The sequence below is a fragment of the Melospiza georgiana genome, chromosome 5 (assembly GCF_028018845.1).
Source record: "Melospiza georgiana isolate bMelGeo1 chromosome 5, bMelGeo1.pri, whole genome shotgun sequence".
Taxonomy (NCBI): domain Eukaryota; kingdom Metazoa; phylum Chordata; class Aves; order Passeriformes; family Passerellidae; genus Melospiza; species Melospiza georgiana.
The window spans coordinates 7,981,785-8,103,680 of record NC_080434.1 but is presented as its reverse complement, the minus strand read 5'-3'; the positions used below and the strand labels follow the sequence as shown (position 1 = coordinate 8,103,680).

The following is a 121,896-nucleotide window of genomic DNA, read 5'->3' as shown; positions in this document are numbered from 1 at the left end:
GAAGAATTATTACTAAGAGAACAATAAAGTGGTTTAGATACATCAAGATCAATTAGGCATTAGTTTTAATATAGCCTAAAGTTAAAAGCTGTAAAACAACAGAGAATTTTCCCATTTGCATCATTTAAAGTTCACAGCCCAAGGAAAATACCATGTATAAAGAAACTAGAGAGCCTTCTGTGAATTGTGTGTCAATTATCTAATTACCTTTGATAACATCAGGTGCAAACCTTCAAGGAAAAAGCTTTAAAGAGCTCTTGCAGGTATGGGTGTATTAGGAGAGTAATAAGACTTGTTGCAGGGACAAGAGAAAGGAGGAGGAACTGCATCTTGAGAGACAAGAGTTACTGGAGCATGTTTATCAACTCCAAATGCAGCTTCTCAGCTTGGGAAGAGAGACAGGGAGACTGGTTTCTGCTTTGACTCTCACTTCCAGGCTGAGATGCTGTCATGTGTTCCTGCTAGTCAAGAAGGAGAGAATCCAAGCCTGGCTCCTACCTCCTGGCCTCACTCCTTCCTCTGCAGTGTCTGTGGATGAGGAAGAGTGAGAGCACTTTGAGATCCTGGTGCCTGGGCAGCTCCTTGCAGAGGCAGCAGGGCTCTCTGACTGAGGAGGTCAGGGACAAGATCTCAGCCCACAGACACAGCTCCACCTTAGGGCTTGCATAGGGCAGCTGCCCTTGAACTCCCATCAAGAAAAGCCTGGCACCACCAGCTTGGGCAGTAGCTCTGAACATTAGCTGCTCAGTGGTGGTGCTTACATCCCTGCTTCTCTGACTGGTCATTCCCTGCGCCAGTTGGAGGAGTGCTGCCTGTCTGCACGATGGGAATTGCTTTGAGGTCTGGCCAGCATGCTGCCCCAGCCAGTTGGGAAGATGTGTCTGCACTCCTGGTCAGCACTACTATCTGCCCTCTGATTTTTGAAGGGAAATTGTAGTGACTTCTTCAGCTGGAAGCCTTGGTGAGTAGATGCAGAAGACGGTGTCTGGTGGCATGTTTGTATTTGGATGATTGCTCTAATTAGCTCTTTTTTTTTCTTTTAATATGAGGGGGGAAAACACCGGGGCTTTTAAGTGTTTTTTTCTTCTGCTTAAGTGATTCTCAAGTGACATTCACCACTGTTTTAATTAAACATGCCTCCTGATTTAGAACTGATAAGCTTCTACTTCAAGGAAATGCCAGGGTAAATTTTATTTTGGCAGGGGGAGGCAAAACTGATAAGTAGAAGGATAGTGTCTCCTAACAGTCAGAGAAGTGAGAAGAGTTCAGAAAGTGCAGCAAGGGGGGTCTAACCCCAGTAGTAGCACCTGCAGACCAATCCCTCACAGCCCTTTGCCACAGAGGTTGGCTCTGTAGCAACTGCCTGAACTAGAGGAGAAGATGTGCACTTTGTCTGGATTACTTGGTTATTGTCATCTCCTTGGTGCTTCCCAGAACCCTGATGGAGAGCAGGAAACCAGTCATCATGGGCATCCCCCTGAAGTGCCTCCCGAGGCCACCCCACATGCTTCAGGTGACCCAGGAGGGCCCATGCAGGCACCACCAGCACAGGAGACTGCAGTCAGGGGCTGGAACTGCCAGCTCCTCATCAGTCCCACATAGCAACAGACCATGTCAAGGATTTATATAAAGCTTTTGCAAGGACATGCTCAGGGTTGGGGTTTTTTCAGCTCTTTCACTCGGGGTCTTGTTTGTACCTCCTCTTTAGTGACCAGCTGAGCCTTCTCCGTGTTCGTGACAAGAAACCCACATTTGTGGCTCTTTAAGGTTGGACCCTGATTCCTCAAGGACTGGGACACACAACTGACATAAGAGCACACCAACCAAAAATCAGGTCAGTGATTAAACTTCTTGATGTTGGCAAGTCAAGTGGCAGTATCAGAAGGGAGGTCATGATGTCATTTGCAGTTGTAGACCTGAGAGTAAGAAATGTCAATTTAACTCTCCCTGAGACTGCAGTTTTTGAGAGGGGAAGGTGGGGAGGCACAGCTTTTCTGTTAAGAAATGTATCTGTTGGTTTAGGAGCTGCCAGTAAATGAAAAACAGCAACAGTAGATATCATGTTCTGTGTGACAGGTACTTTTAGTATAGGGAGTATTGCTGAATTTCTGTTCCATGGGAAAAAATCTTTCTCTTGCATTAGATCTTCACCTGACCCATTACTGAGATAATCTTCATCCAGCTTACACCTAAAGACTGGAGCTGTGGTAATAATTCTCACAAGAGTCTTGTCAATGCATATGAGATGAAATTAAGGAAAGTCTAGTCATGAATAAGGTCTATGTTTTCAGTTCCCCTGAGAGCTTCCATCAAGCAAAACTATTTCCCTTCTAAAGAATATATTTGAAGAAGGGGAACTAAATATTTTTCTATTATTTGCCTGCTGGAATATTCTTTACTTGGTGTCTGAGCACAGCGGCGACTTGTACAAATATTGCAGCTCATCTTTTAAAAAAAGCATTATTATATCAGTAATAAAGAAAACAATTTGCATTTCAGATTAAGAGACAGCAGTATATCACAAAATATTTACTCTGCCCAGAAGAGCAGCAGTTTACAGACTATTTAACAGCAATTTGTGTATGCATTTAAAGATTACATCTTTTTTTAAATGAAGGTTTTTATTAGTGTGCTAAGTAGTTTTCTGTAAGTAAAAGGATCTTTGGCTTTTTATTCTGTGATAAGCAGTAGTGATTTAGATCTGAGTTTTTATAGCATGTGGCATGTGAGGCGTGTCTATCTTCTTGTGGCTGTTTTTTAGATTTCTTTTTAACTAGATCATAGTCTTATTTGCTTTTCTGGGGAGAACCAATATAAGCTCATAAGTGTTCTACTTTTAAGCAGTGTACAAAACCTAACCTCTTTGTTAGTTTAGTGATCTTACACTATTTGGTGCCATTCACCAAAGAAGAACATTTTCACTGAGAATGGATCTTGGTCCCTCTCCTTTCTCTGGTTTTCTTGAAAAGACTCAAAAAACCCAACACCAAAAATCCCAAACATATGAGACCAGAGGGGAAAAAAAGAATCAAAAAATACCTCCACAGAGCACCTATTTTTCCAAAGATTATGGAGAAGTGAGGGGAGATATGAGCAGGGAGCATAGAAAGGCTAGGAAGAATGCAGTCAGTGCATAGCCCTGGGGCAGATTCTTGGTCTTTCTGTGTCCTGTAAGCTGAGTGAACTGGAACAGGGGAATTTTGTACTGCTGTCATTAGAGTGCATCTGGTCACAAAAGTGGATTGCAGGCCTCTCTCTAAGCTTTACTGATCGTAATGGTGACAGCTGTGTGCAAGGATCAAATATGAGCTTGCTTGCATGGAGATGTTCCAATCTGCAAAGCCCCAGTGAAAGTTCTGTGGCTCTGCAGAGCAGGGTGGTTTGTGACTCAGACTGTGAACAGCAGCTGCTCATGTGGAGGGGGACAAGAAGTCTGCTAGTTCTTAATTAAATACCATTTACAAGGAGAATGCCTATTGGCACTTGGCTTCTCCCCAAAAAGATGGAGCTGCTGTAACTCCCCTTACAGGGTGCACCACCACTCACTGTTTTGAAGCACGTATTCTCAAGCCATAGTGAAGTTAAGTATAGAAGAGGTCCCTAAGTGGACCTTTTGCCTGACAAAATTCACCAAGAAGTAATTTGCTTCATAAATGCCATAGCTACCTATCTGTAGCAAAATAAGCCATATCAGAAAACCCAGGCAGCATCTGTAAATCCTCACCTAATTGCTCCATTACTTGTGGCAATGATGCCTCAGAAGAAATCCCCCAGCCTAGAGCTGGGGCTCTGGCTCCCACTGCCATGGCAACAGAAGTGCTGCCTGCTGGAAAAGCCAGCTGAGTCCAGAAAAGGTCACCAGAGTTCTTTAGAAACCCTGGGAAACCCTTTCTCCTCAAAGAAAGAGAAAGAGGCACAAGTCTGAAGCTGAAAAGACAAAATAGTTTGCCAATGGTGAGCATGCAAAACTTCCGGTTTATCTCATAAAGCATATTTTTAATGTTTTGATTGCCTTTAGGGCTATTTAAGCACTTTGCATGGTTTTAGGAGGGACCTGGAGGGTGACAGGGCTTGGGAAGCAAGGATGGGAAGATTGTGGTTTTGTTCAGTTGTCACAGCTAGAATTTATTTACAAGGCTGTAAGGACTGAGGCCTTAAGGAAAAAGCCCCAGAATTGCAAGAGCTGGCTCAAAAAGCAGAAATTGTCTTGGTTTCTGTTCTGCACTGTCCCAGTCCAGCACTTGGCAGAGTAGGTATAAAACACAGCACACTGCTTTTGGGAGTGCTTGTTACAGTACCAGATCTGAGGTTCTCAGACACAGCTTGGTCCCACCCTTTGTGACATCCTGGAGTTGTAGGAACCATTGGATCAATTTACCAGATCCCGGCAGGATCACCTTCTGAGTAAAAATCTTTTTAAAAAGTTGCAATTCTTTCAGCACCCTTTCATGCTTAAGGCTGTATATAATTGCAGGAGTTCACTCTTACCTGCTTAAAGCATTTGTGTAATGCTTCCTTAAACCTGTAAAAACTAGATCTGACAACAACTATGTTGGGAAGAAAAACATTTCTTTGTCCCCAGAAAAAGATGTATTAAAGCTGCTGGGGTTAATACAGGGAAGAAAGCGAATGCACAGCAGCAAAGGCAGCCTGGCTCACTGACCTGAAACATTGTGCTGGCCAAGGAACAAAAGCCTGACTCCAGTCACCTTTCCTTTGCCTCCCCTAAAGCAGCCATGCCAAGTCACATCACTGGGCAGCAAATGAAGCAAAAAAAAAAAAAAAAAAAAATCCACTACCATACCCCTCCCCAGACTCTCTGTGTTTAAAGGGGAGAAGTTACAGGTGCTGGATGGGAAATGTATTGAGGATTCAGACACGTCATCAGTACTGCAACCTTCTCTACTCCCAGTGCATGCTAAGCAAGCAGGTGATTCTGAATGCAGGAAAATTTTTTGCTTCAAAATGAAAACACTTTAAGATACCTACAAATGCTTGGTGTGACAATTGTATTACTAATATGTAAAGGGTTTGAAAAAGAAGTATAAAAGCATAGTTGGTACAAGGAATAGATAAAAATGAAGCCTTCTAAACACTTTAATGTGTGGAAATACTCAACAGTTCTTAACTTCTTTTTTAATTCTTTGCCTTTCTACCTGCCTTTCAGATTTTCATGTTAGTCTTGTAACCTTAACATTTTCCAGGGTCTGTAAAAGTCTGCAGCTAACAGTTTTGGTTATGTTTTTCTTCAGCAAACAGTTAATTTCAATGAATGGATATTGCTGTTTTAATTATGGAAAAGTCAATATACTTATGCAGCTTTGGGCAGCATGACAGACACAGCACAAACCTTAATACCTTGCTTATCAAATTACTTAGGCATATGTATAACTTTATGATAATAGGGTCATGGTAAAATGACTATAAACTAACTCCTGAGGAAAGTGAAAGGGAGATGAGGCCATGTGTGAAAAACTATACGTGTACTAGATAGCTTTTTTTTCCCCCTCTTCCCTCCCTTCCAGGAGGCTTGCATAGCATTCTTATTTTCCAGTTCTTTGTAATTATGTTTCCCATAGTTCATGATGAATGGCATCAGCTAACCAAAAAGCTGCTGATGGGGCAAAACCGTGGCATTCAAAATCTGGTGATATATTGAGGAAGCAGTAGCACAATATACATTTTTGGTGTGCAAGGGGCTTCAACACATGCTTTGACTAGCTCAGAAGAAAACAGCAGGATGAGATGTGGTTTCATTGTGTCAGGGGAGGTGAAGGAAGGAAAACAAGCAGTAATACATGGCTGTATCCTGGATTGCATCAGGATGTCGGATTTCAGGTTGACAAATGTCCCTCAGCACCCAGGCAGAGCACACACGGCCGCGGGTGTGGTGCAGGAGTGCCGGGCTGGCCGGAGGCAATGCAAACACTCGGGCACCAGCCGGTGCGATGGGTGAAGCCACCTCACCCTTTTGGCACGCTGATATTGCTGTGCTACAGCGTCACTGCCAAGGCAAACAAAGGGATCCGAGGTTAGACCCAGCAAACCCAGCCCACACCGCCAGCTCAGGCAGGCTGCAGGCAGTAGTTACGTGTGAGGTACTGCCAGGCAGTTTGATGGGAAATAATAATAGAGAGTATAACGGACTGTGGAATGTCAGCAATAGCTGTCTGCAAAACCAAGCATCTTAGATTAACATTTTGGGTGTTGCTAACCTGAGAAATGTGGCCCATGAGTCTACCATTTTTGATTGGAACTGAGATTTTCCATAAGATATCTACAAGTTGCTGCCACCTATCAGTGGAAATGCGGTCAGGCAAAGAACGAGAATGAGTTGCCTGTTAAAGAAACGTGTAGTGCAAATATTTTATGTACACAAATGCTAAGTGCAGAGTGGAGGCAAATTGGACAAAAACTGCAGCGTGTATCAGCTGCTGCTAGGAATGACACACCCTCAGGTTTTAAAGTTAAGGGTAGATGTTCACAAACTCCCCAAGCACAGTAACTAACTTGAAAGAGAAAAGGCTAACTGTGCTGTAAAGGATCCATGCTCCAAGCACAGTGTTTACAAGTCAGCAGCACAAAGAAACCGATTTTTTAAAAATCTTTAAACTCTAAAGAGTAAATCTTTATAGCAGTGCAAGGGAGTCATGCCCACAAATCTCATTATTCTAAAAGCTGCTTAGAAACTTTAGCCCTTAGAGTCAACATACCACAATGCATTCAGAAGTATGATTTCAGAGTTACAAATGCTTCTAACAATTAGCTAATTTAAAAATTAAAAAAAAAAAAAAGGAAAGAAGGAGAAGAAAAATTAGGATTTAAAAGGATTTACAAGGAAATAATTGGGGGAGGGTGTGTTATAAGTAAAGAAGGAGGTAATTGAAAGGGATTGAGAGGAATATTGAGAGGAATACAGTAGGAAGTGGATGTGGTTAAGGCATTCACAAGATTAGTTAAAGAAAAACATGGTAAACCTGGAAGTAAGAAGCCAAATCCTGGGACAAATGTATATAGTTTCTTTGATGTATTTCGAGCTGCATGATTTATACATACTCAGCATCTTGCCTGTGGACCTTAAGACTGATGGGGCAAAAATAGCGATGAAAGCTTATTAAAATACTACCCAAAAAAGCAGTATGCAGAATTTGATGCACAAAAGGTTCTTATACTCTCAGAGATTAAATACCTAGTCAATGGTCCTGAACAGCTGCAGGTATTTCAGCCTCAGGAGTCTTACAGAATTAAGAAATTTAACAGTAATAAAAGCTGTGACTTGCTATGCAAGCTGGTTTATTGAAAAAAAAAATTGTCACAGGATTCATTACTGCTTTAGAGATGGATTGTGAGCTTGAAACTCATTTTCAAATGTCTTCACAACAAAGCAGGATGATATGAATGCTAAAATTGGGGTGGATGAGGGCAATTTGAGGTGATGAGTAAAGCTCTGGCACGCAAATGATACGGATTCTAATTAGTGCAGATACACCTTTTGAAATTCCTGCGGGGGTTCCGTATCTATAGAAAACATATTGAAATCCTGGATAAGTAGGTTGCGTGTGCACGTGTGTGCCTGCCTGAGGTCTCAGTTTCTTCCAGGATTAAGAGACATGCAAACACATGCCCCATCCTGTAGGTGCTCTATTAACAGCCTGGACCGGCCTGTGCTAGGCAATTGAGAAAACACACGACAAGGATACACAATAGACAGTGTACCAAGCAAAAAGACAACAGAGAAGGAAAAAGCTGAACCGGGTCAGCATAACACCATGGAAACTTTGTACTCTGTGCTAAGCCTGCAGAGCTCCTAGGATCCTTTTGCATTTTTCATACTGAAATTTCAAAACCAGAATGCAAGGTAATCTCTGTCCTGATGTTAAGCAGAACCATTTCTAAGATGACTCCTACTTCATTTGCCTTGCTTCAGCGAGCCAGTGCCATGTTCAGAGCACTGTCAGCATTAAGGAAGAATAGATGAGCACTGAGAGTTTCATGCTCTTAAAAATAAACATTGTCAGCAGGATACATAAAATAATGTATTGAATTTGAAACACAACAATCACAGGAGAGTGAAGAAAACCAGATGGATCTGCTGAGGATGTCTGGACAGATCAATTTACATAATGATGTTCTTTATTTTAGAAGTTGGACAGGACAGCTTCAGATCTGAGGTTACCAACAATGGATACCAGGCCTTTATTATGTCAAAAGAAAAGAGAACCTGTATACTTCTTTTTTTTTTAGTTTGGCTCAAAGCTTATCAGGATGCTCATCCCCAGAACCCTTGAGCTTAGACTTGGTGGAAAGCTGGCTGTGTTCAGACGGCTACACAAAGATTTGTTAGCTTGATTTCTGCCACTTCTTTAGAGCTCAGGTTTTGGTGCACAATACAAGGATTGGTGTAATGAAGGCATGTGCTGTTATGCAGAGCTGAGGAACATCAAAGTCATAAACTTAGGCAGGGTGCAGGTATTCGTTGAGGACTTTGACTGTCAGAAGTTCTTGAACCATGACATCCATTTGCTGAGTGATTCTGCCTTTTGTTTGCATTTTATACCAGGTCTCAGGTTTCATCAGTGACAGACTGGTATCACCCAAAGTGCTGGAGACTTGTTTGGTCACTGTGAGAAGCTCCTCCTATACCTGTAAATAGCAGGGAGAAGGCTGTGACACCAGCTTTAGAAAGATCTGGCTTTATCTTAGGCTGTGTAACAGGTGTAAATGCTGATGCTATTGCTGGGCCTTTCCATGCACCATGGTGCACGGTGAAACACTTGTCTTCCTACTGGCAATTATTGTGGATAGTTGAATGGAGAGAATCATTTAACTGTACCCAGATAACTGACCAGGAAACTGAAATCCTGGTATCAGGAGCCTAATGAGGAATTCATAATATATAAAACTAAAACAATCTTTTTTTTTTTTTTTTTTTTTTTTTTTTTGAGGGAGAGAAAAGAATGGCAGACTAACAAAAGGACAGTAAAAGGAAAGGAACAACTAGGTGAAAGCTTTGAGTGGTCAGAGAGGATATTATTATGATATGAAGCAATTTCTAGCATTCAAGGCATGCAATGAACTGTTTTAATTTTTCAACAACAATGCAAATCGTGCAAGCACTCATAAAAACTTAAAACCTCTTTTTAAAATAATAGCATACATTTTGCATGTACTATATGTACTCATTCTCTCAGAAAGTGCAAGTTATTTATTATTCTTGTCTGAGCTAATAGTGCATCTCTGTCTGGATTGCAAAGTTTAATTAACTTCTGTAGGTGTTACAAGGAAAATTGTGCCTAGCTGAGTCTAAAATCCACATTCTTGAATGTAGGGCATTTTTAAACCAACATGACTGATAAGCTTTTTGAATAACAACTTCATGTTTTACTGCTTCATACAGGGCAATAGTGTTCCAAGTTTAGCCCCTGTAGAATCCACACAAATAGCACACCTTTCTCTCTTATCAAGATGCAATCATGAAGGCTATAGATAACTCCAACAACTGTAAGTTTTGCTCTGCTACTTAAGGCTGATGAGTTTGAAATGCTGGTCACAAAAAAGATGGTGAAAATTTAGTAGCCTAGTGGGCATTGTACATGATGGGGAATTATAAGATTAGAAAGCATTTTTGGGTCTTCATCTTGCTACCACCATTAAAGCACAGTTTGTACAGAGTCTGAACTGGATGATGAAGCACAAGAAGGGGTACATCTCCAAAGCAAAAGGACAAAGATGCTATAATCTCTCAATAATGGTAGCTGTCCCACACCCTTATTTTGGTATCTTACTTAATGCATAGCATCAGGAAGCTTATCACAGTTAAAAACACCAGTAGAAATCGAGTTCATCCTTCTGCTCTGAGTTGAGCTGCATGACTGAAATTCAGGCAGAGCAAAATATGCTTAAAGGACTCTTAGGTACAGCCACAGATTTGGGCCATGACAAAAGAAGATGTGAGTCCTTCTCCTCTGGTGAAGTCCAGTATCATAGGAGGGGACCTTGGTGGAAGAAAAATGTGAATTGTGAGAGCTTACACTAAGCTGGAATGGTTTTAATATCATATCACCAGCCAGTGTAAATTTTTCACCTGTCAAAATGACAATATTTTTTTATCTATCTGTGTTCAGGCTAAGACATTAAATGCAAGACAGCAGGATTTGGCAATTTCGCTGCATTGGCTATGGATTGCAATACACCTATTGTACTTTTGCTGCAGGTGCACTCACCCTATGTCTAGAAAATCTGCCTTCCTCCTTCTAATATGAGATAAAACATAAGATGACTTCTAAAACACGGGTGCTAAGTATGTCAGTGACCCACAGCTGCACATGTGGAGGGCAGGTAAATCTTAACTCGGGCAAAACTCGTGACTGATACAGATCTGACTGTTTTTCTGGTGATGTTCAAAAAAATTGAGAAGTTTTGCTATATGGATTTTTTTTAGTGTGTTAGTAATGAGCATTTATGAATAGCATTTCCTGCTTTAGTAATCAACTTAGATAGGAAAGGAAAATGAGTATGTGACAAATCTGCATCTTATTTACATTTTTAATATTACATAATCTTGAAGGTATCAGTAGAAGCATTTAAATGAAGGTCTTGACAACAATCCTGTACAAAATACAGTGAAAATCCTTTTGATGTTTAACTAAAGGAGATTGCCAGGACATAATTTGAGCAGTGGAGGGTGTAGTTTAAAAACATACCCCACCCACTGCAGAAATGCCTGGGCAGTTCTTTGCCTGTGTTTTAAAGTTCATATTAATACATCTCCAATAGCAGGTATTTCTTGTTCTGCAACTAATAAATTGTCTTGTCATGTAGTACTTTACCATCAGGTATAAGAAAAAATCCACTGGCTCTTTGCATAGATGAATGCATGTTTACTGAGCATTGATTCCAAAAGTCACGATACTTTTCACCCTCATTATACAAATGTGGCACTGCTTGAGACAGCCAGCACCTTGCATAATTGCATCTAAATTTTGCATTGCTAATTAACAGTCTGTTTTTAGTGTTGTGATTCTGTGCTTCACTACGGTGGTACACAGAACAAGGGTGCAGGGTGTCCTTAGTTCAGTAGGTTTCTCTGGGTTATTTTTCCAGTTGCATATCCACTGCTCCACAGTGTTGGCTTGTCCTGATTTAAGCACCTCCAAGAGCTGTTATGTGTCTTTGCAAACTGTTTATGTAATTCTAGTAGTGACCACGGCAGGCTGCAGGCTGCAGCTTAAAGTGCAAAAATACCATTTAGTTCCTTAACATTTGCTGACGTCCAGTAGGCTTTTAGGTGGAATTTTTATTGTGTTTTTTAGATCTTTCATCTTTTCTGATCTTAGTTTGATTAAGCACTTTGTATTCACATTTGGCTTGGAAAAAGGAAAAAGTATGTGATTCTTTTGAATAGCAGATTCAAACTTGGAGATGAGAAGGCTGGTAAATTTCATCCTTAAAACAACTGGGGGTGAAATCTTGGCTCTGTTTAAGTCTGGCAACATTCCAGTAATTTCAAGTGAAGCTATTTGCCTCTACTACTTCACATCCTAAGGGCTCTGTAAATTGTTGCATAAACACTATGTACTTATACAATAAAAAAAAACCACTCCCATTTGCCTTTAGAAAAGGGAAAATCTTCACCTGAGGTAAAATCTTTGCTGCCAGGTTTCTGAGGGAGAAGCTGACAGAGGTAATCCAGCAGTGATGGAATATTCTGGGATTAATTAGACGTGGCCTAGATACACAAGAGAGAGTACCAGAGCTGACCTAAATGTTGGGAGGAACAGTGCCTCTATCTCCTGCTGTCTTCTAATCAGCCCTGACACCAAAGACTTAGCAGGGCAAGTTTGGAGACACTCTTTGGATATAAACCTGAAAGAGAGGCAAATTGTTACACTCATTTTTACTCATATTATAAGTCTGCTTATTTAAATCTAAAATGTTTTGAAGACATGTTCACTTCTGTATCTTGGAGGTTAGTAAGTCATCCAGGTTTTTCAAGCAGTTAGCCAACAGTCTACAGAAGTCCTGCAGTGAATCACCATACCTTATTGAATATGAAGTTTTCCTATCATTTCTTCTTTGTCCCAAAGCACTATTTGGAGGGGAAAAGAAAAAAAAAAAACAATTAATTACACAGATGCTGTGTTCATTTTGGGATATATACAAATGTCAGAGTTGTTGATAGTAAATCAGGAACGAAATAAACTTCACTTCAGCCTAAGGTTTACAGGAGCAGCTTTCATTACTCAAAGGATCAGTGAATAGGAATAAATCAGTGATTCTTCAGTTTAATTTCAAATAATGTTAATTAGATTAGTCTTCTGCTCTATAAAGACGCTTTTCAAGTTGATATAAGTATTTTTTTCTTAAGGACAAAACTGTAAATCAACCTTTTTCCACTTACTCTGTAAACTCTAACATCTAAACCTAAGGGATGTCCCTGATTTGATCAAACTACTCAGAACAAAGATTCAGTTAAGCCAGAGTAAAAATAGAAGTAGTCTAGAGATCTCCTTCTTGCTAATTGCACACACCCGAGAATTTAGAAAAGTTTTTAATTTGACTACTCAGCCAACTAGTTTTTAAATCATTGCATTTTATCTTGAATTCACTCCAGCCAGCAGCCAAGCCCCACACAGCTGCTCACCCACTTCCCCACCAGCAAGATCAGGGAGAGAATCAGAAAGGTAAAAACCAGAGAATTCATGGACAAAATAATAAAAAAGATAAAAGCAGTTTAAGGGGGAAAGCAAAAGCCAAGCACACAAGAAAGCAAACCAAGGAATTAATTCACTGCTTCCATGGGCAGGCAGGTGCTCAGCCATCTCCAGGAGAGCAGGGCCCCATCACATCTAATGGTTACTTGGGAAAACAAACACCATCACTCCAAATGTACCTCCCTTTCTCCCTCTTCCCCACTTGATATTCTGAGCAAGATGCCATATGCTCTGGAGGGGTCACCTGCCCTGGCTGTGTCCCCTCCCCAGCATGGCACTATGGAAAGCAGAAAAGGCTTTGGCTCTGTGCAAGCCCTGCCCAGCAATAACAAAAACATCTCCCCATTATCAGCCCTGTGTTCAGCACAAACCCAAAACACAGCCCATGCCAGCCACTGGGAAGAGAATTAACTCCTCCCCAGCCAAACCCAGCACACTGGTATATATTAGAAAAAGGGTGATGAGTGGCAGTGAGCTGGAAAACTGCAGTATTTGAAGATGGATGAGATCCTGCCATTATCTCTCTTTCTTGTCGTGGGTGACTGAAAAGCAGTGGAGTTTGGCTTGCCAAGATGATGACTTTATTACAATTCTTTATTTTCATTTCAATGTCTTTTTGACATGTCTAATATTTTTTTCTCTAAAGTTGGTTGGGTTTGGGGTTTTTTGGAGAGTTGGGTTTGTTTGGGATTGTTTGGGGTTTTTTGCAGGGGGGCATTTCAGTTGGATTTCTTGGTTGGCTTTTTGGGGTTTTTTGTTGGTTTTTTGTTTGTTTTTGCTGAGCTCCAAGTTTGGGAAAAAGTTGGAAAACATACTAAAAAAAATTGAAAGAATTATCTACATTGATACCAGAGCTAAAGCTATAAAAGTTAGAAATCATTTAATTCATACCAAGTAGGGATATCTGTCTGGAGCTTTTAACCTGAGAAAAGGGAAAACTTCCCCAGAATTCTGCACTACATGGTGTACTGAAGCCCTTATGAAATCTATTTCATTATGATTCTATTTAGTAGAAGACTTGAATGCATGCAGTGTTATCCAACAGCTGCTATTGCCTGCAATTCCCACAAAACATGCTTTTTATAACAGAATCATTTCATTGAATTACTAATCAATACAACTTGGTGTCAGACCATACATAATAGAAATAATCTACTGTTTGAGAATTTCTCTCCAAATGGAAGCTTACTAAGAAAAGAGGCTGCTCAGCGTTGTGGTGTTTGTTTCCAACCACCAATAACATCAAACTCACAGTTTATAAAATCTGCAAAGAATTAAGAAACCTCAGAGCTTTCTTAACCTTCAAAAGAAGAATTCATTGCATTTCAAAAGCAATGCTTTTGTGATTCACTGCTACTAAGATCCTTAACTTGCAGTTGCCAATTTGTGATGTATACCACAAAGTTCATATGGCTAATGGCAGTAGTCTTGCTATCATTCTCTGTGGCAGACAGCACTCCCACTCCCCAGGACCCAAGTTTGAAAATCAGAGCCTGGCAGAACTCTGCAATGTTATTCAATGTATAAATCTATCTACTGGGTTGTCTTTTCCAGTAATTATTCATGGACCTTTTGTGCATTTAAGTAAAATGAGGCAGGCCACTATTTCTGGAACAGTGACTAAGCTAAGGAACAAAAAACATATCCTTGTTTTAGCATTTAGTAACTGTTGTACATCCACACTTTTCCATGTAACCAATTTTGAATCTCTTTTTTATTTGCCTGTGCAACTTCATAAGGCTTTATCTTGTGCAAATTTGACATGTTGGCTTTATTTAACTTCTCTAATGCTTTACAAATGCTTCATATCTTCAGCAGTTAGGTTTTGTTTAATTTTGAACCTCATGGCAGAATATATCCTGAAAAGAGTTGTGTCAAACTTATTGAAGGTTTATAGCTGATAAATGATACTGAATTAATAACACTCAAGTTGCCGGTTATTTATTAAACTCTCAACAATTTATCACTAAATAACAAAATTCCTAAGAAATTCAAAAATCTAATTAATCTACAGTTGTAAAATTTTCCATTTTTTCTCTCAAAGTCACTGTGGTTCTTGTTCAGACTGACAATTTCATCAAATTAACTCCACTAAAAGTCTTTTAGAAAAATAACTCAGCATCTGAAATTGTGGGTGTTTACAACATTCATTTTTTCAGCATAACAGAAATTGCAGCAACCTATTTCAATTTTCTCTGCCCTAGATTCAGGAAATGATGCAAGTTTAATTTCTGTTTGAAATGTTCAGAAATATGGCACCTTGGAAAAGGAGATTTTCCAGACCTGAGACTGGGCTGAGTATATGACTACTCATACTTTTGTCTGGCTCAAAATACAGGTAAGTTTCTCTGAAAAGTAATTTAAAATATATATATATTGCTTTTTAAATAGCAAAACTATGCTCAGAATCATTCCATTTCTTCTCCTACTTAAATGAAACACCCACGTAACAGACCATCCCATCCACTATTTTAATGAGATCTAAATCTGTCAAGAATTGTCAACACTCATCAGTGTGGATATTTTGAGGACTTGTAGGTGCAAAAGAAGTTAATTTTTTCTAGACAAAAGCGGTATTAATAACACAACATAGTTCATAAGCATTGACTGGTACTCATTATCAGAAAGGGCAGCTGGAAAAAAAATCATTTTACATTCCAATCTTCAGGACATTGGTAGAATCCAGACCAGTACAAAATAATGAGCTTGCTTACTGCTGCTGTGTGGGAAAAGAGAAGAGGAGCTAGAGGTGATGCTGCAGGAATTAAACAGACTAAGTAGGCATGACAGGAGTATGGGGGCTAAATGTAATGACAGGAACTTCATAACACATTCTTCATAAAAGTGACAGGAAAAGCAAAGGAGGCGAACAGCGCTCTGCCAAAAGCATCTATTCAAATGCTGAAACACTGAAGGATAATTTTTGGTAGGACATGCATGGCTAAACTGCTGGCTTAAAAAAAGGATAATTGAGAATTACAGGAAGAATGGTACTAAAGACTGGAGATCATGAACACAAAACAGTGAAGATTAAGCAATCATAATCTAAGTTGCAACAGCATATATTAAGTACTCCCTAGAGGTACTTGTTTGATTAAAGTATTTTTAAAACAGTCTCAGAAATTAGGAAGAATTTAAAATCCTGTACTTCAGTTCCTTTTTGTCAACTCTGAGGTGAAATATACACACGTTGTAAATATTTAGGGCATAACTTTACATTCATCATAATGTATGCCAAACTGTGCCCTTTGGATTATTCCTTGCAGTGACCACCTCATTAATCCAGAATCTCTCTTCAAATCCTTCAGTGCTGGGGGTGGTGTCAGAAGGGAGAATGAGCTTAAAATAAAGGAAGGGAGATCTGGCCAGGCAGCTCCAGCCACACATTGAGTTCCTGCCTTCAGAGATGAAAACTAGGGGGAAGGTGTGTGTTGGATTCCACCAGGACGCGCCAGGACTCCGATGTGCAGTACTAATAAATGTGCTGTAGGGCTTAGACACTGCACGAGCTTTCTGTAAGGGTCAAGGTTCCAAAGTAAGAGTGCAGGAGCAGCAAAGGCTTTGTTCAGAGATGACCATCTAAATGCAAGGTCAGGGTGGGAAAAGAGATTACATGGAGCTGGAAGGTTTCACTGGAGCAAAGGTGTTGCTTGTGTTGAGAGTATTCTGTTTAGGAAGGCAAGTTATTTTCTGCCAGCTGGCATTTTCCAACACTTTCTTTAATCAAAGCGTGACCAAGTTTGCTGTTACATGAAGGCTAGAGTACATCATGTAGGGAAATACCGCTCTTAATGAAGTGCTGGTAGTTATATCTGGAAACATTTAAGGAAAGTGTAACTGTTTGAGGTCTAGAATCCATTTGTCACGGTTTAACCCCAGCTGGCAGCTAAGCACCACACCACCTCTCACACACTCACCCCCACCAGGATGTGGGTGAGAACTGGAAGGGTAAAAGTAGGAAAACTTTTGGGTTGAAATAAAGATATTTAAATAAGTAAAGGAAAAGCTATGCACACAAGCAAAGCAAAAGAAGAAACTCATTTAGCCCTTCCCATAGGCAGGTGGGTGTTCAGACATGTCCAAGAAATCTGGTGACTTGGGAACTCAACATCACTCCAAATGTCCCCATCCCTTCCTTCTTCTTCCCCCACTTCATATACTGAGCATGGTGCCATATGGTCTGGAATATCCCTTTGATCAGTGGGGGACAGCTGTCCCCTCTCCCACTGCTTTGTGTACCCCCAGCCTCCTGTCTGGTGGGATGGGGTGAGAAGCACAAAAGGCCTTGATCCTGGGCAAGCCCTGCAACAGCAGCAACAACCAAAACATCCTGGTGTTATCCTTTCCAGCACAAAACCAAAATGTAGCCCCATACCAGCCCCTCTGAAGATAAACTCTACCCCAGCCAAAACTAGCACACCATTGCTAATTTCAAATATTTAATTTCAAACCTATTTACATTACAAAAAAAAAAAAAAAAAAGTTATGTTTTGTGCTCTCTGCACTAAGTAGAAAGATTGTCTATGTGTTGATAGAAGAAACCTCTCAAATGAGCAAAATGTGAGGTTTTATGTAGAATGAAGTCTTTACAGCAGCTTGTTGTATTATGGAACTTTGTAAAACGTGATTTTCACCTTGAGAGGTCAAAAGTCTGTAGGATTTTCCTTTCAGACATTATGTTCTGAACAAGCAGAGTAGTTTTTTGTGGCCAGGTATTCAGGACAGAGTTAAGGGGCAGATCCACATCCAGATGCTTCTCCTCTGCAAGCAACTGCATGAGGTTTTGACATTGGTTAGTGACCCTGCTCCAGGCACCATCCCCCAAATCCCCTGCAATAAGGCAACTGCATGGCTTAGGGGATTGGTAATCGGATACCTCACCTCCAGGTCATCCTAGGTCTCTGGTTCAAGAGCAGCAAGGCTTTGTAATGACTTAAATGCCATTGCACATTTATTTGGAGTCATACATGGAGAAGTGAACATATGATTTCTATATGACAAGCAGTAGGTGTCCACATACAGATACAAACATTGTGACAGTTGCCAGCCTGTTTGAAACATTTGAATGACTAAATATCAGTCTAACAGAGATCGATTAATTCTCTAATAACAGATTTGTGTTTTAATACTGCCTCTATAGTAATAGCATAATGGTTTATATATATGTATTTATATATTATGTACTTCTTTTATATATACTTATATTTTAATATATAAATTTATATTTACTTACATTTTGTAACTGAGTGAGACTAAAGCCTCTGTTTAACCCTCCATCTTTTTCTCTCCAGGTTGTAAAAGACTTTGCAAACTGGCTTTGAATAGTACTGGAGGCAATCCAAAGCCAAATTTAATTTGAGTTTTCTGTCTCAGCTGATACAAATTCTACAAGAGTGAAAATGTGTTCTATAGGTCTTCTTAGGCACTTTACTACATAGGAGGAGCTGTAAGTCCAGAATTTGAAACTTCAGCACATCCTTAACAAGGATGCAACTGAAATAAATCACTTCCAAGGTCAGTATTAATCTAATACTTCTGGAGTCAGACCGCATGGCCTGTGCGTGAGAAGAAAAAAGGTAGAAGATGCTCGCTGTTGAGGAATCAGGGCAGGCAGGTAGAGTGGTCAAACAAAAACATGACGCCTTCTCCAATCCGCTGTCATGGGTGGCTGCGGCAGAGAGAGGGGCTGGCTGGCACGAACACCCTGTCCATTGGCCCCTACTGCCTCCCAGTGGGCATCGGCTACTTCTCCTTCGGGATAAAACAAACGCTGGGGGGGTTAAAATTCCTGGTACAGAAGCCATTGTCCTCGGATAGCTAATGGGGGATTTCACGGACAGCGAGACTTCGGCTATCTAAAACCAGAACGACAAAGCTCTTATCATCCTCCAAGGGTGTAGCTCTCTGTGAAATCACGGATGTGTGGTTTCCCTTTGCCTATGGCTTCGTGCAAAACGTACACCTCCATCTGAAAAAAAAAAAAACCAAACCCAAATCTGGTTCCAGCAGGCAGCCTTACAAACAAATGTGAGTTGTCATCATATCAACTTGCATGCAGAGGGCTCTGTCCGCACCACTCTGAGCTCTGAGGAGCAGCAGCAGAGCAGTGTCACATCCCATGGCTCTACCCTCCATGCAGGGCTATAACTAACTTTATTTTTCTTCTCACTTTCCTTGAGTGTGCTGAGAGCAACAGCACAGGACATTAAAAAGGGATGCGAAACATGAAGAATGAAACAACATGAGGAAAGAGCACTGTTTGCTGCAGTAAGGCCTCCACTAAAGACTGCAGGAAGAGTTGGAGAGATGCCTCTATACTTCCCTGACAGCCTACCGACCTTCCTAATTTACAGCCCCAACTTGCCTTTTCCTTCTGGGCTCAGCAAGCCAGGGGATCTGTTCGGAGCTAGGCACCTCAACTCTGTGTGTTTCCCATCCAAAAAACCCTAACAGTCCCTCCCAGCCCTGTGCAGATGTTGCTGCCTACCTGAAAACAGTCACCTAAATCTTTGTGTTGCGATATTTGTGTGATTGCTGCAGCTGCACACAGGGAGGGGGCTTTGAGGAAAACAGCTCTGTGCTCCTGTGGAAGTCACAGGGCTGTGCAAACACGTATGAGGATTAGAGCTGCTGCTCATGCCTTAAACACTGCATTTGTCTACGTCTCATACATTGATCTTACAGAATGAGAAAAAAAAGAAAGACATCACGCAGTGCTATAGCACAAGTTATATGAATAAACAAACTGGGGCTAGGTGTGTCCAACTACAAAGGTCACTTAGGTGTGGGCAGTTTTTCCTCCAAAGTTATCCTGTTCAAGGTGTAATATCCTGTTTTGTTTCTGCAGTCCTTATCATTGAAAGTTCAAGATCCATGGATCTGATACCCTCCAGTGCATGTAAGAAATAGAATGGAAAAATATCGGAGCAAGTGGATAGTACTGAATACTCAGATAAAACCAAAAGTAGTATTGCACTGTTTTTGTATCACTCTGGTTTTGGGAGAGCTTACATTACCAGGTTTCTGTGTGTGTATGCATGCACGTGTGGCAGTCCTTCAAAGGAGGAAATAGGATGCCTAACTTTTAGCGCAGAAAATTAGTAACAAAATAACACGCAAGCTGTGGGGCTGATAGCATCTTTGTAATCTTGTACTTAATCTGCTATCCCCAAGAAAAATCTGTTGACTTTCCAGTTCTACTCTGCCCAGGCTGCACACAACAATTAATGGGCCTTACCCTACGCCTGTGTAACAACCCCTGAAGTTAAACGTTTGCACCTGAATTTTCACAAATCGGTGCCTAGACAGCGCTGCTCACGCAGCCGGCAAAGCCGAAGCCCCGCTCGAGGTGTGCCCCCGCTCCCCCGTTTCCCGGAGGGCTGCAGGCGCGGCTGGCGGCGCTCCGGCGGGAGCAGGTGCACGGGAGCGCACGGCGGGCGCGGAGCGGGGCGGGGGCAGGGGCAGGAGCGAGCGGCGGCCCGGGGCGAGGCGCTCCCGCCCCGGTGCGGGGCGGCCACGTGGAACCGCGCGGCTCCCGCGGCGGCCACTTCCTGCTCCGCATCACCCCGGCGCTGCGCCCGGCGGGGAGGCAGCGCGCAGCCCGCGGCTACCGGGGCGGCGCGGGGCTGGGAGAAAAAAAAAGGGGGGAGGAAGAAAAGAAAAAAAAAAAAAGTTTGTACGTGCGGCGACGGCGAGAGGACAGCCTCCGCAGGCGGGCGGCTGCCGGAGAGCAGCGGCGGCCGGGGGAGGCGGGGGAGCGGCGGCGGGGCCGCGCCGTGCGGTGCCGCGGGGGGCGGAAGGCGGCCGGTGCGCCGGGCCGGGCGCTGAGTGCTCGGCGGCGGGAGGCAGAGGGCGGGCGGGAGGATGCGGCTGAAGCTGGGCTTCCTGCTGCGCGCCGTGCTGCTGGCGGGCAGCTTCTTGGGGCTGCTGCTGCTCTGGTCCTCGCTGTCGCCCCGCGCCGAGGAGCCGGATCTCCCGGGACGGACGCGGGTGAGTGCGCGGCCGCGGCGGGCGCTGGGGCGGGCGCGCCGGAGCGGGTGGCGGGGCCGCCGCCCGGGATGTGACCGGCGGCGGCTGCGGGCGGGCGGGGGGCGGCTGCCCGGGCTGCGGCCTGCGGAGCCTTGCAGGCCCGAGAGGGGAGTGCGGAGCGGCGGGGCCGGCCCCATCCGGCCCCCGGAGCCGGCGTCCCTGTCCGGGCGGCGGCGCGCTCTGGGGCTGCCCGCGGCGGGGCCCGGGGGCGCCGTGTTCCGAGGGGCCCCGGGCGGCCGAGCCCGGCCGAGCTCCCATTCGCGCCGCCCCGCCCGGCTCGGAGCCGCCGCAGCCCCCCCGCCCCCGGCGCGGTGGTGCGGGCAGCGTCCCGCCGGGGCCCGTCCTCCCCGGGACCTCCCCGCCGCCGGTGCCCTGGGCCCCCGAAACGCGTGGGATCGGCTTCCCTTTGGGGGCTTTCCATCCCTCAATAACCGCGCCCGTGTCCCCTGGGTGAGAGTCCCGCTAAGGTCCCCCAGAGCTTCAACAAAGGCTGCAGGTGTTCCCTCGCCAACTCACCTGGCTGCCGCGGATCGGCTTCCCGGCGCTTTGCTAACCAAAGGGCACGTTTGGCCGAGCAGAAGCAGCCGATCAGGTAATTTAAGAGCAGCGCACCGAAAGCCAAAAGGCGCTGGATTTACCCGGCTGGTGGTGCAGGTCTCCCATGCCGAAATGGTGGGAGCACAGGTGATATGCGAGGCGGGCAGCGCTTCAGCTAACTTCCAGAAAGGCTTCAGGAGGTCAGACGAACAGATCTGCAGTATGAGTCTTGCCGTGGCCTTGTATTAGTCAGGTGAAAATAATCTGACCTTTTGACACCAGGGTCTTAGAAGGAGTCAAAGTAATTCTTCCGTTTTCACCAGATGTTTTAGAGCTCAGGAGCATAACTGGACTTAAGGAGATCTGCTTGAAGTAAGATTAGCCAAGATTAAAATAATCTTGGTAAAGTCATAAAATTTTCCAGTGATTATCTTAAAAAGGGATCTTTTATTATATGTTCACTAATGATCTTGGACCTCTCAGTGGGCTGCTTTGGATAATTGTGTAGTGCTAGTGAGTTGATGTAACTCTTGTTTTTGAAAACTAGAAATGACTTTGGACTCCTTCAGCAGATGCTCTGTCTTCTGAAGCTGTTACAGTTTGCTGTATCTTGGCAGTTACTGCTGAGATAATAGGCCACAGCGGTTTTTTTGAAGATAAGCAGTTTATTAAGTGGTGAAGTTTCTGTAATCTGTTCTTCTAGACACAATGTGGGATTTTCTGTGTGTGGAAAAATCTTCAGGAATTTATTTGTATACCTCTGAAGAAAATATCAGGCAGTAGACATTTTGCATCAAAAGTGGTCAAATTACTTTTCCTGCTCAAGAAAGGACTGTGAACAGACGTTCAAAGGGACAATCTCGGGGAAAGAAAGTTGTGCTTACATTGCTGTGTAGTGACCATCCTCAGATGCTTATTCTGGGGCGACCACTGAAGTATTGTAGCCCTGGTGTGCTTGTGCTGTGGCAACTTACCCGGTGCTGTAATGCATCATGCTGCCTTTCTCATGAGCCTAAAGGCTTTTGCTCTGAGAGTTTTGAGCTGAGCCCTTGTATTCACTTCCATTCACATGTGAGGTCTAATTAAGGAGTGTTTTTTTAGCTGGTTTGTGTACCAGTAAAGGAATTGCAAGACTTTTTACAGTCCTGCCCCTGATAAAGCCCCTTGATTACCTGGTCTTGACCTGAGGAGGAAATATTTGTGACAGCCATCTCAGGAAATAATTCAGTCTTTGTTGAGAACAAATACAATTATATTAAGTAAACACTGTCAAAAATGAAATCTAAACAGAATATCTGATTAATTAGCTAGATCAGCTGTTTACTTGCCTTTGTGATATATATGAAAGTAATACATGCTGCTTCATCATTTTCTGTGGAACATTATTGTTATTACTGAGTTCATGTTTTGGGTTGGAGTGCTTTCCACCTCAGAAGCTGCTCAGGTAAGGGTTATGAATTGAACAGTAATGACTGTTTGCTACTAGTAGTGCTCTGGCATATGAGTGGGAAGCTGTCAGAGCCCAGGATGATGTCCAGAGGTTAGGACCTGCATACCCTGCATTGTGTTAGGAGCAGCTGATATCTTGGAGTGTGCTCCCTGCAGCACCTGGGAGCAGTGTGTGCCTTGGTACAGCTTCAGCAGAAGGGAAGTAGGAGTTTAATCTTAGCTGCTTCTCAGAAGTGCAGTGGTGTGCTCTTTGTTCAGTTGCAGAAATGTGTGTTTGCTTTGTTGTCAGTTTCCCAAAAGTTTGTTAAGCTAAAGCTGACAGATAAATCTTCCTCCCGTACAACACCCTCCTCCCTTTTCTTGCGCTAAAAGCTCTAACCAACAAATATGAAATCCCTTGTCAGACAGTACCAGCTTAAAATAGAATTTACCTTTTTAAGCTAACTTCAGGCAGTATCCTTTTCCTCTCTGCAGTGTAACCCTGGGCACTTTTTAATAACAACAAATCATTAAAGATGCAAAGATGAAAAGATTTGCTGTGTTGTTCTTTTTTATGTTTATAACCTTCAATGTTTCCCTGCCCACAGCAGCAGACAATAGGCAATACAGAAAATCTTTCAGTGTTATAGATATGAACTTTTAAAAAAATATCCTTTCAAATATTGTGGCCGTTTTTTTTTTTTTACTGATTTAAAAGATTTCTGAGGTCTTTCAGAAAGTAAAAATGATAAATGTACAGAGAGTTTTCAAAACAAAAATGAAAGTGGAGAAGTAGGAAGGAAATGACAACCAAGTGGTACTAACAGTATTACACATAGCTGCAGACAGTGCCTTTCTTTCCAATAGAAGACTCTCACTGATGCTTATGCAGAAGCTGGGAGGACAGAACTGTTCTTTGGGTAATCTCACTTGGAACTTCCTCCAAGAATCCATTTGAGAAAAATGTTCTTGTGGGATTTGGAGTGAGAGATTAAGTATTCATTTGCATTTTCAGAAGTATCTAAAGACAAACTAACTCTGATCCTTAAGAACTTTCAGTTTCCAATCTAAATCAAATTGAAACAATGAAAATATATGAAGGTCTGTTCTCAGAGTCTTAAGTGCTTGTCTGCTTTTGTGTAAGGAAGGATACCTGCTATCTGATAGCAGGGATTGCAAGGCTGTGAGGAAAAATTGGGTAGAATCATTGATTTGATTACTATGTTGTGTCTTTTGGATGCTTTCTGATACCTTCTGGTCTTCTGGATCAAGGGGTCACAGTTCTGGAGCCAGCAGGAAATGATTGAGAATCATAGAATCACAGAATAGGCTGAGTTGGAGGGGACCCATCAGGATCATCAGTTCCAGCTCCTGGCCCTGTGCAGGACACCTCAGGAGTCACACCATGTTCCAATCACACCACTGAGGCCATTCATGGTAACAAGATTGCTGTAGGGATCCCAGCTACAGTATTTGTTGTTCTCCAGCGAGATGTGTTGCTAATGATCAGCCTCAGAGGTACAGCCTTGAAGCCGCTGTTGTCAAGGAGTAGGTAGTACAGCAGGCAGAACCAATGGGCTGAAACAGTAAAGAAAGATTTGTTACTGAAAAGTTGAAAGCTTATTTAAAGGAGTAAATGTACTGTAGGTCAACTTTATCTCTCCAGATCTGACCAATTACAAATGACCCTATTCATTTGTCTATATGAAGGACGGTAAGGAAGAGTGTCCAGTGTGTTCCTAGGGTCCAGAGGGAGGTTAGTAAGGTAGTCAAAGATTTGCTGGAAATGTGTGCCTGACCTTGCACAAGGCAGAAATGTAGTGATGAGACTGCTAAATAAATTCCATAGTCTGTCCTGTTCACAGGTGTAATGAGGAGAACTTCCTGAAAATTTGGCACTGGCTGCTTGGCCTTATATCTGGGAACCTGGTGCTTCAGATTTGAAGCATTACAGTAAATTCAGCATTTTCCATAACCACAACACCTGAGCCACCCATGAACTCGCCATATATTGAAGGCATTTAATTTTGTGTCTGTAGGTGACATGGTTTACTGGGATTTTGTTTAGGTCTTATTTGTTTATCAGTAATTGTCAGACTTTCTGGACCATGTTTAAAGGGTTTTTTCAAAGCGTGCATGAGTAGCTGGGCAACAACTGTCCCCTTCCTCCTACCACCCCTGAAAGTGTGCATGTCTTGGGTACCAGATGTGCTCAACAGGAGCTTGTGGGGTCAGTCTGCCGCCCTTAGACATCTGTACTCCCATTTCCCTGCCAGGGCTGCTAGCTGTCCTTGCTGCCAGATGCCATGGCAGCCGTGCCAGAGTGAGGGAAGAGTGCTTGCCCTTGGATAGGGACAGGAGGCTTTGCTGAGAGCCCTGGTCAGGTGGCAATTGCAGCACATCCCTCTAGTTCAGGAAACCAGATGATGATCTTGCAGCTGGGGCTATGGGCCTTCACCAACTGCCAAGTTTAAACATTACAATTCCCACATGGTCAAGAGAAGATGGAGAATTTATGATGTGGAGGCAAAAGCTTTAGAAAAATAAGAAGAAATAAAAGCTGAATGGACATTTTCTGAGCTTTTTGGTGACACCCCTTCTTCCCCACTTTAAGGACTGCTAATATCCTGTATACCTTGGCTTGATTGTCACTGAGATCTTAATGACAAGTTGCAGACTGAATTTCAATTGTTATTGTGGTTTAAATTAGATTCTTTGTGTGGAAGTCCCAGAGGAAATTGTTCACTTTCCCTTAAGGAGTAAGTGTGCTTAGAACAGAAACTGAGACACAGCAATTTGCAGTTGATATCATTACTGGAGCAAAGGCAGGAATTGGAATGAGATAAAAAATCAGATGTAAAAGGGGCAGTAGTGTTCAGTAGTGAAGAGATGTGAGCTTTCTGAACTTGGTAAAAATGTGATGCCTGGTGGTACAGAAGTGATTAAATGACAAAATAATCTCTCTCCAATTGTTATGTTTAGTTATCTATACATAGGTCACTTTTTAAACTGGTTTGCCTTTCTGTAATTGAGTGACACCAACACAAAGGACGCTGCATCAGTTCTGCTACTCTGGCATTATCTGAAAGCTGAACACAATCATTCATCAGCTGGGTTTGAAAAGCTCTATTCAGGTGCAGGGCTAGATATAGCTACACGGCCTTCTACAATCAGAGCTGTAATAAGTCACCACTTCTTGTGTGACATTCACCAGAAATTAACACCTTGGCAAACTTTTCATGCTCAACAAGTTTGGCTTGAAGACTGTGCACAGTGAGGTAATGAGCTTGCTATAGCCAAAGTACTGCTATTTTAGAAAGTAATCCTCACCTCTGACAGGAATTTTTATGTTGCCAGCAACAATAATAGGCAAAGTGTTTTGAGATATTAAATTATATTTTTTTTAATATGTGCTTTTTTCTAAATTTGCTTTGAAAAAGCTTGTAAAAATCTGACACCCTTGGGAGAGTATAAAAACCCTAATCCCTATTATATTCAAAGGGAAATAATTTTGACAAGCGCTTCCAGTTATGTTGCAGAATCAATGACCACAGATGTGAAAAAATGGGGAAAAAAAGAAAGCCTGTATGATACCTACAATTTAGTACACATATATAAATTATATTCAAAATTTCTTGAACTTTCTTGTCATTCAAAAACCATTGTATTAAGTTAGGTAAAGAACTCATTATCTCAAGACTGTTAATTATGTATATGTCTGCTCCTCTTCAAAGGGCAGTTTTTATGTATGTGACAAGATTCCTTTTGTCCTATTTTAGCCCCAAGTGTTACCATTTGTGAATAATGTAAGAGAACTGAACAGCTGAAAAATCAAAGATCTTAAGCGAAGACTGGCATTTGCTTTTCAAGAATCCCATTGCAGGAGCAGAGTGATCTAGGGTATCCAGGGAATGTTTGGCAGCATCCTCAGCATAGGATGAAAGGTGACCCTGCACACTTAGGTAAGATAATGCAACAAAAATGTAGCAGTTGTATCTGTCTTGGGGATCACACAGGTTAAACTATTAATCTGTTAGTAACACCCCAGAAACTGAGATCAGCACCATCAACTGGGTAGTCTGTAATTTGTGGTTTTGGGAGAAAAAAAAGTAGAAGTGGTAATTTGTGCTGCTTAGGGGCCAAATAGTGGGGCATTGAAAATAACATGTAATAAATTCCTCTTTTAAATGAAACTCCAAGTAATAGTTAACTTTCAGTTTTAAAGCTACTGAATATGGATGGCTAAGCTAAAGTAGTAGAAATTCTATGCTAGTAAATTTCATTATTGCAAAAAACTCATTGGGTCATCAGGAGGACAGAAGTAGACATGTAGATTTTTCTCCACATGGCCAAGCAGCATTCACCTTCCCTAACCCAGGCTCAGCAGAGTTAAAATTGCTTGTATTGAGCTGACGTTCTCTAATCAAAAATGACAGCGTCTTTGTCCTATTTTTGTCAGATATTAAATCAGCATTACGGGAGACTGCCAAGTGGAAATAGGGCAGGATAAGCTGTTACTTTAATAGCTTTGACTTCTACCTTGGGGGGGGGGGCTGGGAGGATGCTTTTTACAGTAACTAGGCCATATAATCTGAGAGGACTTTAAGTCTGGCAACAGTTGTATTTAATTACTAGATTTACTCTGTGAGTATGGAAAACAAATGTCTGCTCTGGACGATTAGTTTAAAATTAGCAACATACTCTGTGAATCTTCACAGAGTACTCTGAGTTGGAAGGGGCACACAGGGGTGATCAGGTCCAACTCCCAGCCCTGCAAAGTCCCTGAAAGTCACACCATGTGCCTGACAGTGTTCTCCAAACTCTTCTCGAACTGACAGGCTTGGTGGTGTGAGCACTCCTGTGGGGAACCTGTTCCAATGCCCAACCACCCTCTGGGTGAAAAATCTCTTCCTCTATCCGACCTGAACCTCCCCTGACATAGCATCAGGCCATTCCCTCGGGTCATGTCACCACTGGTGCTTTTCCAGCTGTCTGATGGATGTTTTGTCCAGATGGATGCTGATAGATGGTACCAAAAGCTTTAGGAAAATCCTAAAAGATTACATTGACTGGCTTCCCTTGTTCAACTGCTTGGGTTACCTTGTCATAAAAGGAAATCAGATTTGGTAAGCAGGGTTTTGCTCCCCTCATGCAGTTGTGCTTGCAGTGACCAATGACTGTGTTGTCTTTCAGGCATTCTTCATTACCTCCCAGAATAACCTCCACAACTTTACCAGTCACTGAAATGAGACTGACAGGCCTGTGTTTCTAGGGTCCTCCTTCTTGGCCTTTTTGAAAATTGGAACATTGTTAACCAACTTCCAGTCAACTGGGATATCTACAGATTCCCAAGAGCTTTCAAAAATCACCCAGGGAGGCTTTGTGATGACATTCTTGGATAAATCCCATCAGGCCCCATAAATTTATATGGATCCAGGTGGAGCAGCAGATTCCTCAGATCTTCAGGGCCAACTGGCAGTTTAACATTTTCACAGCCAGGGTAGTCCATCATCAGTGTTGAAGGCAGAGGCAAAGAAAGCATTAAACATCTCCACCTTGTCAGTATCCCTGACTGCGGGGTCGCCGTGCTCCTCCTGTAACAGGCTGATGTCATTTCTGCATTGTCTTTTGACAATGTATTTTAAGGAAATCATTTTATTGTCCCCTGCAGTTCTGGTCAGCTTCAACTCCAGTAGAGCTCATGCTGGTCAAAAGGCCACCTCCTCCATCAATTCTCTTTAATATTTTTGTGAATCAAAGGGAATTTATCTTGCTTGAATCTGTCTTTAGCAGTGCACCTCTGCCTCACAGTGCCTTAGGTTAGGCACGGTTTTGATGGGTGAGGTTCCCCCTGTTCTGAGTGCGGTGCTTAGGGGGCGTGTTGAGGAAGGAAGATGCCCCCAGCAAAGGAGAGTAGTTAGCAGCCAGCAGCATGCATGTCCTCACAGCCTCTGCTAATGTTTAGGCTTGGATTTGGGGCTTTTCTGGATTTTCAGATTAATACAGGTTGTAGAATTAAAAATTAAACTCAGTGGGTTTCTATAAACTTAAATGGTTTAAGATTGTGCTTTGTGGCAGGTTAGGATTTATCAGTTTAATTATAGCCTCCTCCTCTGTGAAGGAGCTTGTGGGGGAGATATGTGTTTTTGTGGAAAAGGTATTTTGTTGTTAATAGCTGTACAAAGATATGGAGGAGAAAGCTGATACTTGTATTCTACCTTTGCTTTTCAAACAAACATCCTTGTTGTGTTCCCCTTGCTTGGGATCAAATAATTTTGAAATGTTTGCTTATTCATTGGAATATCATTTGAATTAGCAGTTCTGAAATTTGAAAAAACCCAAAACAGTGTAAACTGTTTTTGAAATAGGTTGTTGCTTTCCTTCCACGTGCATTTTATAGCACAAAATTCCTATTTTCTGAAAATCCATGGATTTCCCATGTGGAAATAAAATAATTTTCTTACCAGGCTGCATACAGACATTATTACTAAAACATAAATGACTACTTTTGTAATTAAGAGATGATGCTTTAAAAATAATTGTATTAATCAGGAATTAAGCCTGCTTCTCCCTGCATAAGCATGCCTCTTTGCAAGGGAACAAATTGCTCTTTTATTTTTTTCTTTCTCTTATAGTAAACTAATTGCGTGCTGCTCTTTCTCTTACGGTGTTTTGTTGCACCCCTCATTCTAATCCCTGAACGCAGTAACATTTTCTAGTATTGCTCTTGCTTTCCTAGGCTACAATGTATTTTCCTTTGACTTCCTTGGTGAACGTTCAGTTGCAAATAGCGGCAGTCAGCCCTGGTGTGTGAACCTCTGAGCAGCAGGAGAGATTTGAAGGACGGTAAAAGGTAAAAAAGTATACCAGTTTACATGTGGAAAACTTGCTTTACAGGTGTCAGTCTCAAAATATAATTGTTAATGAAATTACAGCATGAGCAGATAGTGCTCAGCCCACAAAGTTTTGTACTTATTTTTGTTGTCTTTTAAGAAATTGGCAATGAAAATGGCTCAGCAAGAACTGTTCTGACTGGAGTTGATCTTTTTAATAAGGCAGAAAGGTATTATTTTAAATTCTGTGTTTTAGGAGAAAATACAATGTTTTTAATGAAATCAAGTATAGTCTTTTTCATATTCGGGCATTTTTGCCACAGTTTGGGAATTAAAATTTTCTTTGGTTTTAACCTGCAGTAAAACATTTTCTTTTTAAGCATTAATAAATGAACAAAGGGCCAAAGCATAGCATCCTATTTTATTTCTCAGTTCCTGCCTTTATGGTTTTGAGATTTTGAAGCATTGTCTTTCTTTTGAGTTATTTATTAAAATTTCTATCTATGGCAGAGAATTATTTACCATTTTAAATTTGCTGTAGAAAATGTCTCATCTGTAATAACATTTTGAAGCAAAACCTTAAAAAAGTAACGAAGCTACGTCTTAAAAAAAGTTCTTTTTTCCAATTGAGAAAAGAGGATCAAGAAAGAAAGCATTAAGATAATGGGGTCTTCAGAGGAAATTAATTGTTCTCTGCACGCTTTAGTCTTGAAACAAGTTTTGCTACACTCTCAGTTAAATGAGGCCTTGAAGTCAGCTCTTCAAGGCTTGTAATATATTGCTTTTATTGGACTGCTTCTCCTGCTCTGCCTCTGCTATTCCATCTCCCACAGTGTTATTCTAACATTTCAAAGTCTATGAGAAGCTTTAAAACACAGCTATGAAATATATTGGTTTTTCCTCGCCCCTTCCATGTTTTCCACCCTTATTTCCGTCCCCTCTATGCAGTTTGTTCTGCCTGTGCAGAGCCAGGACCTGCAGTAGTGACAGCATGGGAACAGTGTCTCAGTAAACAGCAGAGACAGAAAGGTGCAGTAGGTGGGGTTTTGTTGTTTGCTTCTCCTGATGGAATATGAGATTCTAGCCATAAGGAAATGTATCACTCACTTCTAATCACAGAGTTCTTAGCCAAGAGCCCTCAAATGCGGAACAGTGCTTCATGGGTTTCCTGTGCCTCAGCTCTTGTTGGTGAGTGGTAAGAATCTCCTGCTCCTTTTGGATAGCTTTTTGGAGATCTTCAGCTCCAAATTCTGATATTTCAGTCAATGCAAGTAAGGTACTCCCACAGCATTAGATTAACCAAGTTAGTAAAGAGGTACTATCGAGTACTCTCTGCAGAGGTATTTCAGCCCTGGGTGTCTGAAGTAAGACTTGGAATTGGTTCCTTGGATGCATATGTGTGTGATCTTGGTGAGTCTTCTGTCCCTCACTGTGTTTACTTAAATACGTGCTTATTTTTTTACTTATGTAAACACTACAGGAAAGTTTGGGCTAAGAAAGGCCAAGAAATGTTAACCTGCCAGTGAGGCTGTCAAGCTCTTTGAGCAGTTCCAGGCATAATGTCATCCTTCAAATCATCTGACAACCATCCTCAGCCAGAGCAGCTGTCCATGACACTGGAATCAGGTCTGGGACAAGACTTTGATGCCAAACTTGGGGCGACTCTAGTTGGTTATTCTGGCCCAGCTTTGGCAGTGGATGATGAGAGCCTTGAGTGCTCATTGACAGAGCAGTGAGTAGGTGTGCAAAGTGTCAAAGTCATCACCATTATTTTGTGTAGAGAAACAGTGGGGGAGAAATCTCTGCAAGATGCAGAGTTTCTGTCTTGGAGAGCAGGCTTACCTTTTGCATGAATAGGCACATCAGTCACCTCTCAGGGAGTTAACAAGTTTTGCTCCCATTATTATCTTCTACCAAGACTGGTGATGACAGGGGAGTTGTCAAGCTGTTGTGATAAAAGGGAGCGGACTGCCAGGATAGTTCATGTAGCTTTTAATCTTTGTGTATGCCTGAGGGGCCTTGGGAAAAGAGGATGGCAGGGAGCAGGCTGGATTAATTTTTCTGGATGAAATGGATATGTCCTGGGGGTTGGCCTACTTTAAAAATAATTAGAATTCTTTGAAATCTGTTGTCCTTGAGCACACTTCATCTGTCCTGTGTCCCCTTTTCTCTGATTCTCATATGCCTAGATCTTGTGGTTGAGAGATGCCTTGTGCCTCTTTGGGAGGCATTTGTTTTGGTAATATTTCCCAGAGGTGCATAATTTCTAAATCAAAGCTGACTCACATGTGTGTGTGTGGTGAGATGCACACAGGGACTGCAGGTAATCAGAGGTACCCAGTTATGATTTTGCCCTTAAGCAGAGAACAGAGAGGCTGCTCGACTCACAGTGAGGTGTGTGAGACACTGATGCTCAGTTTTTAACATTTGTATTTACTGGAAACAAGGATGTGGTTTTCTTCCTTAAAATAAACTTTATAAAATAATCCTGCATGTTTGCATCAGGTGACAAAGGCATGGTTGGACCCTTACAAGGAGCCCTGATGGTGATCACTGATTGACTGCAGGCAGCACAAGTCCGTGTTAGTGCAGTGAGATGCACTGCTCTTGCTTATATCTTGATTATTTCATGTTCTTATTCCAATCTCATCCTCATCTGAAGGATGAATACCTCATTTTACTCTGTTTCTTTTCTTCCTGTTCATTCTGGTTTTTTTCATCATTCATTCTGTGTGGGAATTTGGGGAGTTAATTAAGCTTATTCTCACAACCCCCTGTTCAACAGCTTAAGAATTTTCCTGCATTGCAGTAAGGTATTAAGTGACATGGAAGTAAGGAAGAAAGATAAATGGTCAGACTTCTCCTCTTGACTTTATAATAGTTTAGGCAATATATTTTCCTACAGGTTTGTCACATGCTAAGGGTTTTATGCAAAAATTGAATTTTCATTTTAAACTCTACAATTCATGTCTATGATTAAAGGGCCTTAAACATTAAGCACCGAAGTTTTTACTGATAGACTTGGCCAGTTAGCATTGCTGTAAAGGAGGGGCAGATTGAACAGGTTTTTGAACATGTTTTATCTCATATGATATTTGCAAGAATTTATTCTGTACTGATAACTTGTCAAAATACTGTTTGCAGTCTAATTCCAACAATCATAATTTTTCAAGAATGGCTTCACAGCTGTTAATTTCTAAGAAACAGACAGAACTTTTATCTATAATTTATCTAGCAACCATAATATACTACTTAGTGTTACCAAAGGCATAATGTTGCAAGCAGAATTCATTATAATTTTTAGCTATAAAATATGCTTTAAAAATATTTTTTATTCACTTAAAAAAATAACCTTCATTCTGATGCCTTAACATGTTCGTTGATGAGAATGCTTTTGCATGTCAGAAATAATTGTTTGGGTTTTTTCCTTGTTTTATTCTCCAAGCTGAGATTTCTGTATTGCAGAGCATCATATTTTTTATATATTTCTTAAAATGCATGGGCATTTATTTTAAAGCTGAGTATTACTGATGAGGAAGTTAAGATTTCTGATATTCTGTAAGTCACTTTGGCTTTACATGTGGAAACTTTTCAGCAGTGTATTTTTAGTAGATCTATTCATAGCCTAACATCAAACCCCAACAGCTTTCCTGTAGGAAGTCCATTTTCTGCCCTACATGTATTTATTAATTCTGTCACTTCTTAATGTTCCTTAAATGCTTTTATACTGAACTGTCTATAGTATTCAAAGAAACTTTAAACTAAATGAAAAAGACCTGTTTTGGCAATTCAAATGTTTTATAACTGGTGCTGATTTTATCCCAGTGCGTGTTAACCTCCATGATGTTCCTTTACCTTAATGTGTTTATTCTAAAGTTCTGGTTCCTTAATTTATTTTGTCTGCAGACTGAAGACATACCAGCACTAGGCTGACACATTCCCTAATACCCTTTCTTATCTAGCTGGAGTGGCATAAAAGATTGGACACAAGAGTGAAAAAGAACATGGAAGGGAGTTCTGCCTGACATTTCTAAGGAAAGGGTGATTCTGGACACGTAGAAATAGTGTTCAAATCATCATGCTGTGAAAAGCCACCAGTTCTATGGATATATATTTTAATGAAAACTCTATTGATACTCAGAGCTTTCCTGAAAACAGAGAAGTGCCCTGTCCTAGTGGAGGGCTGCCTCTGGTTATACACATCTTGCCTCTCCTCCATGAATTTAAGAACATGCAACTCTCTCTTTCATTCTGTAGTAAGAGATAAAATAATCCTATGTGTGTAGATTTGGCTTGAAAGAAGAAAGGGAGATTCGTATCACTAAGAATACTTAACAGAAACATACTTTGTTTTGTGGAGCATAACAGTGTTCCTGCATTACCATTAATAGCAGAGGAATCCCTGGAAGAGCACTCATGGGCTGCTGGGGAAGAGGAGCAGCACCCCTCACCCAGACCACTCCATCTGTTTTACTGTTGTGGGCTTCTCCTACTTGGATTATTTCCAGTTAGATTATTTCGGATACAGAATTTGGGTGTGCTGGCTCAATAAACCACTCAGCTGAGCAGTTCTGCTGGGTTTTTTTCTGATGCTCTTAATACACCATGAGTATCTGACCCTAAATACTTTAGGACCATAAGTGTTCTGCCTTTCGTGCCTCTGGTTTCTCAGCAAAGCCAAGTGGGTCTCCTCCAAAAGAGGAGAAATGCTTAAAGAGAATAACTTGGTGGGGAAGGTGTGTTGGTGTTTGTTTTGTTCACAAGGACTATAGAATGGTTTGGATTGGAAGTGACTTTAAAAATCATCTGCCATGGGAAAGGACACCTTCCACAAGACCAGTTTGCCCAAAGCCCCATCCAACCTGGCCTTCAACTCTTCCAGGGATGGGGCATCTACAGCTTCTCTGGGCAACCTGTTCCAGTGCCTCACCACCCTTGCTGTAAAGAATTAATTCCCCATATCTAATTTAAGTGACCCTCCCTCAGGGGAAGCCATTCCCTTGTCCTTGTAAGAAGTCCCTCTCCCTGTCTCCTGTAGGTGCCTTCAGGTACTGGAAGGCTGCTCTGAGGCCATCCCAAGGCCTTCTCTTTTCCAGGCTGTACAACCCCAGTGTCTCAGCCTGCCTTCATAGGAAAGATGCCCCATCCCTCTGGCCCTCCTCTGCACTCAGTGTAGTGTTGTAGTTGAGTTGTGTAGTCTTATTTTAAAGGTACAGAAGAACCAACCCTCCCGAGTCAGGCAGCTGCTGTCCTGCCACTCTGCATGTACTTGCTGTCCCCGGTGTCCATGCTTGCTTGCTGTCCCCGGTGTCCGTGCTTGCTGTCCCCGGTGTCCATGCTTGCTTGCTGTCCCCGGTGTCCATGCTTGCTGTCCCCAGTGTCCATGCTGGCTGTCCCCGGTGTCCATGCTTGCTGTCCCCGGTGTCCGTGCTTGCTGTCCCCGGTGTCCATGCTTGCTTGCTGTCCCCGGTGTCCGTGCCGGCTGTCCCCAGTGTCCGTGCTGGCTGTCCCCGGTGTCCATGCTGGCTGTCCCCGTTGTCCGTGCTGGCTGTCCCCGGTGTCCGTGCCGGCTGTCCCCAGTGTCCATGCTTGCTTGCTGTCCCCGGTGTCCATGCCGGCTGTCCCCAGTGTCCATGCTTGCTTGCTGTCCCCAGTGTCCATGCTGGCTGTCCCCGGTGTCCATGCTTGCTGTCCCTCAGGGGTGCTGAGGGGCTCTGAGGACAGGCAGCCCCGAGCCCCTGTGTGCCTGTGCCCAGGTCATGGCTGTGGGCAGCTGGGCAGGCAGCAGGGTTCTCTGTGTTTTGCTCCTCCCAGGCACTCTGGTTTTCAGCTACCCCTCGCTTCCAGCAGCTTGCCCCGCTCCTGTTCTGAGCTAGCTCAGCGCTGCAGTGTGCCCTGCTCATGGATGCCAGATCCTTTGGTGTGCTCACACAGCTGTCTGTGGGGAGTCCTTGATCCAGCTCAGCCTGCAAAGGGTGTCAAGGTGCTCGCCTTGGCACGCAGACAGGACAGAAATTCATGGAGTGGAAGTAAACTGCAAAAATGTAGCCGTCCCACTCCATAGCATCAGCCTGAAATATCCAGCACCTGTCAGACAAAGGTTTAAATCCAAAACAAATTAGTAAAAACAAAAATTTAAAGGCAGCTCATCTGCAGCAGTTAAAAGATACAGTTTTCATAAATCGTCTGCAAGAACTAGGTGCATCTTTGTAATTCATATTTCTGCTGTTCCACAGTTCTCATTGCAGCAGAGATGGAAAATATCCCCTTCAGGTTTTTCTGTATATCTGCAGTGATGGGAGATAAACATCCCTGTAATGTATCAGTGTTGACATTCAGAAGCCTTCCAAACTTTGCTTTTTAAATCAAATGGGAAAGTTAGCTTTGAGCCTCTTCACTCTGTAGGAAGAATGGGCAAGTGTTCTTTGGTTTTTTTTTTTCCTTTGCTACATCTTATATAAATCTGACATCCCTTACAAATCTGCAGTTGCCATACTGTCAGGAATTGCAGAACTGGAAGTGCTATACTAAACAACAGGAAAATATGCTATATCCAGGTAAAACACTCTGTCTGAAGCAACAGCTAATGCATAGACTTATGCTGTTCATGTTCTGTTGAAATTATTAAAAATGGAAAGGTGCCTAGTACCTTATTTTTAAGCTGTTATTTATTATTTTATTTATTATTTTTTTAATTGATTTGAAAAGTGAAAATTTTCAGATTGTGGTGGAATTTTTGCATTGTTTGTTTGTTTTGCTTTATTTATATAATTTACTGGAACTCTTTAGTGCAAGAGTGAATCAATCTGTTTTTTTCTATCTTACCTTACAATATTTGCCCAAGTCTGTATCGGATGATAAAGTCATGTATTGAGAAAATGTTTGTTTGGATAACTTGCATATGGCAGTCTTAAACAGAGCTCTTATATTGTGCTGTTGTCATTTGTGTGTAAGAACTTCTCAAAAGAAAGCACATCATCCCAAAAGGTGACTGATTATTGACAATAGTAATGCTGGCATGGCTGACAACACGGGAATGTAGGGTCTCCTACAGAAGAAGCTCTTTTATATTGCTTTTCTTTTACCATTTTCTATATAAGAATTTTGCAGTTTATTGAACAGTAGCAAAACCCAGTGGATTTGTGTGTGTGAGTGTATTTTGATTAGAGTATCATTCTTGTGGGTTTTGGTTTCTTTTGCTGATTCTGTTTTGATGTACAGTAAACAGTCCTGTACTGTTTACTGTCCTGTCCAGGTACATTTGCCAGTTCATCCTTCTGTGGTGTTTGATGCCTGATGTATGTAGCTTCTCTTCAATATTGGAGATTGCAATACTGACAATTTTCTTCTTTTGCAGTTCCTCCTCCTGGGAGGCACTGGCTCACTCCCCAGTCAGACTAAAATATGAACTGCCTTACTGATTCTTCATTTTCCAGCTACAGGCCAGATTTTGCTGTGTTAGAGACAACAGACTCTCTTTCCCAGGGACTGCAGAAAGCTTTTGAATTGAGTTTTCTGACAGGCTTTAACAAAATTGTCTTTGTTAGAAGTTGAAGTGCAAGGCTGGCACGTAAAGGTCTTGATTCAGTGAACTGTGTTCCAGTTTAAACACCCTTTTAATGAACTGGATAGATCATAAGTAGACTTTGTAAGGTCTCTTCTATGGAAGATGCAGCCAGTGAAGGGCACAGTTTTCATAAATGCAGTTATTAGCAGCTCTGTTTGAAAACCACAAGTAATGCACATGCCTAGGGCTTGTGGAAGTCACTCCAGATGGAAACAGCATTACTGGGGTGATTATACCCTGAGGAAACGCTCACTGACATTTTGAGATCAATTTTTAGCCAATGTTCCATTCTCAGTATTTACATGGAGAGTCTGAATTGCCAGGACTTCAGATTTCATAACAAATGTGCTAACAAGAAGTGAACACTTATTGAAAAGATTGTGTTGCTGCAGAGAAATGCCTGTTGCTATGCTGGTTGGATGGTGAGAGTATCCTGCAGACAGAGGCACTGTGCTGAGAAAGCTGACTTCCATTTTTTCTGACCAAGAAGGAGCTTCAGGTGTCTTTGTGTGTGTTGTACAGCCATTGATTTGAACAGTGGAATGCTACAGCACCATTGCTAGGGAGTCGGTGCAGATGGGAGAATGCTGCCCACTGGCATCTTCCCCAGGTGTGAGGTCAGAAATGCCAGCCAGAGTGTACCTGAGCTGGAAGCACAAAGGTCACGTTAAAAGTCTCTTCAGGATCTGCCAGATGTAAGGAAGTCCCTCAGAAGATGTTCAGGGCTAGAAGTTAGTCCTTGGTGCCGTGTTAGGAGAAGGCAGTGGGATGTCTGTTCCCAGTGTTGATTTGGAGAGTGATGTTTTGATCATTAGTCTCACACAGCTTCAAGTTTATATTGTGGCACCACCATGGATCATCTGCACTGACAGAGTAAATATCAGGGCAGTGCATTACTTGAAGTTCAGGTGCAGCATGGCCACCTTTTTGATCAGCCCTGTGGTCTCAAGGTGCCCACAGTGGCTTCCATGCTCCAAATAAAAGATACTGCATGGCAAGTGCGGAGAAATGTGCAAAGCTGGAAGCACAGGCTGGTTTAGTGGAGCCCATTTAGGAAGTTTGTGGATTATATTAAAGCATTCTTGCTGGCTATCTAAAAGTTGCAGATATCCCAGCTGTGCTAACACATTATGTAGCTTCTAAAGCAGGGCTATAAGATAGATTTTTAAATTCATCTTGTTTACCTCACAGCAAAACAAACAATATCACTAGCTGTATGTGTCACAGAAAGAGCAGTCTATTTACCAAGATTGATTTGTCTGTTCAATATATTGGTTTTTTATTAGTTTAGTGTTGCTGCAGGGTTTTGTTTTTTTTTTCTTTTTATGCTTCAAATGTGTGTGCTGTGTTGATTTTGGGGTTTTTTTGAAGTATTTGGTGCAGATAAGAACCTGTCTTACCTCAATGGTTCAGTAGACTATAACTAATTTATTGGCAAACATCACACACGTTCTCCTATGTAGGAAAGACCAGGAATGAAGGGCCAAGGAAAGACGAGATCAAATCACAGAGAACACAATTGATCACAAGTTATTTCCCTTCTCTTGTCTAGTCAAGCAGTACACAAGGAAATTACATAAATACTCTGAATTTTGGAAATCTTCTGGGAGTTCAGATGAAACTTGTAGAAGCGGGTTTTGGACTGTATGTATAAGTTGTGTACAATGCAGTTTTTAGTTTTAGCTGGCTGTTTCCTTGAAGAAGCTTTCAAAATGGTAGAGTTGATCAAATTCTAAAAAGCAATTTAAAAAAAGACAGAAGTAGACTGTAGTAAAGCCTGAGAATGATTACAATATTTCAAGATAAATGAAAATCTAATCATGCGGTTCACTCTTTAATAGCAAGAAATATGAAATGAGATTGACATATCTCTCTCTAAAAATTGAGGCAGACAAGATACAGCACAGAAAAGTGCATCTCTTGATCAAGCGTGTCCATTAGTGATGGATTTATTGTATTGTAAATGTCATTTACTTGCTGAGTTATATAAAAGAAATGCATGATTTTTAAATATCCACCTGTCCCAGATGATTGAGGAACAAGAATGAAGTTCCTCTGCAGGCTTGAACCAGTGCAGTGTTCATTGTTGATGCCTGAGGAGCCAGAGAAGCTGGCATCAGCCACATAGAATGTGACAATTGATGATAGTTCTTGTTTCTTTCTGAAGCTTTTTCTGAAAAGTAATAGAAGTTGGATTTTATCTATAGTAAAGTTATGGGTTATATACGGTAACTGTTTTGTTTTTACAAAGTGAATGCTTGTGTTGTGGGTTAAGCTCAGTCAGCAGCCAAGCCCCAGGCAGCTGCTCCCGCTCTCCCCCACCAGTGGGATCAGGGAGAGAATTGGATCAGTAAAGTGAGAAGACTCACAGGGTGAGATAAAGACAGTTTAATACAGAAAGCAAGAGCCAAGCACACAAGCAAAGCAAAACAGGAATGAATCCACTGCTTCCCATGGGCAGGCAGCTGCTCAGCCATCTCCAGGAGAGCAGGGCCCCATCACAGTAACTTGGGAAGACAAACACCATCACTCCAAATGCTCCTCCCCTTCCTTCTTCTTCCCCCTACTTTACATACTGAGCATGATTCCACATGGTCTGGAATATCCCTGTGCTCAGTTTGGGTCACCTGTCCTGGGCTGTGTCTCCTCCCCAGCATGGCAGGATGAAAAGCAGAAAAGGCTTTGGCTCTGTGCAACCCTGCTCAGCAATAACAAAAACATCTCCCCATTATCAGTCCTGTGTTCAGCACAGATCCCAAACACAGCCCATGCCAGCCACTGGGAAGAGAATTAACTCTACCCCAGCCAAAACCAGCACAGCTTGTTTTTACCTGCTTATCTCTGCAGCTTAAAACTTAATTACTTAAATTTTGATTGTTTCAGTCCAAAAGAAACAGTTTTATCTGTTTCTTTCTTCAATTTATAGAGAACATTTATAAAATGGGTTTTGTCTTGGCAAAATTAAAAGCCTTGCTATTTCCTAGTCCACTGTTATAGTGTTACACAGGAAAAGAAAAATAATTTTTGCTTTTTGGAAGAAAATTAAATGAACAGAGGACATCTTAGAAATTCTTAATAATTCCTAACGTCCATATGAATAAACATGAGTTCTTTTTTTAAGATGTCATTGAAAAATATACATAAGATGAAGGATATTCCTAGAGTGAAACGGAACGTGGAAGGAACAATGACTCAACTGGAAAGGTCACAAGCTTCATTTAATGTTGAAATGTAGTGATGAGAACAAATCTTGTATTGAAGCTCTTGAGTGATGCTGTGTTTCAAGCCTTTTCATCTTGGAGGGCCCAGCTTCCCAGGAAAAAAGGATGAAGGAGGTTTTTGGGATGGGAAGGAGATGTTTGTTATTGCTGAGCTATTAAGGGCTGTGGAATAAAGTTCTCAGCAATTGTAGCAAAGCGCTGAGTGTGAGAGTGGTACTGGCTGAGACTGGCTGGGCAGGGCAGACAGGGTGCTGCTGCTGAGGATCACAGGGCACAGGAATGAAATGAGAAATCACCAGAGAAAACATCCAAGTGAGAGAGGTGTTGGTGTTCTGGATTGTGGCAATATTGCTGCAAATTATTCTGTTCTCATGTCTGCTTTCTCTTTCTTCCATTTGGTTGCAAGAACTGCAGGAGTTGTTTGCCAAGCACGTGACACTGTAAACATGTGGCATCAGTAGAATAATACTGTAGAAAAAGTTAGACTGCAGGGATCAGCATATACTGTGTGGCTAAGACATCAATACAACACTATTTGCAAGTACTCAGGCTATTTTCCCCCTTAATTTTTATTAATCAATAAAGTTGCATATCTACATTACTAAAAAAAAAGTCCTCTTTTTCTAGCCTCTCATTGCAGTGCAAAGACAGTGAAAAATTTCATTCTTAACCTCTTCATTTTTTTAACAAAGAGGGTAAGAAATACTCCAGGAGTCATGAAGACCTGACATCTAGAGGCCCTTTTACATCTTACACTCAACTCAGCATAGAGATGATGCAATTGTCCATTGTGTTCTTAATACTCAGAATTTTTCCAGTTAAGCATTCATAAAATCCCTCTAAAAAAGAAAAGCTGTGGACAGTTGTCTAATTATGATATATTTCCCTTTTTTCTCTTACATCATAGGCTGAAAAGGTGTTAGTTATTCAAAGTATTGTGAAGCAATTTGTTACAGCTTAAGTATGATTCTGACTGAACATTTTCAAAATCTGATTATATTGCTCCAAGTCACATAGCCCTGGGCAAATGTGATGCTCCTAATCACATTTGGAGGAGGGAGACAGGATAAAAACATCCTGCATTTTGTGCCATCATTTCTGCAGTCCAGTTTTCAAAGAGATTTCCTGATATTTGTGTTTTGCCTGGAAGAAAGAGTTGGAAAAATTTCTTACCTTCACCTTCTGCCTTCTCAAATAGGGTAAGTAATGGCATCATCCTCATCACAGCATTGTAAACAAAACTGGAAATTTGAGAGAAATGAAAAGGAGACCAGAACGTGGCATTTGAACTAAGTACATAGCAGTGAATGTTTACAAAAATGAGCAATGATGATATTGATTAGATTGACCAGAATTCTGAGTATTTGGAGATTTCCCATAGCCTTCATCTGTTTAAACATTGTTTTGGAGTTGGCTGTGTCCCTAGAAGCCAGTTTCACGCGCTTGTTTTTCAGAAATGCCTTGTTCTTGTGCTGCTTTACCCTTCCTGTGATACCTACAGCTGCTGGCACATCAGTTTCTGGAGCAAGTCACCTTGCTGATCCTCTTGTGCAGCAAGGCACCCTCCAGGTTGAGGAGTTGAAAAACAATTATTTTCATTATATTTTTAAGTGAAAAAAGGTTTAACTTTCTAGGCAATAGGTGTTGGCCTTTCTGTGTGTAGATGCCACTTGACATCTACTGAGACTTGATGTGGAGAGTGGCATCAGGAAAAGAAGGAAAACTGGAATTGATTGGGTCCTCAGTGTCTCTGCTCTCAAGACTAGACAAGGAACTAGACTTTATTTTGTAAAGACGGGTCTGAGTCTGCTGGGCTTTGCTTACCTGGAACAGATTTTCTCCCTGGTGCTGCAGTAGAAGAGCTGTACCCCAGGGCTTGGTGCTCTCCTTCTCTTCAGCCTCTTCATGGGGCTTGGCTGTTGTCACAACAGCGTTCTGAACAACTAAAATACAGTAAAATGTCAAATGGCTGGATTTAGCATGAAATTAGTCAACTGGCATACAAATTAGTTTGGTTGGTTTTTTTTAATTGTGTGGTGTCTCATCGATGGTGTAGTAACCCATATGGTGTATTTGAGGGTAAATATAGCTAACAGGTGCTTTTCTCTTGCTTGGAGCTCTGAGTCACTGCAGTCTGTTTAAGAAGGAATTAATGTGGGTGATACTCTACAGAAGTTCGTAGTTGAATTACCATGCTAAATACATACTAATGACAATGTAGGCTGCAGTATGCAGAAATGTATTTATCTGTTGGGCAGAGAAGGAGGGAAGGCTATGGGTGGTTGAAAAGCTGTTGGTGGCAGACTGTTCTGCAGTCACTGGGTCAGCTGGTGGTTTATTAGATCACTCTTAAGTACTTAACCTAAGCTGACTTACCTTGTGTGATGTACAGTATTGCCTTTCCTCAGTTTGTGTCAAGAAGAGAGCCAGGATCAGTGCGGGCAGGTCTCTTGTGGCCTCTGGTTCCTTGGGGACCAGACAAATTGAACTAGGATGAAACAAAGAAGCCATTTAATTAGCAAGGAGCAAAACCACACCTGTAAAGATGGAGTGTGTGGGAAGATACTTGCTTTTGTGCTTCTTTGTGTTCTGTCCTACGTGATCAAGGCCAGGTTGGATGGGGCTTTGAGCAATCTGGTCTAGTAGGAGATGACTGTGGCAAGGGGGTGGAACTGAGAGATCTTTAAGGTTCCTTCCAACCCAAGCCATTCTGTGTTTCTGTGATTGCTTCAGCTTTCTTCTACTGAAAATGGTGATTGGTCTATTTGTAATAAACTTGTAATAAATTCTTGCTCTTCTGAGTTTAAAGTTTTTCTGTCATCTTTAGTGTGTTGTCTGTAAGGAGAGGATTTAAGAGGCTTTGGATCATACTTCTGTCTTATCAAGGGTCCTCTAACAGCTTTTCTGTTATTCTGCAGCAAGCAGCTGCAGATATGGTTTTGTGTTCTTTTTATTGCACAGGTTACTAGTGCCAACATGTTTTCATTTCTAGAGTGTGGGAGAGACTGAAATACATCCCCTTAGGTAATGCAGCAGCTTCATTTGCAATTTAGTTTAAGAATATTTCTTTTACTTGGAAGCGATTGTAATCTTAATGATAAGAGACTGTTTTGCTTGCTTCAAAACCAGCCTTAAGTTACAAAATCAAGGTCAGATTTCTTTGATATCAGTTTATTCAGGTATTTATCTGAGACTTTCTATTTTAGATTTCATTAATTACTATCCAGATTACATGGTACTCTCCATAGCCGCTCTCCATAGAGTAGGAAAAAAGTCTTTCCTGTGAAAGCAGTGAGATGCTGGAACAGGTTGTCCAGGGAAGTTGTGGACACCGCATCCCTGGAGGTATTCAAGGCCAAGCTGGTTGTAGTTCCAGGCAACCTGGAAAGTGCCCCTGCCCATGACAGGGTGGCTGGAACTAGGTGGTCTTCAAGGTCCTCTTTCAACCCAAACCATTCTATAAGCCTGTGATTGCTCTGCAAAGTTCTTGGGCATAAGTGGGGGCTTTGAGTGAAATGGATCTTTGTCAGGGCTTCTTTAGCACACTGTGACTGTTGAATTACAGATGGGACCAGGGGTAGTGTGACAGGACCAGGAATGGCAGGATGGGATGTGTAAAAGCTGAGTAAGAGTTGTATCTCAAGCAATCAGGAAGGAGATTGGTAGGTTTAAGAGCTGGTTCAATATTCCCCAAGCACTGAGTGCTAGTGAAGATGAGGACATTTGGACTGCTATTTTTTACAGTAATTTCTTCTGAGGCACTCAGTGTCTTTATTTTTACTTGCTTTCAGTCAGGCAGAGTGTAATTGTGAAACTGCTTGTCACACAGGAATTTGAGGAGTACTGCACCTCTCCTCAGGAGCCATCATGTAACATAGGTAAGGTACAGGCCATGTTCTGTCATTTCTTGTGCTCTGAAATCTCCTGAAGGTGAGAGTGTGAAGTTTGCAAGTTTTGGGTGACCAATGGCAGCATTTTTATGAGACTGAATGTAGCACAAGCACTCTGGCCAGCTCTCTGGGTAGCCTCTGCTTTCAATGGAGGTGTCTGAACTTCCCAATGGGGATTGCTGAGTCTGGACCAGAAGCACGTGAATGTCACAATTGCATTTGTAGAAGATCCAGACTCCAAGAGAGACATATCCAGCAGTAAATTCTGGGAGAGCAGTGTCACTGGAAGATGGAGTGAGGAGCAGGGACAGGGGGTAAAGCAGTGCAAGTTGAAAGAGCAGTTGTGGCAGGATTGCATTACTTTGCATGAGTTTTTAATGACACATACACAGCAAGGCCAAAGAGGATGACAGAAGTAACATTAGCTCCCCTTGCAAGTGAGAGATAATGTCAAAACAGAGCAATTTCATTTAAATGGGAAGCTTAGATGGGTATCATAGTGACATCCAAATGTGGGCATGTCTTTAAACAAGATATTCTGCAAGTAAACAGGTGGAACTCAGGATTGATTATGTTCCTTCTGTTAGGTAAGCAACCAGGGAATCGGGTTATTTCGACTGAAAAAGGTGTTCCTTCTTCCGTAGGATTTGTTATCTGAGGGCTTCCATAGTTTAGTAGCAGTTGCTGTGCCTTGTGGATGACCTTGTGAAGTGCTGGCTGCAGAGCGTGGCAGTAGGCAGCACTAGCCTCAAGTCACTGTCCTAGATAAATGCTTGTGCTGTGACAAAGTAGATGACATCCAAGAGGACAGGAAGAGCTAGTGGGTCTCTTTGCCCAGGGAACTCTTGGAGCAATCATTTAAAAAATGAAATAAAGTTGATGAACTAAGCCTTATCTTCCTCAGTGTCTTTCTTGACCTCACAGGTTCAAAGACCAGCAGAGATGGCCTTAGATGTTAGTGAATATTGTTAATTTTTAGACTCATTACTAGATAACAAGAGGTTGTTTTTATCTATTAATAGGAATCCATGATACAGAGGCTCATGTAGATTAATGCAGTTGGAACTTGAATGCTAAATTCTGTCAAACTCCTTCATTACAGCAGAACATTGAGCTGTTACCAAATTCACATCTCTACAAAGAGTTCCTCTCCTTTACTATGTGCCCTTCTTATTTTTGGACACTCCACTTTTCCACAAGCAACGCTCTCCTATCTCAGAAATGTCAGCTATAAAATAGAATAAACTCATTTATCTTACTCCCCACTAAATTGTTTTGCCTTGGCTAGCCCAGGTCATTTGGGGGCTCAGAAGTGCTGTTACTTTACTATTCTCTCAGTGGGCTGAGTCAATATTAATGGCTGTGGTCTGCTGATATCCGCTGAAAACTCAGTAACTTCTGTACTGCAGAAGTTGCATGTGCTACTGATTGCCTTGTTGTGCCTTATCACACAGGACATAAGGAGTGAGTGGGAAAGGGATTTCTCTCAGTGCTGATGACTAGCAGCTCTATTACAGATATCTATTCCTGGCAAAACTGTTTCCTCTCCAAGAGCTACTTGGGATCTAAAACAAAATAACAAGTTGGATAAAGGATAGAGCAGGGCAGTGAGCAGTGTATCACGTGTCAATCAGCTTGATAGATGCTGTGAAATCTAGGAAACGGGTGAAGGAGGAAGTTGCTCTGCTTTTCTTTTAATTAAATTTCAAAAAAAAAAAGAAGAAATAAAATCCCACCCACAATCTTTTATTTGCCATTCCTCAGATATAAGTGGGAGTACAAAACACATCAGTATGAAAGTACTGCTCAATACTCATTTCTCCAAAGCTGCTTGTGGCTCTTGCACTCATTCACACTTTAGTGTTATGTATTTTTTAGTGAGTAGAACATTTATATATTTTTAATATCTTTATATTTATATATTTTTAATATATAAATATATTTTATATATTAATATATATGTAAATATGCATATAGTGTAATGCTTGCTTGTTTATATAATCAAATTTCTTTTTATTTGGTTGGACTTGTGATTCATAAGTGGCTTCTGACCAAGTTCATGCTGAAGACTCCAAAAAATAACAGATGTGGTTGTTTTCTTGTAGGATTAGATTACTTGCTCTTCAGAGATGCCATCACTGCAGAGTGTTTGTGGTTCAAAGCTGTATAGTCCTGGTAGTTCTGTGTACCAAAATTTATTCCAGGATGGTAGATTTGAATTGATCCTTGTTTAAGTTTGTTCTGTTTCCCCCAGGATATTTAAGGGAGCAGAAATCTACTATGGAGAGGTAGCACTTAATGTGTAATGGACTTTTTTATTGTCAGTATATGTCCAAATTGAGGGTGACTGTGAAAGTAAAAATATAACTTACAGAATTCTATTTTCCTGAAACTGCTGGTGACAAACACCATCAACAGCATGGTTTCTCACTCGGGTTGCACAAAGCATGCAATGGAGGGATTTAGCAATCTGTTAATTTTACAAACATGCATTTTTAAACTTCAAAAGTTTTCTCTAACTTGGTGTCAAATGGTACTTGTCTCTGTGTTTCTGGAGTTCTCATAAATGACCTATTCTAATTTTCCACAAGTTTTAAAAGTCGTTGTAGGAGCTACTGAGCATGTAAGCAGCATTCCATCACTCTGCAATGTACTGAGAGGAGGCATAGCAGGATGGAGGCTGTTTTGCCCAGGCACTGTGACAGCAAATGGCCCTTTCAAGCCAGATGGCTTGAATGTCATTGCTCATATCTGACGTAGGAACTCTCACAGTCCAACTTCAGCCTCAATTTGAATCAGCGGGGTCATCTTGCGACAAAATTGTTTGATGGAAGATTTAGCAAAATATGATTTAGAAGCAATGCTGCATGTGGAGCTTGCAACAGACTATTTTGTGCAAAAAGTTGTAGTGATTTTAAAGGCTTTGCTTTTTTTTTTTTTTTTTTAAGTGACAGCAGAAGTTCTGTCTTTATCCTTGTTTGAGAAGCTGGGTGTTTTTCCATTTGTGTTTTTGGTCTGCAGGACCAGCTGTAGTAGGTGTAATTTTTGCTTGCTCGAATGGAGGCTACCATGGCAGGGGTGGGAGGTGTGAAGTCTCATGGGATGGAACCCTTTGAGAGTCAGACAACTGTGTTGAGGGAATCATTGCTTATTTTATTTATTCTGAAATTCTCAACAGAAAATTCTCAAGCAAATCCACTTTTTTAAAATAATTTTTTTTTTCAAACATTATTTAATAGAGAATTTTAGGGAGTTGCCAGTCTTGAACTAGTTACTGAAGAAAAGCAGATTATACAACTTTCACATTGGCAGTTTTATTGCCAGCTGCAGCTCCAGCCCCCCACCAGATGATTAATTCTGCAGCCTTATTAAGACCTCTCACATTCTTTCCTTTTACTTTGTATAATTTATAGGTGTGTTTTCAAAGGGAACCAGTTATGTTTTCTATACCTTCAACTGCATTCTTGTCTTCTGCAATAAGGCACCTAATTTGTGAAGTAAAATGACAATGAATAGCCCCCTTTTTTTTATTTGCAAGTAAGATAGTGACTTTATTTATATCACGTCACTGTTTCGGAAGCACCCATTGCAGTTACTCACAAATATTTCCCTAAGGAGTGAAAAAAACATTCAAAAAATAAAGAAGCATGCACCAAACTGGATCTAGGAAGCTGGCAGGGAATCCTAGGTCCAACCCTATGGGAAAAGATAATGATCTGTGGAAAAAGCTTTTTTCTGTATTATGTGTCCTTTTGATAAAGATGTAATGAGGTTTTGTTGGTTTTGTTATTTGTCGTCAGATGTGAGAGAATTCGTAGGCTTTGCTTCTGTCCCCTCATTTTTGGACAACCTAGAAGTGCTGTATTCAGAGCCCTCCATTCACTTTGCTGCTACTATGTCCTTCAAAGCTTTTAAAATACTTTGCAGACCTTTTATTTTTGCCACTTTGGGAAGGTTGTTGTGCTTTATCTTTTTTTTCCTACACATGCCTTCTAGTTTAGCTGTTATTGTATGACTGCTTTTGCCTGAGCCAAACTTGTAATCAAGGACGAACACTGATTAAATTTTTTTTTAATATACTTTTTTTTTTCCTTTAACAGGGGGTGTGGGTCATAATTCATAAAAGAGAGGGGAAGCCCTAGAAGCTCCTAACTAAGGCATTGAGGTTTATATGGTGACTGAAGTAGTTCTCTGATTGTGGTTTGACTTTGCTTTTTTTCCAGACAGTATTTGGAAAATCTTTGTCTCGCTTATCTGTGGAGAAATGACCATGCACCTAAGCACTGCTAGTTCCTCTTCTATTTTTTTTAATGTCCATAAAATCCTGAGATTAAGTTCATTTTTTTCATAGCATCCCCTGTAATTGCTGTGTTTTAGATTTGTGTCCAGGGTTAGGGAGGAAGGAGTGAGCAGCTGTGTCATGCTGAGCTGCTTGCAGGGGCTAACCCACAACAAATGCTTTCTATCTGATTTGTCCTCTGAGCATAGATATTGGAGGAATGGGGTCAATGAGTGTGCCTGTGTATTTAATTTCCTTGCTTTATGAAATATTTTTCCATGCCAGCAAATATGGAATATATTTAGTGCATAGAAGGAAACTACAGATAAATGCATTATAATGCAAATTGTGCATTGCAGTTACAATGAGGCTAAATGTAATCCTAATAAATGTTAGGATACTAATGTTATCCTAATAAAGGATAAGTCAGTTCTGACAGCAGCAAAACAAACAGATTTCTTTCAGAGGTGTTATGCTTCAGTCAAAGAATTGGCAAAGTAGAAGCTCATTACTGTTTTATAGCTAATGGAAGTGTAATGAAAGGTTATTTAATTCCACACAAACCAGGGGAATAAGAAATTCCTCTCTGATTGAGACTGATGATCCAGGGTGGTTGACTGAGTGTGACAGTGTGTAAACCTGGCTACTTTCTATGCTGCCTTCCCTTTGGACTCTTCCAGCATCTACAGCTGTTTAATTCAGATTTTCAGAGGGTTTCTCACAACCCTTTTACAGTCCCCCTATGGACCTGTCATCCATCACAGTAAACAGTGAGTTTCCTTTGGGTTTAACCATGACTTTCATGATATTTTAAACTTCAGTTGTATACCCCTCAGCCATTGCATCTCCAAACTGCAGGGTCTTGGAGATGAAAAATGAGTGGCCTTTCTGGTCTTTCATCCCAAGATACCTTTCTACCTTCTGCTTCATTTTGGTTACCCTACTCTGTACTTTCTCTGACTCCTTTTGAGATGTGGAGACCAGAACCAAATATTACTGAATACATGAATGCATCAAATTTTATGTAGTCAAAATTATGCTGTCTTTAAGCATCCTTCCTGATGATGCTGCCTGTTTTGTTGGCTTTTATAGCTGCCTCTGCACTCAGAGCAGGAATTAGATGTGAGCTGAGAGCTCAGCAGTGTTCTGGCAGTCTAGTGGCAAAGCCTTCCTTTTCATTTCTAGGGTAAGTGTGAGATGATGCTCTCTTCAAAAGTCCTCTCAGGGCTTTATTTAGATCCATGACAGCCTTTGACTTTCTTGCAAAATATGCCTTTTCACATGCCCTAAACTTCCCTTTTCCAATACTGACTTTTGAGTTCCTGAAAAAATGATGATGGAAGAACAGAATAATCTAACACTTCTGCATGTTGTATGTCCTCCCTGTTTAAACTATAACAAACAGAGAACTCAGAATGTTTCTTGAATAAACTCCTTATTTTGAATTGGAGCCAGTCTGACTCCCACTGTTACCATGTTAACCTAGAAATATTGTATACTGTGTTTTTCTTAATTTCTGCAGGTTTTTTTTAAGCGGATTGATGTAAGGAAAATAGTGTGACGTAGTAGGAAGTATTATGTGGTTTAATTGAAGATGGACATGAGTCAGGATTGTACCCTAGTTGCAGTGAAGCAGAGTGCATAATGGGTGGGTGCCCTAGAAAGAGCTTAGCTCTTTGGAGCTCTGTGTGCTTTTTCCTCCCACACTACCCCAGCACAGGAGAGATGTTCACAGATGCGAGGACCTAGCAAAGACCTGCTAGGGAGGCTGGGTTCGGCTGGAAAAAAGTCAAATGGAGAATCTAATTGCATCTTTTCACCCTAAAAAAATGAAGTTGCAGAGCAAAGGAAATAAAATCTTCTGAGGGGTGCAGACTGAGAGGACAAGATGCAATATGAGAAACTTTTAGTGAAGTATGAGGGAAAAAACCTTCACTGGGTCAAGCAACTGGAACAGGTTGTCCTGAGAAACTGGACAAAGGGGTGTGACTGGACAAGCCTCTGAGAAACCCCACCTCACTGTGAACCTGCCTTCAGCAGGTTGGAATGGGTGACATCCTTCTGATCTCAAAATTTTGTTTGAATCTGAGACATTGCTAAAATGTGTGTTGTTTTCTGCAGATTTCTGAATAATCTAACATTTGTCCTGCTTACAAATAAACAATTTAAGCAGGATATCTGAACCTTCAGCAACATTTCCCTGTCATACTCTTGGACAGTAGTGTTGGAAAAAGTTGTGATTGTGAGTTTTGGAGTGCTTTCATGGGTGGTGCTGTTGTATTCTGGAGACTTCGCACTCAGACACGTCAAAGCCTTTCCAAAATCTCCCACCCTTGTTCTAACCCCACCAGCCCCACTGATCACTGAAAATGCTGAGCAGTTTTCAAAATGCCAGCCCTGCTTCTCAGTGAGAACTTCAAATTTCTTAGTGTGGAGAGAGGGAGGAGTGCGGTTAAATTGTTTTAAACAAGGATGCAGGAGATGCCGATGGCCATGGCAGTTCTCTTCAGCACCAGCACTGCCTCCCCAGGCAGGACTGCCTGTGTCCATGCAGCTGATCTCCTTTCTGCCTGCTGTCCCCAGTGCCACCAGTGTCACCTCCCAGCTGTAAAAAAGCTGTTGCAGCAGAGGGAGGAGCTTGGTGGGAGTGAGCTGGGGGGACAGGGGTGTGTGTGGAGGGCAGGAATGGTTTGTGGCTCGTGGCTGCCACAGATGAGTGTGCCACATTACTCATGGTTACAGCTCTCTTTCCCAGCTGAGGCTGGTTTCCAGCCAGCTGGTTTCTTCTGAGGTCTCTAGTAACCACGGGACCCTGCAGAGGTCTGAGCCAGGGCAGCCTCAGAAACACTCCTTGTCCAACAGTGGGGCCAAGGATGCCATGCTGTGGGCTGTGGCACTGCTTGCCTCCGTGTCACCTTCTCCTTCATAAAACGCTCTGTCAGTGCCCCTTGCACATCAGTTTGAACTACAGTTCAAACTACATTCAGCTATACAGGTCCTGCATGGCTATTTGGTCTTTGGGAATTCTTTGGGCACTCGGTCATTTCTAGAACCAGCTCACCAAGGTAAGTGTGGACAACAGCTGGTGGTGTTCTCCAGCAGTAGTAGCTTTAGTAAAATGTGTTCATTGAACCCCTCAACAGACTCCTCCATGCTTGCTCAACATATATTTAGTACCAACTCTTAATGCATTAAGTTACTGGATACAAATAAATAAAGGATCATCAATTGATATGGTCTGCTGTTTCTCTGTGTGTGTATATAGGATGACAAAGAAGCCAACAGACCCCTGCCAAACAAAGGAGACCATGGACTCGGAAATGAGAAATTCAAACCTGTAGTACCTTGGCCTCATGTTGAAGGTGTGGAAGTGGACTTGGAATCCATTCGAAGGAAAAATAAGGCCAAAAATGAACTAAATCAGCATGGTGTTGATAACAAGCAGCAAAACATCCTCCAGAGACAGTATCTCACATTCAAACCTCAGACATTTTCATACCCAGACCCTGTGTTACGACCTGGAGTCCTTGGTAATTTTGAACCCAAAGAGCCTGAGCCTCATGGAGTTGTTGGTGGCCCTGGAGAGGAGGCGAAGCCATATGTCTTAGGACCAGACTACAAAGAATCTGTTCAAGCCAGCATTAAGGAGTTTGGGTTTAATATGGTGGCAAGTGATATGATCTCACTAGACCGGAGCGTCAACGACCTGCGCCAAGAAGAGTAAGCAAACCTTTGGTTCTTTTGGTTCTGTGCTGTACTATACCACCTTTCCATATATTCTTCTTAATCCTATTGCAATGACTCCTTCCATGAATACTTATAGTATTTAGATAGGATTTATCTCTGGAGTCATCTGTTTTAGTGTCAAATTGCATAGATTTGTATGTTCCATGTCTAGCCATAGTCTTCATTGTCATGTCTTTTCTTAATCCATAACTTCATAAGATTTGCCTTCAGGAAGGATTATCTTTATTAGACATCCCTCTGCTAGTTAGTTTACTCAGTTTTGATTTGCCCTGATGCCTTTAAAATGGAGCATAAATAGAGAACAGAAATAAAGAAATACTGTTCTCTTTAAAACACTGCCTGTTTACCTGCAGTAACAAAAGTATGGATCTGCCATAGTGATGATTGGAGTAATCTTCCAACAGTTTCTCACAGCATTTGCCCTAAAGAGGGAAGCAATCTTAGAAAAAACATTTATTTACTTGCTGAAAGGGTGTCTAATTTGTTGTGGGAAAATTTTGGAAAGTTGCTAGCATTTGCTCAAGAGTTACTAACAGGTCTACACAGTCTATTCTGACTTTTGATATATGTTGAAGGCAATTTTGCTCTCAGGTTAATCTGCATGTGGTATAATTTTCCTTGTTAAATATCAGGGATGGGTTTCTGAGCAAACTGATTTAATGGCAGGGTATTTTTTAGTCTGTTTTTTGGTTGGGGCTTTGTGGGCAGTGTATGAAGTTAGATGTGATGTTAAGTACTTTGGAGTTTTCACTTCCCCCTCATCCCCAGCAATGGAGCTATGCTGGTCCCTGGACTGGGTGCCAGTCTCTGGGCTGTATGTTTCCAGCTGTGGTAAATAATCTGTTGGTGTTCATTGGCTGGTTACTGGGGTCTGCTCTGGGCTTTATGGAGGGTCTTGTTTTCTTTTTGCAAGGTAGGAGAGAACTGGCCAGCTGTTGGTCTGACCCATACCTATGCATGTGCAGCTGCTTGAATTTGCTATGTGGTGTGCACTCCCTGAAAGCAAATGAAGCATATGAGCACAGCATTTCACTTTGCTTTGTGCTGTGTTCCTCAGGTGACTGACTAAAGGTTTCCACTTCCTGGCAGTCAGAGGAGAGGACCATGCCTGTGTGCTGTTGGTAGCAAGGAAGTGCCAGCTGTCCTGGGGTTCACTTTGCTTTTCTTTGTTTGCTGCGCTCACAAGTTGGTCCTTCGTACTAAAGAGATCTTTCTGAAAGGGAAGGAATGTTCTGGGTAGCCTGTGTAGGTCAGCATTTTCTTTTTGGGAGGTTATTCCTTAGACACTGCTGCTTGTGCTGAGGCATTTCTTCCCTCTGTAAGGACAGCAAATCTGAGGTGGCAACGTGACACATGCAGGTGGGACTGGGCTGGCTCTGCCCTGCTGAGTTCTGGCAGCAGAACTCAAGTATTCCTTCTCCTTCATTTTTAGGTGAAGAGCATCAGACAGCCTGTGGTATCTCTCAAATAGTTCCACACCTGTAGGTTCCTGAGGTATTTTTAACGTGATCTCAGAATTTGTCTTCTGTTCTGAAGGACATTAATAAATAGATATTCCCAAAAATTATTAAATACTTTGAGAAAGAGGAGGGACAGCCATGAAGTGGTGAATTTTGGAAACTGTTTCCTTCAAGCACAGTTGCAGATAAGCCTTTGTGAGGTCAAAGCCACCAGCTCAAATTAGTTAGGTTTTAGTATTTAATGATTTCATGTTCTAAGCAAGCAAACAAAACAACATAAAAAAACAACGTGAACAGAAGGTATTTTTCAGACAACATTATATCCCTTACTTTATGTATTGAATGCTTGAGATGCTTGCAATTGCCTAAGTAGGTTGAAGGTTTGTAGCTTCTGTGTGTCTCCTGGGAACAGGAGAGGGGGAAGCAGTGAGAGATTTGCTGATACTGCTCTATGCTTTCAGGCTCCCACACGCTCACTTTCCTGCTCTCCCCAATACCAGAGAGAAATGCAGCAAAAGGTAGCAGATTACCTATTGGATGCACCATTTATTTTCCTCCCACTGATCTATTTAAAAAGACTTTTGTGGCTGGTAAAGCCACTCAGCATTCACTTGAATCCTGCCAAAGAGCAATATAGTAATTTTTTGTTGTTGCTGTTAATTGTAAGTTGGCATTGCTAATTGAGGGAGATCTTTCTGGTAAAGACTGAATTATTGGTTCATAGGTAGGTAGAGCTCCCTTCAGCCCTCTCTTTCTTCGAGCATCAGAATTTTGAAGCGTTACCCAGTGCAGTCAGGTTTGTTCAGTGAAGTTTGCCAAATGCTTTCCCAGGCTGTGCTAGCAACAGTGAAATTGTGCTGCAAGAACTGTCTCTCTCAGCTTAAAAGCCACATAGCCTCAGGGCTTGTCCCTGCTGGAGGGAGAAGAGGAAAGAAATGCCAATAAAGGGAGATTCAATTCTGCTATGCTTGGATTTGACTTTGTAGTCTGACATGTTGCCAGGATGATTTGCCAGCTGCCTTTATTGATTCAGGAGGAACTTTGCTGGTGATTCTGGGCAGTCTCAGCTGCTGTAAAAAGCCTTAATTCTTGCTGTATCCCCTAGGGAGGAATGACACTGGATGGTGTGTTCAAGTTTTTCGTCAGGTACATCAGACTATTTCCATTTTTCCAGTACCACATACTCTTGGTTTATGGATTTTAACCAATATATTTCACTGTTGATGCCCAGCACTTGTGTTGACATAGAGCGAGTCATAAGTTTGGTTAAAAAATCAAGAATATATGGGTGTATGTAAAAGGCAGTTAGAAGATGGCTCATCTCACTGCAGTCTTTCAGCACTCTGAAAGAATGCCAGGGGGAACATAAACTGGATTAGTAGAGAAATACCTGTTTTCCACCTTATTTCTAGCAGCAAAGAAGTAGAGCAGGCTTAGCAGGCCCTGTCTAAACCTCTGTAGCTGGAAGAAACTTCTTTCTTTAAATTTGGTGATTTTTACCTTTTTTTGATCTATATTTATCATCCTGATAGGTGACAGACCTTAAGAGCAATCATTTATACTGGATTTTACATATTATCCCTACTTCCTAGCAGACCTGCAATAAAATAATTGTTAGCTTTTGGGAAGAAGGATATTAATTTAATTGCTCCCTGCTTTTTGTATTCAGGAGTCTGCCCAGAGGTAGAGCTGAAGTAAAAACAGAGTGATAAATTTTCTGGATTATTTTGGATCCAAGATAAATACACTGTGCCAAGGAAATGAAAAGGGACCTAGGTTTGAGGGTGAATGCTCTTGGGTAACAAGGTGTGTCCTCTCAAAAAAAAATAAACCCAAGAGATAACTGTGGAGTATTGCTGCTAAGAATAACAAGAATTGAGTTGTTTAACCAGTATATGATCCATCTCCCCAGAGTATTTAAAAATAAAATTTAATTTTTAAAAATTCATCTATACTGGGTTTGAACAGTGATTGTTTCTCCTGACAACTTTAGCTCTGGCCAAGAACATATGCTGGTGAGAAAACACACAAGAATGGATAAGCGTCATTCCTGGCAACCAGTGCACTGGGGCACTGGAGCCAAAAATTGCAACAGGGTTGTCATGCTTCAGAGACCTCTTTCTGTGCACAGACTTGTCTTTTGAATGCATTTATAGTCTTGAAATTAATGACATCCTGAGTCAGTGACTGCAGAATGTGGTGCTTGTTTTAACCTCTTCTCCCAGATACAGATACTGCTATGTGCCTCTGTGATGTGGGAATATCAGAGATAGCTCCATGAAGTTCCTACAGGAATGTTTCATGTTCCATCCTTATTATTCCTGCTATTTCATTTCCCTTTTCATTAACTCTGAGCTAAAATTCTGACAGACCTCTCCACATTTGACTCCAAGATTTTTTTTAACTTTTTTTTCCTCCAGTGGAAATGCAGAGTTTAAGATCTGTCACTGAGGCTATGCACTGAGTGGTCTAACACTCCATATACAATCATTTCCACTTGCACTGAGCTCTTCTGCTGGCTCATTTCCTAGATAGCATTCCTGAATTATTCTGCAGCTGTTTATAGTAATTTTAATTGCAACTCCAAGAACTTTCCTATTGTTCAGCAATGACCTGGAAGAAGAGGTGGACTGCTTAGGTCCCAGCACAGTTATGCTGCTAAAGTCACAAACTTGCTTACAATTTCAGCAGTTACTACCTTAAGAGATCTGCCATAGTTTGAAGAACTGTACCTGTAAAGAAAACAAAGAACCTCATCAAATGTTTTGGAAATTCAGTTACTGTATTTGTAGCCTCACTCATGTCCACAAAATTTTTGATTTCTTCAAAAGATGGTAATATTTTTCTTTTCTATTACCGAATGATGGTAATATTTTTCCACAAAAGCTGTGTCTATGGTTTACTAATTTTGTTATTTATTACTAGCTTCTATTCAGCATGGAAGTCAGACTTAGTGGTCTGCAATTCTTTAGAACCCCAGAGCCCTTCGATAAAAATTGGTGTTGTGTGTTCCTCTGTTTGTGTAAGACTGGAGTCAGCAGTTCAGTACAAGAGTTTGTTAATTCATGATGCATTGTTTAGGAAATACTGGGTTTATTTTTAAAAAAGGCAGTAAGGCAGCATGGCAGAAAATTCTAGTAGAAGCTATCGTGCAGATTATCTGAAGACATGACTATTTAGTAAGAAGTGTCACTGTGTACTTGCCCTTTATTTTCTTCTATTCTAAGGGTATCTGGCATTGGGCGCTGCTGGGAGTTCAATGGAAAGACTTTATTTAGATTTCCTGCTTCTGAAGTGGTCTCTTTTCATTTTGGTCATGTATCAGCCCAACAGACTTTCTGGCAGGCATCCTACTTCTGGTGTTTGGAAAAAATTATTTCAATAGCAGCTTTCATACTTCAGTAAGCTATTTCTCCAACTTGGGTTTTGAGGGATTTGGTGGTTTTTTGGTTTTTTTTTACTCTACCTCTTTATTTACATGCACTTAGCTTGAATTAATGCTCATTTCTCTTTCTCTTGTTTGGACACCATCCTGTTCATTTAAAGAATGTATGTCTTACTGCTAGCAGCATCTGGTTTTTAATCATGCTGTCTTTCCCTTCTTCACAGCTCCCCTTTTCAAAAGGAGGTGTCTCCTGCCTGTGTCTTCTGTCCTGTCAGGTGCTCTGGTTCTTCCCTACACGTCATGATTCTTCCATTCATAGGTGCTGAGTTAGTCTTTCTTGGACATCCAGTACTTCTGTGTGGTTCTGTTGATGGCTTCCCCTTGTCCTCATGCTGAACAAAATCCCTGGCACATCTAGACTCTAGTAAACTGGCTGATTTATTCTGGCAGAAAGCAGTCCTTCATGGATTAGAAAGAGTTAGCTAAAGTTAATCAGTTCCAAAAACTTCACCCAGTGCTAATGAATTCCAAGTCATCGTTTCCTGGATCCTGCTTCTTGAAGGTGAGCAGGAATTTGTTTTGGTCAGTCCTCAGGAACCACTGTCAAGCACCAGAACCTTGTAAATATGGTAGAGCAAGATCTCACAATAACATCACAAACTTCTTCAGTGCCCTCTGGTGCCATCCATCCAGTCCCATGGACTTGGGCTGTGTGTATCCCATTGCTGTGCTATGTCCAGGGAAGTGGTCCCTGACTCACCTCTGTGGTGGATATTCTTTCTCTTCTGCAGGCTGCCCCTAGACTCAGGGACTTGGGAGGTGTGACAGCAAACCTTGCAAGTAAACAATCAAGGAAATCAGATGTTGAGTGTCTTGGTCTTTTATGTGTCCTCTGACACAAAATTTCGTCCCTTTTATAGTTAAACTAATGTTTTCTGTAGTCTTTCTTTAGCCTACAAGCTCTTCTCATTGCCCTTTCCATCTTATGGATTTCAACTCTACAAAGCTTTGCCTTTAATGCTCCCTTCATGGGCTCAGGCATTATTTCTGTACTCCTTCTAGGTAGCCAGTCCATGCCTCTACCTTCCCTAGTCTACCTTCTGGAGTTCTTGGTGCAGCTGGGAGGGTTTTCTGCCATGCCTGTTTGACCTACTGCATGTGGGAATGGGTGGCTCCTGTGTTTTGGGGAGGTTATCCTCAAAGATGCCACTCCTGGGCCCTTTTTGACAAAGTTGTAGCACCCAAAATCTTTAACTTCTTATGGCAGATATAAGGAGGTGTGTAAATGATGCATGGAAGAATCAAAAGGGGAGAGAAAACTGCCTGATGGACAAAGCCACTGATGCCACAGATGCAGAGCTCTGAGAAGAGGCTGTTTAGTGTATGGCTCACAGGAGCTGCACCTGGTTACACAAGACCAAAGCAGTGCAAGATGTTCCAAGCAATCTGTATTCAGTATTTCTAAAAAATACTTATCTAGGATGCATTAGTTGCAGTATCCTCGTTTTGTACTTCTAGCTCAAAAGCACTGAAAATCAATGTAGGTTTTCCTTTTTGAAGTCCACTTTCACAGTAGAACACTCCAGTCCACACCTGCCATTTCCATTCCTGTGTTTTGCTGGGTTGGAGACATGCTTATTGCACTTTTGAAGTCAAGAAGCATTTTCTTACACTATATTTTAAGTGATGCACTGTGAAACTCCCTATTTCTCCTATTACCAAACTTGCACTTCTGTAGAGCCCTTAAGCCAGGGATGTTTGTAGTGCTGATCAGATTTCATGCCAGGGTAATTAACTGTGCAGGCTGAAAGAAAGGATTAAAGCTCAACATGCTTTGCTCAGACTTGATATGCTGTTGTTATCCAGTCCTTGGAAGACTTGCTTACAAAGTATTCTTACTGACCCAGAAGGTTTTAGTCTTATGACTTTATTGAAGCTAGAATTTTTGACAGCTTCTTTTGACAGATGTTGAAGGAATTTTATCTGGAATAGTTTGACTGGGAGAGGAAACATCATTAATGTTTATGGCATGAGACAAATTAATCTCCTTCTAGATTTTTTTTTCAGTATGACAATAAATAGCTACTGTCTACTCATCAGAGTGAGCTAGAATTTCAGCTGCATCACCCACACACATCTGTCAGTATGATTGTGGCAGAATAAATATTTTTAAGTGTTTTTTCCTTCTGTGGATTATCCAGTTTGAGTTTTCCTTTATAAGGACATTGTAGATGTTACAGGGCATAACCCCTGGGCCATACAAATTTGTACTTGAATAATTGGATCTGTTGCCACCGGTCACCTTTGACTTCAAACAGAACAACTGGCAATGAGCTTTTGTTGAAAAATCTGAAAAGGTAACTCTTTGTTGCTCGAGTACAATGTTGTGTGCATACAGAAAGGTATTTTTGGACAACTGTTTTTGCAGCTTATTTTATAAAGCAAAAGGGAATGAGAATTGGCTTGTTTTTTTAAAATCGCACATGTAGTTTTGAAGGGTGTTTGTTTTATTTTTCAATTATTTTTAACATTAAAAAAAGAAATTCTTGCCAAAAATAGACTTATAACTTTAGTAAGAATACATACATGCAGAGCTGTGTGATAGCAAGGCAGAGCTGTTAGTAAAGATATTTTCACTATCATAGTTTGATAGTGCCAACTTGGACACTTTTTATGGTCCAAAATATTGAATTGTTAGTGCTTGACTGGAATTAAATAAAAAAAATCTTTAGCTTTAACTGATTACTTGTAATGAAGTAAGGCAGATGAGTCTTAGCTCCTCATTGGAAATGGACAGTCTTATTACTCTGGGCAAATAACATGAATTTAATATGTTCTCTTACAGTAAGGAGTTACTAGTCCAGTCAATCTCGTTGTAGCTAAGAATGTTGAATACAAAGGCTCTGGAGTGGAGCCTGCTTTCTTCAGGAATGTGATTAGTTCCTTAATTATAGCACTTTGCAAATTACATATTTGATACTGTTACAAGAAAAAGGATTTCAGTAATTACTTTTGGTATCTATATCATTGGAAATGAAACATTAGGGACTTGGTTTAATTTCACACGGCACCCTGGGAAAATCTTTTATTCCAATGCCACATAATACACTTGAACTCTTCTATAACAAAGAAAACTATTTCTATAATGTGCACATAAATTTTTGTGCACCTCAGTGATAGCTGGAGTCAAGAATCAGGTGAATTATAGTGGTCACACTAAATCAGGAAGGCTAGCTTTCTACTGCAGATTATCAGCTGCCTTTCTGCTGGCAGGACTGCTGAAGGGAGAAAAAAATGATGTTTAAATTGTAATTAGGCATGTATTGTGAGAGCATCTCATGTGGTCAGGAAAGATTTAAATTCCAGGCATACACCTTAAAGCAAAACCCGGCATTTTCTGGTAATATTTCAGGTCCCAGTAATGAAAACTACAGAGAAAATGGATCCTGTGTCTCTTTAGTGTTGGCTGCTAGCATTTGAAATGTTGAGTTTTGAGGGAGAAATAATTAACCCAGAGAGTACAAAGAGGTTGACAGAGGCACCAGGTGTGTTATCTGTAGCTGGATTTACTTACCTCTCTCTGTGTGCATCTGAAATGAGATGGCCAAGCTCTGAACATGACCTCTTACTCAACAAAAACATATATAAAGCACAGCACCTGGAGCATATTTAAATTCTGAGTTAAACCTTGACTTCAGTGGAAGGGCAGAGGAGAGTGGGAGCGATTTCCTGCAGCTGTTTGTGTAACCCTCCAGGTGCCAACCCGCAGCGTAGGAATTCTGGGGCACATGGAGGAATCATTTTGTCAAATGAGTTGTAACCTGAATGTGAAACTGAAAAATGAAATGCACTTCTTAGGCTCTGTCTTGTTCCTGTTAACCTGACTGTACTGTGCTAGAGCATTGAAATGAATATGTATGATACAAGTTATGATGCAGCCTGGATGAGCATGGGTAGGAACTTCAAGGTTCAATATCTGATGAGCAAGGCGTGGTGGGAATACAGCATTTCTGTGAGACTGAGCTCACAGCCTCAAGTTCTAATCTAGATGTTTATTACATTGGGTAAAGCCTGCAAAAGTTTGATAAATCCAAAATTAGGCACAGCCTCCCTGCAATACCCACAGTCTGTCACAGGGCTGCGGAAGGCCTCAAAAGCTGTGAGGTCTTCTCCTTAAACCAAAACAGGAAAGCAGAGGGCCTTTGCTCCATCTCCTCCTATGGGAGTTTCCCCTTCCCTAAGGAAAAGATTTTATTTTACCCACCTAGGTACCCCAGCTTTCCTGCCCTGTGTTGTTACTGCTTCAGTTTTTCAGTGTTGGATAAGAGATAGTATGGGCAAGAATCTTGTGATTAGGAAAATTGCAAATGTTATTCCTTTCAATCTCTTGTTGCCCCTACTGTTGGGTTTCTGTGCAAACCCTGTCCTGGATTTGGATCATGATGTTTTCAGAGGAACAGTAGGTACAGCTTTTGCTTCCAAGGGCACTAATAATAAAATGTAGTCACATAGCCTCACAAGTTACTTCAGGAATGGAAATGAGCAAAGCTTGTAGCTATTCTAAAATAGCAAATGCTGTTTCAGCATAGGTTTAAGCTGTTTGGTAGTGTGTAATAGAGGTTTTGCTGCGGTCTGCTGAAGGGAAAAAAATTATTCAGCTGATCAATTTGTCTTTCTTGCATTGTCTGTTTACTTCTCTTCCAGAAACCCTGTTTTGTAAGTCCACTGCTATAATCTCATTTTGATGTTGCTGATGCACAAAAATGCCCCACAAGGCTTCATAGGTAGCAAATCCAGTATTAGCATTAGATTTACTTTGTGGTATCCTAACAAAGAAATTCTGTGATCTGTTTCTGTCTGTCCTGTCTACTCTAGACTTAGGCAATGATCCCTCTGACTTGCATGTGTTAAGCAGCCAGGCTCAGCTATGACCTTGGGGATGTCAACCATACAGATGAGCAAACATTTGAAGGTGTTTTGTGAAAAAAATTTCCCATCCATCTTCCTAGGGGTTAGATTCAGTTCACTGCAGTAGTCATAATAAATTGGGGATTTAAAATAGCAAGGAGCACTGAATCCAGTATTAAAAGTATGTAAACATCAAGCTGTCAGCTGGATGCCTGTCCCCTTGTAAGATAAGAACAGGACTTAGTAGAAAAGGAAACTGAAAATGAAAGCAGATCTCCTAACTTAATTTTGGGATTTGCTTGTGCTGGACTCTTTCGAAGAGTTGAGAAAAATGCATGTTCTATAAAGCAATTATAATAGATGATAATACAACTATGAATTTCATACCACTTTAAACATGAAATAAAATTCAAAATGCAATTTAAAGTTGTCAACAGTTCTATATTAATGGAGAAGAGAAATTCCATTTTTTAATATTGGTCATGATTTCAGGATAATAAAAAATAAAATAATACATTGAGACCTTCAGCTTTGTACTGATTCAGCAACAGCTGATTAGCTTCTCAGGAGCTCCTTTGGCTGCTGCAGTGATTACAGGAATGTGATGGCAGCTGCCTGCCCTCTTGGAGGAATCTGTGCTGGTACATTTTGCTCTTACCACACAAGTGCAGCGCTTTAAAATCCAGAGGATACTGATGAGTCCTTGGTACAGGCAGGTGCAAGTTAGAGAGCTGACAGGAGGAAAATGGTATCAGGATGGAGAGTCATGATACAAAGTCATGATACTCTTACTTCTTCTGAAGCTTAGGTGCTGATATGCTGGCACAGTCAGGGGGTCGGCATGGCAGGAGAAACACTTCTGTTGGCTCAAGATCTTCAATTGCCCTGTAAGTGTCTATCTGATGGGGCTCACCCTTAAATGGCTGTGGAAGTGCTCTCCTTTTTCAGCTTTTTTGAATTTTTTGCATTTTTGTTGGTGGTTTGATTACTCTTCCAAGAAAAGCAGACTCCACTTCTGGCTTTTTTTTGAGCCTGAGGAAATTTGAGTCTATATCTGCATGTTCAGTGGTAGCTAACAGGGAGCCTGTATGGCCATGCCAGCCTTGGGCCATGTACCCACAATCACAACTGTGGGGCCCCAGGACATCCTAAGAGCAGCCAGTGAATGGAGTACAAAGCTGTAGGAGCAGAATTTCCTCAGGCCAAGGAGCACTCCAGATGCTCAGCTCTTTGTGCAGAGTGTCTCCTGTGACAGCACTGCTCTCTGCCTGGCTGGTGCAGGTTGTGACTGAGGGGTGAGGGGCCTTGGTGTGGCACAGGCTCCAGCAGAGCTGTTCCCTCCAGGGGTGGAGAGGGAGTAGAACTAATTCACATCCTAAGTATGCAGGCTAATAGACAGAAAAAACATTACTCACCGTGTCTCAATTAGATCACAGCTGTGCCTTCTGAAGGGTTTCATCTTGCTTCACTGGTGAGTCAGTCCTGTTTTTCCCCAGCACTGCCAGCGCTGATTGCGGAATGGAAACTTTTTATTTGTGGACTGATCTGAAGGTGTTGTTTCCTTTCTCCCATGAGTTCCCCAAGGAAAGAGCACACAAACAGAGCAGCTCTTCCCTGCGGCACTGCCCAGGGAAGCCCTTTGTACATCTGTGCTTGCTTGTTCCTCTTTCCCCATGCAATAGCTCTTTACGGGGCTCAGGAAAGGTGATGTGAAGTGTCTAGAGGCAAGCCTGGCTTAAGGATGCTGCCTTGTCATTCCTGCATATCTTCTGCAATGTGCCATCCTCTCAGCTCCATCAATAAGAATTCAAAATATCTTTTTTAAGTGATTTTGTTCACTAATTTGGTTTACAGTGTATTGCTACAGCTGGCCTGCAGGCTACATCTGAAAGGGCATTGTGCTGGTATGTGGGCAGGGGATGAAGCAACCACGGGATGAAGCTAGAGGTTGAAACATTTAAATCCTCTTTGTCACCGACCCTTCTGTACTTTGACTCTACTTATGCCAATAGCTTGAAACTTTTGCGTAAACATTCATGTCTACTTTACTCTTTTAAAAATGAAGAGGTTCCTGGAAATTCAGGCATATTGTTTTCCTTTTTTGGTGCCTAAAATCTGCAGGGAAACCCATACTGTAAAATCCAGCTTCAAACAGAAGGGAAGTGCATTTATGGTTTCTTGGTATGTGGTGTGCCAGCCACTGGATGTCAGTGCTGCTCCACTGAGGAAAGGCTCCACTGAGCAAAGCTTTGCCTGCTTCCTTCCCTGAAGATCTGAAGGAAATTAGGGCATTGGCTTTTGTCACTCAAATACCTCAGCAACATTCACATTCTTGAAAAAAACAGCCGCAGAGATTAAAATATTTATTAATTGCACATATCTAAAACGACCACTTTATTTCAAACCTCTAATTCTCAATTCCTCATGAGGAAGAAGATTGTGCACAGGAATTACTGCAGTCTGTCACAGTTTATGGGCTTGATGAGTTGGTCTGTGGACTGTCTAATAAGTGAAATAAAGTGTCTGGAAAAAGCTGGAAGCATGATCTTACTAGAGATATAAATGTAATGCTTCACTGCTTGTAAAGGGCACATTTAGCAACACCCAATTTGAGGAGATTTAAGTTGGCTATGTAGCAAAAAGCCTGTCTAGACCTTTGGGTTTATGTTTCAAGAATATATTAAATTTTTGTGGAAGTGGAAGAAATAAGCAACCAAAAGATTTGAGTTCTTTGTCAAGGTTTTCTTTGTTTTCGTCCTTGAAGGCAGAATGAAACATTGTAGCTGTCCCTCTCTTTTTATTCAGAAATAAGCAAAAATGTTTCCTAGCTAAACTGCAGCAGGTGCAGGTCTGGAGCACAGCGCAAGCTGCATCAGCTCCTGCCTTCTCCTTTGAGACAAAAGTGCAATTCTGCTACCTTCTGCATGGAGCTCCTGAATGGCATTCAGCTGGTATGATGGGTTTTTTGAAAGTGTAACACCCTGTTTATACCTTTTAACGTTACCATATCACCAAAATTAATACTGAGAATATTCGTGTGAAGCAACACTGTTCTGTTATAAATCTGTTATGAAACATATTAAATCTTCCTTTTACACAGCCTGCTTAACACACCTAGGGAGGGTATCCATTTTATCTCTGCAGCTGCTGAGTAAGTTGTTGACAGCTTAAACGCTTGTGCTACAAATGTTAGTACTGCAACCTGTAATCAGCTGCAATCTTTGAGAGGGATCTGTAGAAGGAAGGCATCCATGGCCTGAACCTTTTAAACAGCCAGTCTAGCAATTTTTTATTGGTAACTATGATTAGCTGCAGCTACTTCAGGCATAAAAACTATTGGGCTGAGGGATTTTAGTCAGCAGTTTGTACTTTTAGAGATTGTGCTGTTTCAGAGGTTGTTTACAGCACACCTAAGAAATGAAATGCCTTATTAGATAAAATTTTGTTATACTCTGGTTTGATTCTGTAATTTTCTTCTCCCACAGAAACAAAATTAATAGTATATTTCCACCAATGTCTTTTATTTTCTGTGAGGTGATAAATGCATATTGATTCATTGAGAAGTGAAATGCATCCTTCAGTAGAGAAACTCTTTAGATACCTGTGGATCTGTTATGTGAGTTCTTTCCATTTTTAACTGAGTGTAGTTTCAGAAACTCCCGTGATCTCTGATGATGAATTCTTTTCAAAAGCAGCAATGTTTCTGTGCACTTAAGCTTTTTATTGTGTAAAGAGAACTACAACTAGGGAGGCGTGTGCATCTGTAAGTTTAGGAGCTTGATTTTGTAACTAATAATTTCTTAATACTTGACAGCTGTCCTTGAAAATCAGGATCTCTCTAGTTGAGACTTCATTTGCTGAAAGATGAAAAAAGGAAGGATTTTTCCCATTGAAATCAAAAGTGCCATGTCTCTATGTTTGGTGATAGGAACTATATTATTATAGTTGGAAAAGGGGCTAGTGATCAGGTAGGGAAACTTCCAGTTAAGGAAATACTTGGACTGGTTGTAGGGAGTGAATAGTCTCACTTAGGGGTGCAACTGGGGAAATTAAATCCATTGTTGATAAATGTGATTTAGAAGTATTGCAAAGTGTGGAAGGTATTGGAAGTACTCACATTGCTTGTTCCTAAATCATCTCTGACCCTTCAGGAAAAAAGACCTGAGTTGTCTGCACTAGTTTTGTTTGGGTTTTTTAATCTCTCTCTTTTCTTACATTTTTTCCCCATGTGTTATATCTTTCAAGGAAGGAGCCCACTGAAAATGGACCAGTCTGCTTTTATTTTTATTTGACAGTCTCCTTTTCTTTTTAATTTTATTTGTTTCTGTATCTGTGATGCACTTAAGCTGTATTGCCTTTTGTATCCTGTCTCTCTTAATTCTGAAGGATAGCCGTCAGTGAAGATTTCATTTGCACATGGATGCTGTTGAGCAGTTCTGTAAATGCCAGTGTGAAAACTAATAAAACCAACTCTTTTTGCAGATGCAAATACTGGCACTATGATGACAACCTGCTCACCTCCAGCGTTGTCATCGTCTTCCACAACGAAGGGTGGTCCACGCTCATGAGGACAGTGCACAGTGTCATCAAGAGAACACCAAGAAAATACTTGGCAGAAATTGTTTTGATTGATGATTTTAGCAACAAAGGTACGTTTGTTGCACTCCTTGTAGAAAAGGATTTTTTTTTATTTTCCTGAAATAGTTTTCTTTTGATTTATTGCCTGCCATGGTTTGAGTTGACTAATGGGAGAAAAGATTGCTTCTTCACAGTCCTTTGAGTTCTCTACCACAGTTTTGGGTGCTCTGCAGAAGAAAGCTGGGATAGCTATTGTCTCTCTTAGCTCTTGTGAAAACAAGTAGTTTGAAGAGTATCAAAGGGGTTAAGCCTGTTAGGAGTAACAGGCCCCCTTTATTGCATAAGGTAATACAGATGTCTCTTTTTTAACTATGATAAAAACCTACCTAGGCTATCAAATTATCCGGATTAATTTTCAATATATTCTTCATTTCTAAAATCCCTTTTTAATTAAACATCAGATTAAACTGCTTATTGTTTCTTATTGAGGGAAGAAAGCTTTTAAGAATTTGAATATGTTTTAATTTCTGCGTTTCTTTGAGTCCTGCCAACAGAAGTCCAGAGATTTTCTTCTTCCTTTGTAATTTACATTCTGATCTTGGTTTATTGTCAGGATGCATGTACTTGTACTTGTATTATAAATGTAAGCATACACTGTTGTGTTTTTGTTTTTTCTTTCATGGCGGTATTGTCAGCATTAATGCAATACAAGGCTCAATACAGAGAGGAAATGAAAGTGATCTCCTAGAGAGAGAAGTTGATTGAGATAGGGGAAAACAGACTGTTTTTCAACTTTAAACAAATTTCAAAATAGTGCATCAAAGCTGCTCTTTCTGAGCAGCTAAGATTTTGTTGCAGCATGGTTCTTGAAGAGATATTGACAGAGAAAAAGAGGAGACACAAAAATATTTGACTGTGTGGGATAACAGTCTCTTCCAGACAGTGTTGGTGATGGCTGTGAGCAAAAGCAAGTATGGTCACAGGATACCCTCATCTTTGTTTTCACATGGATTGTGTGGTGGCATAACAAACAGATGACTGCTCTGAAACTCTCCTTTTTATTAAATGATCTGGACTTCTTCCAGATTGTTTTCTATGGGTGTATTCACTACAAATTTTAAAAATTATCTCATCACATAGCTGAGGTAGCCTTTTTTGAGTATAAGCCACTATTAAAAATAGTTTATTGTGTGTTATTTTATGCATCATTCCTATAGATAGGTAGGTATCATTTTGTTTGCTTTCACAGGAGAGGGCAAGTTACCTGTATTATAAACTTGACTACATTTGGCTCAGTCAAGTAAAGACACTGAGTGCTAAATTATAGTTTTCTGTATCCTTTAACAGCTGTTGAGAATTTGGCTTAGATATACACACATGCTATAAACCAAAAATATCTTCTCTCCTAAGGGATATAATTTTAATAACTCAGTCAGCAGACATATGCTCTGTTTTAGCTTTTCAGCTGGGATCATAGCTTTCCTTCAGAGCTGTTCAAGGACTGACTTAGCTGTATAAAGTAACTTTGACACTGATTGTGTCTAGAATACTTACCAGATTTTTTACTAATGATAGGTCTCAATATTTGGGTTTCACATGACTTGTAGCTGACTCTGTGCTGTGTATATGTTGTTCATGGATTGAGTTTGTCTGGCATAGAGCTTGTACTATTTTCCCAATATATGACATTTGTTAAACAAAAGCAGTATTTTTAAAGATTTTTTTTCCTTGTACAGAACTTTTTTGCTTTCTGCTCATAAATGAATGGTTAGCAGACACAGCTAGCCTGCACCTAAGATCAGCAGACCCTTGACTCTACATTTCTCACACTTCAATTTCCCAGATAACTTTCTTAAATCAGAAAATTCAGTAAAGAAAGCTCAAGGTGCAGTTTTCTCAGGTATGAGTGGCTGGTAAGACAAGCATGGACTGGAATTACTCTGAACACCTCACTGCAATTGCACTAGTTCACCATAATAATTCTTCAAATTGCTTTAGGCTATTACTTGGTAAATATAATTAACTTAATTTCATTAGTTCAGTTTATGTTCTAGATGAAAAATGGCCAAGAGAGCAGAATCTTGCTCTACTTCTTTCTCCTTAGAGAGAAGGATGAACTAGTATGGGCTGCAACGCGTGCCAAGCTGCCTGAAGAGTTCTCCAGTCGTTAGGAGAGCTGCAAAATACAAACACTCAATCACAGCAGAGCTTCTGGTAGCTTTTTGCTTTTTCAGCCAGAAGAAAAGTCATGCTGACAGCACAGAGACAGGGTTTTCTTCTTCCCCACCCGCTTTCAGGCTGCACTTCATGTCAGCCTTTCCACCCAGCAGACCACCTTTTGCTCTTGGAGCCACACGTGCTGGGCTGGCTGGATGTCTGCTCATGTCAGAGTGGCTATCCTTATTTCTTAGCTACCACCCTCTCAAGTGACATGAAGTTAAAATGGAGCACAGCAGTTGCAAACACTTCTAAAGGCTGGCTCCTAAAAACCCCTGCCTGTCCTTCCTTATGAGGAATCCTGTTTCATCAGAAGGGAGTTACAGCTGCATAGAAGCTTATATATGTTGTGTCTTACAGGGAGGAACAGTTGCAATGCTTGGAAAATGTCCTTTCCATTATAATTCTTAGTATAAAGTCGGCTGGGAGCAGTACTTTTGCTGAATGACACTCTTTCCTTTATCTCTCCTGCAAACAGCAGGGCTGGACTGTGGAGAACTGTGCAGAGATATGTGCTGATTTACACTCTGGTGTTTTTTTCTATGTCAGAGCACAAAGAGAGCAGTAACAAGAAGATTGCCAAGCTAATTGAATGATTCTATCTCCATTTTCTATGGAGACCTCTGTATTAATTCATGTTAGAGTCCAAGAAATGTTGCAGCAATTTCTACCACAGTGTCAACGAGGCCAGGCTGTTTCACAGGGGAGGTTTTTTCCCCCAATTTTTCTTCTATTCTCAATAGAAGCAGTTTATTCTTCTGTGAATACCATCTGTGTGAAGGAAACAGCTGTTCTGGAAAGGCAGTGAAAATTCATAAAACTGTATTTTCTAAAGCTTCCTACAATTACAGTTGTGTGCATCGGTCTCCAGCACTTGTTATGTATTTGGGCCCAGCTTGCTTGTTTTCTGAAGCACAGAGCCAATATCTCAGCTGGAACTGCTTTTGTAGCCCATGCACCTGTAAAGGGTGGCTGTCAGGTAAAAAATACCAGTGCTCCTAGTAGCATTTAAAGGCTTTGTCTAGCTTTTGTGTTTCCTTACATGTTCCTTATTGTTCCCTGTGTTTCCAACTGGTGCAGCACCCCATGAGATAACCAAAGGGGAAGTAATGAGCACAGGCAGGCAGCAGCATTTTTGTTAAGCTGTGTAGTGGTGCTTGCCCTGGGGAAGGTGAAGCAGCAATCAGTGCTTGTGCTGGAGCTGAGAGCCCACCTCAGCAGCATTGCAGCCCAGGGTTCCCACAGGCAGCAGGCAGCTGCTCTAGGGAGCACATCTGATACCATTATTCTGGTTCTCAGACTGCTGTCCATGAGTTGAGGGGGGAAAAAAAACTACTTTCGTCCTCCTCCTGCTCCCCCTTTGTAATCTGCAGTGCCTAAGATCCTTTGGAGAAGCCATGTGTTTTTAAAAGACGCTGATTCGTGCTTTAATCATGCACTTAGACATGAGAGAGGAACTCAAACAGGGGAAGGCCAGATTGCTGATTATAATATTTTGAAAGGTAAAATATACATTTCTGAACAAAAACCAGATTGCTGTAAGGCTGTTGACAGATGTCATAAATACGCATTCTAGGTGAACAGAATTTAATGCTGGCCAAACAATATTTTTGACTGTAAAAGTATCAGGATTTTTTACACTACTGTCATGCAGGCTTTGTAGTGTGGGAAGGAGGAAAAATTCAGCTTTCCTGTGGGAAACAGCACTTGCTGCTAACCCTGGCATGGTTTCAGATAATGGACTGCAAAGTCCTGAGTCTTGTACTGTAGAAAATCTTTACACAATCAATATGACAGGTTTTTACAGCTCCCTGTGAGCCTTACATAGTTGAACATTTGATAAGTAAAACATTTGGCTTCATAGGCAGGAGAGCTGGAAATAACTTCAGGTTTTAAATCTTTAAAACATTCCTGACAGTCCTTCTGTAACACATACTTGGAATTTGCAGCATAAATAATGGTGTGGTATAAAGATTCTCTTAGTACCACTTCAGCATGACCTCAAAACTCTGTTGATTTTATCCTATAAAATTTTATATCACAGCTATCAAATAATATATTCTCTATTTATTACATGGCATGTTCTTCTATACAGCATATGTGATAAAATTGTTCTTTCTTTGGTTTGACATTTGTGTAACCTTGAAGTTTTTCTAATGCACAGGGATTTACAAAAGAAATTTTAAATGTGTGTGGGAAAGGAGAATACATTAAACTTGGTTGAGAAAACTTTTTCTTTTATAAAGATGGAGAGGAAGGATAATAAGAGTATCAAAAGATAGTGATTTCTTTGTTCTTTGGTAGAATTGCTGAATTTTCAATATTGGAAACTTCATTTGCAAGAAACACCATTTCCTTTTCAACTACATGTAGCTTTTTTTCAAACTATTTTTTTAATACTGCTGACAAGAATACAAAACCTACTGAAGCACAAGTTGTGGAAGTCTCTAGACTTCATAATTTTCATTCAGGTTGCAGGAAGTGTTTCTGCTGAAGTAACCTGTTGGCATGTTGCTGCTGAAAGGGACATCCTCCTCTGCATGTCCCCCCCATCCTGTTGGATCAGCACTATGCCTTAGGATTTTAGCCTTTATATTTCTCAAATCCTGTACTGCATTAGTGCATAACTCTAAACTCCATATGAAGTGTTAGTTAATTGTCTTCACTTTTGGTCAGACAAAACAATCCCTCTGGGCCTGAGATTCAAGGGTGCCTTACAGCCTCAGTAAGTATAAACCAAAGTGAACTGGGGAGGAGCAAACTGGGGGAGTATGACTTCATCACTTGAAGCTGTAATTGGAACATTAACCCCTGATCTTTAAATGGACCAAATTTATACCTGTCTGAAAAACTCATGACCATCATCCACCTTGGGCGTCGCCTCTCTTGGAGGCTTGGGCTGCCCAAGGTGTCTCTATTGAAGGCCTTTCATAAATGCCAACTTTGTTCTCTAAGTCTTGCCTAGCCTCTGTTCCAGGCAGCCACTCCCAGGCACCAAGCACAGGGATAGTGGCAATAGTGGCAATCAGCCCCTCGGAGCTGGTGCAGAGCAAACCGGTGCATGGGTGCCTCAGCTGTAGATGTGGTGGCTTGTTTTGGTTCCCTACTGAGAGAAACTGAAGCTGTAGGCAATTCTTTTGAGCCTTTGAGTACAAAAAATAGATTTTTAACAAACACCAGCAGCTAAATCAGCACAGCCACAAACAGCAGGCACCTGATTACCAGCCTTTCTGCCTTCATTAGATTTCTCAGCAGAATCATCTGGGCAAAAATGCTAAGCAACATTAGGATCCTTTTCTCAAACAGTGTGGCAGGAATGTGGTTTCCAGAGAGGTTTGGCCCAGACAAATACAAAACTGCAAATACAAATCTGAAACCCTTTAAGCATAGCTCATCTTGATTCTTGTGTGGTTACTCATCCTTTTACTGATGGAAGTCCCTTTGGCTAAAGGTTTGTTGCCTCCTCAGTATGATGCACTTCTGGCCCTCCAATTATTCTCATTAATCTCATTAGAAGATCATTGTAAAACCTCCACAAGAGGGAACAGGTCTAGATGAAAGAGGGCAATAATTTGAACATGTTGAGACTCTGCCTCAGGTTTCCAGATTATTAATAGACTGACAGAAACTTTGTGAGGGTGAAAGTGAGTGAAGGGAAATGTTTGCGTGAAAAGTGGTGCCTTCAGCTGTACATGTGACATCATCTGATGAGGAAAGATGTGTGCTGAAGTGTGGACACTTCTCTGGCTGCTTGGAGTACAGATGAAAAGCTGAAAGCCACTCTGTGATATGTAGAAGTGACTGTGTACCCAGCTCCCTGTGGGGTGGCCAACCCCTTCAGCTGCTCTTTCTTCACATGTGCCAGACACAAACCTGTGCCATGAGGTCAGTGGTCTTGAGTTTTAGTGTTTGTGAGTAGGTGATTAAAGGTTCTTGTAAATGTCTGTAGATATTTTTGGCTTATATTGAGAGAACAACACTCTTTATTATTAAACCTCCCCAATTTTTTTTTTCTTTGTTATCTGATAGCACACTTACAAGAGAGGCTGGATGACTACATAAAGCAGTGGAATGGCCTTGTAAAGGTATTTAGAAATGAGAGGAGAGAAGGTTTGATCCAAGCTAGAAGCATTGGAGCCCAGAAGGCTAAACTTGGACAGGTAGGAGCCAGTTCACTCACAAGTCTGTCTTTTGTCTTTTTTTGGGGGAAAGGTTGTGGTGGCTTCAACAGACATGTGGAAATTATTGATATTGTTTTAAGAAGAGATTCATTTCACTCATCTTAATTTTCTTGTTTATCATATGAATGTATCTCAAAGTAAGGAAGCTTAATTAAGTAACAATGTTGTATACAGAAATATAAGTTACTTTTTTTTTCTGTCGTAGGTTTTGGTTTACCTTGATGCCCATTGTGAGGTGGGAATTAATTGGTATGCACCACTTATAGCTCCTATATCTAAGGACAGGTAATGTTCTCCTGTTACTTCCAGTGTCTGGCCTTTTAGAAAGTAAAAGTCACAGTAACAATCCTCACTTTTCAAACTACAGTCGATATGTTTTATATCTATATCAAACTACATCAATATTTTCCATGTGATGATTATATTATCTCCCAGCATAAAAGATACATAATGAGGAAGGAATATAGTCAGAGCAATTAATCTCCAGGCAGTTTAATTTAATAGGCATACTGAATATTTTGTCTAGTGCAGATTATATGTAACCCTTGTCTTTTACAATGATCTGAGACACTGATATTGAAATGTTCTAGCTGAATAAGGAGCATGATTGGACAAAATAACAAAAAAGTATGGCTTCTGGTACAGAAAAAGTAGCAATAAATGTTTTGATTTAATGGGAGTTTAAAGCCCCCATGATCTCAAGAGTTTATAACTTTCTCATCTTTGGTCTTGATGTATGATCTTATTTGTTTCCTCTGAAGTGCTTTGGAGCATTGTCTGCAGCAGAGAGGGAGGCCAGGCTGGAGCTGTCTGTGCCCCTGACCCTGGCACGTGCTGGGAGCCTGTCAGGGGTGCCAGAGGAGAGACACCCACAGGGCTTTCCTTTCCTTTTCCTCTTTTCCTTTTCCTTTTCCTTTTCCTCTCCTCTCCTTTTTCCTCTCCTCTCCTCTCCTTGAAATTTCCTTTCCTTTCCTTGAAATTTCCTTTCCTTTCCTTGAAATTTCATTTCCTTTCCTTGAAATTTCATTTCCTTGAAATTTCCTTTCCCTGAAATTTCCTTTCCTTTCCTTGAAATTTCCTTTCCTTGAACTTTCCTTGAAATTTCCTTTCCTTTCCTTGAAATTTCCTTTCCTTGAAATTTCCTTGAAATTTCCTTTCCTTTCCTTGAAATTTCCTTTCCTTGAAATTTCCTTTCCTTGAAATTTCCTTGAAATTTCCTTGAAATTTCCTTGAAATTTCCCTGAAATTTCCTTTCCCTGAATTTCCTTTCCTTGAAATTTCCTTGAAATTTCCTTGAAATTTCCTTTCCTTGAAATTTCCTTTCCTTTCCTTTCCTTGAAATTTCCTTGAAATTTCCTTTCCTTGAAATTTCCTTTCCTTTCCTTTCCTTTCCTTTCCTTTCCTTTCCTTTCCTTTCCTTTCCTTTCCTTTCCTTTCCTTTCCTTTCCTTTCCTTTCCTTTCCTTTCCTTTCCTTTCCTTTCCTTTCCTTTCCTTTCCTTTCCTTTCCTTGAAATTTCCTTGAAATTTCCTTGAAATTTCCTTGAAATTTCCTTGAAATTTCCTTGAAATTTCCTTGAAATTTCCTTGAAATTTCCTTGAAATTTCCTTGAAATTTCCTTGAAATTTCCTTGAAATTTCCTTTCCTTGAAATTTCCTTTCCTTGAAATTTCCTTTCCTTGAAATTTCCTTTCCTTGAAATTTCCTTTCCTTGAAATTTCCTTTCCTTGAAATTCCTTTCCTTGAAATTTCCTTTCCTTGAAATTTCCTTTCCTTGAAATTTCCTTTCCTTGAAATTTCCTTTCCTTGAAATTTCCTTTCCTTGAAATTTCCTTTCCTTGAAATTTCCTTTCCTTGAAATTTCCTTTCCTTGAAATTTCCTTTCCTTGAAATTTCCTTTCCTTGAAATTTCCTTTCCTTTCCTTGAAATTTCCTTTCCTTGAAATTTCCTTTCCTTGAAATTTCCTTTCCTTGAAATTTCCTTTCCTTGAAATTTCCTTTCCTTGAAATTTCCTTTCCTTGAAATTTCCTTTCCTTGAAATTTCCTTTCCTTGAAATTTCCTTTCCTTGAAATTTCCCTTTCCTTGAAATTTCCTTGAAATTTCCTTTCCTTGAAATTTCCTTTCCTTGAAATTTCCTTTCCTTGAAATTTCCTTTCCTTGAAATTTCCTTGAAATTTCCTTGAAATTTCCTTTCCTTGAAATTTCCTTTCCTTGAAATTTCCTTTCCTTGAAATTTCCTTTCCTTGAAATTTCCTTTCCTTTCCTTGAAATTTCCTTTCCTTTCCTTGAAATTTCCTTTCCTTGAAATTTCCTTGAACTTTCCTTGAAATTTCCTTGAAATTTCCTTGAAATTTTCCTTTCCTTTCCTTTCCTTTCCTTTCCTTTCCTTTCCTTTCCTTTCCTTTCCTTTCCTTTCCTTTCCTTTCCTTTCCTTTCCTTTCCTTTCTTTCCTTTCCTTTCCTTTCCTTTCCTTTCCTTTCCTTTCCTTTCCTTTCCTTTCCTTCCTTTCCTTTCCTTTCCTTTCCTTTCCTTTTCCTTTCCTTTCCTTTCCTTTCCTTTCCTTTCCTTTCCTTTCCTTTCCTTCCTTTCCTTTCCTTTCCTTTCCTTTCCTTTCCTTTCCCTTTCCTTTCCTTTCCTTTCCTTTCCTTTCCTTTCCTTTCCTTTCCTTTCCTTTCCTTTCCTTTCCTTTCCTTTCCTTTCCTTTCCTTTCCTTTCCTTTCCTTTCCTTTCCTTTCCTTTCCTTTCCTTTCCTTTCCTTTCCTTTCCTTTCCTTTCCTTTCCTTTCCTTTCCTTTCCTTTCCTTTCCTTTCCTTTCCTTTCCTTTCCTTTCCTTTCCTTTCCTTTCCTTTCCTTTCCTTTCCTTTCCATTGAAATGCTGTTGTTGCTGTGTGCCGCTGCACTCTTGACTTGTGTGGTCCGTGCTATGTGTGTTTAGGAAACCACATACAGCATTAAACTCTTTAATCCCATAAAATTGCTCCTTAATCCTAAAAACTCTTTGTTAACCTGCTGTGCTACCAGAATTGTCGTGAAGAATTTGAGTTTGTGTGTTTTAAGGCCTGTAACTAAACCAAGACAGGATACTAGGGAGAAGATGGAAATGCTTGTGTGGTGCTCCCACTGAGTGTGTATTGCTGTTTCACACAACAAAGACTGGTGAGAAGGGGGGGTTTAGAGGCATCCTCCAGCACTGCCCGCAGAGGGGAAGGCTGCAGGATGATGACCAGAGGTGCTGAGACACACAGTGCCAGCAGACAGTGCTTGGCAGCCTCCTTCCATGCCCTGGTACCCAGGGTGCAGCCTGCTGCTGCTTCTGCCTCAGAGAACAGCAAGGTGTTAACATGTCTCTTCCCCCCTGCCTTTCCTATCTCTTGGAGCTTCTTTTAAAAAGGTGGAAGTGCTCCAGCCTGGGTCACTGGGAAACTCATTTGAAATATGTGGGAGGAAAAACAAGATAATGTCTTTTCCTTGGTGAATATTGTGTGTGATAGATCACAATGAGGAGGGTATTGCAAATCAAACAGGAAGAATTCTATTGAAAACTGCTTCTAGAGGAGCACTAGTAATGTTTTTTTATCCTTAGAAATTGGTGGGGTTTCAGGCATTTGAATAGGACAGTATAATGAAAATCTGTGTTAACACTAGTAAAAGCTAAGTGTTTATCTTACTTGCTGACAGCTAAGATCTGATATTAATAGAAATTATAGGAAATAACAATACTGTGAGAACCCTGGCCCCATGAGGGCTCCTCCATTGCCTCCAGCAGTGCTTTATTAGAAGACTGGTATCAAGAAGTCCACATAAAGGAAAATGTACTGATAAACCAATTGATATATTAGCACCTCAGACCTCACTTTTCTGTTTTCAGAACATCTTTAAAGAATGTAAAGAAAAGATCATTTCTTTTTTCTTCTAATGAGGCTTAATTTTTTTTATAGTATGTTTACAAGTGAATTTTTATATGCAGTGTTCTATAAACTTAATTAAAGGTATAAATTTCAGATTAGACAGATTACTCTTCTGAAATTGTATTTTGCTCTTTCTTTCCCTTCTATAAATGTTTCAGAACTACATGTACTGTACCTCTAATAGATTACATAGATGGGAATGATTATTCCATTGAGCCACAACAAGGTGGGGATGAAGATGGTTTTGCCAGAGGGGCCTGGGACTGGAGTTTGCTATGGAAACGAATTCCGTTAAGCCACAAGGAAAAGTCCAAACGAAAGCATAAAACTGAGCCTTATCGGTAAAGAGAGCTGTTTACCTACTGTGAATCCTAAGGAATGATTGTCTAAACCCTGTCCTTTTTCCCTCCCCCTGTCTCCCCACGACCCTCGGCGGGCGCTCGCGTGCCCTGCCCGTCCCCGCGCCGGCCGCCCGCAGAACCACATGCACGGTGCCGCTCATAGATGTCATAGATGGCAACTCTTTTAAGATTGTGCCTCAAGGGGGTGGTGACGAAGATGGGTTTGCTAGAGGAGCGTGGGATTGGAGTATGCTATGGAAGAGGGTTCCCTTGACCAGGAGAGAGAAGGAAAGCAGAAAGACAAAAACTGAACCGTATCGGTAATCACTAAATCACTTACCCGTTTCTTTTTTTTTTTTCTGAAGTCAATATTGATCCACTAAAACTTGCATGTACTTCTAGCCTGAGCACTTTCACGTTTCTAACCACACTAGCTGCTTTGTTTAGTCAGACCTGTTTGCCACAACTGACTATTCACTCTAAATATCTTTGCTACCCTGTGTTGCCTCTCTGTTCCTGCTCTTGTGTGGTTAATAGGGTGCACATTAGAATTTCTGGGTTCTCTTTGGCAAAATATTGTGTAATTGTATATTTCCCTTTGTTGCCAGGGAAAACTTTAATAAGCTGTGATATTTTTTTCAAGCACTGTTGGAAACAGCAGTGCTTGTTTAACAATTTGGCTTGAAATAACGAGCATGCTAGAAGTATTTCTGATAGATGGTAATGCATAAAATCTGTAGCCTGCTGTCATGGCCTGATGCATGCATACAGCTGGAGGATTATGCATGTGTATCAAAAAAAAATCCCTTTTGTCATATATCTGCCACTTGCTTCACAATGGATCACATCTGACAAAGAAGCACACTGTTTAAGAATCTTGGCTAGATATTTCCTAAGAATTTTAATTTAATACACGTAACATTAAAAAAAAAAAAAAGGAAGAAAGATAAAAACAGCACCTTTTATTGTGGGAAAACTCCAATAATTTTCATGGAATTTCTGCCTTTTTATTATGCTTTGTAGTGGGGTATGTTTTCTTCCCAGAAAACAAAAACTGCCTAGAAACCCTAGCTTAGAAACTATGGTTTCTGGATGGGTTTGCAATACTGGGAGACTGTGGTTCTGCTGGTTTTTTATTACTTTCCCCTTCACACTTAACTAATCGTGTTACTACATTTGAAAGCAATCTTCACATCTTCAGAATCTAATGTCTTCTCTTGCTTCTATATATGATTTAAACATTGTAAGAGCTGATGTTGGTAGTTCCCTATCCCCACCCATGATTGTTCTTTGCTAAAATGGCAACACATGCAAGCAAAGTTATGAAGCTTTGATCTGTTTTGTGTACAGTTTAAATAATACCATTTTCTGATGAGGCTGTCCACATTGGAACTGTAATATTCACTTAGAGGGGGACAAACTATTTCAAACATTGCTGTAGTGTTCTGTGTTTGCCATCCAAACAGGTCTTAAAATCGTTTAAACTGTTCCCAGAAACACAGAACACATGTTCTCAGAGTGTTTTAAAAGATGACTTTATTTTTAATAATACCTTCAGATTTACAGTGCTTCCTTTAAAAAGAGACATGCCCTGCATCTGTTTGTCTCTAGGCTGTGTGCCTTTTCTTGCAGCAATACCAAGGCAAGTAAGACCAAGTAAAAGTCTTGCTGAAACCATAGCCAAGATTGCTTAGCTTAATAAGAAAACAAAAAGATCCTCAACTGCTTAAAGCAGCGAGGCAACGTTTTTGCAACGTGAGAATTGCCCCAGGACTGAATCCTTCTTTCAGTAACAGTGCTTGCCTCTTTGTATCCTATGAAGTACACTGCTGAGCTTACCTGGCTTTTACTGTGTTCTTTAACACACTTGGCAGCATCTTGGAGGCCAAGCCTGAAACTGCAGTGTCTGAGGCTTCTCCACTTGCCGAGTCTTTATGGTGCTGAGGAAAACCCAAAGTGCAGGAAAGCTGTGGTGCTGTGCTGTGCAAAGTGCTTTCCCCTGCTGTGTCTTCTGGCTTCTTAACCCCAGGATGCAAAAACAGCGTTGGGGGAAAATACTGTAGGCAGCAAGTAGAAAGGGACATGTAGCAGTACTTTGGCATGTGATCACCTAATTTAGACAGCAACTAAACTAATAATTAATTATGCTGAGAGTCAGCACACACACCCAAGCAAAGCAAAACAAGGAATGAATTCGCTGCTTCCCATGGGCAGGCAGGTGCTCAGCCATCTCCAGGAGAGCAGGGCCCCATCACATGCAATGGGGAACTTGGGAAGACAAACACCATCACTCCAAACATTCCTCCTTCTTCCTCCAATTTTCATATGTTGAGCATGATGCCACATGGTCTGGAATATCCCTGGGTCAGTTTGGGTCACCTGTCCTGGCTATGTCCCCTGGCCACCATGGCAGCTCAAAAAGCAGAAAAGGCCTTGGCTCTGTGCAACCCTGCTCAGCAATAACAAAAACATCTCCCCATTATCAGCCCTGTGTTCAGCACAAACCCAAAACACAGCCCATGCCAGCCACTGGGAAGAGAATTAACTCTACCTCAGCCAAAACCAGCACAAGCTGTAATCCAGACCACAGCATCTTTTTGACACATTAAAACTTGCTAATTGAATGATGGCATATGGGAAGGGATTTACAAAGCCATTAAAAGGAAAAGGGTAACAGCAAAAAGACTAAACCAAAGTGGAAACCTTGTACTGCTTTATCTAGACACTCTTCAAAATTTTACTGAGTATAGTGTAAAGTGTGTCCTAATAGGACAAAAGGAGCTAGAAGATCAGAAAGCTGGAAAAGCTCTGTTACTTGTTTAATAGACAGTGTGTTTCAATGTGGCAGCCCTTCAGAACATAAACCTGTTTGCAGTTTCATATTATCTCAAAAACTATAAAAAAATTTAAGAGAGAAACATCTCATCACACTGATTCTCATCTTGTTTTTTATTTTAATAGAAAGATGTTGACTGCCTGAATGGAAAATTCAGACCAAGATTTTCTATCATCAAATTCATTAATTAAATAAATTACTTGTAGAAGAAAACCCGCAACATAATAAGAAACTGTGACCTCCCTAAAAATTATATAGATGCCACTTCAGAAAATTGCTGCAAGCTGATGACAAAGCTTTATGACTTTTCAGTGTATTGCCATTTACCTGATCTTTACTACATGTTAGCTGAATTGCTTTCCTCCCTAAAGCTTTCTCTGAGTGCTATTGTATCCTTTTGGCAGAAGGAGTTACACTGTCTTCCTCTTCGCAGGTCCCCTGCCATGGCTGGTGGATTGTTTGCCATCGAACGAGATTTCTTCTTTGAGCTGGGTCTCTATGATCCAGGGCTTCAAATCTGGGGTGGTGAAAATTTTGAAATTTCTTACAAGGTAACACCAATATTTGAGAACTAATTCAATTAAATAGATTTTCTTTTCTGTAAATACTTCTGTTTGGAGTTTAGACAGACCTACCTCTTCCTCATGAAGCCCAGGTTTTGATGTGAGGGGATGTGACAGAGATGTGTCTCCTCAGTGTTTCCTTGTGGACTTTGGGACAGAAGTGTTCAGAGAGGTGGCTTTGTGCTGAAGCTCAAATGATGCATAATCTAGATTTCGTAAACAGTTTGGGATTGCACACCTAACTGCACAAATGTCCAATACAAAACCAGACTGGAAATTTTATGAGTGTTCTCATAGTGAGTATAGAAAAAAATTTCCAATGAAAGCAATATCAGAGAACAAGTAGTCCTCATAGTCCTCAGCTTATGCATGTGCATTGGAGAGTATATAATGGTGCAACAAAAAGTAATCTGCTTCCTCCCTGCCATTTTTGTGAGTGAAAATTTATTTTATATGCTTTTCAGCATTTCAAGAACTTCTTCATGAGAGAAGTCTTCATAATTGAAATACTAACTGCATCATTCATAATCACAGGGAGGATTTTACTTTCACTCCCAGGCATGTGCATGCTCTTCAGTTTGCAGGGAACACAAGATGATCGTCACTAGCTTCTTGTAGCTTCAGTATTTGTGATGACACAAGTGCAGGCAGCAGGAATCAGGCCCAATTAATAGACCAGAGTGAAGATGTCTTATAGCCTCAGCAGCAATCTGTGAAATCATAGCTGAATTTTACAAAAAGTACATTCAGAGCTCCCCTAGTTACTCTTGCTCTGAGTTCTTTACTCTTAATAACAGTGGAAAGCTCTTTGTGAGTTAGAGGAAAGCCCTGAGTGCACTTGCTCAGCTGTAAATCCATATGCAAAGGGTATTTATTGAGGGTTATGCACGCATGGTCTTTATCCATATAATTCTCCATCTTGCTTAGATCAAAATCATGGCTGAAATTACTTACAGTAGTTCTGTGATTGAAATGCTCATTATGTAGACACCTCCAAAGTGGTTTCATGTAGATCACAACCAATCTTCAGAAGAACTAAACATTTATCACTCCTAGATTGCAAATAAAATTAATATCCTTGCATACCTGAGGAGATTTTTTGATGAAACTTAGGAAAATTAATATCATGATGCAATGAAGACAATAAGATATTCTGCCCATCTTTCCTAATACTGGTAAATCATATTTTTAATCTGGAATTTAGACTGATTTGAAACATTCACAAGGTTAGCTTGAATCAGAATTTGGTGCTACAATTAAACTTCTCCAAACTAGGAGCAACTAAATTCTGATTTAAGTATATTTTCTTTTCCCCATTAAGGGATTATCCAAAGATATGTGGGAGTGAGGGAATTTCAGAATGGTTTCAGAATTTTTTTATTTTCAAATAGTTCAAATATTTTTTTTTATTTTTAGCTACTATAGTCAAATATCTGTTTCTGCTTGGAGCAATGAGTTACCTAACACATCCTTATCTCCTACTAATATTTATTAAGAAAAACTTAAATGTGAATGGGCATCTAACCAAAACCCATCTTAATGATGGCATGTGAATTACTTCAATAAAATAAAAATATCAATAATTCTGTCATAATAAAAATTACCCAGTTCCTGATTTTGGCCACTCATTCATTACCGTTGTTCTGAAATAGTGATGGAAGGAGATGCCCAACTTTTTTAAAAGCTTTTTTAAAAATTGCTTTAGTTGAGTAACTCTCTGGCTGAGTAGAAAGTGTACTCAGTATACCTCTCATTTCAAAGACCTGTTTTCTTTATGCTTACATCTGGAGTAAAAAGTATGTAAATATATGACAGTATAGTAAGAAATGTAGCTGATGTTTCTTCCATAATTTATTGTCTGTTTGTCTGTCTTAAATTCCTGTGTATATATATTGATAATACCTGTGTTTTACCTTGCAGATCTGGCAGTGTGGGGGAAAGCTGCTCTTTGTCCCCTGCTCTCGTGTTGGACACATCTATCGTCTGCAGGGCTGGCAAGGAAATCCACCCCCTGTCTACGTTGGCTCTTCTCCTACACTAAAGGTACAGTTCTGAAGCAACCTGGAGGGTGGTTTTTGATTTCAGATAAGAACAGTTTTAGATAAATGTGTTTAAATTACCAGTAACACCTTAGAGAGCTCTTCATCCAAAGCGATTTAGTATCTTAGACTCGGATGGTCATCCCCACAGGAGAGAAATCTTTGTGTTAATCCCACTGTTACTAAGATTAGAGAATCCTAGAACCCACTTTCTTGCTCTAAAGCCTTGCCCTGCTATCTCTGAGGTACAAAAGCACTTCCTATTACTTAATGTCATCACCTCCAGCCTTTGCTGCACTGTGCCCAAGTATGTATGAACAACTCTACACATTCCTGGAGATATCATGGGCTTGAAATCCTCTTTTATCTTGATAAAGATGGATATGATCCTCGGCCAAGTTAGTGAATTCTGGAATCTAGCATCTCTCAGACTTTGGTGTCTGCATTTTTTAATTAAGAAGCAGCAAATGACACGTGGGAAGATGGTATGCTCTGCCCTACATCATGAGGCTTTGCAGCTCCACAGGTACGCTGCAGATTGTAGAAGTGTTATTCAAGCCCTGAAATTAAAATTAGACATCAATTCCAGAAAGCAAATGAGCCAGCTCTATATCTGAAGAGAGAATCTGAATCAAGAAAAACTGTTTATATCAGTTTCCATCTACCAGCAGGAAGAGAGACAACCCTCCTGTTAAGTTTTTCTATTGCCCAGTTTAGGCTTTCTCTTGGGCTCTGTTCTGCCATCAGTAAATCCCACTCCCAAAGACCCAGCTCTTTGTGATTCATTCCAATCCCAGAACAATCTTCCTAGACAATGAATACCTGTAGGGTTATAGAGTATGGCTTGAGCCAACCTAACAGTTAGTTCCAAAGGCACTGTCCCAGCCTAGCTGAATGGTAACAGCTATCCTGGCATACACACCCCCAGAGCCTCCCAAAACGTCCCGCATTTTTGGGGGCTGTGGGGGTGTGTACGCCAGGATAGTTGTTACCATTAATGTGAGTTGATGAACATTTTGGTGAAACAAGGACTGGGACCAGTACAAGGGAGCCCAGGGGGACATATCTGGGGTTAGAGACAGAGGAATGGGCAACAGGCTATCAAATGATAGGTCTATTGCTCAGTGCAGGCAAGATGCTAGTTTGCCTTGTCTGAAGTTATGAAAATCATTTCAGTGTTCTTAAAAGATGATCAAAAATATTTGTTGAATATCTTAATGCCTTACATGAGTCTGCTGGCCTGCTTACTGAATGTAAAAAGCACTGCTGAGTGTTCTTAAATATGAAGTTCCATCTCTGTACAAGGCAGGATGTAGAAATAGCTTTTCCCCCTCTTCAGGCACCCTCCTGTCCTCATAGTAAATGTCCTTTTTTTATAGCTTTGTTCAGTTTATGCCAGATGTGGGTTAAAGTCTCAATAATTTGTGCCTTCAGTCAAATCTTTTAAGACTCTTTTAACATAGGTAATTGACACTGGAAGAATTTAACAAAGTGAGGCATCTAGAATGTGTGCAGGTTATATAGAGATAGGAGTCATCAAAGAGAATAAGAAAGATGTGAGGAAGAGGCTTGTTACCAAGTAAGCTATCCAATTTTCCCCCTTCTCCAAGTAGCTGACCCATTTAAGACTGAATTTTTTCCCTGTTAGAGGACCAATGCATATAATTCTCTTCATTAAAAATTGTAGAAGGTGAATAGAAACCATGAATTGCAGTTCTGACAGAGGCAAATAAATGCAACGTTTTATTGCACCCATAACTGAAAAGTCTTGTTTAGTGTGCTGATAGTGACAGATTATTAGTGCTATATAATAATACTATGCTGTCACTTTCTAAGAGGATAAATCCTTAAATTTCTGTTATTAACAAGGAGTTGCTTCTGGCCTGTTTGTGTGTGCCTTGAGGTCACAGCAGTGTCTTTATTCCTCACAGAACTATGTCAGGGTTGTAGAGGTGTGGTGGGATGAATACAAGGATTACTTCTATGCCAGCCGGCCGGAGACGAAGGCGCTGCCCTACGGAGATATATCTGAGCTGAAGAAATTCCGTGAAGATCACAACTGCAAGAGTTTTAAGTGGTTTATGGAAGAAATAGCATATGATATAACTTCATATTACCCCTTACCACCCAAAAACGTGGACTGGGGAGAGGTAGGTACACCTATGTATTTTAGGAGCTTTTTGTAAAAAACTGTGAATTCAAGAGGAAGCAGTTGTGACTTGCCGTGTGAACAGGCTGTTTGATTACTTCTGCACTAAGCTATATGATACTAACCAGAGAGCTGTAAAGATGTAACCCAGGAAAAAAATTATATCTACTTTTGCAGGTGTGATTTTTTAATTAGTTCCACAGATCCTTGAAGGATCATTTATGTCTAGCCCTGTCCAAAGCACTTTTTTCTATAATTAGAATTTAAGCTTTTTCAAAAGGAAAACATTTGAGTCCTGCATATAGGAGTATTGGTGAAGATTAATAGGTGAAAATATCTTTTGTGTGAAAGCCTAGAGAACAGATCATTAAATCCAGGTGGAGTTCATTCTGCCTGTGTTTGCTAGACTGGGAAGTACTCACACATTTACAGCCTCAGCTAGTTCCTTACCTGCATGTAATGATTTTATATGATTCTGTCACCATCGTTTCCAACATCGGTGTGTACAATTCTAACTTCACTAAATTAAGAATGTGGTTGCAAATGCAGCACTTTCAAGTGGTTGGCAGAGAAAGTTGGCATATTACAGGTGAGTGCAGGACCCCTCACTGAACTCTGCCTGTCTCATTCTGGCATTTAGCCCACACCTTGGCAAGCACATACTGCAGGTCTCCTGCCTGCTTTCAAATTTTTCCCCCTCTGCAATTGATTACTTTTTTGCCCTGTCTCTCCTATTTATTTCACTTTTGAAGACTGTTGAGGGAAATTAAGAAAATCTTCTTGCTAGCGTAGGAGAACTCCTGTGTCCCCCCAAATTTAGCAACCTTCTTCCCCAAGATATGATGAATACGATACATGGGTTTGCAGCTTCAAAAGCACATTAGGAAATACAGATCTCTACTGTCTCCTATCACCAAGTGTCACCTCTAATTTCTTAATGCTAGAATTAGTGATACAGAGCATGTGTGTGGTGAATGGAGGTACAAATAATCTTTTGTCTGACAGACCAGATTAACAATGCCACCTTGATTTCTTACCTAAAAGCTAGCACAAAGCATCAGCTACTATATGAGCCTTAGACCTCCTCAAGTACCTACATAAAGGGTTTGGGAGGTACACTAAATATTGCTGTTCACCAAGGTGAAAGCATCAGAAAAGTGTAAAATAATACTGGTGACCTTGCAGGAAATCATCCCTGATAAAAGCAAGTGGGTCTGGTGAAGCAACAGGGAAATTCTGAGTTCAGAGACTTCTCTGAAGTTTTCTTCAACTCTTCTTCACAGGCTGCTAGTTATCCTCCATCTGAGAAGTCCTGTCCCTCCTCCCCCCATTTGTAACACCACACTGATTGCATTTCCACACTCTGGGGTAGGAAAGTATGGGTTCATCTTCCCTAGCACTCCCTGGAAGAGTCTAAGCTTAGTCCTTCAGACTTTTTATACCATTACAAAGAGGAAAGAGGCTCTGGCAACGAAAATAGGTCTGGAAAAAACGTTATTTGTGTCATAAAGTCTTTGTAAGGCTGCTTGTTGGCCCTTCTGAGAAGGGAGTGAGACAATCAGCAGTTGAGACGTGCTTTATGACAGGACTTCTGTTCTTTATCCCTGTGCCTGTCCCTCATCAATTTTATTTCTTGTTTTTCCTGTCTAATTGCTGCTGCAGAAGGTCCATCTGAGCAGCTGTGTCAGTGGGCTGTGTCTGGCTGTGGGTAATTGCTGCTGTGCATAACTCCTCTGCATCCTGTTTCTCTTCACCCACAAGTGAGAGCGACTTACCTGAGCTCCTGAGCTTATTTATGAAGACCTGGGAGATGGAACATGCTCTGATAGGAGAGTGCATAAATTAAAATACTTGGCAGTCCTATATTTAGGTGTTACTAACTTGGAATTGAGCTTTGCAACTCTGGCTTTATCAGCATACTCTGGTTCATGGAATAGCCTGCAAATTAGCACGGGCAGGTTGAAGCTCCATCTCCCAGAACAGTTAACATCAGTGCTTAAATTTCATACACAGGTTTGTCTAATCTCTCTGTCAGATACCTGTTTCTGGTTTGAGAGATAAGTGAGAATTTTCTGAACTCCTTAGTATTTATTTTTCCCTTGAGACTAACTCTGAGTGCAAAACCTCTTTTCCAGATTAGAGGCTTTGAAACCTCTTACTGCATCGACAGCATGGGGCACACCAATGGTGGCTTTGTTGAGCTTGGGCCGTGCCACAGAATGGGAGGAAATCAGGTAAGGAGCTTGGAGGCAAGGCTGAAGGAGAAGTGCTTGCTGTGGATTGATAACAGGCAGGTTTTCTGTTAAGCCTGTACATCAAGTCACCTAGGAGCCAGCTACAAAGGTGGGAATTAGGATTTCTGTAAGCATACTGGCATTGCTAAAGTACAGCAGTCTGAAAATACCATTTCAAACATAAATGGTATGAAATTGAAGGCAAATTCATAATCCATTCTTCAGGGAAAGTGGTACATGAAAAAGCACCAGTATCACTGCTTCAGCTCTTAGCATTGCTCCTGATTCACCACTTACCTTTACTTAATAATTAATCCTTCAGGAAAAAAACCTTTACTGCACCTCAAGTATGTAAAGAAGTTGTTTTGGTCCAAGCTAAAACACTTTTGTGCAGTAACTCATCTTCCACCACATTAGAGAAGAAAATGAGCAGAAATTTATCTCTGCTTCATTTACAAATTAATTGACAGAACATAATTACTATTAGATGATAGCAATCAAAGCTTTTATTGTGTTTGACCTGTATCTTCACAAACCTGCCCACACTACCACACAGATATGCTGTTCTGTCTTTATATTTTCTTTTCTGGTTGGAAATTTTTTCAGAATTAAAGTCCTTATTTAAGCCCATGTAAACTTAAACCAGGCCATTTTTTGTGGCAATCATAAAATTGCATTTAGGATGATTTTTTTAGAAATCCGATATGGTTTAGCTCTTAGTAGCCCCTGGAAATGTCTGTTTTATTCTGATATTTAATGAAAAGGTTCCCTAAACTACATTTTCTTCATATGCTACCCAAAAACCCTGTAGCAATTATTCTCTAAGAAGTAGCTAGGATAATCTCTTTGTATCTGGATGAATTAGATTGATTTCCTCCATGGGTAAAATGCCAAAATTTTAGTGTCTTCACATGAAATTACTGTCCAGGATCAAGGACTTGCTACCAGGCTTTTATAAAGATAATGGGTTGTTTGGCCATCAAATCATACAAAGGTCTGTAATTAAACACTTTTAGAAGTCTCCTTAATATGAGTCCCTTTCAATTTTTGTCTTTCTAGTTAAGTTCTTGGCCTTTTAAGTCCTACAGGAAAGTTAACCATGACATTTAGTATTATGATAGTAAAAGTGTGTTATGCAAAATAAAGAACCCTCCTGAAAGACAGGTGTAATAAAACCAGAAAATGTTTTGAATGTTGTAATTTCATTGTATTTGCAGTGTTTATAGAATGCTCATTGAGTTAACTGTTGTGAAAATGGCTTTTTCTTTTGTTAGCTTTTCCGAATCAATGAAGCCAATCAGCTCATGCAGTACGATCAGTGCTTAACTAAAGGACCAGATGGATCCAAAATTATGATTACACACTGTAATCAGAATGAATTCAAAGAGTGGCAATTCTTCAAGGTATGCAACAGATATATGGAAGAAAATACACTTTTAAATTTCCTTTCAGTGGGTTTTTTTCAGCTTTAAAATTTGTTTTATGTGTATCTGAAATTAACAATCTGTGACAGGGTTAACTGAATTGAGTAAATTTTTAATGGCACATTCGCAGAAATACACACATGCTAGAGAAACTTCCTCTAGTGAAAGATCCTTTTATTTAGTGAATCTAGTTGCTGTCTTCTGTAGCAAAATCTTTAAGGAAAACTCCATGAGGCTACATTTGTTGCCACAGAGATATTAGGAGTTAGCACATGTCTCAGAGGAAGCAAAGAGCATGCCCGCTCCTAGTGACAGGCTTTATAAAAGCTTTTAGTGCCATCACCCTCTCTGCTTGTATCCTCTGTTTCAACAAAGTCTCTGCTGGAGTGCATTTAGAAGCTAGGGTCAGTATTAGGTCTCATTTTGGGCAGTCTAAATGAAGTGTTTCTCTGTTTAAAGACAAGATATTTTTAAGCCTGCATAGGAGCAGGCAAATGTAAGATTACTCTGCCTTTTCATGTTGTCGTTGTCTTCTTCAGTATTTCACTTCCTGTTCGTTAGGCATTCTCTAGTAACAATAACATGTTCTGTTCTTAATCCTGGGTGTGGTACTGTTATAATGCTGTTGCAAAATCTATAAATTTTTAATAAGGACTTGGAATGTTGGCTGATGTACATGTGAGGGCTGCTACAGTCTATTTAGTCATTACATCTGTAAGTTCTCTATTCATGTAAGTTTTGTTAGTGTTGCTTTAAAAAATGCCTACGTTTCTATTTCTGTGTCTTAAGAAAATGAGACTGAATTATCCTTGGATATAGCCACATATAGCTTGGTTCTACATCTACGAAACTATTCCATGTAAAATTTTCTTCAGCTTATATAGCTAGCATATTGCATATTTATTAATTCATAACCTGGTTATTTGGATTCTTTATTGTTTGTCTGAAAGATGCACAGTTGAGTGCAGTGAAATCCATTTGTTATCCTTTAAGCTACTCCACATTTTCTGGTGTTTGCATAGAGCTAGGAAATATCAGGTACCATAATGCCATTTCCATCCAGCTCAGCTTCCTTGTGCTGGATAGACAGACAAATTTCTTTAAACCTGGAATGTAAAAATCAGTAAGCAGCAGCAGGTAAGGGCCAACCTCAGCTTTAATATTTCAGGAGAATAATATGTAGCAGTTTTTAACTCTCCAGCCATTCTAGTTTGTCCCAGCATGTTACTTGGCTTCTCTCTAAGAATTTCATTTACGCAAGATCCATTTCCTCTGCACTAGCACTGGTTGTGTAATTGTTTGCTTATTACCACAAGTTATAAGGAAGCTCACTAAGCACAGTCTGGGCTGTAGAACAAAACACTGACTGGCTTCTAGAAGGAAAAAAAAGGGAGGGTGAGAATGAAAGGACCACCAAGGGTGTGTAACCAAATACCAGGAACTGGGCACACTGCTGTGCAGTGCAGAGGGTATAACTGCTGCTTCTAATGCTGAAGGTGTGAGGAATGAGACACTTGTGGACTGCTGAAAAATGTTGTGGCCTTTTGTAAATTAAGACTGCAAGGAGATTTTATCTGGTTGGTCTGTTGGCTGTCTCTGAAACAAGCAGTGTGCCAGTTTGCTGAGTGTAACACGTGCTGCTTGAGCACTGAGCACTCGCAGGGATCGAGAACAGGGCTGCTGGTGGTCTGCCTGTTGCTTTTGTTTAGACACCCATTTTTCTCTCCAGCTAGATGACCCCTGTATCTGGTCACACAGCAGGAGCCAGGTATTGATCTGTGGCTGTGCACACATGTGTGGGGTGATGGAGGGGGTCCCCATGCCAGGGGTGTGTGTGTGTGTGCACGGGGCAGGGCTGCAGAGCCCCCGCAGTGCCATGGGCTTGCTGCTGCTCCCTTTCCTCCCCACTGGATGCAGCCAGTCAGAGCCAAGGCTGCCTCTGGCACAGGGGGTCAGCAAGCAGGAGAGGAGCCCCAGACCAAAGGCAGGAGACTGGAGCGTGGCAGCATGGTGGGTGTGGAAGGAGACAGATGTGCCAGAGTCAGCCTGAACGTGCCTGGTGCAATAGGTTTGTGCTTCCTTGGGCAGCCTCCTGCTGCTCTGGAAGCCAGACTTAACTCTCATACTCTTTACTCTTCCTTCTGCCAGCCAAACAGGGAGCCAAGTTAGTACTTTTTTTACCCCTGAGGTGTTAATGTTGGTGTTGTACATTTGTTTTCTTGTGGGCTGACTGGAGGAGGAGCTGCCCAGTGAAGTCCTCATAGAGCTTTCCTCAAGAGTTAATCTTCTGGTTTGGTTACAGGATGGATGAAAAGGCTTAGAAGCATTTTAGATAGAGTTTTGCTCATTTTGTTAGTAGTTTGTTGCCTAAGAGAAACAGGAGGCCTCTCAAGAGGACCTACAGGAAGCAAAGATTTAATATGAAGGCTGCAAAGTGCTATGTTTAACAAATAGTAAAATGAGTGTAGAACTGATCTGTTTTGGGATGCTGAAACCTGGTTTTGTAAATCACTATATTGCAGATGTAAAAAAAACCCAGAACAAATGAAATTAAACCCAACACAAAAACCCAACACGTTTTCCTGGTGGTTTTGTCTTTCAGAATCTGCACAGATTTACTCACATTCCGTCAGGGAAGTGCTTGGATCGCTCCGAAGTCCTGCATCAAGTTTTCATTTCAGAGTGTGACTCCAGTAAAGCAACACAAAAATGGGAAATGAACAACATCCTTAGTGTGTAGACAGACAAAACCTACCTACTGACGCATTCATTTGTACAGGACTGAAAATAGCCTGAAAACTGCTGCAGTTATTAACTTTGTACAGCTGTGAGCCTCCTGGCTTGGATGAAGGACATAGAGGAACTGTGATTATTACAATAACATTATCATCCGCAGTTAATGTTTACAAAACTGCTTTACCTTAAACTCTGTAGATGTTTACATCTTTTTGTTTCAAGATGTTGGTAAATTAATGTGCTGTTAGCTATGGTTCATAGGAACATAGTTAAAAGCGTTGTCGTCTTCTTTGGGATTACACTCAGGGGTCTGAAGGCAGTTTTTTTACACACACTTGAAGAGGTTGTAGTAATCAGATTTTCATAGAACTTGGTGATTATCAACCTGTTGTATATTTTTATTTAATTTTACATCTTACTAAGCACTGCCACAGGTTATTAGCCAGGGTGGCCTTCTCTCACAATCATGCTGCTTTTTTGGAAGATGAATTTGAACATATTTAGTGCCTCTTTCATTTCTCTCTTTCACAAGGAAAGCATTTGTTGGAAATTTGCAGTGGGCTGCTCTGAGCTGTCACCAGGGGTCGGGACCTGCCATACCACCCTGTGTAATTAGTGTGCTAACGAAGACAAATTTCTGTTGCCAGTTTGGCTGCTCTGCTTCGACGGGGTGCTTGGTACAGTGCAAGGAAGACTGTCCACTTTAGTGCTAATGTGGTGCAATTTGATGGAGGTAAGCACCCTCACAAATCCAGTTAAGAATTTATAAGCACTAATTTGCTTGTTTAAACCATGCCTTACATAAAAATAATTAAAATAAACAACAACAACAAAAAAAGCTGCACAATTATGTAAAACTTGGAAAGAATCAAATACTTCATTTATATTGCTATTTTGAATGAAAATCACTTAGAGGTGGACTAAAACTTATAATTAGGAAAAAAGCATCCAGCTACTTAACACATCTGCCTGATTCATCACAAGGACATCTGTCAGCCAGTTTGGATGCCAGATTTTCGTTCCAAAAGAGAAATGGAAATTCTGAATTCACACTTGTTGGTACTAATCTTCTTGTTATTTATGTCATTCACAACTTCTCCAGTGGGATTACAAACACGAAAAACCAACTGCTTGGTGCTGCAGTGTACAGAGTAGAATGAGAAGAAGTTGTTTCTAAAAATGTTCTGGAAAGGAGTTGATGCAAACTCCCTTAGGAATATAAATATTGACTCTGAACAAATAGAGAGGTGGAGAGGAAATGACTTATCCTCACTTCCTTTGTCCAGATTTTGTAACTTAAATGTTGACATCAGTGTACTGATTCCATAACTGTTGTCCCTATAACACGTCACACAGTTAAGTATGACTAAATACTTCCCTGAGGTCTAGAATAGCATTGCATGCAGCTTCCATTGATGTTAACAAGGGTTATGTATCATGTTTGGTGACAGACTTGATAGGGCTGTCAGCACGGATCTATTAGTTTGGGATCTTCCCTAGTTTCTTTAAACTTCTCATCTATCCTTTCAGAGCTATGAAAAATAGAAAATAAAGGAGGGAGAAACTGGAAAAAAAAAAAAAGGAAAATAAGGTTTTGTGCTGGTACTTGTTCCTTGTGTGTGTGAAAACTGACTCCATTTGTGTGTTGGGTAGATTAATTTAATCATACAACTATGCATAAGAGAAAGAATGGTGGCACATAGATTGTGCGGGTGTGCATTTTAAATGGGTATTATGTGCAATTCATTGAAAGCTGATGCTGTGTGTGAATATGAATCTGTATGTGAGACTGAAACCTTACAAAACATGAGATCATAAGAAGCTGTTGCTGTAATGACTTTTTCCTACTATAGCCGGCTTGGAAAAAAATAATTCCCATATTCTTGCTTTGTAAGTTGATGATAATATCACTATGCATTTCTACATATTTTATAAATTTGATTTATGCAGATTTTGATACACTGTATGTTTCTGTAGAAATTGTATAAATCTTTAAAAATTTATTAGGGAAAAAATCTGGGAAACTTATGTATATCTTACTCATGGGTTGCTTGTTTTTTAGGTGAAGTAAATAAAATATTTGAATTTTTCGTTTTACTATACTTTTCAGAGTAAAAATTGATTATTTCCTTTATAGAAACCCCCATATCTCAAAATCTAGGAAACTTCAATGTTACAAACTTACAAATATTAAATGCAGTTTATTTTAAGTTTTATCTAGGTACCTTTTGTTGCATCTGTGGGGACTCAGGTTTTTTCCCAGTGAAATGAAAAACTTAAATTCCCACTGAGAACTGACACGTGGACATATTTTGATTTTTGTCTCATCTGCCTGATATAATTAGGTAGATTTAATATGTTCATAGAAAATCAGCTTGAGAGTAGAACCAAAGGCCAGGTCTAGTTTGTATTGTTTTTACTGTCTTATCTTAGTTGATTTGTGTTTCCACTAAGAAGCATGTTTGAACCTAACTTCATTTTTTCCTGAGAAGGTTCCTTAGCAAAGGAGGATGTAATTAAATCAGGGCATGAAAGAAACAAGGTTTAAGAGTGAACCCAAGTCCTGAAATCTACAGGGCTTTTTTTACAAACGGGATTCTTGCTTCCCAGCCATATCTCTCAGTGCACTTTTGAGTATTCAGCTTTCAAAAAGCTCTTTTGACAAAACCCTGGAGTTATATCACAGACTGTTCATGTAGGCAACACCCTTTTATGCATGGAAACGGGGACCAATAGGAAGGAGAGGACATCTTTCTTTATTACCAGAGATCCTGGCACCAGGACAACCTACAGCAGAACCCACAGGAGTACCAAGGACATTGTCCCCACTAATGGGTTCCTAGAATCAGTGCATTCTCTTTCCCTACTGCCAGTCAGTCTCCTTCACTACTGCCTGCTTCTTCCACACCATTTGCCTCCAAACTGCAGTCCCTAAAGCCAAAACTTATCAACTTACTGCTCTAAAACTACATCAAGAAACTTGAGATCTATTATAGCATGCCAGAGATGTTAAAATTTTATGCTCTTGATCTGTGAGCCTTCTTGCAAGAAAAAGCAAAACATACCACTGCCTGTAAAAAACACAAAAGATGCTTTGGTAGATTTTTGCTGTATATAAAGCACAATTTTCCTTTTACTTTAAAAAACATCAAATTATGCAAGAATCTATGGAGGCAAAGTAATAAGGAGAGCTTAAGAACATGAAGAAGAAATTATCTACACTTTTAAACACAAACTTTGTTTCTGTAAAAGCATTTGTTGCTTGTTTTTTGCTGGTGAGTTTAGATCCATCAACTGTAATAGGTGTAAAGAAATAGGGGAGAACAAATTGGAAATGTTTCTGTTTCTGGTTGTTCTCATTCCTGTGAAAGGCATGAGAATGCTAGCTCTTGCTGTGTTCTGAAATCCTACCCTGCTTACTTTGATGAGAATAATCTGAGAAATGTCAGTGGCTATCTTCCAGGGTAATATGTACTTTCAGGGAACATCAGAAGTGGCTGCCAGCACTTGGTCCTCTGGCTGTCCAACCCTGCAAGACTCCTCTGAACTGCAGTGCTGGATCTGTAAATTGTGTGGCTCGGCTGGCACTATACAAAAGGACTCTCCACATAGAACGAATCTTGTTAGAAAAAGTGATAGGCTGTCAAAAACAATGCAGGTGCTTTTGGCTCCCTTGGGTTTTGAATGAAACCCAAAGCATGAACGGTGAGTGACCCCGAAGTCTGGGAGCAGTTTGGCCCTCCTGCCACGGGAGCCTCAGTCACTGGCGCCCCAGGGGTGTGCGGGGCTGTGAGCTGTGCCCCGCGTCACCCTCGGCTGCAGGGGCTGCTGTGGATGGAGCCCAGGAAAGCAGGAACAAGTGCCCATGTGGATTTTACATCCCAGTAACCCAGGTAATGCTCAGTTACCTTTGGTTTTTAAAATCTTAACAATCTAAACCATTCTTTATATGGAGGAACTAATGAAGTGTTCTCCATGGCCACATAACGGGGGGCCTGGTGATATTAAAACTAAGGTGTCTGCACAGCCCTTGGGATTGTTAGCTCCTTGCACTGCTCTGTGGCTTTTCTGATCAGTGTGGATGGAGCCTCTCCAGCCAAGCAGTGATCTGTGGTGGCTGATGGGTCTGAACTGACTGATGGAAAATGCATGTTCCTTCAGTCAACAGGTCAATGAAGGTGACAAGCATCCAAGTCTGTAAGGAGGAGTTAGAGCTGCTGGAACACCAAGATGAAAAGGTTTGTTTGCATGTTAGAGCCTTACTTTTTGTTACTAATCAAAGAAACATGATTGTTTTAGGGACATGAACAGTGTCCTCTCTGATGTGGAGAGCAGCTAAAGCAAGGCTGAGGGCTGGGTGTGTCCAGCAGCTCTCGTGAATGCAATTGTTCAGTGTGAAAACAGATCTGCCTCCAGTGATCTAACATTCAAATAATGCTTCATTTGCAAGAGTAATGCCTCCTGCACATAAAAAAAAAAAAAAAAAAAAAAAGAAAGAAACAAACAGAAAGGTGGGGGATGCAGCATAACTCTAACTCATAATAAAAACCAAACAAGTGCCTGAGATGAGTGTGATGGCAATAGCAGCCTTCTGGCTGAATGTCCCTGGCAAAGGGAAAATGAAGGGAGAGATGATATTTTACTTCCCTGGAAAGGGCTGCTGGTGGCAGTGTGTGTCAACTAAGAAGGCAGCATGCCCAGACTGCTGTTAAACCACAGCCTTCAGATGAAGAAGCACAGCTTGCAATGGGCTTTCTGAACCATGTGAAGGCACTAAGGTGGAAATAGGAATCAAAATACAGCCTTTCCCCTTGAAATTTGTGGGAGGATTCTCCAGGAAAATAATGTAGGGCAGTATCTTTGTAGAAGCCCTGAAATTAGACAGGAGTTGGTCTTTGGGTACAATGTCTTCTGTCCCTCTGTGTCATTCTGCACAGGAGACCCCAAACCCTGCCTGGCAATGCAAACTTTGCCAGCCTGAGCCTGGGGGATGGCTGCAGCACCTTGCCAGAGCCCTCACAATTACCAAACAGACAGCTGCTACAAATGCGGTTTTTGTGTTTTTATTTCTCAGACAGCGGAAACTGTGGAAGAAAAGTAGGACTGGATGAAAGTAGAAGCTTTCTGGAAGATTCTTGTGAGTTCATAAGAAGCAGAGATTTGGGAAAAGCCGACCAAGAGACAAAGTATGGCCAGTTCTGGAAGTGCTGCTATTCATGCTGCTCTTTTGATTGCACTGAGGAATGCACTGAAGTCCTGCCTGTCCTGAAGATGCCAAGGAATCTCTGGAGATACAGCTGATCAACCTGGCAGTGGGAAGGAAAGCTGTCTGTCCTGCCATCTGGGAGGGAAGGTAAGATGGTGTGGGGTGTTGCTGAGGAAAATAATTGTGTAACCCTGTAGCAGAGTGGGGTCTGGTTGCCATTGATACTAAAGCTTTTGAGGAGAAAGTGATATTGAACGGGCCATTTCCAGCTGGAGATAAGAAACACTCCTGGGTGGTTTTTTGCTGTAACATTATCCCATTATCTTCCAAGTCAGTATAAGAAAAATGGTTTATGGTCTATGTTCCAGAATTATCATGGGCAAGCTGAAAAATATTTTGAATTAGGATAAGAACTGAATGTAACATTAAAACATTAAGCACATGCAAGATCAGATCAAAAGTCCAGGTAGCACAGCAGCCTATCTCACTCAGAGGTCACAAGGATCAGTGTGCTCAAAGAGTGCAGGGCAGAGTGAAAGGATGCTGCAAGGACACTTGTATGACCTTGTCTTTGCTTTCTGGCATTATATAACTCAAACACTTTCTGACTAGAGATGACATTTCTATTTATTAGTACTGAATTCCTCTAACTGCTGCTTCAGTCTAGGCAGACTTTAGTCATGTGTCATCTGATTTATGCAAAAAGTTTAAATGTTTCTGAAGAGGCACGCTGGCTCTGCAGTGCACTCCTCTCCTGACAAATCAGTGTGATATAGGCTTGTTAAAGGCCCTAGTTCCTGAAGGGGCAGTCAGTGCTGGGTCAGTGCAGAGTTCAGCCAGCCAGGAGCTGCTTTCAAGGTAGCAGCACTGACAATAACATCAATAACTACTCATTTTTCAAAGGGCCTTTCAGAATGTTGTGGTCTTGTCCATACGACCATCCCTCCAGCTCTGCTGAAGAAATAATTTATGGGTACAAACTTTACTATTGGATGTTTGGGCCAGGAAATTCTGACAATAGCCATACAACTTACAGGTGGAACACTGGATCTGCTACCTTTCTGGTGGTTGACTTCATATTCAGTCCTGGAATATCATGAGCCTCTCCAACATTGAGGCTAAGAGAAATAGTTGGTTTCAGGATGTCAGGATAATCAGAGCAATGTACAGGTTCACTAACTATTTAATGCTGGCCTGTGACAATTCTGTAATTTGAGGAATTTGTGTAGGGAGTAATTTTTTTAATCAGGTGGATCTGAATCCTATGTTATTCCACAGTTAGGAGATGTAATGCATCCCTGAGGGGCAGTGTGCATTGGAGAATGCAGCAGGGAGCTCAGCATCTGGGCTCTGTTATGGGATTCTTGACACTGGATTCAAATAGGATCTCAGCAAAGCAGATGGGGGGTGATGCAGCTCAAACAAGAGGCCCAGCAATTTTTGGAAATGCAGAGCCTGCTGGCCAAACACTTAGGTATTTCAGGATGTGTAAAGAAATAGAAGGCAAAATGAGAAAGCAAACAGAAAAATCTATGCTAAGGCAAGTGAAGTGGGATCAGCAACCATCACTAGCACAGCAAATAATCCATGACTGAACAATATATACTAGATTATGTACCAATGTTATAGACCTATGATAAACTATGTTATGAAAAAGTTCAACACATCATTGGCTAATCAAAGGTAAAACTCCTATTTCATTCTTTTTCTGATTTTCTCTCCACAATCATTTGCAACTTAATTAGTGTTCTAGGAGTTTTGAAGCCTATATATACTGAATCTATACAAATCCCAGGTCTGTAGCTGTTCTAATCAGGACACACACACACATATGCATATTTATAATTTTCCAGACCATAGGTTTAGCTTTGGAAAAATAAGACCAGCTTTGTAAATAGGCTTTGTTCTTCTGTGACCTAAGAAAAAGGAAACCTTCAATTCCTCAAGGGAAATGATAAGGCAATACTGAATATGTTTGTAACTCTTTTAGCTGTTTTGTTTGTAACTCTTTTAGCTGATAATGCCTAACATGCTGTTTGCTTTTCTAGCAAACATTCATTATGTCTTCACAGAGTTATCTGTTACAGCTCCAGCATCTCCTCCAGACTAATGTAATATTACCCCATATTACCCAAAACTTGAATGTTAGGCCTGCTTTTCCCCCTTCCCATGTGAGAGGGGAGCACATATTAACATGTAATACAATTTGTACTAAAACCACGTTTCACGTGCTGGTTTTACTGCTCTGTCACTTCAGGCTGCAGGCTGGCTTTGCACATCTTCACTGTTAGCTCTTGTTATTCATGCAAGATCTTCCATGGTGATTTTACTTCTTTTATGAGAAGTAGACCAGAAAAGCTCAAGTAGATCAAATCTACCTGATCTGCTTTACCTCAAGGTTTGCAGATTTGTTCAAAGAATACTTACAGCTCTATGGAACATGATTTCCCCTTGTGAAATCACAAGTTCTATTTAGCCATTTGTCCAGCAGCTCTCAGCTGTACTGTGGCTCCTACCAACTCGTCATATGGACAACCCTGGTCAAAAGCTCTCTGCATCTCCACAATGTTTTCTAAAAATTAGTGTTTTGTTTGTGACCTTCCATTCATCTAGCACTTAAGACAGTTTTAAATGAAAAAAATATAAAGTACGGTTCAAAGTTCAGCCATTTCATCACTTGAATTTCCTCAGAACTCTTGGATGAATACCATCTGTCCTGTCAGTTTGTTTCAAGTTCTTTTACACTTGGATTTGAGACAGATGCTTCACCATGCCTCTTCCATTAAAAAATTTTGTCATGAAAACTGCCTGAAACCCCTCTACAAGGTTAAAAAGTTTTCTTCTAGGCATTCCTACTGTATCTTGAGCATGCATTGTCCCTGGGACAGTCTGGCAGCCCTCTTGGTTCTGTGGATGCACGGGCTTTGGATGAGTTAATTTCCTTCCCAGTAGCTGGTACAGTGCTGTGTATTGGATTTAGGGGGAGGGTAATGTTGATTTCATTGTCGCTGAGCAGTGTTTACACTCAGCCAAGGACTTCTCAGCTTCTCATGCTGCCCTGGCAGCCAGGAGGCCAGGGGTGCACAAGGAGCTGCAAGGAGACACAGCTGGGACAGGTGACCCCCACCACTGCCCAAACAGAAATTCAATGCCATAAGAGTCAGCATATAACTGGGGTGAAAGCTGGCTGAAGGACACTCTTTGGAAACTGGCTGGGCATTATTTGCTTGTTTTTCATTTGCATCACTTCATCTGCATTTTTAAATCTTTTTGTTATTTTCCTTTTTTGTATAATTTATTCATTTATTATTATTTTATTTCAATTATGAAGCTGCTTCTATCTCAAGGCATGAGTTTACCTTTACCATTCCAATTCTCTCCCCCATCCCACTGTTTGGGGAGCGAGTGGCTTCATGGGGCTTGGTTGCTGGTTTAAGATCAGACATGACATGTGTTTGAAAGTTGTTAGTCTGTTTTCTCATGTTGCTCTGATGCTCTTTTTTTGCTTTGCCACATGTTGCTGTGTCTGGCCTGTTGATGTGCGGGGTGTTTTTGGCTTTCTGGTTTAGAAATAACTTGAACTTTCTGAAACTGATTCCTACATTTGTTATTCTCTCATTCTTCCTCTTTATCCACCTCAGACTGATTTTTGGTGGACTTTTGGTCTGCTTTACTGTGTGGGATCTTTAAGCTGAATGTCTGGTGCAATGTGAGAGCTCTTCCCAGTGCCTGCAAACCATTTTGGGCATGCCTTTTACTTTTGGTTTTAGACCTCCCAGTTCACCTCCAGTGAGTTATTTCATAAGTTTGTCCGTATTGAGCAGTGATGTGAAAAACTAATTCAGCTTTTCTTCTATGGCCTTATCTTTACTGGACATTCCCCTTAAACTTTGATTACTTATTATTCCTTTCAGCAAGTGCTCACAAATGGGCATTACATGAAATCCCTGACCTGACACATCATACTTTTTGAAGCTTAATTTGAAAGCACTAATTTTCATGTACTCTTTTCCATTTGCCTTATATTGAACATTCTTCTTGCAAAAAGGACAAAATATATTTTTTTAAAATGTCAATTATCTTTAGTCATAGCAACATTCTCAGTTGATAGATCAGCCTGGTGCAGAGTTTTTGGTGTGCAAGTTGTAAGGACACCTGAAGGGTTATATTTTGTTTCAATTTTAAAAAAACCCAAAACATTTCAAAAAATCAAATTAGTCAATGTACTCTGACTTTACCCCTCCACTGCAGAAAATTTAAACAATCTTATCAGAAAGATTCCATGAAGCATCACTGTTCTGCCCAGGGAGAGAATGTTGGAAGTGAGAGGATGTGGGAAGTCTGAACAGATGTGGTAACAAGATCAGCATGCTCTTGGATACACACTGTAACCGGGAATTGCCTCTAGATAGAATTTTTTAGTTAAGAATACAGGTGCTGTAGGACTGCAAATTCTACAGCAAAAAATGTTCTTGAGCACTGGAGGTGCTGTTCTGCCTCCCACTTCTGGTTTATGCCTGTGGCTTCAGGAAATCTGAGCCTGAAAAATGGAGCTATTGATCTCACATGTAAAACAGCAGCTAATCCTTCTGATGGCACTTAAATATCTCAGGGGCATGGTAGGGAGGACAAAGAAATTGTGGTTTTCTAAGGCTCTTAAAGATTAACACCTACTCCAGTATAAAAAGATTTGAATTGCCTTTACAGTTACTTAATTTCCATGCTCACAAGAGTAAACTGTTTTTCTCAAGCCTCTTGTTTCAGAAAGTGCTGTTATCGTTGACCTATTCAGTGACATTTACCATAGTAAAGTCCTGATAACACTTTTTATCTTACACAAAGTACAATGATGGGACACAAACTTACTTCATAAGCTAATGGGCAATAGGGACACATTTTAAACAAAATCTTGGAAGCTTGCCCTTCATATTACTTAATTTTTTAGACATTACACATTTCAGGGCTGGGCTTTTCAAGAGCTAATAAAAGTTATTTTATGGTATTTAGCTCAACAAATTAAACTTGAGCTATTTAGTTTAGCTGTAGGATCTCAAATTCCCCAGTTGAGAATATTGTTAGGTACCTAGATTTAAGCCTTTATATATATTGAAGTAAAATAATAAGTGAGAGCCAAGGAATAGTGTAACTGGTGACACTGCTACAACCACGAACAGGAACCCATCAGGAGCACTTGTTCTTTACAAATGCCTTCTCTTTCTGCAGGAATCCACTGGGGGTAGACATTCCAACATTTCTCATGCACTTCTGCAAGCTGTGTATTTTATGAGAAGCCAGTAATACTAGAGCCAGGGGGAGAGGGAAGGAGTAGTAACATCTGGGAAGACATGCCTCTAACCACATCTGTCTTACAGCCAAGGCCAGCGACCCTGAGCTCTGGAAGAGAAAGTTCCAAACATTCACTCATTATCAGCTACTGAAGCAAAACAAAGGCCTGTGCTTCAGCAGCCTGGGGAAAGATAATCCAGGAGTAATTATCCAGAACTTCACTACTTGAGAGATTTTTTTTTCACCACAAGGTAACACAGGCAAAGGCTACTGTAAGGAAAGCATCAGTTTTAAGGAATGGCAGTGGGAGAGGAAATCAGTTAAAGGAGTTTAAGTGGCAGCAAAAGCTCCAGGAGTCAGTGCCTAAGGGATTTGCCAGTTCTGCAGTAACAGCAAGAGCCCAGGAACACTGCATGTTCCCACAGAGGATTCCAGCATTCTGGGGGTGCCCAGCCTCTCGGAAACATCATGAACACAAACAGAATAATGTACAACATTTTATTACAAAACTGTTAAAAAAGTAATACAATGGAACAAAATACTACAAAATATAAGATCAGCTATTAAGCTACCTTTTACTTAGCTAAAAAGAAACACCTGGCTATCAGTCACTGAATTTCAATAAAACCATTAAATATGCAGAAACAGCAGAAACATTCAACAACTTTTGTTTTTCCAAACCGAACTGTAGCAGCCCTTGGCTACTGCTTACATTATAAATTGAAGTCTCCCTACAAAGAACCACATGACCTATACACAATTCTGTACAGATTTTTATACTGAAGCTAACAATGAGCTGCACTTGAGTTCACATTCTTAGCAAAATGTTGGATCCCGAGCACAAATCTTTACAGCAGGACATTCATTTATTCTTCATCCTCATCATCTTCTTCCTCTTCCTCCTCCTCCTCCTCCTCCTCTTCCTCCTCCTCTGGTTCTGCTTTCTTCTTAGATCCTGCAGGCCTACCTGGGCCCTTCTTTCCTGCATCACTCTTGCTCTTGGCACGATATGCTGCAATGTCCTGCAAGAAAAATGCTTTTAAGTTGCTAGCACTAGAACACTGCAGATAAATCTGCACTGCTTTGGTATTTCAATGCCACTGTACTGCACAGGTCAGATACAGTGCATGCAAAACAGCAGAATTTCCACCTTGGGACTTTCATGCTTAAATCTAAGCAAAAGAACATGCAATGCAGACAGTTTTAAGAATTTTATGACCATGGTGCTTTGGAGTCTGACTACATTTATTTTAGCAAGCAGGTGACCTGTTTTCTGGTAGTAAGGCATCTTGCTGGTAAAATCTCTAGACATGCAAACCCACATCCAGTCTCACTGTAAGGGTTCCAGACACCTGCCCTGCCAACCTTTCCGTGTCTTCTAAAGGCTGACAGAAAGCATTAAGGGTTATAAGCCCCTTATGGTGTGGGTGCAAGACACAAGTCATATATTTACAGTGAGCTCCACAACTTTAACTTTGTTGTATTACTTTTACTGTACCTTTTCATACTTCTCCTTTAGCTTTGCAGCCTTCTGTTCGTATGGCAGTTTATCTTTGGCCGACTGTTCAGACCACATTTCACCTAATTTCTTTGCTGTATCTCCAATGGACAAGCCAGGATGGTCGTTTTTGATTTTCGGACGGTGCTCAGAACAGAAAAGGAAGAACGCAGATCTACATCGAGAGACAGTGAATAAAGTGAAGTATCAAGCTATTGGAATACTCTTTTCTGTGGGGGAAGGGAGTCATAGAAACACTCACGGTGGTCTTTTAGGAGCGTTGGGGTCCTTTTTCTTTCCCTTCTTCTCGCCTTTGGGAGGAACATAGTTTTTCATCTCCCTGTCATAGCGAGCTTTGTCTCCTTTAGCCATTTCTTCAAACTTTCCTTTTTCCTTGCTTGACATTGTCTGTGGGCACACGGAGGGGAAAGAAGAGGCTGGATGAGATAAAGCAGCTACTGACCCACTAACGCCTAAGCAGCAGCTGCTCCCAGGGATCTTTTCCCAGCAGCCCGCAGCAGGGGCGGGGGCTGGCCCGCCAAGGGCTCAGCACGGCTCGGCTCGGCCCCGCTCACCTTCCACCGCTCCGAGCACTTCCGCGAGAACTCTGCGAAGTTGACGGACGAGTCCGGGTGCTTCTTCTTGTGCTCCTCGCGGCACGTCTGCACGAAGTAGGCGTACGAGGACATCTTGCCCCGCGGCTTATTGGGGTCGCCTTTGCCCATGGCGAGGTCGGCGCGGGTCCCTGCGGGCGGCGGTGTGTGGGGAGGCGGCGTGAGGCGGGGCCGCCCCTCAGGCCGTTCCCGCCTCCCGCCCGCCGCCGCCTTCCCGCCCCAGCGCGCCCGGCCCCGCCCCCGCCGCGGCCCCTCTGCCCGCTCCCCCCCCCGGCCCGCGGCCCCTTCCCCGCCGGCCGCCTCTCCCCGCCCCCCGCGGCGGCTGCGGCGGGCAGCCCGCCCGGCCCCGCCGCCCGCGCCCCAGCCCGCCCCGCCGGGGCCGGAGCCGCCGCCGCCCTCCCGGCCCCACCCGCCCGCCAGGAATCCTCCCCTCAGCCCCGGGCGTGCCGCCCGCCAGCCGCGGGAGCCCCTCGCTGCCTCTGCGCCCGGGACCGCCGCTGGTGTCCGCTCCCCCCCCCCCGCGCTCCCTCGGTCCCACCGGAGCGCTGCCGCCCTGCGGACCGGGCCTTGCCTGGCTGGGCGGAGCGGGCGGCGCGGGCGCTGCTCCCTCAGGTGCTGCTGCCGAATGGTGCCCGGCCGCGCTCTTACCGCCTCTTGTTTTCCGCGGCACTGCCCGCCACAGCAACCCGACCCGCGGCGCCCGAGAGCCCGCCCCCGGCCACAGCCCATTGGCTGCCGCGCACGTTCAAACTGCCCGAAGCTCCGCCCCTTGGCGCGGAGACTGGATGGGATTGGCTGCCTGCCGCTCTGACGTCAGCGGCCGAGCTACTCCCGGGCTAGGTCGAGCGCGAGGGGGTCGTTGGCGCTCATACCCGTTGGAACCGGTTGGGGCGAGGAGAGCGGGGGGGCGGGGCTGGGCGGAGGGCGCTGGGCGGCGATTGGGGGAGAGGGACGGTTTAAAAAACCGCGGGGGCCGCTGCCATTGGCCGGGGGGTGGCTGCGACCGATCTGATTGGGCGGAGCGCGGGGGGCTGCAGCGTGGTTCAAAAATACAAAGGGAGCGGGGCTGGCGGCGGCTCCCTCAGCTCTGCCCCTCGGCTCGGCCTGCCCGGCTCGGGGCGGCCGGGGCACCAGCGCCGCCCTCTGCCCCCGTCCTTCCCTCTGTGGGGCGGGGGTCTGGCGGGCAGGAGCGGCTGGCTGTAAAACTGGGCTGAAAGTTGGGTTCGGTGTCCAGGCGAGCCCCGTCCCGCCGCGGGGTAGGGGCTGCGGTGGGGCCCGCTCCCGGCTCCAGTGCGGGTTCCCCCGCGGAAGGAGAGTGTGTGGTTTGTAGCGATGCCTGGCAGAGAGAGCTCCGGCTCCCCTCTCCCCGGCTAGAGGGGCCTGGAAGAGCCTGGGGCTGCCTGTGAGCGCTGCATTCTCTCACTCAGGCCGGGAAGGGAAGGTGTCGGCTCTCCGAGCCTGGCGCTCTCTGTAAAGCGCAAGCTGCAGCAATGGAAAGCTGGGGACCCAGTCTCGGTCGAACTGAGGTCTTAATGCAAGCCACGCCCGTGGTTTGCATCAGTGCTTTCAAGTTGTACCGCTAGTAGCAAATCTGGCCCTTTGGGTTTGGGCAGAGAACTGAAGTTTCCATACAGTCTCTTACACTGCCATGTCACCCCAGACTACATTATACTGGTTTTGCTGACGTTGGTTTTCTTCTGTCTGATTATTTTCATCCAATTTTCAACTTTGGGTAAATATTCTTAGTAATCTAAGTGGTTTTTAACACTCTTCTTTTTTTCAGGTGTAGTTTGTAGCCCTAGTGAGAAGCAGGTTATTACTTTGTTTACTGAAGATGCAGTGCCTTCAGTAGAACTTTCATCATGTTAACCTTCCTCGATGGTAAGAAAAAGCAAATCCCTAAGCTATGTGAGAGTATTGAGTAGCTGCAGGTGTGACAGTGGCCAATGTCTTGATCTCCAGTCTCCCCAGTTCAGAGTTGCTCAGTAAAAGAACTTATTAGGTGCAGTGCTTCAAGCTTTTCTTCCTTTCCTTCTGACAAGTATAGGTTCACCTGCAACAGTTCACTAATTTGGTAGTTAATGCCTCCTTTATCCCTGTTTCATTTTAAGCTTTGTGTATTTGCCCAAACTGCAGCCCTAAAAGCCAAAATCCACTACAGAAGAGGGTAGTTGGCAGGTAAATTAACAGAGCAACCCACAGATTATGCATTCCCTCTGCAGATGTCAAAGCCTTCACAAGTCAGTTATTCAAAACCTTGTATCAGTTCACTTAATGTGGCTATTACTTTTGATAGTGTTTAGCATACAAATAAAGCTTAGCCTTCCTTACCTCCTAAAATAAACATTTACATGGGGAATGTTTCATGATCTGGTTTGGGCTTGTTACTGCTGTATTCCACTGCTTCTCTGTAGCAAATTAATGTTCTGAGTTCTATGTAGGTCTGTCTGTCCTCTTTGCAGAGAGTTGTTTAGTCATTTGGCTTTAAAAATGCTTTTACTTCATATTTTACATGGAAAGCACTATTTTATTTCATGAGTTAAGCTGCCAGATGGGTCACCCATTTACTTTGTGGTGAACTACCTCTGTATAAAAGCTACTTGTGAAGTATGTTCTTGTTAATAAAGTAATTTTGTAGAAGATGGTAGAATTTTACAATACTGGTGTGAGTGAATCCAAGCCATTGGTATCTGTGGTGTAAAAGCATTCCTTGTATGCCAGACTGACCTAGACCTCTCTGACAGTTATTGGAGGGGAGGTGGGGGGAAAAAGTTTTAGGTAAGTTTTATTAACATTTTCACTCTTTTAACATGAATATAGCACGTTCATGGAAAAAAAATTACTTTGGAACACTCTTTGGAAATTTTGTGATGTAATTGCAGTAAGGCTTCCACTGTTGCATCTGTTTTTATATCTGCTCTAAGAATATGAAGAAAATTATTGCGGAAAAGCAGGTGGGGTGAGAAAGTGTAATTATTGCTATGGGAAAAAAAATGAGATCTGCCATTCAAATAATTTAATCAAATGTTTTAAGAAAGAAATTAGGATCTTTAAATTTTCTTACCTGGAAATGAAAGCTTTTGTACACTTTGCTAGACTCACAGTGTGTTACATCATGCTGTCTCATACAACACAGGGCACATGAGAAATCAAAGTAACATCTGTCTGTCCTCCAACAAGGAAGGCAGTATTGAGAATTTTCCATGCTTGAACATGATACTGGAAGCTGCCCACAGCAGTGCCAATGCTGAAAGCCCCACCACACAAGAATGCTGATGTTAGGAACTTGTCCTTCCCAAAGCTGTGCCTTCCTCCCAGCGCCCTCGTGCCTGGAAAAGCACTTCTCTGCTTCCACAATAAGCTGTCACTGTTTGTCATTGTTCCACACTGTTCCTTTTCAGACAAAAACACAATCTGTGTCTCCAGGGATTCAGTCTCTGTTGCTCTTGTAAAGCAGTGATCTATGCAGTATTGACTTTGGTCGGTACGCGTGGTTAATTTATTAACCACATGTGCATGACAGTTGTGGGGAAGAAGCACAAACTCCGGGACTTGGAGTTACTTCAGTGTGAATAATTCTGCTCATGGAATGGCTCTTTGGTTTTATAGCTCCCTGGCTTTGAGCCCTTCTGAGTCTCTAATCTGCCCCACAGTTTGGGGTGCTATTGTTAACTTGGCTTAATCTTCAGTAAACTGCAAGAGAGAGAGATAAGCAGTGAGGCTAGAAATGCTGGATAGAAGGTAGAGAACAGGCCAGATGGGTGAGACCAGGTTACGGAGCTGAGAAATGGATTTAAAGAAAAGTATGTCATGGACAACAAAAATGTGTGATTGGAGTGATGCTGCTTTCTGTCATACTGTATCTCTTGGCTTCTGTGGGCTGCTTCTAGAGCTTTGCTGGACAGTGGTGTCAGTGTGGACAAAGCAAGGGAAGAAAGGAACAAAGGCCTTTTATTTGAATTAAATCATCAGCAGCTCCATTACAACAGATACTGTTCAGCTGAGGAGATTGCAAACTACAGTTGTGTGACCTCAGCTCTGACCAAACTTGCATTCTGGTGGATTTATGTAGTGATGCTGTCAGTTTTAATTCAGTGAGTTGGATAAGGAAGGCCTGCTGTCACTTCCCAGAAAATCTCCTACTATCCAAATTCCTGGATGGAATATGCCTTAATGTGGCCTAAAATTAGGCAGCAAAATTCTGCTTTGGAAGACTATCACTCTAAACCGATAGGCAATTTCTTTTTCCGGGCCTGAAAAATCAGTGGATGAATAATGAATGCAAGGTAAAACTGCTTAATCAAACCAAACTTCACTAATAGGAATGGAAGATGTTGAAAGAAAGCAAATTTAGTTTTAATCAGCAGGTTTCTTTGTTGCAGAAAAAAAAGATTAAAATTCAAGACACAAAACATTTAAGTAGGTCACTGCTTTGAAAACCCTTTTAATGCGAGTTACAAAGTCTACAGACAGCAACAATGTTTTAGGCTTATTTTTTGTGAGCATCTCTCGCTAGATATGTGGTGGGACCTTTAGGATGAAAAGCAAAAATCAAAACTATTTAAGCTACTGCTTATCTAAGTTCAACACAAAACTTATTTTGTTGTAGTGTACCAGTTATAAGGAGTTATTTTCTTGAACTTTGATAAAAACACATATAACTGCTGCTGCCTAAAAGTTTACAAAGCTGGTATTTCTGTCAGTATCTTAAAGAATTACATTTAAGACAGTGTGTTAGAAATTCCCCAGGTTGGTTTTTTTTTGGTGTTGTAGAACATGTAAATAATATGTATGTTGTAAAAATGAAATATATTTACCCTTTAAACATGAGGGTTTTATTGTGAGCCACTGTAAAGCCTGCATAACCAGTTAAGCAGCTCATAGGCAAATGCAGCTGTGTTAGCTACACCAGGCTGGGTTAGTCTGAAAGCTCAGAGCTTGTTTTGACTTTGTGCTGTGTACCCAGTACCTAAAACAAAGGCAGCCTGCAGGAGACACTATCCGGGACAGCTGCAGAGCAAAGGCTCAAACTGCCACAGTCATATGCTAAGAAATAAACACAGCAAATCTCGTCTGGTACTCACACAGATAACATCAGGAACAATAGCAATTCCTGATCACAATAATTGTTACCTGAACTTTTTCAGTCTTAATTTGTCAGTAACTTTTTTTTTTTTTTTTTGCATTGAGTTTACAGGCTTTTAAATTTTTAAAACATGTTTTTGCTTTTCTGTTCACCTGGCTTTCACTCACTTTCTTGTTTACATTCAAAGTAATACTCATGCAACATTTTCCCCTCAAGATATCTAAAAGTCTTTGTTTTGGTATACTGCTAATCTCTTTTTACAGGTGTGAGAAGAAAGCAGCAATTTGTCTTTATATAGTGGATAGTTTCCCAGGCAGCTTAGAGGGGCTCTAAAATGTGGATAGCCCTTATTTGCAGCAAGAATGTGGTTTAAATGGGTAAAAAAAACTTTCTATTCTTCTCTCCCCACCTCCAAACTCTTCCAGTGTTGGTAACATTGGTACTTTGCCTGAAACATATACACAACTTACTCTTAAGAAATTAAATTTAATTGCCAATAAAATTGTTCTGTCTTTTGTGAGTTGGAGAGCATATTTTGAGAACTTTTTTTTCTCCTTCTAAGCTGTAAAGAAAAAGGGTTGGACTGCATCTGACCCTGGAGATATGACATCCAGTGAGGAGATGCAAAGAGGTTGTAGAAACAGTGCAGCTTCTGAACAGTCATGTTTGACAGTAGCTGCTGGAGCTTGCTGCTGCCAGAATGAAGTCCCTGTCAACCCATGGTGACTTACAAATATTGACTAACCAGAATGCTTTGTTTGTTCCTTTGTCCAATCTAAGGAACTCTTTCCTTCTGTGCTCATGTGGGCTAGAAACTTGAACTGAGGCTGAACCTGCCAGCAGGATGTGTTTGCTATGTCACTGCAGCTCTAAACTCTTCTGGGGAAGAGAATAGTGGGAGCTGACAAGGCTGTGTGTGGTGGGCTGCAAGAGGAAGGAGCCAGCAGAGATAAGCAGGTTTGGCTGGTAACAACCAAGCACCTCGTCAGCACTGTGATGTTCATCACCATACTGGTCTTTGTCTTGCATCCAGACAGTGGAAAAGCTGAAATTTCAATGGGTCTCATTAAACTTCAATGGGTCTCAAGTGTTGGTCATGCATTATTGTTCATGTAGACATTGTTGGGAGAATAATTTATTCTGTTACTTCTGGCAACTAGTGCTGTGATGTGTGTCATAGAAATGACCACAGGATACACAGGTGATCTGAGACTAGAAAGAAAACACTCATGAAGTTTTGAAATTGTTGATTGAATCATCAGCCTCATTTTTAGTCATGGTTCCCATGGGATATTCCAGCACCTGATGATATAAATGTATCATTTCCTTAGCACTCCATTGCATACCCTACCCTATACTGCTAAAGAACTTTACAGTATCAGGGGAGGTTGAGTTTGTTGGAATATAATCTTATCTGTATCTTTTATCCAGAAGGAACTCTGCAGGAGGTCAGGAAAGCATTTAAACCCCAAATGCACTTGTAATTTTACTAATTTATTTTTATGAAAGTGTCTGCATTAGTACCAGACTATGTTGTTTTTACTGAGGGAATCCAAGTATCTGACTGATGGTTTGATGGAAGAAGTGTTCACCTGCTCCCAAGAGGCACTTAAAACCAGCTGTTAAATTCAACTAGAGCTAAGTCAGACCTAGAGATGGTTATAACTGTACTGCAAAGACAAGGGCACTCAAAGAGGCTCTTAAGGCTGCAGAACTTTCCTGTTTTCCTTTCTGTAAAATTAATATGTATCAGAAGAGAATATGGTGGTGTAACAGAGCCCTGTAGACTCTAGGATCCTCTGACAAAACCTGAAATCTGAAGATAGTGTAGTATGTGTTATACAAAGCAAGAGGTCCAAGGCATTGTCAAATCTGAATTCCTATAACAAGAAAACAGTAGCTCACAAAATGCAAGACTGTAGCACAGAGTACAGTATATGCAGTGCTTTTTGTGGCATCAAGAGTGCATTAGAGACCAGCAAAATTTACTGAAAAGATATGACAGTTTATCTTACATGGAAAAAAATCTGAGCAAGTTTTTTATTTCATTTCAAAGGATTGAAGAATAATTCTTAAGCACTATACTACATTGGTCTATTACTAGTAGTTAAATTTTTATTGCATTACACAAAACCTCTGGGGGCGATACTTTTCCACAATATGTTTCAGATAGCTGCTTTATATTTCTGAAGAGCATGAGTGATGATTTAATGGAGTCTCTTTCTAACTGTGCAATCTCATATAATATGAAGCAAAATGTTAATCAAAGCAACCTGGATGAACAGGAGATGAGTGACTGTGAAATAAGCAGATAGAGGTGCTTGGGTTGAGTGGAGGCTTCTGAGGAGGAGGAGGGGTGTTGAAACTGAGGGGTACCTAAGGCAAAGCTGGAGGTTGGCTCCTTTGCTTCTGTGTGGTCATTGTACTTGAACTTCCTCTCCTAACACATCCTTCATTGTTTAAGTCCACTAACGAACAATTTGTCAAGTACATTTAACAAAGAACATTATTTTTGCACATAAGAACGATGCCTTCTACCAGAAGATCCTCCCATGCTTCCTGTAACTAATAGCTTATTGTGAAAGAGAATTTGCACAAACCATTACAAAATTTTAAAGCTCTTACAGTACATGGGTTTAATAGTTTTAATCCTAAATTATTCTTAAAACAAAATGTGTAGTTTTGGACCTTCTTTACTGCTTTAAATCTTTAAATAAAAGCTTTTGTTATATATACTCTTTCATACATCTTGAGTTTCCATTGTGCAAGGCCAAATGCCTATAAAAGAAAGACTGGCTTCAGCTGGATTCAGACCTGGAGATAACTCTGGTTAAAGTTATGATTCTTTTTTCTATTACTGTACTTCTTGAACCATATACAATAAGGTCTATGTGTACTAATACAGATTATGTTTTGTTATACAATTAATTATGTGAAATCATACTTTACTATCCTAGCCTAAAATATGTAAAGAAGTAAAAAAAATTGTCTGTAGGCAAGTTCCAATATTCCTATGCTTTGGGTCTGTGCTTTAACAAATTCGGGCAATAAATTAGAAGCAGAGCAAGAGGCAGTGGCAGGTTAGGTGGTGCTGGAGTGGGAAAAGAAAATAAGGTATTAAAAAATCAGGAAAAAAGAAAAAATAAAAAAAGATAGCACTTGTTTCTGGTAAGGAAGGAGAGATTTGGTCAGTGTTCTTTATCACAGCCTATGAATGCTTGCTTATCAAGTAGATTGTTTTTTTATTAAAATGACCAGAGTGTGTGATGGCATTTGCAGAATTTTTCAAGTGTTTTAAAGGAATCTTTTTTCACTGAAGTAGTTATAATACATACCAAATAAAATGTGTATTTGCTGAGAAAAATGTCTACCAATAGTTTTCCTTATTATTCCTTTTGCCAACAGGATAATTTCAGGTGCTGAACACAAGTGCATGAACGTACCCTTGGACTTCAAGTGAGTGGTACCTGCTGGGGAAGGAATCATCCTCCCCAGCTGAACTTTTTGCCATGGAAATGCATACAAAGTTGCAAGAGCCACATTTATCTTCCAGGAGTGATCACCAGCAATGGGTTTGCAATGTGCTTGCAATATATCCAAGGTGATGTATCTGATTATCATTCTTTTCTCTCAAATTACAAAACACATCAATCAAAAGCTAACAGGAGCTGGGACATATGGCATCTCAGAGAAGAACAAGCTGCTGGGCTCCCACCTGTGCCTGGCCTGCCTCGGTGCCAGGAGGGGCCACCGAGTCCCGCTGATTTCAGAGCCTTGGAGTTGTGAATCCAGACTTTTTGGGATGCTGTAGCTCCTGCTCTTTCTGCATGTCACTTACAAGTCATCCATGCTGTGTTCTTGACACCCCCAAGGGATACAGATTACTGCTGCCTTCTGTACTACTCAGCTCTGCTGTGAGTACTAGTGACATGTCATGTACAGGGTAGTTGGTTTGGAGCTCCTGTTTCCTTTGAACTGATTTAATTTTTGAAGTTTAATCAGTATATGGTTGCAATACTGCATGTTTTTGTGTTAATTTAAAATATGTCCCATACATGTTTTATTTATATCTGAATACTTACGGTACCCAGTACTACAGTTTATGTTAAAAAGTTGTAATTTTAGACAATATACTCCACAATGATTTTTGTTTTCATTTAATGTAGCCCAAGCTTCATGAAGGTTTGCAAATCCATTTTGTAGTAAGTAAGCTTCATACTGTGATAAGCCCATGTAGCTGCAGCTCTTTGTATTTTTCATCCCACATGTGATGCAAGATTAAAAGTAACATGATTTCTTTGTAACTGTATGCAGGCATTCATACCAAATGAGGTGGTCACACAGTCCTGCCCTCCTACTGCACCATCCTGAGTGCTGGGGCATCCTGCAACTGAGCAGGAAAGTCCAAACGATTTTTCCTGCTGCTAGCCTAGTTGTAACCCAACAGAGTTTGCTGTGCAGCCACAGCAATGTTTTTATGGGCACAAAGAGGCACAGGGCACAGGTGTGAAAATGAGCAGCTTACAGCAGAAACAGAACCATCTTTCTAAGTCCCACGACTCTCTTATTGTGACCTAATCATGAAACTATGATACTACTTTACTTGAAATTACGCTTATAAATTAGCATCTTGGCAAGCACGGCTGGGTAACATAATCAGGCTTTTAACTGCTCCCAAACTGTACAAAGAGGATCAGAAACATTTAAAATGCACAAGTGATCTTTCCATCAAACCAAACAACAGCAGCCAGGCCCAGATAGACATATTTTATGCTCAGAGTAAGGTCAAATCCATCTGAAAAAAATACCCCAAAAAACCCCAAAACCAAAAGAACCTCAAAAGACGTAGTCCAAGAGTCTAGAAATTGCTATTCATGACCCAGATTCCCACTGAAGAATTCCTGGAACTCACCCTTGTCCCACTTTTCCCAGATTTTAACGTCTACTATGATTGTTATTGGGGTTTTTGTTCTTTTTTATCTTAACATTATTACAGTTTTCAAAAGTTTGAAGTCACAAGAAACTCAAAACTTCGGTTAAACTTTTGCTGCCTGAGATTGCTCAGCAGCAGAGCGTGGAAATAACCTAGGTATTATACAGTCTTCAACTTGGCTGACAACAAAGCAGAGCTCAGTATTTTTTCCAACTCTTCTCCTATTCCCTTTGCTAATCACTGAAACGTGTCCCGTGGATAGCTGCTGTGACTTTAGCTCAGCGCAGCTTCAGTTACTGTATCCTTCACTCAGCTGCGGCTGTGGGACCGACCCTTATTCTCTAATACCAGGTTACGCAACCAGATTAAGGAGCCATCTGCAGCACAAACTGAAACTGCTCTATAATCGTGTTCCCGGCTCAGGCAGAACTCTGGCTTACGCAGGATCTGTGTCTCCTTGAATTATTCACCAGCCTCCCTGCTACTTCTCTCCTTCTTCAAGTTGGAAATGCACAGCAAGCGATACGGTCAAATATTTCAGCGATTAAATCATTGCGCTTTGAGCACGCTCAGCTCAGATGCCGCTTCTGAGATTTAAAGGAATATTTGCGGTAGTTCAAAGGGAAAGCAAAACCTCTCCCTTCCATGTGCCTCCTTTGAATGTGCTTGAAAGGACAGTAGATCAGAGCTTGCTGCTTTTGCCACTCTGCTGTCAACAGCTGAATTGTTAAATGATTTAATGCCAACGCATCTCTCATGTAGCTTTGTAAAGCCTCAAAACTAAAAATACCTGCTTTTGTCAAGTATTCTCAGAGCGTCTATTTTACCTTGTCGTGTGCACAGCAAGGTCTTGCTTGGTTCATCATTAGCGAAAATAATTCTGCATTCTCAAGGGTTTTCAGTTGTTACAGTCACCTTTACCAACAAAAAATCCTTTTAAATGGATTTTTTAACTGGAAACTCTCACTCTAAATCGCCTTTGTCTTCAGAGGGTTTTGCACAGGAACACAGGACGGAGCCCTGACTACGCGTGTTGTAAAATCCGCTCTAACAAAGGCCGGAGCTCCGTTTGTTTTCCGCCGAGAGACGCAGAGCCGGCGGCTGCGCTGCGGCTCCCGCGGAGCTGCCTCCCGCAGCGGGGCGGCAGGAGCCCCGCACAGAGCCCGCCCGTCCTCTCGGGAGCCATGGCCGACAGTCAGCGGGAAAGAAAGGAGGCAGGGAAGGAAGAGGCCGAGAGGGAAGGCAGGAGACAGACGGTCCGGAACGAGCAGCCCGAGCAGTGCCGGCTGCGGCTAAAACACTACAGCGAGAACAAGTGAACAGGGGCAGCCGCTGCGGCACAACGAGGCGCCGCGAGACCCGGCAGGAGGCGGCGGAGGCCGCCGGCCCCGCGTCGCTTCTCTAGGAGCGCGGGTACGCTCTCAGCCGTGCCGGCGGCAGCTCCGACCCGCGACACCCTCCGGGGCCGCCCTTCCACATTCACATCCCACGGCGGAGGCGCGGGAAGGGGGAAAAAGAGAGCTTGACGCGCGGGGCTTTGCAGCGGGCCCAGCCTCCAGACTGGGAGGCAGAGGGAGCGGAGCGGAGCGGAGCGGAGCGCGGCGCGGCGCGGGTAAAGCAGCGGCTGCCGCAGCGCGTCCTGCCCCCGGCCGTGCCCGGGCCGCGCTCCCGCCGCCGCGCCGTGCCCCGGGCAGGGACTGCGCTTCCCGTGGGGCCGCGCGCGGCAGCCGGCATGCGCGGCGGGGCGGGGCGGGGCGGCAGGTTGCTGTTGTTACATAGGAAACAGCTGAAGAGTCTCCACATGACAGGGGGGGAAGGAGGAAGTGGGGCGGCTCGCGGGGCTCTGCCGCTCCGGTAGTCGCGGGGCTCGGCCGGCCGCTGCTGGCGGGGAGAGTCCTTCCCGCGACGCGTGGGCTGACCGCCCTCCAGGGCAGGCTTGCGCCTCGGTGCCGCCGCTGAAGCGAGGCAGGCAGGGAGCGGGGAGCCCCCCGCCGGGCCGCGGCGCCTCGCCGGGGAAGTTTGGTGCGGGGCGGGATCCCGCCGGCGGTGGCGCCGGGTATGAACGGCTTCGCCCCCGAGGAGGTGACCCAGCGCGGGGCAGACCCCGCCGCCGCGCCGGTGGTGGGCAATGCGGGCTCCGCCGTGGAGGTGCCGCCGCCGCCAGCGCCGCCGGGGCTGGGTCCGGCCGCCGTCGCCGCCGCGGGCTCGGCGGGCGGCGGGTGCGCGGGCGGCCCCGGGGCCGGGCAGCTGTGCTGCCTGCGGGAGGAGGGGGAGCGATGCGGCCGCACCGCCGGCAACGCCAGCTTCAGCAAGCGCATCCAGAAGAGCATTTCGCAGAAGAAGGTGAAGATCGAGCTGGACAAGAGCGTAAGTCCGCGAGGGGAGGACGCGCCAGGGCAGCCGGCGGGGCGGGCGGACAAAAGCGGCCGGTTGGTCGCTGCGTCTGTGTCTTAGTTGGCCGGGGGACTTTTAATAAAGTTTAGTGGGGAAGCAGGGGTGTTTGGCGGCGGGGAAGTGTTCGTTCCCCCTTCCCAGCTCTTTTCGGTAGCACGGCCGAGTTTGGCTGGCGCGGCAGGAGCGCTGGCTGAAAGTCCCTCCGGGCGGGGGACAGCGCCCGCCTTTCCTGCCTGCCCCTGGGGTCCCCTGTAGCCCCAGGAGCCCGGGCACCGACTGCGTGTGCCCCGCTGTAGCGGAGCGGGCTGAGCGTGGCCGGGAAGCGCCGCTGCCGGCCGGAGCGGAGCGCAGCCTGCATGGCTCCGGCGCGCTAGTTTGTCTGTGTTGCTGGCGAGGGCCGCGCTCGCCGCCCCGCCTCGTGTTGCAGCGCCGCGCGTCTCCTGCCGTGCCGCTCCATCTTCCGCTCGGCAGCCATCGGGCCCCGCGCGGCGCGGCTCGGCTCGGCACGGCTCGGCCGGGCAGGGCGGGGGCCGGCCGCCTTCCTGCGGGCCGGGTTGCCCAGGAGCCGGGGCAGCGCCCGCCCTCGCCGGGTGCCGCGGGAGGGGAGGGCAAGGCGGGCTGCAGCGTGGGGCGGCCGGCGGGAGCGCCCTGCGCCGGCCGGGGCTGCGTGTGCCCCCAGAGACCCCGGCCCCGCTGTGCAGCCCGTCCCCAACGCTGCCCCGTGCTCTCTTCTGCACTCAAAACACGCGGACCTGGGGATTCCGGGCAGCCCCGGGCCCAGATCTCCCAAAGCGTGCAGATCCCCACGAAAGGGAAACTTGTTAAAAAGAAAGAAAGTAAAAATAAGTGTGTTGCGTGACCACGCCGGGTAGCGGAAGTAAAGCAAGGAGGGGAGGATATAGCTGGGGAAATGAGAGCCTCTCTCAGCCCTGCAGAGAAAGCGGAGAGTTGTTTTTTGTTTGCGTGCTGCCCGGCCCCGCGGTGCGATGCGCGGCCGGAGGGAGGGAAGGAGGGCGGGCTGTGCTGCGTGGCTCCACAGCCTGGCACTGCTGCATCGGCCCATTGCAGCAGTGCAGCACGCTCTCCCTCTAGAAGAAGCCAGTAGAAAAGCTTCCTCAACCCAGTTTAAGTGGCTGTGAGTGCTCAGCATTGTCTGTGTTCGTGCACTCTAGTCTGGGGGATACACTCCGTGGGTTTGATTGAAAGATGCCGTTTTATTCTTCCAGGCAAGACATCTGTACATTTGTGACTTCCACAAAAATTTGATTCAGAGTGTGAGAAATAGAAGAAAGAGGAAAGGCAGCGATGATGATGGTGATTCACCAGTGCAAGACATCGACACTCCCGAGGTAGCTAAACAGTTGTTTGGGGTTTTTCGAGTTACTGTGTTAAGCTTCTTAATGACACCGAGTCTGCACCAACACCACCCTCCCACTTTTACAGCTTATCTTGCATGTGGGAAAGGGAAGATCTTTGATTTGCATTGTTCTTAATACAACAGAATTTAACTGAGTTTTGTGGAATGTTTTGTGATTAAATGGTGCAGAGTACAAGGAACAAGAGTCTCTATTTTTACGTGTCTGATGGTTCTCTCAGAAATCTACTGTTTTCAGCTTCCTCCTCCTTAGCGCTTTGCCACATACCGTCGAGCTCTTATGTTTTACAGGAGCTCACAACCTGAAGGGAATTGCACATAATGCTTGGGATATAAATGCTTCTCTGTCCTGTCCCTGTTGTGCTAAATGTATTGCAGATGGTTCTTGGCAATTATTCCATTGCCCTAGTCACTTTAAAGATGAGAGTTTAATGATGGCAGCTTTGTTTCTGCCCCGCTGTGGGGGGAAGAGCCATTTGGGGAGCTCTGCTGTGAAGGAGTGGAGTAGAGAAATACCGTGGCTTTTCAACCTGTTTTCTCCCCTGCACATCAGTGAAATCTGACCCATTAAAATAAGGGAACTAAAGCATCCAACTTTTTTCATGGTATAATGGGTCGGTCTTTAACATAAGGCTCTCTTTTTCTTACACATGCTCTGGGTTATTTTTGCTACAACGTTGCTTAGCAGGTGCTCCACAGTGTTAATTCTGAGCAGAGGCTGTTCCCTTCTGAGAGGGATTGTTTAAACATTCTTCAGAAATTGCTCTGTAAGTGTTAATTTAATGGCATCCTTATGGTCAGCATCTGCAGATAACAGCAAGTAAGCAGGAAACTTTGTTCAGGAATCTGTGCCTTTAGGCACGAGGCTCCGGTCTGGAGGCTCTGGCTAAGAGGATTTTAGGAGATTGCAAGTAGTTTGATGCTGGGTGGTGTTGTCTGTCTGTTAAATATCTGGAATTGTTTCTTGGAAAGTTCTGTCTAAAGCTAGTGCTGTGAGTGACTTCAGGTAGCTCTCTGACACTGTGTAATGGCAGCTCTCCTGGAAGCCTGTTTTGTTTTCTTATGCCAGGATTATAAACCATGTCACAACTGATGGATATCTCCAGAACAAGAAAACAAACTTTTTTTTCCCTTAACAGTAGTATTAAAAAAACCCCAAAAAACTGGGAACTGTTTTTGAGGAGTGTCAGCTGGCTGTTTGGACAAGGGCAGTATGTTCATTCCTTGTAATTCCTGTGTGCCTTAGATACTTGTTTGCCCTTGACCACCTTTATTTTCAATTATTACCCAGTTTGCTAAGGAAAAAAGTGTCATTCTTCTAAAGAGTTGTAAGGCTCTCCTGCTCCATCTCAATCATGCCCATCTTTACTGGTTGGAAACGATTCCTACAGGAGGATAAGAAACTCCTGCAGTACTGGTAGCTTCTGGGGTTTGGTGAAAAGCTGCTGCTCCTCCTTTGCATGATGCTGCAAGGGTGGCTTCCCCACTGTGGCTTGGGAAGGGTAATTTAATGCCATGTAAACTTTAGAAACACCAAGGGATACCATCCTTTATCTTGCAAGGTGACCTCACTTCAGGCCTGGCCAGGTTGCCAAGTGTGCAGTAGCACTGCTGTTCTAAGTGTTCTGCAGTGAGGCTGTTAAATGAATTTAAAGCAAAGGTGAATGCCTTCATCAATCTTTAATGCAGTGAGTTTGGAGAATACTTCTGTAATTGCAACTGACCTAATAGAATTTCTCACTCAGCCTGCTTTCTGAGCCTGCTCTCCCACTCAGTCATCTGATTAAGCTCTCTTAGGTTGTCAGGGAGGATGGGAAGGGTAAGCTGTTGCTGGGAGAAGTGACTGATCAGAGTACACAGGATTCAAAACTGACAGAGCACTGGATTAAGGCTGTGTATTTGTATCCCTGAGAGGACTTTGTGTAATTCTCTCAACTGCTGAATGACATTGAGAAAGAATTTTGGACGTTTATGCCCATGCACCTAACTCCTGCATATTGCTTGTGTAGCAGGGATACATTTGGAGAGCAAGAACAGTTGTTTTCTTTCGTCACCTCAAGCCAAGAATACTTGTGCATTCTGGACTCTGTCCTGATTCTAATATGTGCTCTTTCACGGTGCAGATATCTTTCATGGTGCATGGTGTCTTGTATGAAATCTACATAAGATTTAATGGCTTAAATTACAGTACAGGGTAATGAAATAATGGCTGAATATACAGTATAGATGCTGATCCTCCTTTGGATTAGCATTTTTATAGATGTTATATAAAAGTTGCTCTTGGGCTTATGTTATCATGCTGGAAGTGGGAAGCAAACAAAATTCCAGAATGGATGCAAATACAATAGTGAATTCAAAATAATGTCCACAGTTAAAGGGAGGTAGAGGCATGCTCAGTAACAACAAAACACTCTTAAACTGAGCTGGGCTATTTTCCTTTCTGCTGGAAGGTTTGTTTTTTGTCAAAATGACATCTGCTGAGCTGACTGTTTACACTTGTGTATCTGTGATTTTCCAAAATGCTTTTGCGAGACGAACTGTTAATGACTGAATTTTTTTCAGTTATATTAGATTGTTTTCTTCCCCTTCCCCCTCTTTTCTTCTAGGTTGATTTATATCAGTTACAAGTAAACACACTTCGAAGGTACAAAAGACACTTCAAGCTACAGACCAGACCGGGACTTAACAAAGCACAGCTTGTTGAAGTATGTATGAGTGTTTCCCATAATAGCAAATGCAACTTGCTGTGGCATGTGGTTTTCTATGCACTGTGATCCTTGCATAAAGTGCCTATATAATCTGGATTTTAGGAGAACAAAAGGGAGCTGCTTATCTAGCTTCCTTCATTGGCCACAGCTCCTGAGCTAAGTAAATCAAAAGTAAAAGCTCTTTCCAGAGGAGGGACTCTCAGCTTCCAAAAGGAGTGTATGCTGCTTGTAAACACAGTGTTAAGCTGGAGCAGTAAGATGGTCTTCATGCCCCTGAATGTCATAGAATCATGGATTTATTCTGTCTGTGCATCAATCACAGCTTCACCTGACATGTCCTGCTGGAAAGGACTAGAAACTGAGAGCTGTCAGTGAGGTTCTGGTGAAGTTCAGACTTTGCCTTAAAAAGCTACAAACGTAGCTGCAAACGTAGGTTTCTGTATGTGTAAAGTACAGAAGCCTGAAAAAACATGCTTCTGCTGGTAATTAATTCTGTTAAAACCACTGGAATCTGCTGTCAGAAAACTGGAATTACATGGAACTTACTGTTTCCAAAAGTGCTGAAGCTGCATGTCAGTACAGCTGTATGATAGCATCTTTGCTTTGCATGAGTGCTGTTTTATAGGAATTCTTCAGTGCTGCAAAGGTGCAGTCACAGCACATTGATGTAAATAAGTGGAAGGGCTGGTGATCTTAACAGGAAGGTATAGCTGCTGATTGTTCACTTTTGTGCAGTGATACATTCAGCTGTATGTAAGTGCAGACACTGTTTTCATCTCCTTAATCTGTGTGGATTAAAAACAAGGCTCTTAAAGGTGTGGGTGATCTCAAGGCTGAACTGTAAAGAAATAGCCCTGCTGCCACTAAGTGTGAGAATGCAAAATCAGTCTTCCATTTTCTTATATCTAGGTTAGCTCTGGAGTTAGAAGGACTGTGAATTGAAAAATCACAGGCAGTTTTTGTTCTGCACAACTGGTGTTTCGCAGGGTCTGCTTTAGGTACCTCTCACAGGATACTTGCACTGGGTTATTCCAGTGGTGCATGGTGTGCAGGGGCAAAGCTGTTCTGCCACATGCTTGATTTGACTGACCTGCAGGTATTTGTGAGCTATAGCCACAGAGCTTCCTTAATACACAGTACATTTGATTCCTTGCAATCTGTCCCAACATACCATGGACACTGCTCTAGCTGTTACTGAAAGTTCTCGTCAAATTACTGTGTCAAACTGCTTCTCTGTGAATGCTTTTGGGGTAGAGTTTAGAAAGTTTCCGAATTTTTTAGTTAGGCTGAACATTTATCCATTTATCCCACACATATCCTGTGGTGCTTAAGTGAGCAGTCCCATGTTTTTCACTTCATCCTTTTAATCTACCAGTCTGGCAAAGAGCCAGAGAACAGATTCAGTTACAATATTTTGCAACTTTCTTTTAAAGCTGGTGTTTATTTTGATGAAGGGAAAGACTGATGAAATGACAAGTGATTCAAGAACTGCTTGAAACTGCTTAGGGATTGTTGTATTTCAATGGTTACAGCATGGTGAATTTTCATTAATAGCTTTGTTTTGAAGAGCTGAATGTTCAGTTATAAATTTCTG

At 41.8% G+C, this 121,896-nt stretch overlaps 3 protein-coding genes and 1 long non-coding RNA gene across 5 annotated transcripts in view; 3 read left to right on the top strand and 1 right to left on the bottom strand.

Annotated features, from left to right (window-relative positions):
• Positions 1-626: 626 nt before the first annotated feature.
• On the top strand, positions 627-18,224 carry LOC131083436 (uncharacterized). The gene is made up of 4 exons (XR_009114447.1): positions 627-961; positions 1,709-1,834; positions 14,918-15,051; positions 18,005-18,224. It is a non-coding gene; the product is annotated as an uncharacterized LOC131083436 (long non-coding RNA).
• A 2,352-nt stretch (positions 18,225-20,576) lies between these two features.
• Positions 20,577-93,304, top strand: GALNT7 (polypeptide N-acetylgalactosaminyltransferase 7). 2 transcript variants are annotated; one of them, XM_058024150.1, is made up of 12 exons: positions 20,577-20,702; positions 51,762-52,216; positions 66,479-66,645; positions 72,821-72,951; positions 73,178-73,257; positions 77,359-77,541; positions 80,491-80,608; positions 82,541-82,663; positions 84,591-84,809; positions 86,944-87,042; positions 88,317-88,445; positions 91,069-93,304. In XM_058024150.1, exons 1-12 carry the CDS (start codon positions 20,577-20,579, stop codon positions 91,204-91,206), a joined length of 1,968 nt encoding a protein of 655 aa, XP_057880133.1. In that variant the 3' UTR covers positions 91,207-93,304. The 2 variants fall into 2 exon arrangements, with proteins under 2 accessions (XP_057880133.1, XP_057880134.1); XM_058024151.1 differs by lacking the exon at positions 77,359-77,541 and adding an exon at positions 77,039-77,221.
• Positions 93,305-102,183: 8,879 nt separating this feature from the next.
• On the bottom strand, positions 102,184-104,467 carry HMGB2 (high mobility group box 2). The gene is made up of 5 exons (XM_058024538.1): positions 104,378-104,467; positions 103,768-103,937; positions 103,455-103,600; positions 103,193-103,367; positions 102,184-102,716 (listed from the first exon to the last, which is right to left on the bottom strand). The coding sequence occupies exons 2-5, from the start codon at positions 103,915-103,917 to the stop codon at positions 102,561-102,563; spliced, it is 627 nt and encodes a 208-aa protein (XP_057880521.1). The 5' UTR covers positions 103,918-103,937; positions 104,378-104,467; the 3' UTR covers positions 102,184-102,560.
• Positions 104,468-115,623: 11,156 nt separating this feature from the next.
• SAP30 (Sin3A associated protein 30) overlaps positions 115,624-121,896 on the top strand; it is a 7,049-nt gene continuing 776 nt past the window's right edge. The window contains exons 1-3 of the mRNA XM_058024354.1: positions 115,624-116,192; positions 117,446-117,568; positions 120,201-120,299. Coding sequence (XP_057880337.1) covers positions 115,884-116,192; positions 117,446-117,568; positions 120,201-120,299 — 531 coding nt within the window. The 5' untranslated portion in view covers positions 115,624-115,883. The remainder of the gene's footprint in view (positions 116,193-117,445; positions 117,569-120,200; positions 120,300-121,896) is intronic.

What these genes read in the sequence shown, in the direction of transcription:
- GALNT7 (XM_058024150.1), top strand. Translation starts at nt 20,577, where the DNA reads ATGCGGCTGAAGCTGGGCTTCCTGCTGCGCGCCGTGCTGCTGGCGGGC. An exon ending in ATCTCCCGGGACGGACGCGG is followed by an intron (nt 20,703 to 51,761) that starts GTGAGTGCGCGG and finishes GTGTGTATATAG; the next exon opens with GATGACAAAGAAGCCAACAG. An exon ending in AGAAGGCTAAACTTGGACAG is followed by an intron (nt 72,952 to 73,177) that starts GTAGGAGCCAGT and finishes TTTCTGTCGTAG; the next exon opens with GTTTTGGTTTACCTTGATGC.
- HMGB2 (XM_058024538.1), bottom strand. Translation starts at nt 103,917, where the DNA reads ATGGGCAAAGGCGACCCCAATAAGCCGCGGGGCAAGATGTCCTCGTAC. An exon ending in AGTGCTCGGAGCGGTGGAAG is followed by an intron (nt 103,601 to 103,767) that starts GTGAGCGGGGCC and finishes GTGTGCCCACAG; the next exon opens with ACAATGTCAAGCAAGGAAAA. An exon ending in TAAAGGAGAAGTATGAAAAG is followed by an intron (nt 102,717 to 103,192) that starts GTACAGTAAAAG and finishes TTTTTCTTGCAG; the next exon opens with GACATTGCAGCATATCGTGC.